The 144179-nt window shown below is 36.8% G+C and overlaps 1 pseudogene; it reads right to left on the reverse strand.

Annotated features, from left to right (window-relative positions):
* Nucleotides 1-21565: 21565 nt before the first annotated feature.
* LOC139182585 (zinc finger protein 124 pseudogene) lies at nt 21566-111661 on the reverse strand (annotated as a pseudogene).
* Nucleotides 111662-144179: the final 32518 nt, after the last annotated feature.

Consider the following 144179-nt stretch of genomic DNA (forward strand, 5'->3'; position numbering starts at 1 on the left):
ACATAAATATATTATCTTGCTTTGTCAGCTGAGAGAGCCTAGAAGGCAATGACACCCCAGTAGCAATAAGCACACAAGCACCCTTGTGTTTCTAATACCCTTCTCCAAATAAAGAAACCAAGGACAATTAGAGAAATGCTTAGTGGACTGATTCTAGGGCTTGGCAGAAAATATACAAGATTATCTTGGAGCATCTTGATATGCTAGAAAGTAAGGAAGTACTCAAAAAACAAACCAACACATGTCATTGATGATTGTATGTCAAGGAGACATACGAGTCAACTGGAAAGTCCAAAACTGGAATAATTTGACCAACAAAATATATAAAGTATAGTGGATTATCACCCAAAGTATAAAACAAATGCCAGTTAGTCCATGATGATATAAATGATTGAGTAAAGAAACAAATGAAAGCATAGACAAATCTCTTGTGCAGTAGAATCCCAGATAATTAATGTAGATTTTTAGCCATCAAAGAAGAGGAAGATAACTGCCACTCCTCCATTCCAGGCTGTGCATTGTGACTTTCTTCCACAGTATAATGTGGAAAGGAGGAAACAGAGTAAATCACGCAGTAGGTAAACCTGACAGAAATCTCTTTAGCCAGGTGAGAAGGTTTATACTAGTAATGATAAATTATGTTGATAAAATATACCTTTGTTATGGTGTAATAAGGATAGCTGTTTACCTCTGTGATTTTCCTCCCAAACCCTATAACATTAGCTTGATAATGGGGAAACTTCAGACAATTCCTAATGAAAGACATTCTGCAGATATCTGACCAATATTCAAAACTGTCAGAGTTATCTAAAACAAAGAAAGTCTGAGAAACTGTTACAGTATAGAGGATCTAAAAAAATATCATGACTAAATATAATGTGGTGTCAGGAATGAGATCCTGGAACAGAAATGGGCATTCAGTAAAAACTAAGAGAATATGAATTAGCTGTGAACTTTAGTAGATCATTTGTGTCGATATTGGTTCCTTAATTTTAACAAATATATAATGCCAACAGGGTGTTAATAATATAGGAAATAGTAAAAGTCTCTTGATTGTAAATTCTATGTATTTTCAAAGAAAATATTTTATACATCCCTCTTGTATTTTTGCATAAAAATATTGACTTTATATTATGTTTTTGCAAAAAGGAGTTTGTATCATATAAGGTTAAACCTTTCATCCTTTGGGGAAAAAAATTGCATTGGTTTCAGCTGGCACATCCCATTGCTAGTGTTCACGCACAGAATGCTCTTTTATGTGATTCTTTTTTACTGGCTCTTGACCATGATTCTCCTGCATATTTAATGTTCTTGGACTAGCCTTCTGATACATTTTAGTGAACAGACACCACTATCTATCTCCCTCAAGTGTTTTTTTAATCACATATTAAGATTACCTTTACCATGCCTACCTGAAGCAATGCATCGTGCCTTTGGATGACAACTCTGAATGGGAGGTTGTGAAAAATTCAGTTGAAATACAACAATTTAAAATTTTCAGCATTTACAGTCTTTCCTATATGTAGAGTCTAGCCATCACAGGCTATTTACTTTAAAGCAATAGTATGACTTTTTTTCTTGTTACATTATTTAAAATATTTGCAACATAGATTGACAAAGAACAAATCACTACTCTATTAAGTAGCAAGAGTGTGTGAATGGCCTCAAGGGGAATTTGAAAATCTTGACATAATGAGATATAAAGTAGAATTGATTGGTAGGGAGCCAAGACTGATGCCCTCACTACCATGACATTTAGGTTGGAAGACATCTGTAGTTTCCTTCCATCTGACTCAACAGATGGGCACGCTAAAAGATTTGTGCACATAGAGGGTGAGTGTGTGTGTGTGTGTGTGTGTTTGTATAAACTAGACTGTCTAGCATATTGAATGCAATTCTTTATTAGAAACGTTGTGCATAACATTTTAAAAGCAGTATGTGTTTTACTGATATACATTTGGAATGTTTAAAATGTGATCTGGGGGCCACCATCCCAAACTAGATTTGGGAGATACCCTTAGAACCATGTAATCAACCTTTAAGTCAGCATCATTTTTTTTTTAATCTGTCATCACTTCTTTATATTTAGTGAAAGTGTTAGTTGCTCAGTCCTATCTGACTCTTTGTGACCCCCTGGGCTATAGCCTGCCAGTCTCCTCTGATCATGGAATTCTCCAGGCAAGAATACTGGAGTGGGTTGCCATTCCCTTCTCCAGGGGATCTTCCCAACCCAGGGATTGAAACTGGGTCTCCTGCACTGCAGGCAGGAGACTGTGTTTATTTAGAGTGGTCACTTTTTGTGGTTATCATCATATCCAGTTAATAAGGGATGTGATTGAAATTCTGTACATGTCTTGGTACCAATACCCTTTCTAGTCTCTCGCTCCTGGAGAGGACTGTCTTCCCCTTTATCCCTCTTAGTCTTACCAGGCAGAGGCGCTATGCCTTCCAGGTAAGGTCACTAGCCAAAACCTTATGTTTCCACCCTGTTTTTTAAATTTTGCTCCTCCTACTCACATCCATACTCTGCCCCAGGTATGTCATCTCTAGTCCTCCTGTTCTGAGCATCTATTATTTCTAGTATCCTCCTGTCCGTTTAATCCTAGCTAGTCCTCTGGTTGTGGTAGTGGTTTAGTTGAGAAGTCATGTCCAACTCTTGCATCCCATGGACTGTAGCCTGACAGACTCCTCTGTCCATGGGATTTCCCAGGCAAGAATATTGGAGTGGGTTGCCATTTCCTTCTCCAAGGGATCTTCCTGACCAGGGTTTGAACCCAGATCTCCTGCATTGTAGTCAGATTCTTTACTGACTGAGCCACCAGGGAAGCCCTAGTCCTCAACTCATCTAGTAGAAGCGAGTCCTCTACTCATTTTCTGCTCATAAACCTCAGAGCTTTGGAGGAGGATACTCTAACCCCACAGGATACTGAAGAAGAAAGTAGAAAAGTGGGATTTGCCCTTCAAAATGAAAGCATGCGAGTGACAACTCCACGTATGCAAGAAATAGAAGACACACTGGATGCAGAACTGTAGAGAAAAGACTATTCCATGGCCTAGAATCACGATGCATGAGAGAGATCATGCCCAGGATATAAGAAGAGCAGAGAAGTAGATGTTATTTCCAAATTTACTTAATCTTAAAAGGTACCTTGCCCCTTTGTTAAAATGTAGATTCAGATACTCTACCCTAAGTTCAGCAAATCATAATCCTGTGAGGAAGGGGTCTAGAAATCTGATTTTTAAAGTTCCAGAGTGCTACTTAAGATTGGTTAATTTTGAAAAACCCTGGATAAATTGGTGGTAAGCTCACAGAGACATAAAATGTCAAGAGAACTAGTGAGCAGGAACAATGGTCTTCCTCATCCCACAATATGGGATAATTGGGCTAAAAGCAGGGGTAAGTGCAGAGTCCTAATGCACAGAGTGCTGTGGCTTCCTTAATGAGCCTGCATTAACTCTGCTGGCTGCAAATACTTCTCAGTAAAATAGAAGTAAAATGGCTTTTCCAATAAGACTACCAAGATTTTGTTAAATATGTTTAACCATTAAGGAAAACATGTGGGATGTTTACTTCATCTGAAGCAATCATTTGCTATTAGTATTTAGCCATAACTTTATTCTCTTTTTTGTTCAGAATTTCTCAACCTGTGGCAGGAAACTTGGAAATATTGTTTGAATGGCATATACAGCAATCACAAGATTTCCATCAATTTTAGAACAAAGCCAATAATTTATGCTTTAGAGATTACCAATATATTTTCAGAGAATCATCCTAGACTCCTGTTCATTACTGATAAAATTAAAACAGTACAATTTACCTAGATTTTTTTTATAAAAATAATACATATTTCATATTAGCACTAAAATGTCTCATACCAATGGTATGTAAAGCTGCTGTCCCTATTTTAACCTAAAGACTAGCACTAGAGGAAAATAATTTGCTTATTCATCATGTTTTATTGATTTTTTTTTCAACTAGATTTATAATTTGAATCATTGAAAGAGAAAAGTGTGGACAAGGGCAATTCATAATTAAAGAACTTTTTATAACTTGTTTTGTAGTATCTACTGATTTGATTGCTGCTTCTCCAATAAAGATTCTGTTTCTCATTCAGTGTACACAAAGATTAATTGTAATCAAAGCATTTTTATCATCTTATTCTTTAAAATGTTGATACTTTTCTTAGTAAAAAAATGAATAGCTGTTTGAAATTTAAAAATAGCATTTTATGAAGAATAGGGGACAAATGAATCAGTATATCACAATGTTTTTCCTTTTTATGAAAAGATGATTTAATTTTTAACATTCAATTCAGAAAATTCACAAAGGGATAAGCAGAAGGGAGATTTGTGTATGTTCCACTGGTTACTAGAAAAAAATTTACTTCCACATATTTTCTTTAGGCACCTAATTAACATTCTATTTAGTCTAATCCCTTTGAAAGTTTGTTAACAACTATATTCTTTGTTTCCTCCCTCAGTGATATTTAAAAATAAAATATCTTTCTTAACTCAATGCATAAATGAGAAATCCCTTGATTATTCAGTATTTTCATTATTTCCTTGAGTAGGACTGAGAAATGTTATTTGCTAAGAAAGAATTCAAGGTTCTAGAAGACTCTTGGAATGGAACTGTCTTTTAACATAAACCTGCTGTCCCAAGGAGACTCAAAAAGACATCAACATCTGCAACAATTGTTATTAAATATTCCTTCACTGATTCTTTAATTCAAGATATTTTTTATTTTATATTAGAGTATAATTAACAATGTGTTAGTTTCAGGTATACAGCAAAATGATTCAGTTATACATACACATGTATTGATTTAGTTTTCAAATTCTTTTCCCATTTAGCTAATTACAGAATATTGAGCAGAGTTCCCTGTGCATAGGACCTTGTTGGTTTTCTATTTTAAATATGGCAATGCATACACGTTGGGCTTCCTTAGTGACTCAGACTATAAAGGATCTGCCTGTGATGTAGGAGAGTGGGATTCAGTCCCTGGGTTAGGAAGATCCCCTGGAGAAGGGAATGGCAACCCACTCCAGTATTCTTGCCTGGAAAATTCCATGGCCAGAGAAGCCTGATCAGGTACAGTCCACGGGGCTGCGAAGAGTTGGACAGGACTGAGCAACTAACATACACACATACATGTCAGTCCCAAATTCCCAATCTCACCCTCTCCTTGACTTTTCCCTTATGGTAGCCATAAGTTCATTTCCTAAGTCTTCGAGTCTCTTTCTGTTTTGTAAATAAATTCACGTGTATCCTTTTTTTGTTGTTAGGTGCTGCATTTAAGTGATATATTTGTCTTTCTCACTTACTTCACTTACCTCTGACTTACTATACTGCTTCACTTGGTATGATAATCTCCAGGTCCATCCATATTGCTGCAGATGACGCTATTTCAAAATGTTTATAATGGCCAAGTAATATTCCATTGTGCATATGTACCACATCTTCTTTATCCATTCATCTGTCGATGGACATCTAGGTTTCTTCCATGTCTTGGCTACTGTGAACAGCATTATAGTGAATATTTTGGGTGTATGTATCCTTTAGAACCATGTTTTGTTTTGTTTTGTTTTTTTCTGTATGTATGCCCAGGAGTGTGATTGCTGGATAATATGGTAGCTCTATTTTTAGATTTTTAAGGAAACCCCATACTGTTTTCCATAGTGGCTATACCAATTTACATTCCCACCAATAGTGTTGGAGGAAACCCTTTCCATCTCCAGCATTTAGTTTTTGTAGACTTTTTGGTGGTGGACATTCTAACTGGTATGAAGTGATATCTCATTGTAGTTTTGATTTGTATTTCTCTAATAATTAGTGATATTGAACATTTTTTTCATGTGCCTCTTGGCCATCAGTATGTCTTCTTTGAAGAAATATACATGACACAAACAAAATGATAGATACATTTTCCAGATGGTGGTGAAGGTTATCATAACTCAAAATACACTTGTCTTAAATTACAGTTTTATATGTAATTTCATAATTATACATACTATGATGCATTTAAATGTCTAAGTAGAGGAAGGATGCATTATTAACAATAAATTTTATGTTTAGGCGAGTTAATCATTTGTGATTTTGATTGACTTATATTTTATGTACAGCAACAATACATCATTACACAATGGACTGTAGAAGAATAATGTGAAGATAATTTGATTGTTTCAGTAGGTAAGTGCTTTGGTCATATGTCTGTAGGGTGATTCCAAGATAAATACCCAGTTTCTTGATGAAATTCTAAATAAACCTTTAAAGTCTGAAAAGAAAAATAGCATCAAAAGGTATCCAATCCAATAATTTTACTGGTTTCCCATTTATGTTGTGAACTGACTTTTGGGGAAAGAATTTCATACTTCTTGCCTTCTCTTGCTCAGGTCTTCTTCATACCTCAACCTACTAGTGTGCTAAAACAGGTTTGGTGGTAACAAAAGTTAGCTCCTAATTTGCAAAACCCAGTAGGTTCTCTGTGGTCTCATCTCCCTTGTCCTCTGTAGTATTGTTGCTGCTGACTCAGGTCTTCTTGAAATGTTCTCTTCTTTTGTGTACATAGTATTAATATTTCCCTCAATCTGATTTCATTTCCTCAGTACTCTCCAGGGTTTTAGTCAAGGTTCTTTTTTCTCCTTATTTTATAATCCTCTTTTTAAAAAAAATGTAGTGTAGTTGATTTGCAATATTATATTAGTTTCAGGTGTACAGCAAACATATACTCTTATGCAATCACACATATGGTCATGGTCTGTATGCTAGCTGCTGCTGCTGCTAAGTTGCTTCAGTCCTGTCCAACTCTGCGCGATCCCATAGACGGCAGCCCACTAGGCTCCCCCGTCCCTGGGATTCTCCAGGCAAGAACACTGGAGTGGATTGCCATTTCCTTCTCTCCAATGCATGAAAGTGAAAAGTGAAAGTGAAGTCGCTCAGTCATGTCCGACTCTTCGCGACCCCATGGACTGCAGCCCACCAGGCTCCTCCATCCATGGGATTTTCCAGGCAAGAGTACTGGAGTGGGGTGCCATTGCCTTCTCTGTCTGTATGCTAGGGACCCCTATAACTCCACCACCAGGCTCCAAACTCTTCCCTTTCTTGGCATTTCATTTCTTTCCCATTCCTGCAAAGAACATTCAGGTATTTCAAGTACCAGATGATCCAAATAAATGTGTTACGTTACCCTCCATACTCTGCACAGCCACACTGTTTCGAGTCCTGAATAATTTGTGTCTCTTTAATGGCGTCAACATCCATCCATATCTTCAAGAATTCCCATAATGTTCTTTTAGATTTCCGCCTCCCTTACACTACATTAGATTTGTCATAAATTCCAGTTAATTCCCACTCCAGAATATCTCAAGGTATGAAGACTAAGAGTCAGGGTAAAATAAAAGTCAGTTAGAATGTGTAATAGTGGTAGAAAAGGAAAAGGAGGAGACAGATTAGACACAATTCTCTTTCTATTCCACTGTCCCTCCTTGGTTAAAATTCAAGTATGTCTCCATATTTCTTACTGGATAATATTAAAAACTGCTAATGAGGCATGATCTTATCCAATTATTTTTTTAAATGCCCTACATATTTCCCTTGTTGAATGTCATTTTATTCACGAGTACATCTTCTATACTACGGTGCCTTTGTTTATTCCACTTTCTTTCTCTGCAATGTCTTTCTGTTTTATTTTCTTCTGTAAACTCCACCTGTCTCCACTAATTCTTTCCCTGGAACCTCCTGTGACAGCCCACAAGTACCATTACCTCTTCTGTGCTTCCAGGACTTTTGCTGGTCTCTTGCAGTCACTTCTTCACTAGACAAAGCTTCCTTCCCCATCTGTCTATCTGCAAGCTTTGACCTCTTCAAGGGTGGAGACTGTTAGACACTTAGTACATATTCATCCAGAAAACTGATACTAAATAATAAGTGAGTGATTTCCTTAAAGAATATTCACATTTTGTAATTGTAGGGGATATTAATTGGTTCTTCAAATTATTTTATATCAATAATGGACAGACCAAATTTTCTCATGTTTAGTCCCAGTTATGTATTTCTTACTTCTTGCTGAATAATCTGATTATGACATTTGGTGCTCATTAAATCACACAGGGGCTTCCCCAGTAGCTCAGCAGGTAACAAATTCACCTGCAATGCAGGAGACATAGGAGAGGCGGTTTCGATTCCTGGGCCTGGAAGATCCTCTGGAGAAGAAAATGGCAGCCTATTCCAGTATCCTTTGCTGAAAAATCCCATGGACATGGGAGCCTGGCAGGCTTCAGTTAAAGGGTCTCAAAGAGTCAGCCATGACTGAATGACTAAGCACACATAGTCACATAGATCATAACAAATAGAAAAGGCTCAATAAAACTTCACTGGGAATGTGGTCATCATAAGGGGGACTCCGTGCTTCTATTCAGTGCAGGCTATTAGAGCTGTAATGTTAACAGTATAAGAGTATTTGCTGGTTCAGTCAACACATGCTTACTGAGAACCTGAAACAGGTATAATATGCGCAATATAAATTAAAATGATTTATCTTCTAAAAAATCTTTCCTAGTATTTAGTTAATAACTTCTAAACAGGGAACAATCTGGTATTGCTGACACAGGAATTGAGTGAGTGCAGAGCAGGTGAATGGAGAGCAGGACTCCATTGTTGCATGCTCCTGGAGCACTTTATAGGACTCTATGGGCATTTCTGGTTTCTTTTTGTCCTTTGAAGATCCTCTCTGTGAATCCAGTCATTTAAATCCAACCCTATAACACTCCTGGGAAGGGAGGGCAAATAGGAAAGAAACACCTTTCAAACAGAGGCTCACACCCTCTAGAGACACTTGAGATAGAAAAGGAGATAATTGCCTACTTCTCTGTTCTACCTTGGAGAAGGAAATGGCAACCCACTCCAGTGTTCTTGACTGGAGAATCCCAGGGACGGGGGAGCCTGGTGGGCTGCCGTCTATGGGGTCGCACAGGGTCGGACATGACTGAAGTGACTTAGCAGCAGCAGCTGTTCTACCTAAGCCCATTTGAATGAAATGGGAAGAAAGAATCATTTTTATATGACTATACAAAGATGAATCATTTCCTACTTTCTTTTGTAACTGTGATGGAAGCAGCAAGGAGCTGAGTCTAACGAGAAAGATGGCTGGTCCACATCCCAGAAGATCTCAGTTCCAATACTGTGGCCTTAGGCAAGTCTAAGTCTCTTCTGAAGGTTCTCACAGTTTCTTTGTATAATGATGCAATGCATATGGTATCCCAGAAAGCACATCCCTACTCTTATGAGTTTCCTTCGCCAGCTAATTACAAGAAAGATTACCAAGGGTACCGTGAAACATCATGGGACAATTTCTACACTGACTCAAAGAAGTGGTAGTTTGAAAGGAGGTCATTTCATTTGTAGACAAAGAGAAGATAGAGGTTTTTTACTCAAAAATACTGCTACTACTATTGTGCTTTAGATAAAGGATTTGCTGTATCACCAGGAAACAATGTGAAACTTCTTTGGATAAAAAATTAGGATTTTTAAATGTAAAAATTTTATAATATATATAAATTTAAAGCACTTCTAAGCAACCATCATATAGATGATTTTTGAGTGTAATGTATAGATAAGGCCATACTTTTTAAGTGCCTAAGTTATAAAGTAAATATAGGAAGATATAATAAGCTTCACAATGAACAACAGTTTACAAATTTATTTTAGCAATTCATCTTTAGCAATGATACAAAAGATGAAGTCCCTTGTTATAAATACTCGAGAAGGGACTGGAATCCACAGTTATTTCCCTTCAAGTGCTATGTTGTTAAAGTTTTATTGACCCTGCCTTTCATGGACTTAAAAGCTTTTGTGCCATATTCAGGGAAGCAAATTAGCTGCTGCCTTTTCATCTCATATTGGAGGATATCTTCAAGCTAGATCTATGAACAATAAACAATTGGATGAGAAAAAAAGGGAAGTGAACCAAATATTTTGTTGGGAACAATGTATTCATAAAAATGATAGAGGAAGATAAAGCCAACAATTGTTAAAAATCAGCTGATCACACTGCTTTCTATATGGGCACAGCTGGAGTCCATGCTAAGATAGAAGTCAACTCAATTCTTAAATATGAATCAGTCTAATTCTGAAGAAGTCTTCAGTAGTGATTTGAGACATAGTTATTACACAAAATAACCAATTACAATGGCTTTCACACTGCTATCCTGTACTTTTTTTTCCCCAAAATCCTGACCAATTTCCAGAGGCCAGGGTTGGGATAAGTGGATGTACAACCCCTGCATTTCAATTTCGTTTGCAGAGTAATAGCTAACTATTTCCTATCTGAGAAGTTTCATCTCGACTATAAAAGCACAGAAATGGTATATATAGTGTATTCCAAGGTTCATTTACTACTTTAGGATGAAGCAATGTAACAGAATGCTCCAAAAGAAAAAGACCCATAGTTGAATATGGGGATAAGTCACTGCAGAGTTAGCTGAGATGTTGATTTTGAAAAGCTCATAATACCTTTAGTCGTTTTGCTGGATATTGTGCAGATATTTCAAAATAGTACACTTCACTTTGCCAGGTTCAAAATGTTCACTGGCATAATTTGTGATCTGGAGTTTGCTGAATGCATGTAAGAGCTGAGACAAATTGGCAGAAAGAAGATATTGGCAAAACTTTGTATGCAATTCCTAGAAACTAGAGAGCTGTGTGACTAGTATACAGAATGATTTTTGGTCATAATGTTTTAGTACCAGACTGAGTCATTTAGCATCTACTCCCTCAATTTATCCATAAAGAAATTAAGGCTCAAAGAAGTTAAGTGACTTGTCTGAAGTCAAATGGGTTCAGAATCAGAATGTAATCTAAATTTTCAGATTCAAAACCAAGTGCTATTAATATATTGAGCATCTTACCTACTGCATGCCAAGTCACATCAGTCATGTCTTACTCTTTGCAGTCCTATGGACTGGAGCCTACCAGGCTCCTCTATACATGGGATTCTCCAGGCAAGAATGCTGGAGTGAGTTACCATGACCCCCTCCAAGGGATCTTCCCAACCCAGGGATCAAACCCAAGTCTGTTATGTCCCTCCTTCATTGGCAGGTGGGTTCTTTACCACTAGCGCCACCTGGGAAGCCCTATTTTACCTCCCGCTGTCTCATATTAGTCTACCTCTGTTCCATAAGCTTAATGCAGTTAGTCAATTTATAAATAGTGTTCTGTTCTCATAGCCAGGATATAATTAATGTGAAAGAAAACCCATTCATTACTCATGCCAAATCAATTATATCAGTTGTGTTTCAACATGTGGTAGAGTTCATTCTGAATACCATAGTCTCAGGAGGAATACATTTGTGTAGCTATTCTGAAATTGGAGTTTCAGGCATAAATTTGTATGTTCAGTTTATTGAGTAACAAGATAAGAAGGATTTTACAATATAATGTGAGGATCAGATATTGAATTTTTTTTTTAAAGACATTCCAACAATTCAAAATTTATTTCCATGTTAGGCAAGAATTAATGGATTTGTTGCCAGTAATATCTGTTTGGAGATCTTTAAACATATTAATAAAAAAAAGTCAATGAAAGTGAAATGATTTTTAAATTGCATTTAACTGTTATTTTTTAAAACAGTTGATATAAAACTGACCTATTTAAGAAAGGGTGATTTTTGGTTTTCTTCTGAATTTGGTTATATATTTTCAAAATAATACTTTTTAAACTTTGGACTCCCATGAATAATTTAGTCATTTTACTATGAAGCTGTTTTGTCAATGGATAAGAACAGGGAGACGTGGTGTGCTGCAGTCCGTGGGGTCCCAAAGACTCAGACACAACTTAGTGACCAAACAATAACAATATGAAGGTTTTTTAGGAAGCCTTTGACTGTGTGAATCATAACAAACTAGAAAAATTTTAAAGAGATGGGAATGCTGGATCACCTTACCTGTCTCCTGACAAACCTGTATGCAGGTAAAGAAGCAACAGTTAGAACTGGACATGGAATAACTGACTGGTCCCAAATTGGGAAAGCAGTATATCAAGGCTGTATATTCTCATCCTGCTTATTTAACTTATATACAGAGTACATTATGTGAAATGTCAGGCTGGATGAATCACAAGCTGAAATCAAGATTGTCTGAAAAATATCAACAACTTCAGATATGCAGATGATAACCATGCTAAAGGCAGAAAGTGAAGAGGAACTAAACAGCCTCTTGATGAAGATAAAAGAGGAGAGTGAAAAAGCTGCCTTGAAACTCAACATTCAAAAAACTAAGATCATAGCATCCAGTCCCATCCCTTCATGGCATATAAAAGGGAAATAAGAGGAAGCGGTGACAGATTTTATTTTCTTGGGTTCCAAAAATCAATGCAGATGGTGACTGCAGCCATGAAATTAAAAGATGCTTGCTCTTTGAAAGTGAAGCTATGACAGACCTAGACAGCATATTAAAAAGCAGAGACATTACTTTGCCTTCAAAGGTCTGTACCCTCAAAGCGATGGTTTTTCTAGTGGTCATGTATGAATGTGAGATTTGGACCAAAAGCAGGTTGATTGCCAAAAAATTGATGCTTTTAAACTGTAGTGCTGGAGAAGACTCTTGAGAGTCCCTTGGATTGCAAGGAGATCAAACCAGTCAATCCTAAAGGAAATAAACCCTTAATATTCACTGGAAGGACTAATGCTGAAGCTGAAGCTCCAATCCTTTGCCCACATGACGCAAAGAGTTGACTCATTAATAAGAGTTGACTCACTGATACTGGGAAAGATTGAAGGCAAGAAGAGAAAGGGCTGGCAGAGAATGTGATGGATAGATAGCATCATGGACTCAATGAACATGAATTTGAGCAAACTCCAGTATAATGAAGGACAGGGAAGTCTGGCATGTTGCAGTCCATGGTGTCTCGAAGAGTCAGACATGACTTAATGATTTAACAAGAATAATATGAAGTGTGATTATAAAATTAAGGAAATACATATAGAACAGTTGAATTACTCACACAAGAAATGCAAATTTATGTTTTGAAGCTGTGAGCCTAGTTGATTTAAACAGTTTCTGGTTTGGGTTTTTTTGTATCACTGTTGCAAGATTATTTTGTATTATGTTAGGCTATGATTGTGTTATTCATAGGAATGAATTGTATAATAATAGTGTGCTGATGCCACACAGGTAACCATGACTACTACTATTGTTCCATCAGTTTTTGCTCTATGCAGCAGTGGATATTTTTAGTGGTTCTATTATTTTCTGTTTTAAAATTTGGAACCTAAATTAGAAGTCACTTCTATTTTTTTTTAAATCTTGCATAATTTTATGCAGTGTTTCCTCCTTTCAGATATTTAGGTATGGAATACCAGAAAGGAAGCTTGGGCAAGAGTCTTCTAATTTAAACAATAAATGTCTGTCAATAAGGCCACTGTCTTCCTTGTTTCCCAGGGTATAATATTTATATTTCTTAAAATTTCTTTCTAGCTTTTCTCTCACTATAATCATTAGTTACCTGCTATTCTTTATTATGGGCTTTTCTGGTGACACGGTGGTAAAGAATCTGCCTGCCAATGTAGGAGCTGTGGGTTCAATCCCTGAGTCAGGAAGATCCATCCGCTGGAGAAGGAAATGACAACCTATGCCAGTATTTTTCGGAGAAGGCAATGGCACCACACTCCAGTACTCTTGCCTGGAGAATCCCATGGACAGAGGAGCCTGGTAGGCTGCAGTCCATGGGGTCGCTGAGGGTCGGACACGACTGAGCGACTTCACTTTCACTTTTCAATTTCATGCATTGGAGAAGGAAATGGCAACCCACTCCAGTGTTCTTGCCTGGAGAATCCCAGGGACGGGGGAGCCTGGTGGGCTGCCGTCTATGGGGTCGCACAGAGTCAGACACAACTGAAGTGACTTAGCAGCAGCAGCCAGTATTTTTGCATAGGAAATCCCATGGACAGAGGAGCCTGGCAGGCTACAGTCCATGGGGTTGCGAGAGTCAGAAGGACTTAGCAACTAAACAACAACAACAGCACCATTCTTTATTATGAGAGTTCTAAAATCCTCCCCTTCTAGCCCATTCACACAAATATCAAGCCTTCACCATATACTGATCATTGAAATACCCTTCTGACTGGGCTTTTCACCATTCTTCACATTATTTGTGAATTCATCTCATCTCACTAACCCTTCTGACTCATTTCTTTCTACCTTATTCCGTTCCAATGCAGCATCTTTTCTTTTACACAAAGTTTTCCCAAACTGGGCATTTCTAATGTCAGATTGTAGAACTTGATGTGAATGTAAAATGAATTATCCAAGTGGGGAGCACTGTAGGTTTTAAGGGGTCTTCCACTGGCTGGGTACAAAGCACTGAATGTCAGGGAATTTGGAAGCTTTGTAGTATACATCAAAGTTTTTTGGTTGTTGTCATTCTTTTAATAGTTATGAATTTTAACATAAGCAAAATTACAAGGTCAAGGTCAAGGAGGATTTTATAGCTGAAATACTTATAAGTATGTAGATTGAAGTACAAATAAACTATTGCTGTTGATTTAGGTGAGTCAATTTATTTTTCTCAGGTAAAAACAAAATACTCAAGTTAATAAAACCCTTCATTAGTGAGATTTTCTACTGAGGAAAAGTTAGTTATTGCAGACATAAAATATGATACCGCTTATATGAAAGTTACTCATAAATTCTAGAGCCACTGATTCAATCTGAAAGCAGTGTTATGATCAAAGAAATGGAGTCCAGTAATCAAAAGTTATATCAAATAGTTCAAAGTCTTTACTTGGGTGTCTTAAAAAATGTGAAGTGTTTCAAAACATAACACTAATAAATTTCTCCTTTTTTCCCCTGAAACTGCCTTCATTGCAGACCTGTAACACTCCTCAGAAACTCACCCTCCAACGAGCTTTGAGTATTTTTTTTTTCTTTACTGCCCCAGATTTTTTATTATGTAAACGCACCTGGCAGTTCTCTACAAGGCATAATTATTCTTCTGTAATTTAGGGAACAAAGGGAAAATCCGACTAGGTATTCTCTTTGGCCCAGATAGTTTTCAGTCACAAAAGTAACTGTTTTTGTAACTAGATTTTTGATAGACAATTTTATAGCAAGGTATACATCATGCTTTGTAGAACAGACTGTACTGGAATTTGGCAACAAATCCTTTGGATTTAAAGGGGGTTCGGAGGTGGATGAAACTGGAGCCTATTATACAGAGTGAAGTAAGCCAGAAGGAAAAACACCAATACAGTATACTAACGCATATATATGGAATTTAGAAAGATGGTAACGATAACCCTGTATACGAGACAGCAAAAGAGACACTGATGTATAGAACAGTCTTATGGACTCTGTGGGAGAGGGAGAGGGTGGGAAGATTTGGGAAAATGGCATTGAAACATGTAAAATATCATGTATGTAACGAGATGCCAGTCCAGGTTCAATGCACGATACTGGATGCTTGGGGCTGGGCACTGGGACGACCCAGAGGGATGGTATGGGGAGGGAGGAGGGAGGAGGGTTCAGGATGGGGAACACATGTATACCTGTGGTGGATTCATTTTGATATTTGGCAAAATTAAAAAAAAATAAAAAAAATAAAAATAGAAAAAAAAATAAAGGGGGTTCAAGAGAAGAGAATTCAGTGCTAGATAAATAATGTTTTTTATTGTTGCTACCATACAATGTTAATCTCCCAGATTACAATCCAAAGAGATCTTGTTTTTTTAATTGTTTTAATCTATTAAACTAACATTTCTTTTCTGTTTAATTCCCTGTATTCAGATGATTTTCATCATGGATACGTTTCATTTTTAAGACACTTTATATTTTATATGGTCACACATAGGAAAATATCCAGCAGAATATACAACAAATTTATATAAATCAGGTGTAATCTACTCATTTTCATCATTGTGAAGGACCAGTATTTTGCTTATCTGATTTTCAATCTTATATGGAATAATACTTTGAAAAATATAACAAAAATCCATTAAAACAATTAGTGTTTATTTTATTTATAATAATTATATAACAAAAATTACATGTGATTGGATGTCATGGCCCTATCAAAATTTCCTGTTACATTCGATGTCTGTACTTACCTCACATAAGATAAGAAGGAACAAAAAGTTCTGAAAACAGTTCTCTACCAGCAAGCTCTACTAATAGACTCCATAAGAGGCATCTTTTTCACGAGAGGCTTCTCAGCTGTTTGTCTCAGTTGACCTCCTCTGTAAATGTGGATATTTTAACTATTTTTTTGATCATGTATATTATTTTCTTATGCACTAACAATGTCACCATAGACCATTAAACACCTCTGTGAGTGACAAAAGGTATCCTTCTTAATAACCGGGACGGCCAGACTTGGCTCCCAGTGGAAACTGGTGTCTGCCTCCCTTGTTTTCTGGCTGAGCCCTCTGGGTCATACAGTTTTCACCCTTAGATGCAATAGCTCTCATTTAGTTAAACTCATTTTTATTTCATTCCAAGCTGCAAGTTGGTTTCTCAGCCTTCACAAGAGGGAAAGGGTAACTAGGCAGTCTTTGGAGGATAAAGTGGCTTACTGTGGATAGAGCATGATTTTTTTACAGCAGGATTTTATACCTGAGTTGGAAGAAGCAAACCTTAATCTATCATTTATGCTAAATGAGCCTCCATTTCTCACTTACACTTTCCAAAATGTAAAAGGCATTTTACTAAAGGTCTTTTGTTGTTAACCTAATTTATGTTTATAGTTACTTAAGTCCACAAGGTTGGGGTGCTTATTTGGTTGGGTTTTCCAGGTTCAGGAAACTCTTAAGAGGAACTCAGTCTTTGAATGTGTTATATAAAGCTATCCATGGTGCAATTTATATATATATATATATATATAATATTATAATGCTTTTACAAATTGAAGGGACATAGACAAACATTTAAAAGCATTAAAAATTTAGGAAAAAATAGTTGTATAGAAGCAAATAAAAAGAGGCCCAGATATTAAGACCAGTTAAAAAGAGAAATTTAAAGAATATAGGTGGTCAGGATGTTGAAGTTTGCTAATGCATATAAAACTAGTTAATTACATGTAGAGCAATAAAATGTCATGTTTTCTAGAGAAAGGAAATCAATTTTATCTCAAATGAAATTCATTTGCATTGCTATGGATAGTAATCATTTGCTTGACAGTTCTGTGCAAGGTAACTTCAACTTCTATTGTGGTCTAGTTAATAGAAAATTAATTAAAAGTACATACCTCTATTGAATGAGAATTTCTCATTAGCTTTCATCTCTCCTGCTCTCCAATCTCACCTGTACCAGATGACCTTAGCCTCTACTTAAGAAATATTGAGACCACCTGGCACACTTTCCCTCCTGCATTTCTGTCTCCTACTTAGTACATGCCTCGCAGGATTCCACTCAGCCAGAGATTTTCTTTCTCTTGCAAGTAAATCTTTCTACTCTTTTCATTCCCATTTCTTTGAGTCCCTCCCAGCTTTAACCTCTCATTCTTAAGTGTTTTCAACTCTCCTATTCCAATGACTATTTCCTTTTCACCTGTGTTCAAGTTTCTTTCACATTACATGTTTTCACCGCTCTCGGCTCCCTTTCTTTCTGTGAAGACTTTTTTTTCCTTCATATGCCAGCTGAACTCCTAGATAAGGAGTCCTCATCCTTGCTGCTTCCACAAGGTAATTGTTTATTTCATTACTAAACTTTGGGAGTTTGAGGTTCACCTTTGCTGCCATGTTACTAAAAAAATCCTTTCTCAAATGTTATCCTCTAGTGTCAAAATTTTTTCATAAATCCTGCCGTATCAGCGTCTTGATTTTCAGTTTTCTTTCTTATATCTGTGATTCAGCATTCTCTGGAGGCTTCTCCTTGCCACTCTCTTTGCCTGGTTATTATAGCATTTATTGTCAGGACTCTACCCTTGATTCTCAATCAATCTCTGAATATGAGCCATACTCATAATTTCATTGTTTTAGTACTTGATCCAAAAATATACCTCCCGGTTGAACCTCTCAAATTCTAGTCATATAATTCCAGTTGCTCCTAAAAGATAAATATTTCTCATGGACAACTTAATACATCTCAAAAACACTATATCTCTTCACAGAATGGAGTTCCTATTAGGCCAAACTAGTTTCAAAAATATTAACACATTTTTCCAAATCTCATGGGAAGAAAGACTTTCATTTACTTCCATAAACACAATGTTATTATTAAATCTTATCAGTGTTATTGAATGTTATCTCCCAAATTTGTCCTCAGCTTTAAATCCATCACCAAATCCTTGTATTAGTGTTATATTTATTTTTTTTGTGTATGCACTTATTTTACTTCCCAGCTAAATTATAAGCCACCTGAACAAAAGGATTTTATCTTTTTCTTAAACAGTTCAAGTAACTAATTAGTAATTAAAATATTAATACATTGCATAACTTTATAATCTTCAAAGCATATTATTTTCTAATGTAATCTAGTGACTGAAGCTCAGAGAGGTCAAAGGATGTTGCTAAGTTTCATAGCCTGTAAAGGACAAACAAGAGAAAATTGTGTTGCCTCAACTTGCTTCGATGCTTATTCATAACTATTCATCAACTTCTCAGTCATCTAGAATGATATAACTTAGAAAAAAATTAAGCCCATATTTAACTGTTAATCTAAAGCTGTTGCTACTAATTCTTTCTTAGTAGAGATTATCTTTTTTTCCTTTTTTAGCATTTAGGTAGCAGGATTATTCCTGGAGTGGGTGGTAGGGTTTGTAGAGTAAAAAAAGATATGGAAAATTGAGAAGCTTCTCTACAAAATGGGCAACATTCACTTATTGAAAATACGGTCTCCACAGAAGCATTTAATAGGATTTTTCACCTTACTCTGGGAAAGCAAAACTTTTGTTAAGTGTTATTTGCTTCGTTTCCCACCCAAAGCTTCTGAGAGCAGATAGCCTTGCTGTAAAGGGTTATCTTTACATCTTATAAAACTCTCTCATTCAAGGGCTGCTTTTCTCACCCACCATTAGGGAGCTAAAGTTACTGTGTGTTTCAAACCAGAGTTTAAGGCTACTGAAAGGTCATATAAAATTTACAGTTTTTAATCCCACTTTGGAACACATTTCTTCTATAAAATATTAGATTTTCATTGCTAAGCTTCTTCACAGGAAAAGTCCAGGATTTCTGTTGTACAGAGATAATTTATTATTGTGTAAAAGGTTTTGTCAGAGTGAAAATGTAGTTATTTCAGTATTTTATCCTGAGAGTAATAAGATTTTATCACAGAAAGGTAATTTTAAATTAGTCATGCTCCTCAGAACAGTTAAGACAGAAGAAACAGGTGGGAATTAGAAAAGCTAGTACTCACTATTAAAAAAGCTCTAGCTCATGAGCCATTTACTTAAAAGTGAAGCATTGAATCTACCTCATTTTTTCATGATGGTGGACAGCTGGCATCTGTGCACTTGTGAGGGCTCCATTAATGTGGAACTTACCTTCCTTTCTTCACTTAAACCTGAGAATCTTGTTAGACTGTATCTTAGGCTTTTCTTGTTGTTTTGTTTTAAATTACTTTGTTTTCTTAAAATTCCAAGTTTTGATGAAAATCTAATTTAAATTTCTTTGCTTGTTTGTGCTGTGAATGATTACTGAAGGGCATACAGGTGTGTGGGACAGGGTTTCTATAATTTCCTAAAGGGAAGATTTCTTGATCAGCAGTATCTCCTTTGAAAATAAGCTTGAGAGTTGCTTCCCTAATTCTGAGATAAGGGCATAGTATCACAGAGATACTTAACTATTTTTATTTATTTATTTTTTTTATGAATAAAATTGGTACTTTAATACATTCTTCGAGGATATGAAAAACAACATATGTTAGCTAAAAATGCTTCACAAAGAGTTGGTATATTTGAAATGAGTACAGAAATAGTTGTTTCACAAAAAAATTCATACTTTGGGGCATAGAAAATAAAATACAATAAAAAAAAACACATTGAAGAATTATGTTCAGCTACAAGTAACAGGAAACACCCACAGCCTTCCTGACAGAAGGAAGGTGCTTCTTCTCACAGGGAAACAATGGATCAAGAATGGCACTGCACAACGCACTGAAGAAGCAAACTGACATGTAGGAGAGAAACAAAAATACAGTCCAGAGAAGGGTGGAATCAGAGACTATTCCCTACCATAAAACACTGAAATACTGTCATAGTAGATACAAGTTCCCTTACAGAAGAAATTCAACCTCTGCTGGATCTTTGATGTGGAAGGTCTGAAGACATGAGGGGAAACCACACTTCTATATAAATGGAAATCAAATATTGCTTGCTGGTGTTGAGGCTACTGTTGACTACATGGACACAGATTCTGGAAAATAAGCTGGAAGATGGTGTCCTTGAAGCTCTTATGTATTTGTCTCTCTCCCAGTGTGGGAGCTCCAATATCTGAAGAATGTCTTCAATGCATTTGGTTTTAAATCACACACACAAGCTATTGGTGATTGCAGATATGGAACTACAAATGGGATGGATTCTGGAAAGTTTGGTCCTAATATTACTCACAAGCAAAGCTGAGTGCCGAAGAGTTGATGCTTTTGAACTGTGGTGTTGGAGAAGACTCTTGAGAGTCCCTTGGACTGCAAGGAGATCCAACCAGTCCATTCTGAAGGAGATCAGCCCTGGGATTTCTTTGGAAGGAATGATGCTAAAGCTGAAACTCCAGTACTTTGGCCACCTCATGCGAAGAGTTGACTCATTGGAAAAGACTCTGATGCTGGGAGGGATTGGGGGCAAGAGGAGAAGGGGACGACAGAGGATGAGATGGCTGGATGGCATCACTGACTTGATGGACGTGAGTCTGAGTGAACTCCGGGAGTTGGTGATGGACAGGGAGGCCTGGCGTGCTGTGATTCATGGGGTTGCAAGGAGTCGGACACGACTGAGCGACTGAACTGAACTGAACTGAAGATATCTTGAACTATAGATTTTTTTGTATTATCACAAGTCCCATAATCTTTTCAACAAATACAGTCAGAAGGAAATACAAAAAGTAAATAGGAAAAATAATAATTTATGTAACAGTATACTCTTTGACACCCTAGCCATACATAAAATTTATTCCAAGTGATTAATAGAATGGAAAATGACATAAGGCTCCTACATGCACTACCACCAAAAGAGATTTTTTTTCCTCAATTAAAAGGGTACAATATATGTATTTATAAATATCCAGGAATTGCCACATAAACTACTAGGAAAATCCCTACAAATACCAAACTGCCATTTCTCAGTGCCCCATTAACAGAAAATTAATAGAACATTATAAAAATTTAAGCCTCACTGTATACTAGAAATACACTTAAATTCACCCATGACTCCAACAGGGTTCAAACATGAGAGAAAAAAGTCATTATCTGATTAAAGGAAAAACTACCTCCTTTAAACCTTATGTACTATTGGTGAAAGACAACTTACAGAATTAACTAACATTAACATCCACTTTTGAAATTAGTCAAAATCTACAATTCAAAGATATGATTGAAGAAAGATCTTTAGAATAACAATATATTACTAAAATTTTTTTGTCCCTGAGCTGTGTCTTAGTTGTGGTGCTCACAATCTTCATTTTAGCATGCAGGACCTTTTTTTTTGTTGTTTTTAGTTTTGGCATGTAGTGTCTACTTCCATGACCAGGGATCAAGTTCAGGCCCTCTGCATTGTGGAGTTTTAACTACTGGACCACCAGGGAAGTTCTTGTAAACTTTTTTTTTTTTTTAGTTTATTTATTTGGCTGTGTCAAGCATTAGTTGCAGCATGTAGGATCTTCCAAGTCGTACAGGGGATCTTTCATTACAGTGCATGGGCTTCTCTCTAGTTGTGGCCCACTGACTCTAGAGCACACCGGCTCAGTGCAGGGGCTTAGTTGCACCCGTGGGACCTTAGTTCACCAACCTGTATCCCCCATATTGGAGGGCAGATTCTTAACCACTCGTCCACCAGGCAAGTCCTAGTCCCTGTAACCTTTTAAGACAACTCTTTCGGTACTTTTCTGGCAGATCAGTGGTTAAGACTCCAAGCTTCCTCTGGAGGGTCACAGCATCAATCCATGATTGGGGAACTAAGATTTCACATGCCACATAGCACAGCCAAAATATATTTATAACAGCTCTTTTATATTGAAGGTTTTCTGGAACAGTACACACAGATTTCCATCAAGTTTCTCTTGTTACTTACATTTATACTTCCTTTCCATGGGGGTTTTTACATGTAATGATATCAACCAATTGAAGTATTTTTTTAATATTTATTTATATATTTTCACTGGGTCTTTCTTCTTGTGCAAGCTTCTCTCTAGTTGTGGCAAGTGGGGGCCACTCTATAGTTGTGGGTATACAGGCTTCTTATTGCAGTTTGTTCTCTTGTTGCAGAGCACTGGCTGTAGAGCACAACAGGCTCAATAGTTGTGGCTGACAGGTTTAGTTGCCCTGCGGCATGTGGGATCTTCCCTGATCAGTGATCAAACCAGTGTCTCCTGAATTGGCAGGCAGATTTTTGACCACTAAGCCACTAGGGAAGCCCTAAAATCAAGGTTTTAACTAGTAAATCCTTAATACTTTCATACACAACTAAGATCAGAAAAGCCTTTCCCACATTCTTCACATTTGTATGATTTCTGTCCAGTGTGTAGTCTAATTTGTCTTTGAATGTTGAGAGACAAATGAAGGATTTCCCACATTCCTGTCGTTGACAGTGTTTCTGTCCAGTGTGAATTAATTTATGTGCTTGAACATAACTGGAAGTGAACGTTTTCACAAATATTTTACATTTGTAGGGGTTTTCCTCTACTGTGAGTACTTTTCATGAACTCTGAAAACATTTTGTGTTCTAAAAGTTTTACCACATGACACTGATAGGGTCTCTCTCCAGTATGACTACTTTCATGTATTTTAAGAGAACTGGGATTAATGAATACTTTCTCACATTCTTTGCATGTAAAAGGTCCATCTCCAGTGTGTATTATCATGTGTTTCTGAAGGGTTATATTCAATGTGAAGGCTTTCCCACATTCCTTACACTTATAAGGTTTTTCTCCAGTGTGGATTCTTTCACGGTTTTTAAGCAAGCAGACACTACTCAACACTTGAGAACATTTTTTACATGCATATGGTGTCTCTCCTATGTGAAATCTTTTGTGTGATTGGAAGGCACTGAAATAATTGAAGGCTTTACCACACAGGTTACATTCATAGTGTTTTCTCACCTCTGTGAATTCTTCCATGTATTCCAACAGGTTTAGGAGTTTTAAATGTTTTTCCATACTGTTTACATTGATAGGGTTTTCTTCATTGTGACTGTTTTCATACATTCTAAGACAATTGGGAGAAATGAATGTTTTCTCACATTTCTGACATTTATAAAGTAAACCTCCAGTGCATATTGCCATGTGTTTTTGAAAAGTTGTTTTGCATAGGAAAGTTTTCCCACATTCTTTACATTCATAGGATTTCTCCCTTCAGTGAGTTCTTTTGTGTATTTGCAATGATTTTTTTATATGGAAAGGCTTTTCCACACTGCTCACATTCATAGGGTTTCTCTCCAGTGATTCCTTTCATGTGTTTGAAGAAAACTGGGATAAAGGAATGCTTTTTCACATTTCTGACATTTATAAGGTAAATCTCCACTGTGTGTTACCATGTGCTTTCGAAAAGTTACTTGCCACATGAAGGCTTTCCCACATTCCTTACACTCATAGGGCTTTTCTCCAGTGTGGATTCTTTCATGATCTCAAAGATTCTGGGCAGTAGTCAATTCTTTAGAACATGTTATACATACATGTGGTATCTTTCCTCTGTGAAGTCGTACGTGTGCCTATAAGGAACCAAAATGTTTGAAGGCTGTACCACATTGCTTACAATCATAGGGTTGCTCTCTGGTGTGAGTTATTTCTTGTATTTGGATTCTTTTAGGACTTTTAAAGGCTTTTCCACACTGTTTACATTGATAGGGTTTCCCTCCATTGTGACTGCTTTGATGCATTGTAAGAGAATGGGGATAAATGAATGTTTTCTCACATTTCTTATATTTACAAGGTAAATCTCCAGAGCGTGTTACCACATCTATTCAAAAAGTTGATCTCCATGTCAAGGCCTTCCCACATTCTTTATATTCATAGGGTTTCACCCCTGTGTGAGTATTTTTGTGGCTCTAGAGTGATTTTTCATACTGAAAGACTTTTCCACATTGTTTACATTCATAGAGCTTCTCCAGTATGACCCCTTTTATGTGTTCTGAGAGCACTGGGAGAAATGAATGTCTCCCCACAATCTTTACATTTATATACCTTCTCGTGGCACTTTTGATGCTCTCTTGGTTTGTATTCAATGTGACATAACATGTGTCTATTAAGGGATGAATGACTCAAGAAGAATTTTCCACATGCACTGCATTCCCTTGGTTTAAAACCAGCAGTTTTCTTCTTCACACTGAGAGTTGGAATAAGCTTCACATTTTCTCCCCAAGAATGAATATCTTTCCTTTCAGAGAGTCTATCATAGGACTTCCGTAAGTAATGAGAAGCACATTATTAATGATTTACTTCTTAATTATATTTATGGTATTTATTATCATTTGTAGGAAGAGTGAGGTTTTAAATCTTTTGTGAGTTGTTAGAAGTTGAATATACTGAATGTTTGGCAATAGGACTACCCCCTTTGCTATTAAAAAGTGATACTGAAATATAGGGCTCGTGAAAACTGACTGTACATGCACTATATTGCAAACACTGAACATTTATATCAAATTCAAGAAAATATTTTTCAGAGACATTTTCTAAGAATAACTAAATTTGAAGATGGGCATTCTGTTTTGATTGCTTCTTTTAGAATTTTCATTTCAGACCATGATTCCCACAGAAGACATGCTTTGCATTGGGAGTTTCGCTTGCACGCTCAGTTATGTCCAACTCTGTGATCCCATGGACTATAGCCTGCCAAGCGCCCCTGCCCATTGGACTCTCCAGGCAACAATACTGGAGTAGTTCGCCATTTCCTTTTCCAGGGGATCTTCCACACCCAGGAACTGAACCCACTTCTGAATCTCCTGCACTGGCAGCATGATTCTTTACCACTACCACCGCCTGAGAAGCATGGCTCACCTTAATTTTCTCCTCTGGTTTTTGAACTGATCTTCAATGTCATGATCTTCCTATCTTGCTTCTACTGATTCCAAATTCCTGAAGTTTTCTAACATCACATCTCTGTAGAGTTTCCTCTGTGAAGAATCCAGTAAACCCCACTGCTCAGGGTGAAGTTCATAGCCACATCCTCAAAGACCAATGAGTCCATTTCCAGGTTTCCTGGGATTATCTGAGTCCTTCCCAAGGACTCTAACGACCAGATAAGATGACAGGACGACTGAAGATAAGTAAGAGTAACTAGGCCGGTAAACCAGCGATGAAAGAACAGGATGCTGGCGACTCCGCACTGTGCAAGCTACTTAACTATTTTTAACGTCCACTTTTTGCTCATCAGTGAAAGAGAACATGGGATACCCCATGTGAGTAGAGCAAGGCGAAATTAAATAGAAGAAAACAGTGGCTGGATAGAGAAAGAAAATAGAAGGGGAATCAAGTGCTTTAAATAATAACTCATTGTAGTCCACCTTCATCCATGAGGCAAGTTTCACACAGTCTAAGAAAAAATTAACCTGGTGGGTAAATAAACATACATACCACAAGCACTGACTTCCACAGATTTTTGTCATCAAGGACAATGAGAGAAGTTGGCCATATCCACACATCAGACTTCCAAATCCAGAAATATCAAATGTCGATCACAAAAAGAATCATGCTATTTTCTCCTTCGTTACTGGTATTCCTTTGCCAATTCTACCACTTTAATAGCTGAATAGGTAGGTGGTGACTGCCTTAGGTGTTTTTTCAAATGCAATTTCTAATAGTGAACTGCATAATATGAAGTTTCCCAGTGGGTCTGTCTCACTAGTGAACTTAATTGGCTCAGTTTGTTCAAACACCCAACTGAGGAATCCAAAGACTTGTGTTTAAGTCCCTAGTGGGAAAATGTGTTAAGATGATAGAGGTCTTTCCTCACTGAACACAGTGGTCAGTATGTCTTGACAGAAACAGATTATCATTCCTCTGCTTTAAGGAAAAACACCCCAAGAATTCTGTTTTATTGACACAGGAATGAAGTAAGATTATACATGAAGTTCAGCTAAACCAGTACTTTAAAAGATGGAATTTTACATTGATTAATTCATCTCTACTAATCATTTCAAGGAGTTTCCTTGGTGGCTCAGATAGTAAAGAATCTGCCTGCCATGTAGCTGACCCAGGCTTGATCCCTAGGTTGGAAAGGTCCCCTGGAGAAGGAAATGGCTGCCCACTCCAGTATTCTGGCCTGGAGAATTCCATGGGCAGAGGGCTATAGTCCATGGGATCACAAAAAATTGGATGATTGAGCGACTAACACTTTCACTTTTCAATCATGTCAGTGTTCTTGGACATTTCATCACATTTAATAATTTCCCATTAGGAATGTAGTCTTGTGCAAGCCTCAGTGTCTCATATCACTAAAGACAAATGCATTTGTTCACACCAGCCACATTCAGGATTCACAAACATTTACACGAGGAACACACAGAAAATCAAGCCATGGAGGGGTAATATTCTGTGTAATGCTTTTTTCATTAATTCTCTTGTATGACCATTCTTGACCCCCCACTTCAGCTGCTCCTTCCTTTCAGGCCTCAGCTCTTATACTTAGACTTTTCTTGACTGCAGCATGGGATTGCTCTTGTGTCATTGTTCACCCCACATTTTCCCATGGAATAAAGAAGTTTGAAATGGAGAATAAAGTATAATGAAACTAAGCTGGCATAGGATTCTTTGTCAAATTGGCAACCCACTCCAGTACTCTTGCCATGGATAGAGGAGCTTGGTAGGCTGCAGTCCATGGGGTCGCTGAGAGTCAGACATGACTGAGCGACTTCACTTTTCACTTTCATGCATTGGAGAAGGAAATGGCAACCCATTCCAGTGTTCTTGCCTGGAGAATCCCAGGGATGGTGGTGGTGGGCTGCCATCTATGGGGTCGCACAGAGTCAGACATGACTGAAGCGACTTAGCAGCAGCAGCAACAGACAAGACCCTGCCAAGTGGAAGATGTCTGGAGCTGCACTTTGACCCTTTCTATATGTCTTCTTACAGTCCATGACATGTCTTTAGATGCTTCATATTTTAGATTAAAATAGTGAAGGCTTCTTTGCCAAGCAGCTGTGATTTTTGCAGAACTCTCATGTCTAATAATATCTCAATTGAGTAGATGAGATATAGCTTAGCCCTCATGAAACTAGACTATGAATAACCACTTATTTGTTGAGAGAAAGCAGGCATGATTTCTTCTCCTGATAGAACCTACCCCATAATTTCCTTTACAGTATTTGATAATCATTTATTTTCGGTGACAATATTGAGTGTGGGAGTTATGTTTCACTGCTTAGCTTTTGATAGTTTATTGTTACGGAGTTTTAGCTTCTCTCTCCCGAATTAACTAATAATTTAGCTCACTAACTTATGGTTACCTTTCCTTTTACCTATCATAACACCTATAGATGATAATATTTATTTTACATATGGGGTAAAAATGTGACTGTCACTAAGGCTCTGTGTACTCCAAAATCTGGACAATCACTGCCTTCACACATGGTTAGCTGTTCATTTATAAGCAGTGGCATAGTCAGTAGGAGGCTCTGTAACTGCCTCTTCTGGGACTTGTTGAAAAAGCTATTGCTTTCTTTATAAACAGTTTCCAGAGTCCTCTCATAGAAGGGTTTCCTTTTTTTTTCTGAAGAGTAACTAGGACAGTGTTTACTCCCTTGGGTGGTCCTGATTAATACCACTTCCTATGTACCTGCATTTATGGTACTTAATGTCTCTTGGGCTCAGAGACAAACATAGTGAGAGATACCTGAAGTTGTTGCTATTTCCTGCAATGTAAATTAAAAAAAAAAAAAAAAAACACACACGAGTAAATGTCTGAGAGAATTGAAATTTCCTTGAAAGCACTACTAACCAGAAGCATTGCCTTAGCCAGGATTTGGGGAAAAAAAAAACCTACATTTGCTTTAGCTTGAATCTCAAAATACCCACTAATCTCAGGTATCTTCGGCCTCTGCATTGCAGGATCCATTTAGAGTTGTCTTTAAAAGGAACCCTTAAAGGCTTGATGGCAAAAGAAGTTAGGGCATATTCTGAGCTTTGAGTTTGTCTCTTGGGGAAAAAACTGTTTCTTTCTAATCTCTGCACCACAGCCATGATTGGCTATATAGCACCAAAATGCACTGGTGATTAATGCTAACAGGCCTTAAAGTACATATCTATATGAACCCTATGAATATAGAAATGTATCTTAACAGAAGCATATGGTGCCCATTTCAGGCCTGTAGGGAATGGGAAGGGATGACATTTTTCACGTAGCTAATTACATCTTCTTACGGAGACAGTCACACAAGTCACTCTTACGGTACATGATTTGCCCACTTTTACTACTTCTCAACTCTTTTTACTTTTCTTCTTAGTGCTTACTACACAATTTAAAGTAGTGACTTAAGAATTAGTCTTAAACATTTTCTTGATTTTCAAGTACTTATAACTGAGTTTGAACTGATTGAACTCAGAGGTATTTTAAATCTGCAGAGGCAACTCAGTCATGGCAGTAGAGACACTTTAAAATGAAATTGAAGTGGGCGGATGTTGTACTTGATGAGTGATATAGGTCTTATTATTTGTAATTAGTTAACCTAGATATAAAATTAAGCATGCTACAGTTTGAGTCCTTGACTTGTCATTTGTTATGAAATCAGTGAATTACAAAGTAATTAAGATAACCTGTCTGTTAATTAAAGTCTGTATTACAAGGGAACGTGTTAGTATTTGGATAATCGAGATGCTGTGTCTGGACACCATTCCAGAATTAAATATGATTTTATTTAATGCATTATAGAAAATCAAGCTGCTTTGAGGTTATTCACATGTTTAATAAGACAAATTATTTCTTGAAGCAATTTCAAACCACTGCTATTTCCTCATAGTTTGTCAAGATGAAATTTAATTAAATTTTTTTTTTTTTTCAAAAGCAATTGCACATATGTGGTACATATATGTACCACATTTCTTTATCCATTCATATGTTGATGGACATTTAGGTTGTTTCCATATATTGGCTATTGTAGATAGTTCTGCTATGAACATGGAGGGGAAGATATCTCTCTGAGTTCATGATTTCAACACTTTTGGACATATAAGTATGATATATATAAATAGATATATCTACAAATAAGATTGCTCATATGATAATTCTGTTTTTAATTTTTTGAAGAAACTGTTTCTCATAGAGGCTGTACAATTTAGTAATCTCACCAACAGTGCCATGAGAGTTCTGGTTTCTTCATATCCTAACTGACACTTGTTATTTTCCTTTTTCCCTTAATAATGGCTATCCGAACATGTATAAAACAATATTTCATTGTGGTTTTGATTTGCATTTCCTGGGTAGTGATGTTGAGCATCTTCTCATATATGTCTTGGTCATTTGTTTATCTTCTTTTGGAGAAATGTTTGAGTCCTTTCCTGATTTTAAAATCAGATTATTTGTTTTTTGTTTTGTTAGTGAGTTGTAGGAGTTCCTTGATATTTTGGATATTAATAATTATCAGATACATGGTTTATAAGTATTTCTCATATTCTTTATACTGCCTTTTCATTTCGTTGATTGATTCCTTGGCTGTGAAGAAGCTTTTTGTTTTGATGTATTCCCACTTGTCTGATTTTGCTTCTATAGATCATTCTTTTGGTGTTGTAGCCAAGAAATCACTGCCAAGCCCAGTGTTATGAAGATTTTCACCTCTATTTTCTTCTAGGAGTTTTATACTTACAGGTTTTACATCTAAATATTCAGTACATTTTGAGTTTATTTTTGTGTATAGTTTAAGACGTTTAACTTTGTAGTATCTTTCAAAATTAGGGAATTTTGTACTAATCTTTCACCTTCTTGATTAAGTTTATTCCTAATTATTTTAGTATTTTCAATGAGATTGTGTTCTTAATTTCCTTTTCAGGTAGTTCATCATTAGTATATATAAATGCAACTTATTTTTGTATGTTAATATGTATCCTGCAACTTTACTATATGCATGTAGTAGTTCTAATAATTTTGTGTGTGTGTAGTCCTTTGGATGTTCTACATCTAAGATTGTGTCACTTAAAATATCAATATTTGAAGTGTCAATAAAGAGGAAAGAGTTCACAAGTGAAATAAAACATGACTAGAAAAGCAGGAAGAAAATGATGATAATAAAGAAAATTCTTGAGATACAGAGTTTCAAAGAGTGATAGATCAAATAAAGTAAAGCATTGACTGAGAAGTCTCCACTGGTTTGTGTAAAAAGCAAATCATTGTTGGTTTATGCGATAGTGATAGAGCTTAATATGTTTAAATGCCAGAGAAAAGGAGACAAGAGAGAAATATTTGAAGATACAGGGAACAGAAAGAAGAATCTTTAAGGGCTAGCTCTCTGAGGATATTGGATGAGACAACGTTCTGCACAAAATTGATCTTAATATGGGAAAGGAATTTCAATGAAGTAAAATATAAGCAAAAACGTAGTTAGAGTGGCAATTTTAGAGCCTATGGATGAGAAAAGAAACCAACCATAGATTTCTCAGTACTTCTTGCTGCCATGCAGGAGGCTAATTAAAACTTTGTAATTTTGACATCCAGTCTCTAAAACTACGAGGGTGTAGTGGTCAAAACACAGAATACTATATGTATTGCTCTCTTTTTTTCTTTTATTTATTTTTTTTCTTTTTGATTATATATAGGAAGAGAGGACCTCTTCTAGATGATTCTACATTGGTACATGCAAAATTTAAATGTAGAAACAGAAAATGTTGTGGAAGAATCTGTCCTTAGAGCATGTCTTTTTTTGCATGGCAAGACCCTAGGGGTTGGTTTAGGGCAGATGCAAATCTTAATCTCATCTCTGAGACAGACACATGACTCTCTGGCCTAATGACCCTACCTGTCTCACTTGACATCCTCAGTGTTCTGCTTCTTGTTACAGGAAAGATTCTGCAGTTGGTCAGCTCCTTATTTGGCTTGTCTGCAAATATGGAAGCTTATCAGACGGGCTAGTTAGATAATCCTTTGACTTTTTACCTCTGGATTTTGTTTATTATCATTTGTCTAAGAAGGATTTACTTTACATATTTACTGAACCCATGATTCCTAGGCTCATCATATTTATTTAGCCTGAGACCTCTGGAATATTTAGGTGACAAATAATTATATAATGATTTGTTACATGTTACTTATTTTTAAAAATACCAATATATAACATAAATAAGGTAGATGGGTATTTTCTCTGATAATCTTAGCCCAAACATTGTAGGAATTTGAGGTGATTACAAACATTAACTTGATTAGCTCCTATGAAATAGAAAGCAGAGCCATGTACCAGGAGTGAGCAGGAAGTAGGGTATTTGTAGGTTTCAGTATGATGAAGAAGCATGAAATGGCATTGGAGAGAACACTCTAGCAAGAAAAATAGGCTTGCTGGGCAACTTCACAAGCCATTTGAGGTTGGAAACCATGGAGATATAGTGTCCTGATTGCATGCAACTGTCAAATGCGTGATGGTGATAGTGCATTTATGGAGCGGTCTTTGTGGCTTTGAATGCTCTTTTCTACTTCTATTAATTTATTAAGAGAAGCCTGATCCCTTAAGTATCAACTCACATGCTTCATTCTCTGTGAGGCGTTTTCAAGCAAGAGATGCTATACAATACATTTTTGTTAGATTAAAAATTATGCTTCCTTTATGCTTACTCTTCTATGGTCATTTTCTTAAGTTCTTAGTGCTTCAGTTTCTTTACCTGTCAAACATGGATATTAATAATGCCTATTTCTTAGGGCTATTTTGTAGGTTAAACAAGTTCACACATATGAGTTAACACATAAGAAGAATGTGAAGCAGTGTCTGACACAGTTTAAATGCTCAATTAAAATTGCTCATATATATTATTTATCAATGATATTCTTATTATCGAGCTTAGTGCAGGCTTAACAAGTGTAGCAGTTCTATGTCAAGTGCTTGTTGAACAAATGAATGACAGTGGGTAAGATAATAAATACCTTTTTTTTTTGGAAAAACTGATAGTAACAGTGGAAGGATATTCTGAGATGTAATATGAAGTAAAAGAAAGAAACATACAGACTTTGGAATCATACTGAGTTTGTAGCTGGTTGATCTTGATTGAGCAGATTGCTAAATTTCCCTGAGTTTAAAGTTGTTCATCTGAAAAATGAATATGATGGTATTAACTCATGGAGTTGTAGTGATGACTATACATAGTTTCACTCAAGAAGTGAATGGTGGTGTGGTGGTGGTGTTTTAGTCGCTAAGTTGTGTCTGACTCTTCGTGACCACATGGACTATAGATCACCAGACTCTTCTGTCTATGGGATTTCCCAGGCAAGAATACTGGAGTGGGCTGCCATTTCCTTCTCCAGGGGATCTTCCCAACCCAGGGATCGAACCTGTGTCTCCTGCATTGCAGGCAGATTCATTACTGACTGAGCCACCAGGGAAGCCAAAGAGGTGACCACCAGCTTCATCACTGAGGTCACTGTTGCCTTTCTCCTGTCACTTTTTACCTTTCAGTTGTTAGACTTAAAATATTATGACAAAGCATCTCAGGATAGTAATTTTTCTCCTTCCTAAAATGTAATTTTCATCTTAATTTTAATTAACTTCTCCATCTAGTAATGTAATTCTCCTGGGTGGTGAAAGTTGGAGTGATGGGTGCTGCTTACAAATTTCAGGTGGTACGATGTTAGTAATATTCTGATGTTTACCTAAATAGAGGAGCAGCAATGCTGCACAAAAGACAGGGCTCGATTTTGATACAAAATCTGATATACAAAGAGACTTATTTTGGGAACAAAACAACTGAAAATACTGGGGTTGTATTTAAGTTAACAGCTGTAGGCATTAGTCATGAGTGTCTTACAAATGAGTTAATTCAGTTCCTTGGGTGAAAGAGATGCAGAAGGAAGTCTAACACAGTCTTCTGATGAGATGAGTCACTGTGATTATAACAGAAAATAACACAACGGTTGAAGAAAACTCTGATTCCTAATTGGTTGCTACATTGCAAGATCAGCCTCTCTAAACAGTCACAGACCAGTAGTAAACTCAGAGAAAAATAGTTTAGTGCCCAGTAGGACCTCATAGATTCATAAACAATTTGAGTTTTCCCATTACATTTTTTTTTTTTTAAACTGTATTTTCAAGGACCAAGGGAAAGTGAACCAGTTCTTTGATTCTTGACTTTGGTGGAGTGAGAGAGGGTTGAGTTTAGGCAGTCATTTCCCCATCTTGAATCCAAGTGTTAGAGAGTATATTTATTTCTTAATTAATGTGAACAGCTGTTTATGACAAAGAAAAGATGAAAGATAAGTAAATCCATTAATACTTCTTTCAACCTCATGGTTTACTACATTGTTTTCATTTTTCTCTTTCTCTCTCACTCACCAGTCTTATATTTTAAGGTTCTACCCTTAAATGCAGTGTGTCCATTCCTATTGGTCCAGCTTCATTTATCAATAAATTTTTTGAAAAAAATAGTTTTGATTTCCCTGTGTTTTCCCTGAGTTATTTTTCACAATAGATGAAAAGTATCATTCTCAAAACCAAATCATTCACATCACTTCTCTTCAGTTGCTCCCCTGAGTTTCCACATTCACTTAACATTAATGGCCCTTCGTAAAGACATGTAACCTTGACCTCCTCTCCAGTCTTACTGACTTGTGGTTTCTTCTTCTGACATTATACTGTTGTAGCTATTAAATGCATGTTTCTTTTGTATATATTCTTGCTGATGTCTGTTTGTATATACCGTGAGCCTTTCCTGGGCTGTCCTTCTTTTGGCCTTCATCACTTGTCAAATGTTAGTTCTTCCTTCAAAACTCCACTCAGTTATTTCTTCTACTGTTAAACTTTCCCTGTGTCTCATGTAGAATCAGATACTCACTCTTGTCCCTGTGTCACCATGTACAGTATTCTTCTATGGCTGCCTATATCTCTCTTCCCATCATGGTTTCTATAACTACCTTTACCACTAGACACTGAGCTACTTATGGGCACAGCACATTCAGCTTCTTCTCTTTAATTTCCAGAAGACTTGATACAGGGTAGAGGATAAAAAAAAAATTTTGTTGAACTTAATTCACAAATTATAGATAATGGTAAATTTCATCAACAACATAGTATAAACAAAGCATAAACAATGAATTCTACTTGTTTTCCTTACTTTGCCATTAAAATTTATAGGATGTAGAAAAGATAGATATTCTCTGTAGACTTAGGCTTTCCACATAGTTACAGAGAGTTGAATAGTCAAGTCCCTTTTCAGCAAAAATATCTTTTAAGCCTATATCGAGACCACTGGAATAAGCTAAATAAACTCTTTTTGTGTCTCTTATAACGGCTGCATGATCTTATTTTTCAAACAATTTATATCATATTGTTAGGCAGTTACAATAGGAAAAAGGAGTCCAAAATGGTGATGGCTAAAAGACAAAGAAAGAGAAAAACCTGTGAAAATGGAACAAAAGAAGACATGTGGACCGGAGTGAGAACTTCAGGTGAAACAAACACACCCCTTTCTTGGCTAGCCCAATTTGCATAGGGCAGGCTCTGCAGGGAGAAGACAAATGTATAAAAGGAGGAAGCCAAGACAGATTGAGTCCTCTCCTTTGGGCCACCCTTGGCCCGCCCTCATGCCTCAAGGATGTACTATCCTTTGCTTGAGAATAAAACTCTGAGCTGTAACCTAGCTGTAACACTGGTCTGCTGTTTCAAATCTTTGCTGCAGCAAGACAGAACCAAGGAAATTACACACTCCTCCAGCAATATCATGCAAATACCATATTCTAGAGACTAGTAGGTTACTTCCTGGGAAGGACTATTAAAGGTGAATTTACATCTTTAGGTGAAAGGCAGCCTTTTCAATAATCAATGTGGTTCCAAAGCTGAGGTACATAAAGGGAGCAGGTTTGTTTGGCATAGCCAGAATTCATTTTGTATTGGCCAGTACTTTAATATTTCCACACTACTTTTTTTTCTCCTGATACAACCTATTCAATGACTTGGAGGCAAATACTCTGTGTTCTCCTTTGTTTTCAAGCTTTCAGTTTTGGAGTATGAGTAATATATTATCTAATTTTCAGGCCAAGATCACACCAACTATTTTACTTTGAGTTGAAATAAACATCAAGCTACTCAATATGATAGGATTAGCTAATCTTGTAGCATTTTCAGGAGGCTGAATTTTTCCCTCAATTTTTATGTCAGTGATATTTCAAAGAAAGTATTTGAAAGTATACTTATCAAATACACAGTATTTCAAAGAAAGTCAGAAATGATTTCAAACTTTTGTTACTTCAGATGTGGAAAATATATGCCCTGATAGATTTTTGTAATACATTCCAGGTACCTGGAGAATGTGTATGTGTTGGTGGGGTGATAGGGAGAAGGAAAGGAATAGAGAGAATGTATATGGGGGAAGGAGTGTTAGTCACTCGTTTCCAACTCTTTGCACCCTCATGAACTGTAGCTCATCAGGCTCCTCTGTCCATGGTATTCTCCAGGCAAGAATTCTAGAGTTAATGGGCATTCCTTTCTCCAGGGGATCTTCCCAACCCAGGGATCAAATCCTGATTTCTCACATTACAGGCAGATTCTTTACCTTTTGAGCCACTAGGGAACTATTTAGGGAAAAAACTTAGAGTCAATAAATACCTAAATATTTCTGGAGATAATCTGGCTAGGTTTTAAAGTAAGTGTTAAATGTTAGGAACTAATACATGGGAAGCAAGAATAATTAGTTTTTCATTTTATATGAGACAGACAAAATAGATTTATATGCTTACCTTTCTTTATCTTGACTTCACAATACTTTTATTTTATTTTTTCCAGAATACTTTTAAAATCATGAGATCAGCCTTACTTTAATAAGGCTTTTTTACATGTAAAGAGATTTCCGATCCAGAGACATAATAATATATATAAAACTGGGTATAAGAAGCACTGCATGTAAATATATGATCAGGAAGAAGGCTTGGGACTTTACAAGCTTGAGAAGCCTTGAGCAGGGACTTGAGCAGCCTTGATTATGAATGTCAGTTTGAAAACAGAAGGGACATAAATGAGTAGAGAAGGGAAAGGCCACCCACTCCAGTATTCTGGCCTCTCGAGAATTCCATGGACTATATAATCCATGGGGTCGCAAATATACATGATTGAGCAACTTTCATTTCACTTTCAAATGAGCAGAAATTAGATGTGAAATTGTTACAATTTCTGAACAAGATCTACTTGAGAATGCAGAAGCCTTTACCTTTGGAAGACAAATATGCTAAGTCACTTCAGTCGTGTCTGACTCTGTGAGACCCCATAGATGGCAGCCCACCAGGCTCCCCTGTTCCTGGGATTCTCCAGGCAAGAGTACTGGAGTGGGTTGCCATTGCCTTTGGAAGACAAATATATTTCCTTTTAAATTTAAGGTGCAATTTGAAACATGAATTTATAAAATTTCTATGTGAATGCTTTTATCCATAAAGAAAAAATGCCATCTTAGATAAATAACATAATTAAAGATACTGTGAAAGAAATATCAATTCAAAGACTGGGTATGATTAGCCATTATGATATAGCTAGGAAATAATGAGAAGTTTATTAATAGGCAGATGAGAAGTAATTTTTTTCTGAACTTTCAGATTTCCCAATCATAACATTCATGAAATTAACCACTAGCTAGTTAAGGAATTATGAACATCATTCACTATATCATTTTAAATTTTATTTATCACTAGTATCAACATTTACAAGTATATGTTTCATTATTCTATTTTAAACACAAAGCACATTGCTGGTAAGTAGCTTCAGTTGTATCCGACTCTGTGCAACCCCACAGATGGCAGCCCACCAGGCTCCCCATCCCTGGGATACTCTAGGCCAGAACACTGGAGTGGGTTGCCATTTCCTTTTCCAATGTGTGAAAGTGAAAAGTGAAAATGAAGTCGCTCAGTTGTGTCTGACTCTTAGCGACCCCATGGACTGCAGCCTACCAGGCTCCTCCATCCACGAGATTTTCCAGGCAAGAGTACTGGAGTGGGTTGCCATTGCCTTCTCCACAAAGCACATTAAAATATAATTTTTTGATATTTGCTTTATTAAGGTATAATTTACATGAAGTATAATTCAGCATTTAATTGTATAGGTTGATGAATCTTAACAAGTGGTTACATTTGTTCAGGAACTACAACAATAATGATGTAGAATATTTCCAGCACCTCAAAAATTCTCTAGTACCCTTTTGCGGTCAGTTTCCTCCTCTAAGTTGTTGAGTGCATTGGCCTAAGTTGTTTTTACTTTATTATCCTTTTAATGTCTGAAATTTCTCAAGTAATATGCCTTTCATCACTCCTAATATTGGAGATTTATATCTTCTCTTTTTTCTTTTTTTAAAAAAAATTATTTATTTTTTTAATTGAAGGATACTTGCTTTAAGAATTTTGTTGTTTTCTGTCAAACATAAACATGAATCAGGCATAGGTGTATATATGTCCCCTCCCTCTTGGACCCCTCTCTGATCTCCCTCCCCTTCCCACCCGTCTAAGTTGACACAGAGTCCCTGTTTGAGTTCCCTGAGACATACACAAAATTCACATTGGCTATCTATTTTACATACAGTAACAGGTTTCCATGATACTCTCTCCATACATCTCAACTTATCCCTCTCCCTGTGTGCATAAGTCTGTTCTCTATGTCTGTTTTTCCATTGCTGTCTTGCAAATAAATTCATCTTTACCATTATCTTTCTCTTTTTCTGACTTACTTCACTCTGGACAATAGGCTCTAGTTTCAGCCACCTCATTAGAACTGACTCAAATGTGTTCCTTTTTATGGCTTAGTAATATTCCATTGTGTATCTATACCACAGCTTCTTTAGCCATTCATATGTTGATAGAAATATAGGTTGCTTTCATGTCCTAGCTATTATAAATAGTGCTTCAATGAACATTGGGGTACATGTATCTCTTTCAATTTCGGTTTCCTCTATATATCCCTAGGAGTGGGATTGTTGGATCATATGTTGATTTTATTCCTAGTTTTTTATACTGTCTTCCATAGTGACTATATCAATTTGCATTCCCACCAACAGTACAAGTTCAGTCCAGTTCAGTCACTCAGTCACGTCTGACTCTTTGCAACCCCATGGACTGCAGCACACCAGGCATCCCTGTCCATCACCAACTCCCAGAGTTTACTCAAACTCATGTCCATTGAGTCAGTGACACCATCCAACCATCTCATCCTCTGTCATCCCCTCTCCTCCCACCTTCAATCTTTCCCAACATCAGGGTCTTTTCTAATGACTCAGCTCTTCACATCAGGTGGCCAAAGTATTAGAGTTTCAGCTTCAGCATCAGTCCTTCCAGTGATCATTCAGGATTGATTTCCTTTAGGATGGACTGGTTTGGTCTCCTTGCAGTCCAAGGGTCTCTCAAGAGTCTTTTCCAACACCACAGTCCAAAAGCATAAATTCTTGGGTGCTCAGCTTTCTTTATAGTTCGACTCTTACATCCATACATGACTACTGGAAAAACCATAGCCTTGACTAGATGGACATTTGTTGGCAAAGTGATATCTCTGCTTTTTAATATGCTGTCTAGGTTGGTCATAACCTTTCTTCTAAGGATCAAGTGTCTCTTAATTTCCTGGCTGCAGTCATCATCTGCAGTGATTTTGTAGCCCCCAAAAATAAAGTCAGCCAGTTTCCACTGTTTCTCCATTTATTTTCCATAAAGTGATGGGAATGGATGCCATGATCTTTGTTTTCTGAATGTTGAGCTTTAAGCAAACTTTTTCACTCTCCTCTTTCACTTTCATCAAGAGACTGTTTAGTAATTCTTCACTTTCTGCCGTAAGGGTGGTGTCATCTGCGTATCTGAGGTTATTGATATTTCTCCTGGCAATCTTGATTCCAGCTTGTGCTTCATCCAGCCCAGCATTTCTCATGATGTACTCTGCATAGAAGTTAAATAAGCAGGGTGACAATGTACAGCCTTGACATACTCCTTGTCCTATTTGGAACCAGTCTGTTGTTCCATGTCCAGTTCTAACTGTTGCTACCTGACCTGCATACAGATTTCTGAAGAGGTAGGTCAGGTGGTCTGGTATTCCCATCTCTTTCAGAATTTCCCACAGTTTATTGTGATCCACACAGTCAAAGGCTTTGGCATCGTCAATAAAGCAGAAATAGATATTTTTCTGGAACTCTCTTGATTTTTTGATGACCCAGCAGATGTTGGCAATGGGTCTCTAGTTCCTCTGCCTTTTCTAAAACCAGCTTAAGCCTCTTGAAGTTCACGGTTCACACATTGTTGAAGCCTGGCTTGGAGAATTTTGAGCATTAATTTACTAGTGTGTGAGATGAGTGCAATTGTTCAGTAGTTTGAGCATTCTTTGGCATTGCCTTTAAATGAAAAGTGACCTTTTCCAGTCCTGTGGCCACTGCTGAGTTTTCCAAATTTGCTGGCATATTGAGTGCAACACTTTCACAGCATCCTCCACACCCTCTCCAGCATTTATTGTTTGTAGTCTTTGTGATGATGGCCATTCTGACTGGTGTGAGGTGATATCTCGTTGTAGTTTTGATTTGCATTTCTCTAAAAATGAGCAATTTTGAGCATCTTTTCATCTGTTTGTTAGTCATCTGTATGCCTTCTTTAGAGAAATTTCTGTTTAGGTCTTTCCCCCACTTTTTGATTTGGTTGTTTATTTTTCTGGCATTGAGTTGTATGAGCTGCTTGTATATTTTGGAAATTAATTATTTGTTAGTTGTTTCATTTGGTACTATTTTATCCCATTCCTTTTCACCTTGTTTATAGTTTCTTTTGCTATGCAAAAACTTTTAAGTTTAACTAGGCCCACTTTCTTTACTCTTGTTTTCATTTCCATTACTCCAAGAGGTGGGTCATGGAGGATCTTGTTTGATTTATGTTGCTGATTGTTCTGCCTATGCTTTCCTCCAAGAGTTTTATAGTTTCTGATCTTACATTTAGCTCTTTAATCCATTTTGAGTTTATCTTTGTGTGATCTTACATTTAGCTCTTTAATCCATTTTGAGTTTATCTTTGTGTGTGGTGTTAGAAGGTGTTCTAATTTCATTCTTTTACATTTAGCTGTCCAGTTTTCCCAGCACCATTTATTGAAGAGGCTATCTTTGCCCTGTTGTACATTCTTGCCTCCTTTGTCAAAAATAAGATGCCCATAGGTGTGTGGGTTTATTTCTGGGCTTTCTGTCTTGTTCCATTGATCTATATTTCTGTTTTTGTGCTAGTACCATACTGTCTTGATGACTACAGCTTTGTAGTACAATCTGAATGAATTTTGAAGTATATTCAATCTCTTCCTATGTATTCATATTTATGGTATTATTTGTATTGAATACCAGTAAATAATTTCAAAGTCATTTTATGTCTAATCCACTCAGTAAGAATCTAGTGAGGATCACATGCATTAATTCTTCTGGAGGTTGGAGATAATAGATAAATAAAATGCAGTCTCTGCCCTATAATCAAATAGAATAGATTTTTGGAAAAATATTGTTAACTGTCAAATCACATCCACTAAACCCAGAGTGCCCATGCTTGAATATAACTTTTCCTGTCTGATTCAATATACTTTATTAGAAAAATGAAGTTTAAAAGTTAGTGCATAATTTACTGATTACTTGCTACTCTCATCATATATGAAATTTAGAGCTGACAGTTAATCACTCAATTTTCTGTTGAGGGAACAATAGAGACTAAATTTCTATAGTTGTACACTGTGCATTCACATATCAGCACAGACAGTTGCATCCAGAAATGATACTAATAAGCATTCTGGAGAAATATAATGGTGAAAGCATTGATAGCTTACAGTGAAATATTTCAGATTCCTGATCTCTGAAGAAGATTTAGCTTCAACACCAGGGACCAGATTTGACCACTCAGGGCTCTTGTGTGATACAAGTTTTATTACAGTGAAGAGGGACAGAACAAGCTTCTGACATAGACATCAGAAGGAGGTGGAGAGTGTCCCCCTCACTAGTCTAAGCAAGGGAGTTATATATTTTTAGTTAGTCATTACAATAAATCAAAAGAAGGTTGTAAAATTTTACCAGACCCACTCCCACAATTTACATTTTAAGGTAACAGAATTAGACCTTAACAATAGAAAGATCTTACCAGACCCACTCCCATAATATACATTTTAACAGGATTAGTCAGAAGGTTTTCAAGAAGGACAAACTGACCTCAAACTGGATACTGCTGTTGTTATATAATCTTTAGTATAATCTTTAAACTGAGTTGTTTGTTGTTTGTTGCAGTTCCAGGTTTAAAGATAAAAAACCATATATGTGACTAAGACTAAGGAATGTAGAAGAAAAAAAAATACATTTGTCCTTTCCTCCTTCTTGAGAATTCCAGATCCCTATCTCCTCAAGAGCCCCAGACTCCTTTCTCCTCCTTGGGGATCCCGGACTTCTTATCAACCTGCCCAGCAATTAACTCTCTCAACAGTATTTTAAAAGAGAATTTTTTAAAGTGCTTTACACCAGGTATAACTTAAAAAATCTTATGTTTTAAAATACTGCTGAAATTTAAAGATGCTTGCTCCTTGGAAGAAAAGCTAGTACCAACCTAGACAGTATATTAAAAAGCAGAGACGTTACTTTTCCAACAAAGGTCCATCTAGTCAAAGCTATGGTTTTTCCAGTAGTCATGTATGGATGTGAGAGTTGGACTATAAAGAAAGTTGAGCACCAAAGAATTGATGCTTTTGAACTGTGGTGTTGGAGAACCAAAGAATTGATGCTTTTGAACTGTGGTGTTGGAGAAGACTCTTGAGAGTCCCTTGGACTGCAAGGAGATCCAATTAGTCCATCCTAAAGGAAATAAGTCCTGAATATTCATTGGAATGACTGATGCTGAAACTCTAATACTTTGGCCACCTGATGCGAAGAACTGACTCATTAGAAAAGACCCTGATGGTGGGAAAGATTGAAGGTGGGAGGAGAAGGGGATGACAGGTTGAGATGGTTAGATGGCATCACTGACTCAATGGACATAAGTTTGAGTAAACTCTGGGAGTTGGTGATGGACAGGGAAGCCTGGAGTGGAAGCCTGGTATGCTGCAGTCCATGGGATTGCAAAGAATTGGACATGACTGAGCAACTGAACTGAATTGAACACCAGGTATCATTTATTTTTTGTTACACAGCCTATTTGGAAAAGACCTACCTGTTCAAAGAAAGAACAACATGATTACTGTTGTAATTTTTTATTCTGAGGGGATGCTGTGGGAGCAGGAATATCACAGGCAATTCATTTAAAAAAAGACCCAGAGGGATAGTATGGGGAGGGAGGTGGGAGGGGGGTTCAGGATGGGGAACATGGTGTATACCCGTGGCGGATTCATGTTGATGTATGGCAAAACCAATACAATATTGTAAAGTAATTAACCTCCAATTAAAATAAATAAATTTATATTAAAAAAAAATTCTATCACTAGCAATGAATAGGGTTTAATTTCATTATGGTTCAAAAGTCTCCCAAGGGTGTTATTCTGATTTCTTGCTCTGGGAGCCAATTGTGTTATTAGAATAACAAGATGGTATATTTTCTTAATCACCTCCATTGGCTTTTTATTTTGAAGAGACTATGTTTCACTTGTGATGGAAGAGATGAGTTGAGTTAGACATAAATCTTTAGAATAAAGCCTGGGAATGAAGTGGATATTCTGGGCAAAGCTCTAAGTGACAAGCTTTTGATTAGTCTTTCTTAACCTTAGGCAATTTCTTGATTGGTTAACAATGAATTAGGCTTTCAGGCATTACTCAGGTAATATGATCCTATTTCAGAAATGTAAGGAACAAAGGAAAAAGTTGGCAGATTCCAAAATTTATGAAGATTCAAGCATACTGGACACATTCAAATGTGGTATTTCTGGTAGGACGTTGAAGGGAAAACAGTACACTGAGTACTTTGTGATCATTCATATATATGTGATTTATTTACGATTTGAAACTCTTTCCTCTACATTTATTTGATGTGGATTGTAAAACTAAACACAGGATTCTAGTTAAAAGGAATAGAGCAAAACAGAATATGAGGCATCTACAATTCTCACAATAGTTGAGCACTCAGTTTTAACTCTGAATTTCCTGTAAACCAAAGCAGAATGAAACCTATATTGGGATATATAGTTCTTAGATTTGCTGGGTTGCTGGTTTGACTCATCAACTTAATAGCTATAAGTAAATTATTTATTTTCTCTCTTCCTCTCTAATCCTCAGGGCTTCCCTGGTGGCTCAGACAGTAAGGAATCTGCCTGCAATTCAGGAGACCTGGGTTCAGTCCTTGGATTGGGAACATCTGCTGGAGAAGGGCACGGCAACCCACTCCAGTATTATTTCCTAGAGAATCCCCATGGACAGAGGGCTCCAGTCCATGGGGTCACAAAGTTGGACATGACTGAGCAAAATTTAAGCACACTATAATCCTCAAGTACAAGAGGAGATAATAGTACCTACACCATGGGGCTGTTTTGGGAACCACTGCCTGGAAAATCCCATGGACGGAGGAGACTGATGGGCTGCAGTCCATGGAGTCGCTAAGAGTCGGGCACGACTGAGTGATTTCACTTTCACTTTTCACTTTCATGCATTGGAGAAGGAAATGGCAACCCACTCCAGTATTCTTGCCTGGAGAATCCCAGGGACAGAGGAGCCTAGTGGGCTGCTGTCTATGGGGTTGCACAGAGTCGGACACGACTGAAGCGACTTAGCAGCAGCAGCAGCAGCTATTGCTACATGTAAGACACATAAAAGAGCGCTGTACACATAGCACATGCTCAGTATAGTTCAATAAGTATTAGCAATGAAGATTAATAGTGTTATAATTGTCTGCTAAATGAGAGTATGATCATTTATATAGATAGTTTCTTCCTCCGTTAGCCTCCCCCAGTAACTACATTCAAAAAAGCACATAGGGCCAGGATAACTGAAGGGAAATTGCTTAGTAGAATACACTCCTTATTTAAGTGTGACATTCAAAAAGGAACAAGAATATATTCTACAAAAGTATGTTTCTTTTTATCAACTCTACCCAGAAACCGAGACCTGAACATTAATGCATAATGCAGAAAAGGCATTGTTGGAGCAAAGTGATGAATCAGTATAGTGTGGACACCCGAGTTCCTGTTAATCTACTACAGGAATAAAGGTCTGAGAACTTGGGGTATTGTACACATGAGGCCACCCCTTCAATTACTAAGAGTCTGAAGTAGCTTTTATTTGGCTTGAGTCACTTCCAAGCTGAATTCTGCTAAGTGAAGAGGTACTCTTCTGTGTGGTGACTAATGTGAGGACTACATGCTTGAGTTATCAGACATTAAAGAGCCAGACTTGGCGTGCTGTTGTGAAGATGTGGAAACCAAAATTGTTTTCTTGCTACAAGGTTTAACTTACTTTCTCACATCAATTAGTCTCCAGAATGCCTGTAGGTAAAATGGATATTTTTCTGCAAAATGAGCTTTAAATCTATTGAATTACTTGCCACATTACATGGATGAGAAAAATTTAACCTAAAGAAAATTTAAGGAGAAATGTTATCAATATATCATTCTAATCCCCCCCAAAACACAAAAGAAACATTTGTGTGAGTCTTGTGAACAAGGTCCACATTTCAATAGGACTCTTTTCTAGTTGGTCTGCCAGAATTAACTGGCTCCTAAAATTACCAGTAGGAAGTCAAATTGACAAGTTCAGATTACTACTACAGACAGTCCTCTAAATATAATTCTAGTGTTGACATTGTTCTATGATTCCAGATTGTTGCTTGGAGGTGTATTTTACCAGCATATGATAAATACCATTTCACTAGAAAAAAACATTGATTGTGCTATTTTTTGTAATTGAACCAAATCAGTTCAACACATATATCAAAATATTTAAATATAAATTTTTAAATTGTGTGTGCATCTAGGACATAGAAGTAATGAAAGATAGTAAAAGTGAAAGTTGCTAAGTCATGTCTGACTCTTTGCGGCCCCATGGACTACACAGTCCATGGAATTCTCTAAGCCAGAATGCTGAATGGGTTGCCTTTCCCTTCTCCAGGAGATCTTCCCAACCCAGGGATCAATCTCTGGTCTTCCACATTGCAGGCGGATTCTTTGTCAACTGAGCTATCAGGAAATAGTACAACTTGGAGAAGGCAATGGCACCCCACTCCAGTACTCTTGCCTGGAAAATCCCACGGATGAAGGAGCCTCGTAGGCTGCAGTCCATGGGGTCGCTAAGAGTTGGACACAACTGAGCGACTTCACTTTGACTTTTCACTTTCATGCATTGGAGGAGGAAATGGCAACCCACTCCAGTGTTCTTGCCTGGAGAATCCCATGGACAGAGGAGCCTGGTGGGCTGCTGTCTATGGGGTCGGACACGATGGAAGCGACTTAGCAGCAGCATCAAACTTAAGATTCAGAGTTAGTTTTTAATAAGCTATTCCTTCTAGTGGGGTAGAAATATGATAAAAGATCAAAGACTGAGAAATGAGTTACACTTTTTCTAGCTCAGCTCAACTACAGATAGTCACAAGGGTACTGGTAAAGAACACCAATTCTGGCTATGGATTTAGAGAAGGAATTGAACTTTAGTCTCAGTTTTAATGTTTACTTGCTGTGTTCTTACTGTATATGCTGCTGCTGCTGCTGCTAAGTCACTTCAGTCATGTCCGACTCTGTGCGACCCCACAGACGGCAGCCCACCAGGCTCCCCCGTCCCTGGGATTCTCCAGGCAAGAACACTGGAGTGGGGTGCCATTGCCTTCTCCGCTTACTGTATATAGATAGGAGAATATTTCTGAAAGTTCTGTTTGAAGTTCTCTGACTTTGGAAGATGAAAAAACCTATTTGAGGAATTTCATGAGGATTTTTTTAAATAGAAACTATAGTTAAAATTGTCTCACTTTGGATTAGATATAGGACATGCCTACTTGGTGTTGATTGAGATAGTGATAATTATTGCCTTGATTCCTGTCTCCTGTACAATGTCATGAACCTCCAACCATAGTTCATCAGGCACTCTGTCTATCAGATCTAGTCCCTTAAATCTATTTCTCAATTCCACTGTATAGTAATAAGGGATTTGATTTAGGTCATACCTGAATGGTCTAGTGGTTTTCCCCACTTTCTTCAATTTCAGTCTGAATTTGGCAATAAGGAGTTCATGATCCAAGCCGCAGTCAGCTCCTGGTCTTATTTTTGCTGACTGTATAGAGCTTCTCCATCTTTGGCTGCAAAGAATATAATCAGTCTGATTTCAGTGTTGACCATCTGGTGATGTCCATGTGTAGAGTCTTCTCTTGTGTGGTTGGAAGAGGGTGTTTGCTATGACCAGTGCATTCTCTTGGAAGAACTCTATTAGCCTTTGCCATGCTTCATTCTGGACTCCAAGGCCAAATTTGCCTGTTACTCCAGGTGTTTCTTGACTTCCTACTTTTGCATTCCAGTCCCCTATAATGAAAAGGACATCTTTTTTGGGTATTAGTTCTAGAAGGTCTTGTAAGTCTTCATAGAACTGTTCAACTTCAGCTTCTTTGGTGTTACTGGTCAGGGCATAGACTTGAATTACCGTGATATTGAATGCTTTGCCTTGGAAATGAACAGAGATCATTCTGTCATTTTTGAGATTGCACCCAAGTAATCCATTTTGGACTCTCTTGTTGACTATGATGGCTACTGCATTTCTTCTATGGGATTCCTACCCACAGTAGTAAATATAATGGTCATCTGAATTAAATTCACCGATTCCAGTCCATCTTAGTTCACTGATTCCTAGAATGTCCATGTTCACTCTTGTCATCTCCTGTTTGACCACTTCCAATTTGCCTTGATTCATGGACCTGACATTCCAGGTTCCTATGCAATATTGCTCTTTACAGCATCGAATCTTGCTTCTATCACCAGTCCCATTCACAACTGGGTGTTGTTTTTGCTTTGGCTCCATCCCTTCATTCTTTCTGGAGTTATTTCTCCACTGATCTCCAGTAACATATTGGGCACCTACTGACATGGGGAGTTCATCTTTCAGTGTCCTATCTTTCTGCCTTTTCATTCTGTTCATGGGATTCTTAAAGCAAGAATATTGAAGTGCTTTGCCATTCCCTTCTCCAGTGGGCTACATTCTGTCAGGAAGCAACAGTTGGAACTGGACATGGAATAACAGACTGGTTCCAAATAGGAAAAGGAGTATGTCAAGGCTGTATATGGTCACCCTGCTTATTTAACTTATATGCAGAGTACATCATGAGAAATGCTGGGCTGGAAGAAGCACAAACTGGAATCAAGATTGCCGGGAGAAATATCAATAACCTCAGATATGCAGATGACACCAACCTTATGGCAGAAGGTGAAGAGGAACTAAAAAGCCTCTTGATGAAAGTGAAAGTGGAGAGTGAAAAAGTTTGCTTAAAGCTCAACATTCAGAAACCGAAAATCATGGCATCTGGTCCCATCACTTCATGGGAAATAGATGGAGAAACAGTGGAAACTGTCAGACTTTATTTTCTGGGGCTCCAAAATCACTGCAGATGGTGATTGCAGCCATGAAATTAAAAGATGTTTACTCCTTGGCAGGCAAGTTATGACCAACCTAGATAGCATATTAAAAAGCAGAGACATACCTTGCCAACAAAGGTCCATCTAGTCAAGGCTATGGTTTTTCCAGTGGTCATGTATGGATGTGCGAGTTGGACTATAAAGAAAGCTGAGCACCGAAGAGTTGATGCTTTTGAACTGTGGTGTTGGAGAAGACTCTTGAGAGTCCCTTGGACTGCAAGGAGATCCAACCAGTCCATCCTAAAGGAGATCAGTCCTGGGTGTTCATTGGAAGGACTGATGTTGAAGCTGAAACTCCAATGCTTTGGCCACCTGATGTGAAGAGCTGACTCATTTGAAAAGACCTTGATGCTGGGAAAGATTGAGGGCAAGAGGAGAAGGGGACAGCAGAGGATTAGATGGTTGGATGGCATCATCAACTCGATGGACATGGGTTGGGTGGAGTCCAGGAGTTGGTGATGGACAGGGAGGCCTGGCGTGCTGGGGTTCAGGGTGTCGCAAAGAGTCGGACACGACTGAGCTACTGGACTGAACTGAGTGATTGCCTTAAAATGTTTGCTAAATGAGAATTTTTCACTACTGACCTTCATATTAAAGGATTTGGATTCCTAATGATTTTTAAACTTTGCTTTCCTATATCATTAGCATAAAGTCCCTCTATGTTTTAGGAGAGAAAAGATCCCAATGTGAAATGAGCTCTAATTTCAGCTATAATATTTTTCTAACAGTGCAGAACTGGTGCTACTCTGAAAGATGGAAAGAAATGTGTTCTACTTAATGAGTTCTCCATCCCCTCTAAGATAAAGAGAGAATCAGTGATGACATTGAAATCTAGAGTCTATGAACGAGTTTTATCCTTTTAGGCTTCTGAGGCAAAATTAGCTGAAAACACTTTTTTTTTCATAGAATAAAATGATACTACAATAAAATGATACAGAATATATGATACTAGTATTGTAGAGATATGAGATGGAAGCAGATTTTTAAAATCTGGATGAGAGATAACAAAATACTGCGTATAGTGTACACAAGACATAATTAGCAATTCAATTTTTTCTAATAAAATATGAGAGTATATTCATTTCTATGCTTTCTTACATGTTTTATTGACTTCTTATACAGGGATTGTATGTGTAAAACTAATGTGGAAATCAAGGATAGCTGTGAAGTAAATCAAAGTCAAAATGCTGAAAGAAGAAATTTGAGATGCTCCTTTTAAAAAAATAAAGTGATTCCTAAATCAACTCATGGATGTCTGACATTCCTCCAGATTAATACCAGAGTTCTCTGAGGCTTACTAATAGCATACAGAAGGAAAATTTTAAGTTTTTGATGAAAGATGAGGGCCATTTTAAAGATATGCATTCCCAAGATTTATTATTTAATCACAAATATTTGCAGCCTAAGGTAGAAATTGCTTTGATATAAATATTTACAGTTAAACACAATGGTGTTTAAATCGTCTTACATCATCAACCTTCATTGTTTCAAATATGGCACAATAAAACTAATTCCTACTTTTAATTACAAACATCTAATTATTTTTTGTTTAATTAAATGGAATATTTTGAGTGGGTTATAGAGTACATTTAGCCATGGAAGTGTCTGAAACGATGTCATTGAGAAAACATAATATAGCATCAGCCATAAAATGTCATGGTTGATGAGAAACTCACTGAAAGCCATTCAAAGGATTTCTCTATTAACTTTTGCAAATGCACGCTTTGAATCTGTAAATCTTTATGGGAAAACATTTTACCAAATGTACTGTGGTTTACATTTAAAAGCACTATGTAGTTTATAGTTAAAAGCAATTATGATTCACTCTATCTGCTGATCTGGCTAAGGGCAAAGTGCTCACAGAACACAAAACCCCCTTTTAAGGAAAGTAAGGATAATTGTTTAAATTCAGAGCATCAGCCACCTTCCAAAAGGGGTCAGTGACATCCTTGTAATAAGACCAGCTTCACTGAATATATGTTAAGAGATATTAGGGGCCAAAATAAGTTTATAGAGGGGGGAAAAATCAGGAAAAGATTGTGGTAGAACTGTCTGTTGCCTATATGTACCAGGATATTCTCCCAGGTGCCTCAGACTTAGGAAAAATTCATGACCTGACCCTCTCCTCCCTCCTCCGTAGGTTATTTCTTCTTTTCCTTATGCTGAGTTAGTGGTGTCATCTTGTATCCAAGGGTTCAGTTAGAAACTTCAGAGTCATCCTGAATTTACTTATTTTCTAGCTTCTTCCATATTAAAGCAAATCCAGATCTTAATGTTCTCTCTTTATGTGTTATCATTATTTCTTCTTTTGTTGTTGTTTTCCTGCCTCCATCTCTGTTAACTCTCTTCATTATATACTCCACTCTGTGGTCAAAGAGAACTTAAGAACCACAACCTTGAATATAGCTGCTTGAACATTTCATTGTTTTGTCCTTTCACAGAATTAAGTCCAAGTGCTCTAGCATCGTGCTTTCAGTTCAATTCAGGCGCTCAGTCGTGACCAACTCTCTTTGGGCCCCCATGAACTGCAGCACACCAGGCCTCCCTGTCCATCACCAACTGCTGGAGTCTACCCAAACCCATGTCCATTGAGTCAGTGATGCCATCCAACCATCTCATCCTCTGTTGTCTCCCTGTTCCTGCTTGAAAAGCATTCTGAAATGTGTTTTCTAGCCCTACTTCTTGTCTCATTCAGCTCTTTTCTGACTTTCCTGCTATATTTCAGCTACTTGTTGCTTTCCTGGCTTCCAGGTCTTGGTATATCCTGAGTACTTCTTGCTGTGTGTTAATACATCCACTATTTAAATTACTGCAAATTATGCTTCTCATCTATTAGTTCTTGTTGTTCAGTTACTTAGTTGTGTATGAACCTTTGTGACCCCATGGACTGCAGCACAGCAGACTTTCCTGTCCTTCACCATCTCCCAGAGCTTGCTCAAATTCATGTCCATTGAGTTGACGATGCCATCGAACCGTCTCATCCTCTGTCAACCCCTTCTCCTCCTGCCTTCAATCTTTCCCAGCACTCTTTTCCAATGAATTGGCTCTTTGCATCAGGTGGCTGAAGTATTGGGCTTCAGTTTCAGCATCAGTCCTAATGAATATTCAGGGTTGTTTTGCTTTAGGATTGCCTGGTTAGTTCCTTGCAGTCTAAGGGACTCTCAAGATCTTCTCCAGCACAACAGTTGAAAAGCATCAATTCTTCAGTGCTCAGCCTTCTTTATGGTCCAACTATCACATCCATACATGACTACTGGAAAAACCATAGCTTTGACTAGATGGACCTTTGTCGGAAAAGTAATGTCTCTGCTCTTTAATACGCTGTCTAGGTTTGTCATAGCTTTTCTTCCAAGAACAAAAGTCTTTTTAATGTTATGGTTGCAGTCACCATCCACAGTGATTTTATAGCCCAAGAAAATAAAGTCTTTCTATTTCAACACTATTTCTGTTGTTTCCCAATCTATTTGCCATGAAGTGATGGGACAGATGCCATAATCTTATTTTTTTGAATGTTGAATTTTAAGCCAGCTTTTTCACTCTCCTCTTTCACCTTCAAGAGGCTCTTTGGTTCCTCTTATTCTGCCATAAGGGTGGTGTCACCTGCGTATCTGAGGTTATTGGTATTTCTCCCAGCAATCTTGATTCCAGCTTGTGCTTCATCCAGCCCAGCATTTTGCATGATGTACTCTGCATATAAGTAAAATAAACAGGGTGACAATACACAGCCTTGATGCACTCCTTTCCCAATTTGGAACCAGGCTGTTGTTACATATTTGGTTCTAAGTGTTGCTTTTTCTGAAGCTTTTTAAAAACCTCACTTGATCTCTTCCTTGTGTATTTTGTGACTCCCTTTTCACAAGATTTTGGATTAATTGCTCCACTGAATTATGGCTTATTGATTTGCCTTTCTGACTCTCCTATACTCAAAATAAGTGTCTTATTTAACTTTGTATTTCATAGACTAACTTAGATGTTTCCCTGTTTAATACTTTGAGAAATTATCAGTTTCTCAATTTACTGATTGAGAAACTGATAATTAGAAGGCCTAGATTGTAATTCTGAGTTTATGCTAATTTACTACTGTGATATAGGCAGGGCACTAAATTTGGCTAAGCATTTATGGAATGAATAGTGGAACAAGACAAGATATTCTGAAATGTTATTAGGTCTTTAACATATTCTAAATTCTAAATCGGTGCTCATAGAGAATATAAACCATATTGGCTCTCATTGAGTGAAGTGACAAACTTTTTCTGCAAAGTTTTCATGTCTCATTGTTTAATCTCATTTCATTTCATTTCAAGGGACTGGAAATGATTAAAATCAAGGACTGATTGGAATGCCAATATATAGCCCACAGCTAACACTGTGATGTGCATACTTAGTTGCTCAGTCATGTCCAGCTCTTTGTAACCCCATGGACCATTGCCCACCAGGCTCCTCTTTCCATGGGGTTTTTCAGGCAAGTATACTGGAGTAGGTTGTCATTTCCTCCTCCAGGGGATCATCCCAACCCAGGGATTGAACCCATATCTCCTGTGTCTTCTGCATTGCAGGCAGATTCTTTACCACTGTGTCACCTGGGAAGCCCTCGCATTATACCTCACATTACTCACCTCACTTCTTTGTGCACACAAATATCAGCAGCCACCGATAATTCCTTAACACCAATAACATGTAGGCTTTCATGCCTTGGAGTTTATTGGAAGTAATGTTGACTGCTGGGAACATTTTATGGGAACTGTTGGGAAATATTTATTGGAAGTAATATTGACAATCAAATACCATTAAGTAAAGACAATTCTCAGTAATGCAAATGCCAGTTCTCTTATTAAAAAATACGGAAAATATAGTATAGACTATCAAAATAGAGCTGAATTCAGATCTTGGCACTAATATTTACTGTTTTTGTTGTTTGTGTGATTTTAAATGTTAATTCTCCCAAACTCTTATTTCCTTCATTTACTCATAGGGAAAAAGAACAGTTTGACCTTTTCACCAAAAATATTAGATATAGCATATATTAAAAGATCAAGAATAGTGATTGGCAGTTTTTACATATTGCTGTGCTGTGCTGTGGTAGGTCGCTTCAGTTGTGTCTGATTCTTTGTGACCCTGTGGACGTAGCCTACTAGGCTCCTCTGTCCATGAGATTCTCCAGGCAAGAATACTGGAGTGGGTTGCCATGCCCTCCTCCAAGGGATCTTCCTGACCCAGAGATTGAACCTGCATCTCTTACTTGTCTCCTGCATTGGCAGGTGAGTTCTTTACCATAGTACCACCTGGGAAGCCCTTTTACATATAAACTATGATGATAATCATTTAACTATTGATAATACATTATAATTAAAAGTAAGTGTCTTAATTCAATTATGTTAAGAAGGTAAGTTAATTAGAATATAAACCTGCTAACTCTGGTACTGCTATTTCTCTTTGTCAGGAAGATCCCCTCAAAGAGGAAAGGTCAACCCACTCCAGTATCCTTGCCTAGAGAATCCCATGGAAAGAGGAGACTGGTGGGCTACAGTCCATAGTGTCACCGAGAGTTGGACATAACTGAAGTAACTTAGCATGCATTCCAGGTTGAAAGATGGTCTTGAAATAAGAAATTATATAATGCAAAAATGTTAAAGAGAGAAAATTCTAAGCTTTTATTACAAAAATTTCCTTTACAATATTTACTTAACTGGTTATAGTACATGTCTTACCATTCCTTTAGTACTGCTCTTAATTATTTCCTTTCTTTGGATTAGCTAATGATTTTGCTTAACCTCTTCTTGTGCATTTTATTAGATAAGTCAAAGCTGAGTTCAATATAGACTAAGGATTTCTTTTAGGTAAAGCAAAGATCTTAGATATTAAATTTATATGACAAATTGTCTAGCCTTTTGCTTCAGTTTCACGATTATGTTTCAGTATAAAACATTTGCTGACAAATAAAAATATATTTTTATTTTCTCATTAAATAGCCAAACACGTTTGTAGTCAGATTTCACAAGTCTCTCCTTTTTGGCTTGTTAAAACTAGTTATTGTTCATCATTATCATATCATTAATAATCAAGTATTGTGAACATTTAATAATGCTGGCATGTTCTGGGACTTTTTGAGGTACTTTGTATACAATAAGAATGGGAAATCACCTTGATTAGTACAAGGTCAATGAGCATGTTATGTGGGAGATGATAGGAAGAAGCAAATTTTCTCACCAAATCCAATATTCCACCAAATGGAGGCTGCCATTTTGCTCCATATCAGCTTGACCATCACTCTTGGAAGATCAGAATAACCTGTGGTTCTCTTGGAAGATCAGAATAACCTGTGGTTCACTTGGATGATGTGTTGGAGTTGACCTGTACCGATTTGTAAAAGCTGACTATTAAAATTTTAGGACATTTGCCACCTAGTTTTTAAATATTTAATAGCTTGAGATTGGCCATAGTGTAAATATTTATAGCACATACGTTGCAAAATGCTTCTGCCCTTCTAACCCATAAAGATCCTGTTGTTCAACATTTGTTAGCATATCTGGTTCACTTCCACAACTTCAGGATTCAAAGTGAATGTCACATAACCCTAAATTTAATCACTATGGGGCAGAGGTACAGATATCAGGAGTTGGTTGAGGAAAACTGATTTCTGTTTAACTTAGCTATTACCAAAAGCAACAGGATCCTGATGCATATATTCATTCTCTGTTATCAAGTTTCAAGTGAAAAAGATTTAAAATATACATCTGAATCTATACTACTCTGGATATAACTCCTTTCAAAAATTTCCATCTAAGTCCAGAAATAAGTACACATAGAAATAAATGTAATTTTCCATTAATAAACAGAGTACCACAGTTTGGCTGTTCTAGGTTCAAAGTGCTGATGCTTTCAATTTAAAAGCATATTTTAGAAGATAGATTAATGTTTTATAACATATTTAAATGGAGATGACAAAAAAAGATTATTACCAGGTGACTTACATATGGAATTTTATCCACCAATGCAACATCATAAATTTTCTGTAGGACTTCCTTTCTAGTCCCAGATGAAAGGGAGTTATAGTTTATTGCCAAATAAGGCATCATGGAAGAGAATCTTAAATTAATATTCAAGTGGTTTTAAATAATTGTTTCTCTAAAAGTCACACTATTTTCAATCTATATTATAATTTAAATGGAAAATTGGCAAAATTCCAATGCTTGCTCTATAGTTAACGGTTCAACAACTCATTCCTTATAAGTACATGAGCCTTGAAGTTATGTCCTGAGTGATCAGAGTCACTTTACTAATTCACTGTCCATCACGACTCATTTATAATAGACTTTTTCTTCTCAGAGATGGTTTAATGTTCAATAGAGAATACAGTGCTGATCTTTTAAAGGTGCATTAAATATCTTCATCTGCTAAAGTGTTACTTATTAAAAGACCTTTCAGTAAAATAATTAGGAAATTGTCTTCCTTTTCCAAAACAGAGTTCATTTTTCATTTAACAAAACTTGCTTGTTAAATAAGTGAAATAATAGAGACAAATAGAGAAAAAAAATTAATCATAACTCTAGTTCTTCCTAATTCTTACCTTCTATAGCAACAATTTTGACAGTGTGTATGTCATTTCATATTGTTCTCAAAATATGTACAAATACACACATAAATATATTTCATTATTATTTTGTTTGACATTTTACTACAATGAAAGAATAGCATGAACTTTGTCCTCCAACTAGGTTTTTACTCAAAAGTTTCTTATAGGTATCATTTTTTCACTCATACAGTCACTCACAAACCTTGTTTCTCATCCCTGTGTGTGTTCATTACCTACTTTTACTGCAATAAAAAAAAAATATAAGAAAGTTTGCTTGTATTGCTCTCTGAATTTTAATTTTAATAAATATCACCAAATTTGTCTTCTAATATATTACTTACACCTAACTGTGCTTAACAAAATCATTCATTTCTTCCATAGAATTAAAACATTTTAAACACTACCAAAAATTCTGCTGATATAAATATAATAGCTTCATAATATTTTATAGAATTGAATAGAATCTGTTTCTTATGGGAGAATTTGCAAAAGACATTCTGGTTGCGATTTTTATAATACTAGTTGTCAGAAGGATATTCTATCAAATGAATGAATAAGTTACAGTACTTTAGTCAAAACCATGCCCTTATTCCATTTACCCTCTCATTGTCTTTGTAGCAAAAAGTAATAAATTCTAATCTGACAGACACTTGGAATCTTGTTGCTGAACTCAGCGATGTTTCTTGTCACTCTTAGGTGCTTTCATTTCTGTGTTAACTCTAGTATCTAGAAAACAATAAAAATATATTGGCAGCTTAAGCTGAATTGTAAAGTTGATTTGGATGAATTCTCTCTTCAGCTACTAATATTGAATATCTACTGTAGTAATATTAATATTAAAAATAAACTAATTTGTATTTGAACTTTCCTGTGGGGATCAAAGCAGAGTTTTGCATAAATGTTATTATTTTTGACAGAGGCTTATGCCTTTTTTTGTTGTTGTTTTTTGCCATAATAATTGCTTTTTGTTTTAGGATAACGGCCATTCTTTGTAACTTCCTTCTTCCCTTTCTGTCTTCCTCAGTGATTTTCTTCTCTCCTTCTCTCTCTTTTTCTTTCTGTCTTTTGTTGAATAAAACAGATCGGATGTTCTTACTGATTTTGAAAAAATCCCCAAATCTGTATAGAGACCCTCTTGTATTGAAGGTAATATTAATAATATGAGAATAATAAGAGAATTGCAGGTAGAAATTGAAGTTCCAACATAATGCTGGTTACTGGTCTTCTATTGATATAGTAGTGTTACAGAACATAGAACATAGGTCATAGGTTCTATGTTGAAGAGTTATCACCACCATTTCCAGTGTAAGCACTCTCATGTGACTTAAATCTCTTCTTACCCTGGAAAAATCACATATTCACAACTGTAGCCATCCTGCTGCTTAATATGTAGTGTTAATCCTTAAAACCCTTCTTTATATATATATATATATATAAAATATTATATGTAGTATATAATAGTATATATTTGTTAATACCAATCTCCCAGTTTGTCCCTCTCCTACTCCTACTCCAAACTCCTAACCATAGTTTGTTTTCTACATCGGCGACTCTATTTCTGTTTTGTAAATAAGTCCGTTTGTGCCCCTCTGTTTTAGATTCTGCATGTAAGTGATACCATATGATATTTGTCTTTCTCTGTCTGATTTATTTCACTCAGTACAACACATACACACTGCTATATATAAAATAGGCAGCTAATCAGGACCTGCTGTGTAGTGCAGGGAAATCTACTCAGTACACTATAGTAGCCTATATGGGAAAAGGATCTAAAAAGAGTGGATACAGGTACATGTATAACTGATTCACTTTGCTGTACACTTTAAACTAACACAACATTGTAAATCAACTATACTCTAATAAACATTAAAAACAACAAAAAGTTCTTCTTTACCCACCAAGTTTCATGCAGAGTTCAGAGCCCTAACTGTCTCCTAGGTATGTGACTTACCTGGCAGGCAGAGGCTTTCATAGGAGCAGTTGTCCTTAATTAGCCTGATCCTCTCCTTCAGTGTTCTCTTTCCTGGCATTCATGCTGTCTTTCAGAAAATTAATTCTTACCTTTTATATGGTCACTATGTAATAATAAAACCATTCAGACCTCCTGGGGTGGGAAAAACCAGACACCAGTGCAGTGCCTGGCACGTGATTTTCCCCTAAAGACTAGTGTTTTGAAGAAATTCCAGAGCATATTGCCACTTAAAAATGGTTGTGGCATAGAAATGAAGAAAACTAAGAAATGAGACCCAAGAAGGGACAACCAAGCACTGAGTAAATCTTTTCATTTTTATTTCTCAGTGGACACAAGGTACTAAGAAAAGGCACATCTTCTTCCCAAATGTCTCCATCTTCCAACAGGAAAATGCCTTGCCTATTGTAGCAGAAAAGTCTGAATCATTCTTTCTTTCATTTTTACAGTGTGGAATGAAGACGCAGTCAGATATTTTCTGGGAAGCTGATCTCTACCCCTCTCTGATGACAGACCCTCCCTACTGGCATCTTTCTCCTCTCCCTACCTTTTATCTTTTTTCTTCCTTGTTTTCCTCCTTCTTTCAACAAGTATTCTTGAATGTCTACCATGCTGTCATTGCAATAGATCTGTAAACACAATGGGCAAGACCCTTGCTACTGTGAAGCCTTATATTTTAAAGCTGGGAGGCAAATAATTAAAACAAATACTTAGGTACAAAATTTTAAGATCATTGTGGTTGCTATAAAATGTAGTGTGATGAGCAATCAGGGTATTGTTGAGTGTTAGATTGGGTGGCCATGGAAGACCTACCTGAGAAGCTGTATGAACAAAAGAGAAAAACCATTCGTCTGGAGTTCTAGGACAGAGGGAGAAACACTTCTGAGGAAGGACTGAACTGGTGGAGGAGGCCTCGTGGCTGGATAGTGGATGAGATCCTGGAGGCCACTGTGAGTTCAATGGGAGGAAAATGAATTGTTATAAGTAGCAAAATGCTAAGATCTGATCTGGAGTTGGTTGCTGTGTTGAGAAAGTATGGTTGGGGATCAGCAGAGAGATCATTTCGGGGACAGGATAAATGAATTAGCATCATAATTAGGATGACGAGGTCCATCTCTAAGATTTGTGTGTTGTGTGCGTTAGTCATTTAGTCGTGCCCACCTCTTTGCAAGCCCATGGACTGTAGCTCACCAGGCTCTTCTGTCCATGGAATTCTCCAGGCAAGAAACTAGTCCAGGAACAAATGAAGAATCCTGACCAAACAGCCTATCCACCCCACCTACCGCAGGAAGCCTGGCGTGCTTCAGTCCATGGGGTTGCAAAGAGTCAGACACAACTGAGTGACTGAACTGAACTGAGGACACTCTTTCCCTCTGTGCAGAGCCTCACACATACAAGTGAACACTACAGTCACTTGAGCAGGAAATTCCATGAACCCTTGTATTTGGAAATAGATGTGGAAATGGGATGGTGGAGTGTTGAGAGGTATGAATGCCTTGACTCAGTGATTCCTTGCCCTTAGGGAAGGGTGAAGCTGAAGGTGGGCAAGAGTGGGCCTAGTAAAGCTGGGAGCCTAAGGACAGGCATGCTGGTTGTTTAGCTATAAGGGAAGTGCTGATGCTAATTTAAATAAGGAATAGAGTAGATATAATGGCACAATTTGGAAGTAAAGTCAAATGAGTGATCATAGGGTCTTGAGGAAAATAGTGTGTGTCTTCTTTGTCACAGGGAAAGTAGGCATAAGATTAGGAAGAGACTATGACAAAACTGTGGTGTTGGAGAAGACTCTTGTGAGTCCCTTGGACCGCAAGGAGATCCAACCAGTCCATTCTAAAGGAGATCAGTCCTGGGTGTTCTTTGGAAGGAATGATACTAAAGCTGAAACTCCAGTACTTTGGCTACCTCATGAGAAGAGCTGACTCATTGGAAAAGACTCTGATGCTGGGATGGATTGGGGGCAGGAGGAGAAGGGACGACAGAGGATGAGATGGCTGGATGGCATCACCGACTTGATGGACGTGAGTTTGAGTGAACTCTGGGAGTTGGTGATGGACAGGGAGGCCTCGCATGCTGCGATTCATGGGGTCGCAAAGAGTCGGACACGAATGAGCGACTGAACTGAACTGAATGACAAAACTAGAAGCCCACTAATAAAGAAAATAAAATACCTCCCATCTGTAAACCTGATGTGTCCTTTGTGTGGAGCAGTTTTGTTGTTATAACACTCAAACAGGATGGAACCATTGCAGGAAAAGCATAACAGCATTCAGGTTTCAGAGAAGCAGTCAATGAATTACTTTTCTTTAAATGGGATGAGGTAGAAGGTTAAGTATCTGTCAGAATGGGCTTGAATTTGACCAGATACACCTAATTTTCTGAAACCAACTAGACATCTAAGCAGAGGGCAGTAAAGGGAAAGATTAAAGAGAAAAGGAGGCCATGAAGCAGGTTGTACAGTCCTGGCTGGTGGCAGGGGTTCAGAGTGAGGACCACAGCTCCTTCAAGGACTTAGGATGCAAAACAGACTCTCTTCATTTAGCTTTTAAAAATTATTAATTAATGAAAAATATTTATTTCTGGATACAGAGAAGTAGAAATAAAATTTACATTATCCTTGGCTTCATGAATGTCCAGGTTAATAGTAGGACACTGAAGGGGTGTGGAAGATGGAGAGAGATGGGTCTTGTTAGAGGGGGGAGGAGTCAGATGATAAATAGCCATTGAGAGCAGCAGTGGTGGGAGTGTGTCTGTGGAGTGGACTTGAAGTAAGAGCAAGTGGGGATTATTTTTTTTTTTCAAGTGAGTAAATGAAATACTGATTCTATAGTTTACTCCTGTGCTATTACATTACCAACCAAAAGCTTCTCAGTTTCCTCCCCAGATTGAAGAGTTTAGTGCCTGATTTCTGCTTAGAAATTAGGCTAAGGCATCCTCCTGTCCAACATAAAGAAATGCACAATTGAGTAGTAAAGTACATCAGTATGAAAATCCATCTAGATGGTGACCTAGCCTAAATGTAGAGGTGGAGGAGGAAACTGAGGCATACTCGGTCCCAGGAAAGGAGAGAAGTATTACAGACTTTCTGGGGAGAGGTCAATTTTCAGGCTTGGTAACATCAAAACAACATTAACATAACATCCCATTTCACTGACTTGATTACATTTTTCAAGATGCTTACTTGCCCTGATAACTGGTAGTAAGATAATTTCCTTATATTTATTATAAAAACAACTTTTATATTGAAGATCTGCAAATAAAATGTGTTGAAATATGGGGACATTTTGAAACTGCTTAGGTATGATAGAGGCTAATGCTTTCAGTTATATCTTAATAATTATTGTCATCAGGTTTCTACCTTTATAGCTTTTTAATTGTTTAAAGATCATAAACCAGAAAATTTAGTACAAGCTTGAGAAAGATCCTTTATGGTATAACATAATTTTATACTGATATTATCACTATAAAATGATTCACCAGAAAAGTGTCTTAATGGATTTTACTTTCCACACTTCTGATTAGTATTTTTACTATAATATTCTATGTACTCTGCAGTGTGCTACAACATTGCTGCTAAATAAATATTTTTCTTTTATTTAAAGCAAACATTTTAAAGTTTTACCTTTTATCAGACTTATCATGAGGATGCAGAATGAGGAATAGGTAAGTCTGACAAAAATCAAAGAACAAAAGGAAGACTGTAGTCCACTGAGAGAAGCCAAAATTACCCCTCAGAACTCACAGGTTCTTTTCAGGTCAAATAATCCTCTTTTGACCAAATTCATTTGCCCTATTCAAATATGCCGAGGCTATACTTATGAACCTCCATGTGTGTGTATTGATATCAGGGGAAAGGACACATCAGAGAGCGTGAATTTCACCTTGTCTGTGTTCAAAGATTTAACTGCCACCTGTGTATTTAATTCTGAGATGTACATATCCAAAACTGCTCATGCTCTCTCCCTAGACCCACACTTGTTTCTGCAAGGCAGTACAACTGTGGATAATGCAGGGTGTTTTTTGTTTGTTTGTTTGTTTTCAATAAAGCAAGAGGAAAGGAAATCAGAAATGAATGGGGAGAGACCAAGATGTATTACATGTAGACTTTGTGCCAGGGTCTGTGTTTGGCTCCATATTAAATTGTTTGCCCCATTGTCCCAAGTGGCACAACATGGATCACAAATAATCCCTGCCAGTTAGTAGTTGTGTTAACTTTTTAGTTGAAGAAACGATTCCGCTCCTCCCAATATTGCCCAACTAGCAATAGTTTTCCTTAAAAGCCATCTAAATATAACATGTCATACATAAAAGGTTCAATAATCTCCAAAAGTCTTTGAGTAAAATGTAAGCTTTGGAACAAGATGGTCTTAGTTTTCCCTTGTACCAGCTGTGTGAGCATCTGTGAGTTAATTGCTTCTACAACTCACTTCCTTCTTCTTAGATTGCATCATGATCAAAGGGGTTAATATGAAATGCTGAGAACAATGCCATGTAAATAATGATATTTATCATTAATATTTTTTCTTCTGCCTCTAGTTCATCTCTATGGGGATGTCTCGCAAACACCTGAGCTCAGTATGTGTCATCTCTCTCCCTTCTGCTTAATCTCCTCTTTCTGGCTATACCAAATGTTGACTATTACCCAGGTCAGGAATTTTGGTTTCCTCAGAATTCCACTGCATCTAGTTAGTTCCTCAATCCAGCAGTTCTGCCTCCTATACCTATCAAAAGTGCCGTCACCTTCATCCCAGCTTCCTTCACATGACTCAACTTACACCAAGTCCAGACTGGACCTCCATAATAGCCTTCTGATGAACTTATTTTCCAACCTGTGGGCTCTTCTAGTCCACCCTTAGCACTGTTGCCAGAGGAGTATTTCTGAACTACTGATCCAGAAAATACAATCCTGTCCACCTTCTGCTTGACAGTCCTTCTGTGTGTCTTCACTCTACACAGAAGAGCATTTGAACTTCTTGAGAAGAAGTGATCGGCACTCATGGTTACTTTCTTAGCAGCTTCTTGCCTTTTGTCCCCTACCTCCTATTGGAACATGTCACCTCCCCATTTCTATCCCTCCAAAATACTCTTGCTATAAGCAATATTGAAATGAATGCTCATATTGTTATACTGAATTATAACAGGCTTCCATGCCTTTGTCTATTTTGACTGCCTGCCAGAATGTACTCTCTAGGTACTACTTTGTCCACCTATTTCCTATTTGCCCCTGAGTTGAAGGGAGCCTTATTTGTGACAGCTTTCCTGACTTCAACTCACCGTCCAGCCCCTAAAAGTCGTTTCTCTCTGTGCTCCAGTCAGAGAGGAACAATCAGTCCATCAGATCTGGCATTTGTTATATTATCTTAGGGTTTCTTACTTACACATTAACTTTTGTCTTTACATGATCATAAGCTCTTGAGGGCAAGTTTATAGCTTGTAATTTTTGCTTCCTCGTACCTAAAGAAGATCCCAGAATATATTAGGCATTCAAATAAATATCTGTTGAATTGGTAAATAAAATAATTTGAGATAACTGTTCACCTATAATTTCCTATTGAGTGGACATATATCAACTCAATTTCTCAGGTTAACTGAGGTGAGTAGATTTAATAATAATTTAAATATATGCATGTAGTTTTATATATATATATATTTAAATTTTTATGGTCTTTTTCTACTTGCTGATATTCTAAGGATTCAGTTATGAAATAGTGCATTTATGGCATCTAAAGAAACTTGCTATAATTAGAACTTAAGACAGACTAATGACAGACTTCTTTTGAAAGTTTACTTTGCTCTTACTCATTTAAGAAATGAGTAATATACTTCAGGTAATATATACTTAGGTAATATACTTTAACTTCCTCAGATACATCCTCACATTTAATATAATAATAAAATTTTATTTCACATAGATTTTGTGAGGAGATAATCTATATACATAATACTTGGTACACTGTTGGACATGAAAGTAAATGCTTTGTAATTACTAGCAATAAATATCATTTATACTCAACACACTCCTCCCCACTGGAAACAAATATTCGGAAGTGCTAGTCAGACTAAGCAACTTTCTCTGCTCTTTATCATCATGCTGTTGTGGATGCTTAGTCATTTCTGACTCTTTGTAACACAGTGAATTGTAGCCTGTCAGGCTACTCTGTCCATGAAATTTTCCAGGCAAGAATACTGGAGTGGGTTGCCATTTCCTACTCCAGGGGATCTTCCCAACACAGGGATCAAACCTGCTTCTCTTGTGTCTCCTGCACTGGGAGGTGGATTCTTTACCACTGTACCACCTGGGAAGCCTTCTTTTATCATCAGAGTTGTAGTAGTAGTGTAAGTTGCTCAGTTGTGTCTGATTTGTGACCCCATAGGATTCTCCCAGCAAGAATACTGGGGTCGGTTCCATTCCCTTCTCCAGGGAATCTTCCCAACCCAGCAATTGAACCTGGGTCTCCTTATTACAACAGATTTTTTATCATCTGAACCACTAGGGAAGCCCCTTTACCATCATAAGAGAGGTCAAATTCGGGGCATTTTGGAGACTTTATATATATCTCAGATGCTGTGCTAGTCTCAGAGAGCATAAAGATGTGTAAGACTGAATCCTCAGTCTAGGATCTCATGGTCTATGTTTCATCCTCTTCAAAATGTTCATCCTGGAATGCAGGATGGAAGCAAAAGAAAAATAGAGACCTATCTTAAATGTAAATTAAACTGAAATGTCAGCAGCACAAATGATCAATCAACAAATACCTATTACATTTCATCCCAGTGGGACTCACAGAAGGAAGTTTCATACTATTCATATGATTATTGTAAAGGAATGTTAGCAGTGAATAAGGTGGGCCAGTGAATATGTAATAAGGAAAGTATATGTAAACCACCCTATACACTATGATTTATAGGAAGTGAAAAAAACAGAGAATTGTTCATTTGGAGAAGGAGGAAGACCATGAAAAAGTTTAAAATACTGTCTTTGTATTCAAATGATTTAACTAAGTTGCTGCTGCTGCTAAGTCGCTTCAGTCATGTCCGACTCTTCTCGACCCCATGGACTGCAGCCTAGGGGGTTCCTCCGTCCATGGAATTTTCCAGGCAAGAGAACTGGAGTAGGGTGCCATCCCCTTCTCCTCATTTAACTAAAGTTGTTTACATTTGTGGAGGAAGAGCTTACTATCTCACTCAATAATCCATTTGTTTATTTGTTCACTTAATGTGCTCTAAATATCAAGACATATAGCAGACAGTGAATCGCAATTTGTTGAGTAAATGCATGAGTAGCTAGGCACTGTTCTGGTGCTGACTATAGATAATGAATTTAAAAATTCCTGCCCTCAGGAAGATTCTGTTTTAGGACTACTGCTGCTGCTGCTCATCCTCTGTCGTCCCCTTCTCCTCATGCCTTCAGTCTTTCCGAGCATCAGGATATTTTCCAATGAGTTGGTTCTTCACATCAGATGGCCAAAGTATTGGCGTTTCAGCTTCAGCATCAGTCTTTCCAATGAATATTCAGAACTGATTTCCTTTAGGATGGACTGGTTGGATCTCCTTGCAGGGATTCTCAAGAGTCTTGTCCAACACCACCATTCAAAAGCATCAGTTCTTTGGCACTCAGCTTTCTTTATAGATACAAACCCTGAACTGCAGAACAAACTACATTTTTTATTCTCTTTATAGAAAATGTATTACCAAATTTTTGTTATATGAAGAGACAATGAGTTAAAAATATTTAGAGAAAAAAAGTATTTTAAACCTGTACCAAACAGTTCATGATAAAAATATTAGCAAAGATACTAGAAAATAATTTTTTTCTGGATTATGTGATCTTGTGATCCTTGTCAGATTTAAAAATTTTACTTTTTGTGAGTCTTTTCTTATCTTGCATACTTACTCTGATACCTAAATGTCTTATTTTTTTGTCTTAAAGAGGATCCCATAGTTCTACATACACCTCCATCTATGTAAGATGCAGGCCTCACAGAATCAGAATCTGTCACTGATAACACTTGTATCAGCCAGGGTTTAAACAGAAAAGCAGATTATCTATCTCTATGTGTTTACCTACCTGCCTACCTATCTTTCATCTATCTATCCACACACCTATCACATACCTATCTATAGGGAAATGTGTAGTGTAAGAAACTGGTTTATGGGATTATGTTTGAAGGCTGGTTAAGCAAGTCTGAGATCTATAAGGAAGGTAGTGAAAAAGGGAAAATCCAGGGAAGGGGTAGCAGTAGACCAAACCATTGCTGGGGTTCTCTTTTACCAGGAAGAGTTTAGCTCCTTTTAAGGGCTCACTTGGCTAGAGTGGGCCTGTTTAAAATAATCTCTCTTCTTTAAAGTCAGCTACTCATACATTCGCCCCTTGAACAAGATGATTTAAAGTGTGGGTCCACTTATACATGGAATTTTTTTTTTTTTTACACTAAGTATCATAATACTATACAATTTTTGGTTGGGTCCACAGACAATGAGGGCTTACTATAAGTTACATATGGATTTTCAACTATTTGGAAGGTTGGTGCCCTCAGCCCTGTGTTGTTGAATGGTTAATTATATCTGCAGAAATACCTTTATACCAGAACTGAGATTAGTGTTTGTTTGAATAACTGGAAAAAGATATGTGTCTGGAACAAAGTGACTGCTCCTCTCCCTTCCTTTCCCATAGCTAAGTCTAGTAAAACTAACACATCAAAACTCCATGACAATACTCTTAGTGTTGTTAGTGAAAATAACGATGAGAGTTAGAAGATTGTACTCCTCTTATTCTGTTTTGTGCTTATTATCTTATTGGATTCACAAGTATCCCAGCCAGTAAATTCTGAGGAACTGAAGCAGGCTAGTCCCAGGTGAATCAGTGGTAAAGAATCTGTCTGCCAGTGCAGGACACACAAGTTAGATCCCAGGGTCAAGAATATCCCCTCAAGGAGGAAATGGCAACCCACTCCAGTATTATTGCCTGGAAAATTCCATGGACAGAGGACACTGGCAGGCTACAGTCCACAGTGTCACAAAGACACTGTGTTGGTCACAACTGAGTGACTGAGCGTGTATGTAGGCAATAACAGTAATTAACCATAGGAGCTCTGATGTCACAGGATGTAAGTTTAAGTCCAGTATTCATCACATTCAACTTGTATGACTTTAAATAGGTGAACCATGGTAACTTCTTAGAGAGCTAATGCTTAAAAAATAGAAAGTTTAAATGAGATAATCCATGCAAAATGCTGAACACAGTGGGGTGACAAAACACTTGAATGTTGGTATTCAAGAGTATCTTAAATATCAACTATTTTCTACCAGACAACATAATTAATTCTTTTGTTTATACCTTTTCATTTAACCTTTGTAGTTATTGTTGGAAAGTTATAATGACAGGGCTGGGTGATTAGGAAGATACTATGAGCTTTATCTTTTTAAAGTCACAGCAACATACCCCATCCTGTGACTTTTTATATATTGTATAAGTATGACATGTATTTAAGTAATCATGTATAGATGAGAGAGTTGAGCCATAAAGAAAGCTGAGCCCCACAGAATTGATGCTTTTGACCTGTGGTGTTGAAGAAGACTCTTGAGAGTCCCTTGGACTTCAAGGAGATCCAACCAGTCCATCCTAAAGGAAATCAGTTCTGAATATTCATTGGAAGGACTGATGCGGAAGCTGAAGCTCCAATAGTTTGGCCACCTGATGCAAAGAACCAACTCATTGGAAAAGATCTTGATGCTGGGAAAAACTGAAGGCAGGAAGAGAAGGGGACGATAGAGGATGAGATGGTTGGATGGCATCACCGACGCGATGGACAGGAGTTTGAGTAGGCTCCAGAAGTTGGTGATGGACAAGGAAGCCTGGTGTGCTGTAGTCCATGGGGTCTTAAAGAGTCGGACACAACTGAGAGACTGAGCTAACTAACTATGACATTTGGAATAATGTATATATTACTGTAGCTTGATAATATTTGTATTATATTCTACCTAATTATGTATGCTGTTGTATGAATATTTTATGATGTAGAAACAATGTCCCTAAAACCCAAATGTTTGCCTGACGTCATTATCAATTTATAAATAACTTCTATTCATTTATCTCTTTGCAAGGAGAGTGGATGCAATCAGAAGTGTTAGTATATTACTAAAAAGAAACACTTCATTTGAAAGAAAGTTATCCTTACATTTTTCTAAACGAAATCTTATGCTAGGTTTAGTTGCCCTGAATTGAAAATAGAGAGCAAATTACTAGACAAGAAATAAAGCTACAGACTAGATATATTATAGTCCTGAAGAGGTCTATCTGGGATCTTTTAAAACTTGTGATTTGCCATTTAAAAATCCACATTGTGACTGAGAATCTCACCATTAACCATCATGTGAACAAGATTAATCAAAAGTCTTCCAAGAATGTGTAATTGAGAAAAGAGCCAATTGTGCCTAACTAGTCTAGAAAAATTTCCATTGTAAGGAAAAAAAAAACTTTTACAGACACTTAGAAGGCTGCAGACAGTTGTAGAAGCAGAGCTGACTTTGTGCCCAGGAGAAAAGACCTCTGAGATAACTGAATCAAGTCCAGTGTTCCAAGCTGATAACTGGGTCTCACTGAGCATGATTGGATAGTCAGGCACTTGCCTACATCAACAAAACCAGCATTGACTTACAGTAGACAGAAGACAAAAGAAGGGGAATTTCCAGGGTTGGCCTATTTATTTATCATGTGTCTGCACTAATGAAAGAGGGAGACACATAAGTTCCACGCTTTCCTGCCATAATGACCCTGAACAAGGTAACAAGAAAAATTCCTTAAGCCTCTTTATCCAGAAGACTTCAACTGAGTAGACAGAGTGTGAAGGGGTACAGAGGGTTTAAAGGGCAATCCTTTCCCCCAGGAGGTCTCACATATAGTTAGAATCTAAATATCTCTAATGAGACTGTGTATATGAAATGAAAAGTCTACACCATTGCAGAAGTATATTTGAAGCTCATTAAGGATAGGTAGAACATTTTTTAAAGGAGAAAAAAAGATATTATGCATAGTCTAGTCATCCAAAGACAATCACTGATTCCTTCCCTTCAATATTTTTAATGCACAATTAATTTTTTCATTTATGTAATTGATCACATGATTTTATACTTTTTGAACTTAAACATTCAATAAGCATTTTGAGTGATTTTCTATGATATTTATATAATAATTTTCATGACTACACAATATTCTACTTTGTGATTGTGTTGTATTTGGATCTGTACGCTAAGATCTTCACACTATTGAAAATAATCACTATCATCTGTTTTACAGTATTTTGTTTCAGTATTTAACGTTCTGCTTGAAAGCATAGATGCTCAAACTGGATAAACTCAATTTTAACCACCTTTTGTTTGAATGACCTTGGAAAGTATTTCTCCTCACAAAGTTTCAATATCATCATCTGAAGGTTAAGATAATATGCCAGCTAGTGGCACAGAGTTAAATGAGATAATAGACACAAAACAAGAAGAAATATGCTACCACATACTTAGTGTTTGATAAATGTTAACTTCCATTGAGTTTGTTTTCCTAAAAACAAGCAAATTATTGTTTGTTTGATACCTCCTGCCTAAATATGTTTTCAAACACAGATAATTAAGAACTAAACACATCAGTCAACAAGATATTTTAGATTGTGTTTTGTGCTATGAAGGAAGCGAACTGTGAGGTGTCCTGGAGTTTAGCATCACTTGTGGTAATGGGTTGGAGGCAGTTAGAAGGTACTTTTGTTGCGGTCCAAGTGAAAAAAAATTTGAGGAAACAGTAATAACACAAAATCCTGGTTTGTGAAAGAGTTTAGCAAGTTTGAGAAACAGAAAGTTGATGAGTGGCTGAGGCACACTAAGAATGAGTGAGTACAGAGGGGAGGGCTCAGCCCAACCTCAAGGTCAGGATAGAGATCCCAATGTGGTGTAGCGTGTACTGTGACATCACTGGAGGGCTTAAACCCCATGGTGAGTTAAACATTAGCATTAGGCTACTAATTTCATCTTGGCTGAGATTAATTCCTTAGTTGGGTGAGCTGGGAGCAAGTTAACTAGCCTCTCCTAAACCATATATATTCTTCATATATAGATTGATGGCAATAACAGGATCTACCTCCTTGGTCTGTTTTGAGGACTAAACGAGTTATAGCATGTAACAATTCTTAACATGCTGCCTAGCACATAGTAAAAATTTAATAAAATTTAGCCTCTCTGGCTAATTGTAGGTACAACTTTGGTAAAGCCAAATAGCCTATTAATAGTACCCTTGCCTCGAACTAAAGGGTATGCTGTTCCTAAATGGGTATTCAAGATTCCACTTGTAGAGAAAGAGAAAAAATTCCTCTCATATTATAACATTATCCCAATTCCTAGTTATCAAGATTTCAAAATACTACAAAGACTGGCTTAATCGGGAAATCTCAGTGCATAAATAAATCTTTGATAGGAATGTTAAATTTTAAATTGCCATTTCTGATTTAAGCATTTTTAAAGTTAATGTTTCTGTAGGATCATTTCATGTGATGAAGGGATCAAGGGACTCAGACAAAGACATGATTATCTAAGAAATATAGAAATGAAACTATAGTATCAGAAGAGAGTCCTTCCCATAAAACCTTATTCCCAGAAATAATCAGTAAATGGCAAATTCAGGCACTAGCTTGTAGCCTGATTTCTGTCTCATTAGATCACAGTTTTCTTATTCTCAATTTCAGGTCCATTTTGCTCAATTTTCAATTTAAAATATACGATAGGACCACATTTTAACAAAGGAAATGTGCTTATCTAATAGTATAAATATTTGTAATTTATTTAAATAAAATGTTTCAAGTATGCAGAAGAGATGGTGTGTATGTACACACACACACACACACACACACACACACACACATACAATACAGTCACACACATATAATTACCTTCCAAGTGCATCCTTCTAAGAAATGCTTCTTTTCCCCTCCTGATCATGAAATCCTTTTTGTCATTCCTGCAATTTGCTAACAAACTCCATTTGCTCTCTGTCTAATTTATCAGAGTTGGGACGTATCCCATGCTGGAAAGACCAATACACCCTGGCAGAAGGTGATTAGAATGGGGAAGAGAGGTTGAGCTAACCTAAGGGCAGAGATTTTCCAGAAAGTTAAACTTGGAAATAAAAGGGTTAAGTCTTAGCTTCTCTGCAGGTGGAAATATGAGGCTTTAGAGAAGTGCTTTTCATGACACAGCCCTAAAAAATTTTCGCCCACCCTTCTCTTCAGAGAGAAATATGAAGCTTTAGAGAAGTGCTTTCCATGACCCATCCAGCTTGGCTGGATCCATCCACCTTGGGCTGGATGAAGCACAAGCTGGAATCAAGATTTCCAGGAGAAATATCAATAACCTCAGATATGCAGATGACACCACCCTTATGGCAGAAAGTGAAAAAGAACTAAAGAGCCTCTTGATAAAAGTGAAAGAGGAGAGTGAAATAGTTGGCTTAAAGCTCAACATTCAGAAAACTAGGATCATGGCATCCAGTCCCACCACGTCATGGCAAATAGATGGGGAAACAGTGGAAACAGTGAGAGACTTTATTTTGGGAGGCTCTGAAATCACTGCAGATGGTGACTGCAGCCATGAAATTAAAAGACGCTTACTCCTTGGGAGAAAAGTTATGACCAACCTAGACAGCATATTCAAAAGCAGAGACATTACTTTGCCAACAAAGGTCCATCTAGTCAAGGCTATGGTTTTTCCAGTCGTTATGTATGGATGTAAGAGTTGGACTATAGAGAAAGCTGAGCACCAAAGAATTGATGCTTTTGAACTATGGTGTTGGAGAAGACTCTTGAGAATCCCTTGGACGGCAAGGAGATCCAACCAGTCCATCCTAAAGGAGATCAGTCCTGAATATTCACTGGAAGCTGAGCTGAAGTTTTCAGCTGAAGCTGAAACTCCAATATTTTGGCCACCTGATGTGAAGAACTGACTCATTTGAAAAGACCCTAATGCTGGGAAAGATTGAAGGCACGAGGAAGAAGGGGATGACAGAGGATGAGATGGTTGGATGGCATCAATGACTCAATAGACATGAGTTTGAGTAAACTCCGGGAGTTGGTGATGGACAGGAAGGCCTGGCGTGCTACAGTCCATGGGGTCCCAAGGAGTCGAACACAACTGAGTGACTGAACTGAACTTCCATGACCCAGACTTTCTATTTAGTCTGAAATAGAAAGAAATGAGATCAGTCTGCAAAAGACAGAAAGCTGCATAAATGATAGAACACACTTGTCTCCCATGATCTTGAGTCCAGTTTTCTCTGGGGCTTTAGGTACATTTCTTTCCCCATGGTTAGAATGACTTGGGCAGCCACCTCTTGAAACTCTAGGGATCCAGGCTTATAGAAAGTACTTCTGTGCTTTCCTTTCCTTTTTTAGTTCCTACTGCCCAGAGATTATATAACTACACAGTCAATGCTTTTCAATAAAAGAATGAACACTGTAACTGGACTATACTTGAAATATTCTTTTAATAATTCTTAAACATGTGGGTATCTGATAGAGCATGAACTGTCTTTAATCCATCTAAACTGACCTTCTCTTCAAAATTATTACCTGAAATCTGGGACACTGCAGCAGGGGGGGCCAAGTATTATATTCTCCCTTTAGGTACCTGGGTAAGTGACTTAATATATCTCTGTGAATAAAAATTCCATACAAAATGAATAAGAATACTCCCAATAAAAGTGATTTCAAAAGAGTGGCATGAGGATATATAAATATAATCAGAAAGGCAACATAGAATAACCTGTTGTTTAAAGAAGAACTCTAGGGACTCTTTTTGTTATATTTTTCTTGTTTCAACTGTATTCAGAAAATGAAAATACACAAAGAGGAAATAAGGCTCTTGCCTGGCAATCACAGACGAGCTCTTTTATTTTGATCTTCTACTATATATCATAAAGAGAAACTCAAGACTCAGAGATGCACTTGGGTAATGAACAATTAGATTTTTGAAATGCATTCAGGTCAGGGTCTTCAAATAGTTTGTTCAAGAAACTAGAAAATAGTTAAAAGTCTTCAACCAGAGCTTGTAGAAAACCAAAGCTTGAAATGATGACCCATTATAAAAACTGATAAAATAATAAATTCCACAAACATTTTTTAATTAATTTATTTTTTATCGAAGGGTAATTGCTTTTCAGAATTTTGCTGTTAAATTTCTGTCAAAACATGTTAAGTGAACTTTAAAAAGATTGGAGTTTAGTGACTAAAATAAGATAGTCGCCACTGTAGAACACACACACACACAAAGGAACACATGAACACTTTTAATTAAGTCCCTTATTGCTTTGTAGAAATTATGTACATATTTTACAAAATAGTAGTTTGTAAGTACAGCTTAGAAAGTATTCAGCTTGCACCTTGAGGAGGTATGAATTAATAAGATGAGGCATTCTCTACATTGGGGAAGGGTGCTCAAATGTATGAGTGAATAAGGTGCTTACTAAAATAGATTTTTAGTAGAAAAAAGAATTTCTTATATTGCTATTATACTTTAAGTTTTATTATAAAACACTACTTATTTGTACTTAATTGGTTTTCTGAGCATACCAACATAATGATATGATCATTTCCTTTATTTTAATAGATTTCTTATATCAGACCATTCTTGCATTTTTGTATTTGTAATGCTGCTAGATTCTTAATACTTTCTGGAGCTTGGCTGTATTCATAAGTGAAGTTAGTATATTATTTTGTTTTAATCCATTTTGTTGTATTGGTTTTGTTGGATTCAGGATAAAATTTAGTATTTGAATAATATCAGACTTATTTATTTTTCAAAGTTATATGACAGTCACCTGTAAAATAACTGTTGCCTGCAGATCTTTAAATATTTTTAATCTATCAATTATTATTAACCACTGGTCATTGAATTATTATTATAAATTTACTCTTTGCTTCTAAATTTTAATTTTCTTGACAGAGTTTAACAAAACATTCAAGATGGTGCCAATCTTAAATTCCCTCTGTCAGGTTACAGAGATCGAGTCTGAGATGATTTCATAATCCCAGTCAGAAAATTTAGCATCCACAAAAGTCTTTTGCTGCCATGAATAGGATTATTCCCCGGTGATGCCAGGGGACACCACAAGGAAAATATCTGTAGGAATAGCATAACACAACACAAAACACCAGGGGAAGTAAAGATGAGAAATGGAGAAAGGTAGAGTATTGATGATGATATTTAAGTTCTGGATACAACCATGCCAGAAACAAAAGCTATCTCCCTGAGAGTTCATTTCTGTGAGTCAATAAATTCCAATTATTTGATGCCAGTTGGAGTTGGGCATTTTGTAGAGTCAAAAGAGTTTGGTTAAAATGATCTATACTCCCTTTCTAGGAAAAAAATATGTAGATACATATATTCAGATCAAAAAAATCAGTTATTAAGAATCTTTCTCTCCTTATAAGAAAAAACATTACTGAGCAATACAATTACTTAAGTCCAAATAACTTTTTGATAATATGATTGTGATATTTAGTAATTATTACAGAAAGATTCTTAGAGAAAATTTTTGTATAAAATGAACTGTAGTAGCTAAGCAGCATGATGGTAATGAGAATTATTAAAAATGGTAGAGGCTTAAGCATGTTTGCAAACTTATAGGAAGGATGGAATTGTGAATGTTTGAGAAAAAGAGTTGATGCTAAGATGGTTTTCTGAGGACAGAAGGGGTTGGGAATGTCAACTAAAAAAACATACTCACAACATAAAAGGTGAGAGTTATGTTTTATTTGGCAGGACTTTTTAGGACTTTAAACCCAGGAGGCAGCATCACAAGTAACTCTGAGAGAGTGAGGGTGGGGGAGGGGGTGGAGCTAATTGATATGTAGGAGCTTTGCACCAAAGGGCAGGTAATGTGAGCAAAAGATTACTTTTAATTAAAGAGAACTATTAATAGAAATCTCAAGCTAAGGAATTTAGTGCTTTTCTATTTATGGGATGATGCAAGAGTCTGGACTCACAGAAATTACTCTTTTTAGCATGCGCCTCAGCTATCTGGGAACAGTATCCTGTGTTTGCACATCCTGAGTTTCCTCAGGTATCACTGGAGCAAGTGGCTGCAGTCTGATGGCCGCTAGAAGGCAGGTATTCTTTTTACTGCAGTCTAGTGGCTGCTAGAAGGCAGGTATTCTTTTTCTTCCTGAGTTCCCTCAGGGATCACTAGTTTACCATAGGCTGTGACTGCAATCACTGATGACTGTGGCATCCTTTGTTTACTGATATGGAAGGCAATATTCCATTTATTAGGAGTTAAAGTTGGAGAAGGCAATGGCACCCCACTCCAGTACTCTTGCCTGGAAAATCCCATGGATGGAGGAGCCTGGTGGGCTGCAGTCCATGGGGTCGCTAAGAGTCGGACACGACTGAGCAACTTCACTTTCACTTTTCACTTTCATGCATTGGAGCAGGAAATGGCAGCCCACTCCAGTGTTCTTGCCTGGAGAATCCCAGGGATGGCGGAGCCTGGTGGGGTCGCACAGAGTCAGACATGACTGAAGCAACTTAGCAGCAGCAGCAGGAATTAAAGTACTGCTGGAAGAAGGAGGTGAAAGCAATAAGAAGAGCCCTTCTGGGGTAGCCCAAAAGGGGCAGTGTGTAGTGTGTTAGGTCAGTGAGAATGGCTGATGGCTCCTGTCTAATGGCTTCAATTTCCTACAAAATATTAGGTGAGATAATCTGTAGTCTGAGCCACTAGGGAAGCCCAGTCTATAGTCAGAGGATATGTTCAGGGGCTATAGTTAGGAGAACAATGGAGGATATTTGACATAGTGACAGTAAAGAGCTATCTACACAGGCAGTTTAGAAGGCTCCTCTGATGTTGCTTTCTCTGTAAATTCAGACTCAATAATCAGTTCTATTGTGTCACTTTTTTCAAAAGACTTGACCGCTTCAGGGAAGCTACAGGGAGCTGGTTTCATGGGATCCTTAAGAACTGCAGAAGTTTAAATGGGGAGTGAGGGTAGGAGTAAAAGCAGAAAGGTAGGAGGCTGCAGACTTTTGACAGGAGAGTTATTGATTAAAATAATGGACCACAGAATCATAGCAAATCAGTGAAGAAGGAAGTTTGACAATGTTCTTTAGTTTTATTAATGTATAATTGACAAATATAATTGTAATATGTTTAAAGTGTACAATGTGGGATTTGATACATACATATATTATGAACAGGTACCCACAATTGAATTAACACATCCATCACCTTACATATTTACCTTTTTAAAATTGTGAATCCTTAAGATCGTAACAAATTTCAATGATGTAATATAGTACTGTCAACTATAGTCACCACATTATGAATTAGATACTAAGAACTTTTTCATCTTATAACTGAAAGTTTGTACCATTTTACCAACTTCTCAACATTTCTCCTATCCTCAAGCCATTCTACTGCTTGAGTTCAATTTTCTTTTTTTGAGGGGAGGAGAGGTTTCCACATATAAGTAATGCCAAACAGTATTTGTCTTTCTCTGACTTATTTCACTTAATGCTCTCCTGCTTCATCCATGCTATAACAGATGACAGGATTTCCTTCTTTTTTAAGGCTGAATAATATGCCACATTTTCTGTATTCATTCATCTGTCAATGGAAACTCAGGTTGTTTTTAAGGATATTATGAATAATGTTGCAATGAACAAGGGAGTACAGCTATTTCTTTGAGATAATGATTTCATTTCCTTTAGATATGTACCCAGAAATGATTTTCCAAATCGTGATGGTTTTATCTTTAACTTCTTGAGGTGCCTCTGTAGTGTTTTCTATCGCGGTTATATCCGTTTACATTCCTACCAACAGGGTGCAAGGAAGAGTTCTCTTTCCTCCACATCCTTGCCGCAACTTATCACTTGTCTCTTTTGATAATAGCCATCCTAACTGGCATGAAATGTTATTTCACCGTGGTTTTGATGTGTGATTCCTGACAGTTTTTAATGTAGAAGTTTCTAACTTCTAGAAGGTATAAAATTGCTCACAAAAATTAAACATTTAAAAATTGGAATTGTTTTAGTTGGGTGTTGTTTTCAGGGAGGTAAGTTAATGAAGTTGATTATTCTTCAGTAAGATTTTGAAATAACAGAGAAAAGGAGAAAACCTAATGGCTCTTGGTGCTATAGCAACTTACGTCCTGCTCAAGTTCAAAAAATAACTTTTTAGGAGTCTTGAATTTGAAGATATGATTGATCTTTTGGTTAGAAACACTGCTCCTTCCTAATCATTTATTTTTTTTTCTTTTAAGGAAAAACATTATATTGGATTCCCCCAAGGTTCTGCCTTTCTTAAGCTAATCAAGGGAATTCAACAAAAGCTAGGTGAATTAACAATGAAAAATATTTAACTATATCAGTATAAATAAAAGCACCTAAAGTGTTATCCAACTTAAAAATATTTCCAGAAAGACCACCAGGGAAACTTTTTACATGACATCTGGTTGAACTATTATTTTCACATTTATTCAGGTTAATTAATTATGCATTCTATTAAAGCCTCTTTCATATTTAAATAGTTTTTGTAATAAATAAGACTAATAAGAACCATACTCAGAAGGTATTACTCTTTAATAGAAGCTTTCTATGACTATTGAAAGTCAGGAGGACAAGATTTTATTGACATTAAACGTTTACAAACTTACTAGTGGGATAATAAGTTAGAATGTTGCAAGTGTATAAATTGTTTTCCGTTAGTATGGTAGATTGTACCATGAAGAGAAACTAACTTTTTCAGACTTCCACAGTATCTCAGAGTATATTACTGCTTCAGTGACTTGAGCACTGAGGGCAATAAAGTGTAATCAGTATATTCTGTGCTAGGAAAAAAATCCCCAAGTTTCATCTCCGTTTAGCATAGCGTGAAGTCATTGGAAATACTCAATTAAGAATTTTAGAAATCATTGGTCTTGCTTCTAATTTGTGATATCCTCTAAAGACCAGTATGCAACAGTCTTTGGAATTAATAGATTGCTGTGAAAATAGAATATTTTTCTTATTTTAGCTAGAAAATGTTTGTTTTCTTACTCTTCTCTACCAGTACATGAAAGTTCAGGGCATTTTATTCTCATCAATGAGAGATATTTACTATGATAGGAAAGCCTGCCATAGTAAGGGTTTTCTTCTTCCTAAAATATTATCTAAATATTTTGTAATCTGATGAATAAGATGTTACAGCAATATAAATATGGTTAAAACTATATGTTTTACATTATGTAATTTTTACCACACACACAAACCAACAATAACAACAAAAGTATTGTGGTTTAAAAGTTTGTTACCTATCAAACCTGTTAAATATTTTCTTTCTGCCTAAAACCTTTTCAGTTGTTTCCAAAGGATCTACAGTTTTGCCTGTTCCTCTTATAAGGAAGTAAAATGACTATTGAAGAAGAAGAAATTCGGGAGTCTAATAAATAGAATTTTTCAGTTCTTTAACTTCCTTTTCTTTCAATCATTACACATTTGAAAAAGTATTTAAGTTTTCAAAAATCTTTCACTGGATTTAAACCATAATTTTGTTAATATAAGATAGAACAAGTTTAACTTCTTCAGGAGACAGAAAGAGATGGGGTATGGGGCTATATAATATGACAATTAGGAAGTAGCATTTATGGCTCTTGTTCTTTTCCTCCATTTAATTTTTTTAAATTTCTCTTTTATCCATAACTCTTTTAGCTTTGAAAGGCTCAGTGTAGAACTGCCTCATCTCACATTCAAGTGTACAAAATCCCTCTTAAATTTCCAAAATATACATATCCATTTAACAAAGAATACATTTTGGCGAAGACCAAGAACTAATGGACTTCCCTGGTGGCTCAGACGGTAAAGCATCTGCCTACGATGTGGGAGACCTGGGTTAGATCCCTGGGTTGGGAAGATCCCCTGGAGAAGGAAATGGCAACCTACTCTAGTACTCGTGCCTGGAAAATCCCATGGACAGGGGAGCCTGGTAAGCTACAGTCCATGAGGTCATGAAGAGTTGGACATGACTGAGCAACTTCACTTCACAATCTCCTTCAAGAACTACAGAGATGTCATTTTGGAAGGAAAAATAAAGGTACGGAAGTGCAGCCTTGGCTGTGATTCTTGAATATAGACATAGATATTCTAGCTCAAGTTGAAAAATTAAATGTTATTTGATCATTTTTCTACCCAGAGTCAAGCTGTGGGGCACAGCCTTTATATCTGGACATTCTCTTTGCAGTTCTATGTTTAGAAGCAAATGCAGCTTAAGAAAGTTAGGCAGGTGTCACAAATTAGTAAAATACTATGAAATAAGAAAGACCCAATTTGACTACAGAGTCCTTTACTCTTAGCCATATGGCCTTCAATCAATTATTCAACATCTGAGAACTTCACTTATTTAGAGTCAAATAGCGATTAAACACTTTTCTCTCTTCAAGTACCCTTATGCAAATACTACAGTAAATAAAGCTGTCCTTACAAGACTTACATTCTAGCTGGGGCAGACAGATAACTTAAAAAGATGAAAAAGTAAAATATATATAATTTAGATATTAAGTGAAGGGGAGATACACACATAGAATGTGGACAATAACTGATCCATGAGGACTGATATTTTAGATATGGCCCAGAGAAGGCTCCTCTCAGAAGTGACTGCTGAGTAAACTAACCATGCAGATATCTAGTGTAAAAGCTTTCTAAAATGAGGACATACTTTGTCTACAGCTTTGAGATAAGATTCATACTGGCATGTTAAAGGAGCAGCAAGAGGCCTGCATGGCTGTTAGGTAGTGCACAAGCTTGAGGATGGTGGTAGGAGAGGAGAAGATGAAAATGATGAGAACAGAGTCACCTGGGGCATGCGATTCTGAAGCACCCTACAGGTCCTTGGAAACCAGTGAAGGCTTTCACCATAGGCACGATGTGATTTGACATATACTTTTACAGGATCACTCTGGCCACTGTGTTGAGAATAGACTGAAGATAGGAAGTCCCTGACACAGGGAAGGCAATTAGGAGATATTGCAGTCATTTAGGAGAAATAAGGTGGCTTGGATCAGGGTGGTGATGGTGGTGGTGAGAAGTAATCAAAGTCTAGATACATTTTGAAGATATTTTAGTCAAATCCATAGAAATTAATTGAATTTGAAAAAAAAAGACATTGTGAGAGAAAATGAGAAGAATATTGCATCTTTGGTCTATTCACATACAAAAAAAAAAACAAAAAACATCTTATTTACACTTTTGCTTACAGAATTATTGTGAAATACATGTTGTAAGAATTAAATAAGTGCCAGTTGCTATTTGGGGCATTTGCAGTATCTAAAATCAGACTTTTCCAGAGCCTGAATGTGCAGGATTACATCATTTTCAGGAGGTGCTATACTTTCTTTTTGAATATAGGAAACCATATAATAAGCTCCTTATGTCCAGTTAAGTTCAGTTCAGTTGCTCAGTCATGTCTGACTCTTTGCAGCCCCATGGACTGCAGCATGCCAGGCTTCCCTGTCCATCACCAATTCCTGGAGGTTACTCAAACTCATGTCCATCGAGTCGGTGATGCCATCCAACCATCTCATCCTCTGTCGTTCCCTTCTCCTCTTGCCTTCACTTTTTCCCAGCATTAGGGTCTTTTCAAATGAGTCAGTTCTTTGCATCAGGTGGCCAAAGTATTGGAGTTTCAGCTTCAGCATCAGTCCTTCCAATGAATATTCAGGACTGACATCCTTTAGGATGGACTAGTTGGATTTCTTTGCAGTCCAAGGGACGCTCAAGAGTCTTCTCCAACATCACAGTTCAAAAGCATCAATCCTTAGGCACTCAGCTTTCTTTATAGTTCAACTCTCACATCCATACATGACCACTGGAAAAACCATAGCCTTGACTAGACAGACCTTTGTTGGCAAAATAATGTCTCTGCTTTTTAATATGCTGTCTAGGTTGGTCATAACTTTTCTTCCAAGCATCTTTTAATTTTATGGCTACAGTCATCATCTGCAGTAATTTTGGAGCCCCCCAAAATAGAGTCTCTCACTGTTTCCACTCTTTCCCCATCTATTTGCCATGAAGTGATGGGCCCAGATGCCATGATCTTAGTTTTCTGAATGTTGAGTTTGAAGCCAACTTTTTCCTCTCCTCTTTCACTTTCATCAAGAGGATCTTTAGTTCTTCTTTGCTTTATGCAATAAGGGTGGTGGTTATCTGCATATCTAAGGTTATTGATATTTCTCCTAGCAATCTTGATTCCAGCTTGTTCTTAACCCAGCCCAGCATTTCTTCAAGATGTACTCTGTATATAAGTTAAATAAGCAGGGTGACAGTATACAACTTTGATGTACTCCTTTCCCGATTTGGAACCAGTCTGTTGTTCCATGTCCAGTTCTAACTATTGCTTCTTGACCTGCATACAGATTTCTCAGGAGGCAGGTCAGGTGGTCTGGTATTCCCATCTCTTTAAGCATTTTCCACTGTTTGTTGTAATCCACACAGTCAAAGGCTTTGGCATAGTCAATAAAGCAGAAATAGTCAATAAAGCAGAAAAACATCTTTTTTTCTGGAACTCTCTTGTGTTTTCGATGACCCAATGGATGTTAGCAATTTCATCTCTTTAGGTCCAAAGAAACCTTATTGAATTTGCATTTGTCAGGATTTTGATTAATAAGGATACCGATCTGCAGAAATCAAAGCAACTCTTCATAGTCCATCTCTGGCAGCCGTGTCATCTGGCCTCAGTCTGTGTCCTGAGGAATATTCCCTTTGATAAGTGGATCAGTTCAGTTCTGCTCCAGCATGCTCCATCTGGAAATCTCCAGAAATGTGAGAGGAGATCTGCGATAAAGAGTGGTCCTCCTGTAAATTTTAAGTGCATTTTGTAGCAAGTCTAAAGTATGATATAGTGTTTTCATTTTTTTTTTTTTATAATAAAGAATCCACATAGGCACTTTAATCTTATTGGGAAAAAAAAAACTAAATCTTAACTACATATTCAAATCCATCCACAATTATCTATCAAAAAGCAATAACTAAATTTTCTTTACACTGAAATATGAAAAGTGTGATGTGTCCTGAGTGTTTTGGTTTGATACATAAAAGTTGATGTAGGGTTCTATAAATGCTGTAACAGAGTTGGACTTTCAGAGACAAGGAACAGATAGCCAAAGGGATGTTGAAACAATAGAGATAAGCTGGCTTTTGTTATTTTGCATATGGTTGCTCTCATGGGAGAAAGAACTCACCCTTCATCAGAGACACTGGTCAATTTCAGGGCCAGAAATTTGAAATTTAGTGATAGGAAAAGAAAATGAGAAATAAAATTGAAGGTAGAATTGAATCAAATTATCAACTAGTCAGGGAAGGAACTGAGCTGGACCCCCTATTCTTTGAAAACACCCTCCTAACCTTTCCAACTTGATATACTTGCCTCATTGGATGTTCTCATAACTTGTTGAATGGTCCCTTATCAGAGTTATAAATTTACATTTTTATATTTGATCAGTATTGCTCACTGCCAATCCACTATATGCTTGTAAATTCCTCCAGGGCTGGTTTTGTTCACCACTGGGAACATTATGCGTAAGCTTAGCATATGGTAAGTAAATGAACTCAGTCAGTTGTTGAAGGAAATGAGGGAGAGATGAAGGAAAATAGGTCATCAGAGGATCAAGATTTGAGCAAATTAATTTTAAATTACATGAAGATCATTCTAAGGTATAACTACAAATTTAAATGATCTCTAAAATGAACATTTTGGGAAAATGGATTTTCCTACATTCCTTCACTATTTAAAAAAATCTGTGTTCATTCTTCTCACTTTCCCATCTCTACTGAGCAAATTGTTCATATTTCTCTACTTTAGTCTTATGGATTATCCTGTTGATAACCTGTGAAAAAGCAAATTACTTTATACTCAGTTTTCTATAGTTTTCTTCTTTGAAACATCCCTTATATTTGAAACAATTTAGTCCTTTTTTCAAATCTAAAGAGCCATCTTCTCTTCCTTTAATTTCTATAAATTTAATGAAATGATTTCTAAGCTTCAGGAAACTCTAACACTATCCAGTTCTAATAATTATTTCTTTATAGAATACGGAGGGAACATTTCAACCTTTCAGCTTGTGCATTTTGAAATATATATTGTATCAGTTGTTCAAGATCTATATGGTATTTATTTTTCCATGAGCAACCAAATAACCAAACTACATATGAAGGGATCTTGGTAAATGCACCTGCATATTATATGTAAATGCCACTAATAATAATAATATTGAGCTGGTGAAATATAATAAATGAAAGAGACAACTAGCGAGTCATCCTAAATAATTTTGAGACATATATGTGTCTATTCAACTGCAAAATAGATCATTGAAATAATAGAAAATAAGATCCAGATTATCTCTTTGTTTTGTCTACATATGTTTCCCAGTTAGGCTTTCTCAAACTCAAAATTGTATATTAAGACAACTGGATTTAAGTATTCCTTATCATTTCTTTTTCTCACAAATACCTACTAGACTAATACTCACTTTATATTTTTCCATTCAAATTCAAAACAAAATAAAAATCTTTAAATCTTCCTCACTTGAAGGAGTAGAAGACTGTACTATATAGTTTGTTGTATGACCCACATGAAGTTTAAAAAAAAAAAAAAAAGAAGAAAGAAAAAAAAATATCTCTGAGTGAAGGGCCATTGATAATCAAGTTAGTGCTTGGAGTGGGAGTGGGTTCAAGGTTCATAAACCTGAAATTGTACTCTTACTTTCCTTCTAACTAAGCTAACCTGTAAGGACTAACCGAAGTAGTTAAAAACAAAATAAATCACCAACTTGGATGAAACCCTTATTTGAAAAAAATGTGATGCTTTATGGATCTCACAGTATTCAATGGAAAATATTCTTAATGATTTAAATAAGTGTAAAAATCTTATGGCGTGTAAAATAAATTAATTTGCTGAAGATAATTTCAATTCTTCAACTAAATTAGTGACAGTTGACAGTTCCCTAGATACTCAGTTTTTAGGTGACCACATTTATTGGGAACATGAGGGTTGATATCTACTATTAACATAAAAAGTATTTTAATAACAACCTGTTTTATTTGTTGTTCCTTTTTAAAAAAATTATTGAAGTATAGTTGATTTACAATATTGTGCCAATCTCTGCTGTATAGCAAAGTGACTCACTTATACACATGTGTGCATTCTTTTTTTGTATTCTTTTCCATTATGGTTAATCACAAAATATCCAATACACTTCCCTGTGCTATACAGTAGCAAATACAAAATATATATACAAAATATACAAATATACAGTAGCAAATACAAAATATATATACTTGCTATACAGTAGCAAGTACAAAATATCCAATACACTTCCCTGTGCTATACACTTCCCTGTGCTATACAGTTGTTTATCTATTTTAAATGTAATAGTTTGTGATATGCTTTTATGTTCAATGCTATTTGGAGTTAAGTTTCAAAGGGATTTTATTTTTTGTGAATTTTTGACAAAAAAAGATCCTCTTTGCAAAATATTTTAGTATACCATTTAATTGAAATTCTGCAAATTAGCCTAGCAAGGGTAAATATACTATGTTTACTAGAAATAAATATAGTATGAAGCATATTTCACAAACACACACACAGATTGTTGCTGTTCAGTTGCTCAGTCGTGTCCAACTCTTTGCGACCCCAGGGACTGCAGCACACCAGGCATCCCTGTCCATCTCCCAGAGCTTGCTCAAACTCTGCATATCTGAGATGATTGAAATTTCTCCCAGTAATACAGATAAAACCATTAATATTACAAAATTTTTCTGAATAAATATGTGCAATTATTTGAACTTTCTGAAATATTGTGAAATAAAAAACAGTAGGTGCTTATAATCAAATTTGTTAGTAATTTCAGCTCATTGCCTCCTTTCCAAATCAACTCTCCTAATTTTGACTCTCTAATCGTCTGGGGGCAAATCAGAGCAAGGTTACAAAAATTAAATATAAAACCAAACCAAGAAGGAATGATCATGATTGTTACTATATACTTCAGATACTCTTATTTCCCATTTCTTCCCAAATTGTTTATTATGATATCATATTAAGAAATCCATGTATTTAAGGATATGTGAATAACTTTTTATGGCTAGATAAGACATGTTCACACATTCCAGGCTTCAGTTCAGTTCGGTCGCTCAGTCATGTCCAACTCTTTGCTACCCCATGGACTGCATCATGCCAGGCTTCACTATCCATCACTAACTCCCAGAGCTTGCTCAAATTCATCGCATATACTTTGAAAAGAATTGCAACCATTATAAATACTGTTTCCTCTAACTTAGTTAAGCATCGTAAGGTATTTTACCTCTGGAGGTATTTTTGTTTCCAAAAAGTAACAGCTGCAGCCTATGCAGCAGGTTCATACTGGAGAGAAACTTATTTCTCCTGTTTGTCTTTGAATTGAATCCTAGAGGATAGGAAGATATGGTGACTAAATGTCTCCAAGGGTATTTCAGATGTGCCGTAGGGGCCATTTGATCACGCCTGAGGCCCAGCTCCGGTACAGGACCATGATTTCAGCCATGTTGTTGTATCTCCTGTGGTTTGGTTATAAAGGCTCTTGAGAACAGTTGGGGAAATAGAAGAAGCTGGGCATAGATGAAATAGGACAAAGATTACGAAACAGCTTGTAGGCCAAATGCTCTTGGAGAGTGGTCTAGGTATTCAGGTCCCTGATCAAAATGGCAAAGCAACTTGATCTATGGGTAGAGCCCAGAAAATGATGAAATTCAACTGTCACAATCCCATAAGCTATATGAGGAATACTATTCCAGGGGAGTTTCACAGCCATTGAGTACTCTTGCCAGTCTCACAGAGTGAGGGTGAGTGGGTAGAAGAGGGTTGGAAAGTGGGAGAGAGAATGATAGAAACCTAGCAGGCTGATTGGATTTCAAGAGAAAGTTTGAATCTCAGGAGGACCAACTATTGTAAAATTGAAATACTCAAAGAGAGGTTGGCTGATACAGAATAAACTATGCTGTGCTATTAGCAGAGTCTGTAGATCACAGACCCTTATCTCCGGCACAGTGAAGCCAGCCTTACTGGGCAATGGCTGCTAATATTTCCCACCATGGCAAGGACTTAGCATTGCTATGCATGACAGGCCAGTCTTAGTGACACCAGAAATAGGCTTATTCATATTAGTATTGAAACTCTAACCATTTATTTTGGTACTGCTGGAACTGACATAGAATGTTGTATCAAAAAGTTCAGGTAAGAGGCATACATTACTGAGACTGATTTTGGAATCTCTCTACATGTATGTGTGTGCACTCAGTCACTCAGTCATGTCTGACTCTTTGTGACTCCATGGACTGCAGTCTGCCAGACTCCTCTGTCCATGGAATTTTTCAGGCAGGAAACTAGAGTGCGTTGCCGTATCTGTAAATGCCTTGAAATGTTTAGATAATAGCAAGTAGTTTTATTTAACAAAATAGTTTCCCTGAATTACATGAATTCTCTAAAATAACTGCTAATTATTTGTCTGATTTATTTTTACATATTTTTCTTTTTCAAGCTAGATTTTTAGTGCTTATTTCCTAATATTTTTTACTAATGTTTTCTAATGAATAAAATTATCATAGTGAAATCTGAAATATAGTAATTTCTTTAAATAATCATTTAAGCTATCAGTTTATTGTATTACTAATAAAAAAGATGAATATAGTCTTTGAAAAACATGCACTGTAGCTTTTTTCATTTCAAGGGGATGAATTGATTCTGTATACAATTTCATTTTCCTTGATCCCTTCTTAGATTAATGTTTCCAAAAGTAGTAACCCTGTTCAGCATGCATTCTATAAGCTTAGAATATGCTTGTTCAAATCAAAGTTCTCTTGAAAAATCAATGCTGCCTTTGTTGGTGAGCATTTATAAATGGAGATGTTTTCTGTGTTTGGAAAGTTCTACTCTCATCCCTTTTTTCTGCATATTTTAAGGTTTACAACAGTTTGCCAGAAGAAATGATTGGATTTTTAGTGTTTATAGAACTCCAAGTAGGGAATCATCTTTTGTTTTTATTGGTCACCTACAGTTTCTGAGGGCTTCCCTGCTGGCTAAGATGGTAAAGAATCTGCCTGCAAAGCGGCAGACCCAGGTTCGATCCCTGGGTTGGGAAGATCCCCTGGAGAAGGATATGGCACCCCATTCCAGTACTCATGCCTGGAGAATCCCAAGGACAGAGGAGCCTGGTAGGCTGCAGTCCATGGGGTCATGAAGAGTCAGACACAACTGAGCGACTTCACTTTCACTTACAGTTTCTGAAGAGTTTTGAACAGGAACTCTTATTTGCTCACCTAAGGATAGCTTTTCTAGTTGTTGAGAAACATTCTTGTAGTTGATGAATTGAACTGCAATTATTTTCTGGCTTTTAATTACTTCCTAAATCTGCTGTGTTCATTTTGCAAGAGTGAGTGTTAACCCACTGAAGCATAGTTAATTGTGGGCTTGTAGATTCAATGATATTTGGATGTTTCACTTGGAAGCATGAATACTCTGTATACCACTCAAATGACCACATTCTGTTTGCCTTACAAGTGTGACTGTGACACTCTGTAGGATGTTTTGTTTCTGTGCAAAGGAGCTATAAATTGACAAAGTAAGTAGTCTTCTGATTCCAGTAGTTAAATGTTGTTCTCTAATGGATTTTACTTGTCACTTTTAATACTTTTTAGTGTTTGTCTGCATTTCATTAGAATGGCTTTATCATTCAGATTGCCCTCCTGTTGGTTAATTTTAAAGATTTAATGGTTTATCTTCAAACTATGGCAATCCCTCAAAAATATAATAGAAAGGTATTTAGATTCTTCAGGGACTTTTTAAACTTGATTGCTTTTCCAACCCATTTTTCCTCTTTACATTTTTGCAAATAAAGTATTTTACATTTTCTACATGTCCTGAGCAAGCTTCTATTTTAATCTTCCATGACTTAATCTACTGACTAAATATGAGATAGTTGGTAAGGCAGTGAGGGGAGAGTCTGTTATCATTTCCTGTTCTGCTTGCCTGATATGATTTGATTTTTTTTTTTTTAACTTACAAGCAATAAGCTTTCACTGTGCAGATTCAGGTACTGACAAAAATATTTGTAAGCCTTTTCAGGGTCTAGCAATAACACTGAAGTGAATTTGTAAAAAATGACTTATTATGTGTTTCATGATGCAAAAATGTGATATTCAGCTGTTATTTATTCTATTAGAGAGCACTTTTTATCATGCATATGATCTCCTGTATATGAAAATGACAATTCACATCCAAATATGTATCTTGAGATCGTATCTCATTCTTCTGTAGCTAGTGCATTTACCACATAGCCATTTTATAAGGTATACTCTAATTAGTAATTTATGGTGTTTGGTTGGTGGGAACAATTAATTGATATAAGACTAATATGAAAGATAAGAAAATGCAAAAAGTTTTGGTATTAGACATAAGATAGACTCTCTAGACCCTTTCATACTTAATAAATTGGGGTAAAATTACCCTATCTTAGTTGCAAGTACAATGGAATTATTTAACAGTCCTATCTGGCAAAGGTTATATGATGTTGAACCATGCAGCAGATGGTAGAATTACAGAATGCAACATTTCATGGGTGCTTTTGGAAAGTTTGCTGAAGTGAGATCTAGTACATGACTTTTATTACAAGTTAGTTCTGCCTGGAAGCTTGTGTATAAGTAATTTGTCAATATAGTTATAATGGAAATCTGTCTTTGTATAAAATGGAATCCATGCCAAATTATACTCTTTAGTGTTCAGAGCATAGATACTTGAAAATGAAAGGAAGCATAATTTTCAAAGAACTCAGTGTATTTATTGATTTTTTAGAATGCATCAGTGAAGTGACAAGACAAAATTGATGTATGCTCAAAGGTTTAAATGGATTTCATTTTTTTGGTAATGTAACTGAGAGGTTTAATGCATAAGTGTGAAAATGGACAAGACAGTCATTATTTTCAATTTTTGATTTCCCCTCATTTAAGTTTGCAGTTGTGCCAAAATGATATTCATCTCAATTATTGTATGTTTTCTGATTAAAAAAAAAAAAAAGGTCCACATTTTAAGCAGTTAATATGACCATTAAGCTTGAAAATCCCGGAAGTCATTTCAAATCCTTTAAGTGACTAGGTAGATAAGAAATAAATAAAGATCAACATTAATTTTAAAAATATAGCATTAATGTAAAAAGAGTAAATATTAAAATTAATTGAATGTACAAGCACAGTTGCTCACTTAAATAGTTTAAGTATATACTTAAAGTTTTTATTCACATATTTCAACACATCATATATTTAATTCTAGCTTTTAGTATCTGTTGATTTTTAAATCTTAAAATATACTTAACTAAAAATTTTTGACTGTGGAACCCATTGGCCATGAGGATTTACCCTAAAGTGTTCCACTTATGTTTGTCTTATATGTAATACAAATAATTGGGTGATTGATTCCATTTCCCATTTTTTTCCTTTTCCCAAATCTTTTATTGTATTATTCTCATTACCTACTACAAGAATATATATTGTGTGCTGGGCAGAGTGCTCTCTTCTTGGCCACAACCAAAAAGAGATTGTAGAGGCGATGGCCATGTTCAGTTAGAAAATCTTTCACAGTAAAAATCTCTCAGCAATCATATGGCTGTGATCTATACAGCACTTATATTGTGGCAGGCCCTTTTCTAGGTGTTTTTATGTATTAACTTATTTAATTTCCACCACTACTCTACAAGATAGGCATGTTCGATACTATGGACAAGAGAGTAAGTTTTCCCTGGATCCATGCAGTTTCTAAGAATTAGAGATAGCATTACAATTCATCAGGATGACTTGAGAAGCTGCTTTTCTATCAGTGTTCTGTGGCTTATGTGTTTTATGTTTTGGTAATTATTCATATTAAAGCATGATAAATAAGGTCAAACAGACAGGGGGAGATATCTGAAAACTAGATCAATCAGACACTAAAAGGGAAATATGAAAAGGGAAATAACTAAATACTAAAAGGGAAATAACAAGTAAAATACAAATTCTAAGAGGGAAATAACAAGTAAAACATTTTCCATTCATGAAGACATAAAAAATACAGAATGGCAATAGGAGTCCGTAATGGATCCTAAACTATTAAAAAGTTTAGGCTATATGGTAGTCCCTTACAATTCATTACAAGCTATTGTTTACCTATGACGTGTTCTTGCTGGCTTTTAGTAGAGCAAAGAGATACAATCTGAGTTAGACCCATGGGTAAAGTTCTCAGGCAATGTGGATTCAACTGACACTTTCCCTTGGGTCCTGCACTTGCCTTTACTTTTTCTTCAGAATGGCCTAGATAATACTTGCACACTTCTGCATCCTGGAGACAGGTTAGCTCCTGCCTCAAATGTTGCTTTTGATGTTGGGAAGCAAAACCCTACTGTGGCCTATGCCTCCAGTTTCTAGGTTTCCTTGTTGCCTTGAACCAGCTCCACTCAATCTGAACATACTGGGATTTAGCACCATGTGGAGGTAAAGCTTAACAACGGAAGATGGTAGCTAGCAGTTATTTTCTCTCTCCTCCTAAGCTACTCTTCAAAGATGCAGCTATTATTACAATGCCTCTCTGAAGAGGTCTGGTGGGACTGAGCCATCAGCCTCCTCTAGAGCAATACCCATGTAATGCTTCATGCAGTGGCCATCAAGAATTTTCCTTAACTGATGTTTATTGTTATTTTATATAGTAAAATGTATTTCTCAGCTCAGTGCTAACTCTTGAACAGGAATTCTACAATGTTAAAATTACTATTCTTTTGCTGTAACAAGATACAATGTTTTATTGTGATTGTTAGTTGTGATTATTAGTTGCCTAAAAATGCGCTGTGCTTAGATACATATCACTGTATCTTGGGAAACATTTTCTCACTTCTCTGGATAGGTGTCTATGGAATCACACACTTAAGTATGTAGAGTTTTTATTTGTATTCTGCTATGACAGCAAATAATGTCTGAAAGATTTCCTAAAAGTAAAAGTGAGTGGTACTTTAAATCAAGTATTTTTATTTTAAAATGCTTTATAAGAGGTAGAGGAAAAACTCTTTTTATTTATTGTACATATGCAAAATGCGTGTACACACATATCAATGCACACACACACACACCCAATACACTTGCCTATTCCAAAGGCAGAAACACCTTCAAATAAAACATCTAAATATGTTGCAATATAAATATTCAAATAGAACTAAATTCAATTCATTCTCAGGTCACTGTAATTTTAATTTGATACTATGTACTTGCAAATGTGCAGGTGGCAAGTGCATATTCAAAATGCAGCTGTTTTATTTTCTGCTAATTTTACTTTCTAAAGACATTTCATGTACTGATTCTTTTTTTTTTTAATTTTATTTTATTTTTAAACTTTACAATATTGTATTAGTTTTGCCAAATATCGAAATGAATCCACCACAGGTATACCACCGTTCCCCATCCTGAACCCTCCTCCCTCCTCCCTCCCCTACCCTCCCTCTGGGTCGTCCCAGTGCACCAGCCCCAAGCATCCAGTACCGTGCATCGAACCTGGACTGGCGACTCATTTCATACATGATATTATACATGTTTCAATGCTATTCTCCCAAATCTCCCCACCCTCTCCCTCTCCCACAGAGTCCATAAGACTGATCTATACATCGGTGTCTCTTTTGCTGTCTCATATACAGGGTTATTGTCACCATCTTTCTAAATTCCATATATATGCGTTAGTATACTGTATTGGTGTTTTTCTTTCTGCCTTACTTCACTCTGTATAATAGGCTCCAGTTTCATCCACCTCATTAGAACTGATTCAAACGTATTCTTTTTAATGGCTGAGTAATACTCCATTGTGTATATGTACCACTGCTTTCTTATCCATTCATCTGCTGATGGGCATCTAGGTTGCTTCCATGTCCTGGCTATTATAAACAGTGCTGCGATGAACATTGGGGTACATGTGTCTCTTTCCCTTCTGGTTTCCTCAGTGTGTATGCCCAGCAGTGGGATTGCTGGATCATAAGGCAGTTCTATTTCCAGTTTTTTAAGGAATCTCCACACTGTTCTCCATAGTGGCTGTACTAGTTTGCATTCCCACCAACAGTGTAAGAGAGTTCCCTTTTCCATGTACTGATTCTTAAGGAAAATTACACTGAATAATCCTCAGCGAGACAGTATTTACCTAGAATGGATTCTAGGCTGAACTATCTGGAATCTATGAGGAAGAACCTTCCAGAGATCTATATATTTGGATTGGTTAGAAAAAAATTACGAGGCCTGAGTTTTTTCTCAGATTTTTAAAGTAGTTGTTAAATTTAGAGAAAGTAAAACAAATACAGTTAGTCATTATAACTGTGAAACACAAAAAGAAACTGAAAGCATATTCTGAGCTTTAAATATCTAGTGGGCAACTGGGCTTTCTCTTCTTATCATTAATTAGTGGTGGATAATTGATTGCATTCATGCCTTATATATTAACTTTTTCTCATCAAAATTTCAATATCCAAGCAGGAAGAGAATGAAATGTCCACATGATAAAATTTCTGTTTTGTTCATTTCTATAGCTCTAGCTTATAGAAGGCTTCCTTGCATATAGTAAGTGTTCAATAAATATTTGTGGCCTGAATAAATATGAAAATAAAAATGTTAGAAAGATATAAGAAGAGATTAAATGTATCAGGGGATAGTGATTGATACTCAGGGTTTTCAAAATGTGATTATTTTCTTTCTCTTTATCTCCTAAATGAATAGTAAAAATGTTTAGCATATAGGAAAGAAGGGTTATCAAAAAAGGTTGACAAAGTAAATTTAAACCAAATCATTGTATATAAGTGTAGTTTTAGTTTCTTGACTACTTCTGTATAATCAGTTGCCTCATGATGATTATAAGAGTATAAAGGTAGGAAAATAGAACATTCAGCATTACTGACTACTTTATCAAGAAAACCTATCTGGTTATTTGGGAATGTTGGACTGCTCTGCTACTGCTAAGTCACTTTAGTTGTATCGACTCTGTGTGACTCCATAGACGTCAGCCCCCCCAGGCTCCCACGCCCCTGGGATTCTCCAGGCAAGAACACTAGAGTGGGTTGCCATTTCCTTCTCCAATGCATGAAAGTGAAAAGTGCAAGGGAAGTCGCTCAGTCGTGTCCAAATCTTAGCGACCCCATGGACCACAGCCTACCAGGCTCCTCCATCCATGGGATTTTCCAGGCAAGAGTACTGGAGTGGGGTGCCATTGCCTTCTCAGTTCCCCATAATACAAAGGACCTCCATAATATGACCTCTTATAATGTAAAGGCTTTTCTATACCTCCTTTACCCTTCATAAAATTCAAAGATACTATGCTGATCTTAAAGAGTTTTGTGATTTATTTTGGTAGACTGAATACAAACACATGCATACATGTGTAAGGCAGAGACATGCACACTTATATGCGCATGATATTAAGGCACCAAAAACATTTAATAAACAATTAATAAGCACAGACTGAGTCAAATGCAAAAATGCTGAGGGAACACATGTGTCATTCAGAATAAAAGACAGCAAGTAACACTTTTGAGGAAAGTTTGGACATGCATTGAGCAGCAAAGAGCAGATTTACTTATTACTTTTATCTAATTTTCATTATATCCTTCATTTTATCTTTTTATGAATTCTACTTCATTTTTATCAAAACAGTTTGGAGCAAGGCTAAAATTGTATGGGTTTAGGGTTGTCAATCACCTTGGGTAATGTCAGTAAGGGAAAGTAAAGCAATTAAAGTCTTTCAAATTAGCTAACTTAGATGTAAATTAGATGCAAATCACATCATTTTAAAGAGAAACCAACAATTTTCTTTCAAACATGGTAGGGTAGTTAGTCGCTCAGTTATGTCTGACTCTTTGCAACCCATGGACTATAGCCCACCAGGCTCCTCTGTCCATGGAATTCTCAAGGCAAAAATACTAGAGTGGGTTGCCATGCTCTTCTCCAGGGGATCTTCCCAACCAGGGATCGAATCCAGGTTTCCTGCATTAGCAGGCTGATTCTCTACCGACTGAGCCACAGGAAAGCCAAACATGGTAAGACCTGACTAAAACAGTAACAGTAGTAATAACAGGTTTCACCTTTACTGTAAGGCAAATGGTTTATTATTTTATAAAAATCTTCCACCAGATTTGCCTTAGTTTGGGGGGATGAATAATCTCACAGCTGTGAGTAAATACATCTCAGTAAAAACAGATCACAGATAAGTAGCCTCAAACTAAAAGTATGTACAAAAAATAAAATATGACACAGTCTTATTTACTGAAAGAGAATAAACACTTGGTTCCTAGGACTTTGAATATATTTTGCCAGGAGCAATGGTACATAGTAGTAATGAGCTGGCTTGTGGCTTCACTTCCACTCCGTGGCCTCTTCTTCTTTTCCCTGAAACCACCCACCAAGATTCTGTGCCTTCCTATGGCACACTATCTGCTCAGGGCTTCCCACACAGGGTTTCAGTAAATGAGTGAAACTGTGAGTTCCAGGCATTTTGTGTTTATTTCCTTTTCCTTCATCAACATGTGCCTGTTCAGAATCTTATGTTCTACCTGCTTGGGTGGTCAGTCTCTACATAGAGTATGTGCAATTGTTAGAGACAGAAAAATTCTCTGTTCTCCCTATTTATTCATGTTATATGGACTTTAAATATTTATTTTATACTTTGGGTTATGTTCCAATATTTATTTTGTTGCTCAGACTTTTCCAGTTTTGACCATTGGGAGCTCTTTCCGTTGTTTCTTTAGCCCCTTTACATACTTCCATTCTTGTCATTATTTTCCCTGCTGTTTCAGTTGAAAGAGCCTAGAAGCAATGGCACATCAGTAGCAATGAGTATACCTAACATTTACATCTTGGTTTTTAATATGTGCATACTAACCCATGCAAGGGCTTACCTGGTGGCTCAGACAGTGAAAAATCTTCCTGCAATGCAGGAGACCCAGGTTTAATCCCTGGGTCAGGAACTTCCCCTGGAGAAGGGAACGGCTATCCACTCCACTGTTCTTACCTATAAAATTCCATGGGCAGAGAAGCCTCATGGGCTGCAGTCCATGGAGTCACAAAGAGTCTAGATCTATAAATTTTTATGTGTAACCACAGATATCTATACTAGACTAAAAAGGGGTTCATTCTGTTCTCTCCAACTTTGACCTATGACCACCTGAATCCTCGCTTTCTCTTATTTGTCTATGATCTCCCACTCTGACTGTAAGAAAACTGACTCTAACCCATTTACTTACTTTTCCAGTATACATGAAAAGTAGTTTCAGAACTATTACCTCTATCACCGTGCGGAATAAGTTCTTCAACTAAAGTACAGTGCTGTGTACAAGTCCCCTTGCCTCTAGTCTTGAGGACCCCTCTCATTTCTAAAGTTAGTCAGGGCAGCACACTCCCCCTCTATTCTTGAAGTGAGATTGTTTCATAATTTGAAATATAGTGAAATTATTTTATCACATTCCATTCTAGAAACCCCTCAAACTTCTAAATGATTTTTTAAGTCTTAAAATTTAAAGTTAGCTTGTTGTGCCTTAGTCTATGAGTACTGACAACTACATAGCTTCATTATTGACCCCTACAGTGTCAGACAGAACAGTTGCAACCACCCTAAAATTTCCCAATATTCTATTATATACTTGAAATTGCTAAGAGAGTAGATCTTTAATGTTCTCAGTAAACACACACACACACACACACACACAATGTGAAGTGTTGAATGTGTTAAGTAAACTTTTGTGGTAATGCAAATTCAATTTATACAACCAGGGAAGCCCAAGAATACTGGAGTGGTTAACCTATACTTTCTCCTGAGGATCTTCCTGACCCAGAAGTTGAACCAGGGTATCCTACATTGCAGGCAGATTGTTTACCAGCTGAGCTACCAGGTATACACACACACACACACACACACACACACATATATATATATATGTACCAGCTGTAGAAGCCCAACTTATACAACATTATGTGTTGATTATATCTCAGTAAAGCTGGGGGGGGGGGAAACCCAAAACACGTCTGACCTCATTTAAAATATGTCATACTTTAATATTTTTGTAATAACCTAAAATGTAGAAGAATCTGAAAATGGATGGTGTGAGTATGTTCAGGTAATTTTTATAACAAGGAAAAACAAGGAATTTTGATGCATTTGCACCTGAGGTGCAGTTATTTATAGACTCTGACAATGGGCACATTCCTCCATTCCTACAATGTAGTTCTTATTAATAGTAAAAGCTTGTTTATACATTTTGAGTCTGTACCTGTTTTCCAAAACATAAATGATGATTGCACTTTTATATCAATTTCAGTATGAGTTGAATTCTTTATTTTGCTTATACAAGATTGGTGCTGTTAAAATTCACGTTAAAAAGTCAGTGCCTATGACAACAGACCTAAAAAAATAATTTGACTTGTACTCACAGGATATGATTCAATTTAATCTGATTGAAAACATTTAAAGGAGAGCAGCAATACTCTTTGTTTCAGAGTTAAGTCTCTAGAAATATCTATAATGGACTACATTTTTCGTAAATGGAAAAGCTAAAAGGTAAGCATTCCAAAAAATATAAACATGAAAATTCTTATAAACTTCTATTGTCACAATACAATATGTTCTATTATTTATGGTTGTACAAGAGACAGTTGTGCCAAAATGAGAGTATATATTGAAAGGTATATGTGGGTCTTGCCTGATGTTAGACCAATGATTATACAGACATGCACAAGTATGAAACAAAATTCAGTGTAAATCATCATTTTTCATAATCAGTGATAAGCTTACAAAAGTTTAAGTATATGCTATGGGAAAGCAAGAAAACTGTTTCAAGATCTGTATAAAATTAAATTATACTACAGAAGTTAGCAAATGGGATCTCCAACATGTTAAAATTTGATACACAATACATTTGTATTTTTTTTCTTTCAAGTTTTTTAACTCTTTAAAAATATATACAAAAATGTTTTTGGTTGAACTTCTGCAGCTCTCCTAGAGCTTCCTGTAGGGCTTATTAAAAATCCATCCCTGCAGAGCCCAGTTTGAAAAATCAATATCCCAGCAAATAAGAAATGTATTAATCTAAGGCTTGACCAGATAAATAAGTATCAAAACTGAACACCAGGAAGAAGTATGACAGGTCTGGAGATACAGGCAAGGATGAGACAAGTCTGATAGGCAGAAAGGAACCATGGACATACAGTTGTCCAAGGAGCACTCAATGGGAACATTGATCACGTGGCAGGTGTTGACCAGTAGTTCTTATCAAATGCTCCTTTTCCTTGGAGTTGCCTAGAGCCTTCTTTGGTTGCCTTTTGTGGTCTTTTTTGACCCAAAGTAACCTATACATTGTAGTATGAGAAGTAATATGTTTGCTGCTATTGCTGCCAAATTGTTTCTTTGGTGAGTGTTGTTTTTGTTTGTTTGTTTGTTTGTTTTTCAGTTCCTGATTTTAAAATAATTTAGTCTGAAAGATAAGTATGGAATTTCAGAAAGATGTCTTAATTTTTTCTGTACCCCTTAAAAATGAGATTATCTATTTCATTTGTATTTTTGAATGCAGGTTTCCTATTGCACTCCTCTTCAAAGTAATTTTTATCATACATGTAGGTTTTCTGAGTTGATTAGCTACTTTTAATCTAGATGGCTGACAAACAGATCCACTTATAGGGTACTACATGTATATAAAAGGAAATCAAGTTGAAATTATACCACGAAATTGGGTATTTTATTCAGCTGCAGACAGTCCCAGCAGACACTTCCTCAGATTCTCCTGTCATCCTCATGCATGCAGTGTTGAATTATTCCCACCTTACATTTCATCCCTGGCATCATTGATCCTTAATCTTTGCTTATCATGAAAGTCGTTTCAGTTGCAAAGACCAACATCCTCAAAGCCTCACAGATTGCTTCCAGCTAAATCCTATATTCAAGTTCATGCTGAGTCCCCAACCGAAATTAATGGGAAACGTGCAGCTGCATCTCCAGGTGGACCTCATCTTCCCTTGCTCCCTTTAGTCCTCCTCACTTGCCTTTTAACCATTTGAAGGGTTGTTGTGACTGCTTCAGAGCAAAGCACACACTCTGTTGCAATGACTTTCTTGCTGGCTTATTTCACTTGAAGGCTGAATTTTCTTGTACTTGGGCCACAGATCAATTTCGGCAGTGTGGATGTTTGTAATACACATAAATGAGTTGGATGAAAGCAGTGAAACAAAATTTCTGAGTCTGCAAATGAAGCTGGAATTGGAAGCAGAGGAAATAATGAAGGGCAATGAAACCTGATTCAAGGAGAAGAAAGTTTGAGTGTGAGTACTAAGAGGCACTCAATCAACTTAAATGATGACAAGTATTAAATAATTTAGGCGAAAAGAACCAAGCTGGAGACTATCAGTTAAATAGAAGAATGTATCAGCATAAACCAATAAGTATATGGTTTGAAAGTTATTATAGAAAATCACAAAAGCTTTCAACTCAAAACCTAACAAGAAATCAATAGAAACATAATAACAGTTTATATTTTGGAAGCAATAGGATCCCCATCACTGTTGCAGAAACCAGTGATCAAGAAACCAAACACCACACTCAGAGAGTTGGTGAACTCAAGTTTATTACAGAGGCAGGCCCAGAGGAGTTAACACTCCAAGCTCTGAGCCTGGAACAAAGTGGTTACAAAGTTTTTATAGACAGACTATAACGGGCAACACTAGCTTCTAATAGGCTGGTTTAAACAAAGGGTTTTTGTGAAGGGAACAGCAGTCAAGATGGGGAAGGGTATGCCTGACCTTTACAGGGACAGGCATGATTAAGCAGGTTTGCAGGGGCTGGGAAATTGTGAAGAACAGGACAAGGGTGAGTGAGATAAGCTCCAGTTCCTATTATTGTAAGTCCCCACTTTCTGAGACTACAGTGACCTACATGATCCAGACTTTGCAAGGAGCAAGCTGAGTTACAGAGGCAGAACAAGCAGGAGGTTATGTAAAATTGTAACTTTTCCTTTTCATCATGACAATTAAAAAATTATAATTCAGAACCTTGATTATATAATTGTAGAAATATTCTCATTTACATAAATTTGTGAAGGACTTTATTGAGTTGGACATCTCACAAACTTGCAAACTCTGATTTATCTTATGATGAAGTTTCTTGAAGGAAATTTTGTTTTATTGCAAATGAACCACCCCCTTTTTGCATAAACTGTTTATAAAACTTTTCAGTAAAATTATCTGCTTTGATAAAGTTGTGATTGCCTCATCATATCATTGAGCTGTCATATACTTGGCATTTTAAAAAAATTCCAAAGTTCCATAATAATGTAATAATTATATTTAATGCTGATAGTGTACTAGCTTGGACAATGACTCAAAAACTTCACATTTTACATATATTATCAAGTATAATCTTTTACAAAAAATCCTTTGAAGTAGGATCAATGAACAATTTATATCTCAATTTTAAATCTGGGATGGGGGGGTTAAGGGAGGCTGAGATGTAAGTTGTCTAAGATCATACACAGTAAGAAAGGGAGCCTAGGTTCAAGCCCTGGATTACCTTCAAAATGCATGTTCTTCATCACCATGCTATCCTTACAAATTCTGTGCAAAGCAAAAAGCATTGTAGTAAGTTTTGCTAATGAAGAAACTGAGGTACAGAGTAGTTATCTTAATGTGCCCATTAATGCGGCCATCTTAATGTGGCCATTCAGTGGCTCTGCACTCAAATCCCAGTTGTCTAACTTTGAATTTCATGCTCTTCCTATACCACATATGCTTTCTATACTCCCCAAACTCTTACCTTTCCACCTTTGGGTACAAAACAGAATGACAGAGAAAAGCCCATGATTCTAGACTGTAAACTGCCAGGATGTTATAATTTCAATAAATAATTGTTTACTTGCTCAGATACCTGTTCTAAGTCCATTGAAATTTGCATTTTTACCCATGGCCATAATGAGCATAGATAAACCAATCCTTCTGAAAGCTTTAATCATAAATACCTTAATCAACTTTTCCCTATAGTAAAATTTGAATTTAGCTGAAATATTTTCTTAAATGAAATGCCTGGATTCTATCAGTGCATTCAGGACATGTGGAAATATAGTAACTGAGACAGTTATTAATAAACACCTTGTGTTATATCAGTTTTTTTTCTAAACTGAGTGTTTTGTTCAGAAATATGCTAAGAACAAAACAATAGACTAGCTAGATACTGTGATGAACTTTGTATTGGAAATCCTTGAGGACACCCCCAGAAAGTGAGATCATAGAGCTAAGACCTGTGAAGTACCTGCTCTTATGCTACATCATAACTTTATATCCTTTCTTTGAAGTGATGATCTAACGATTGCTGTGCAAGAAAAAAAGGTAAAAGGGAGAATAGAATGCAAATTATTTTCCCCAAAATGTTAAATTACATGTCCTAATGTCTTATATATATGGAGACGTGTTTTGAAATCTCCCTGTTCCCTGGGAAAGGAGCAGCCTCGAAGAAATAGACTCAGTCCTAGGGACTGGGACAAGACATAGTGAAAGAAAAATGGTATTCAGATGTGACAAACACAAGGAGCTGGAGGTTTAGGCAGAGATGGGCATCATGGGTATCAAACCTATAAAATGGAAGTGCTGTAGGTGGTGGATTGGAGTAGTGATCACGAGTTCAGGGCCAAATCATCTCCATGGTTTTCTTGTGGAGAGATCTCTGCCTGGGGGAAAATGCTCAGTAGGGTTTGGACTGGGATTTTGAGGTAAGACATCAACTGCCAAGAATAAGGCACACCTCTAGTTTTAGAAGTGTTAGTGAAGTTATAAAGACGAAAGTCAGACTCAGAGATGCAAAGCTGAAGCAGGTTGGGTATAGTAACTCGGTGGTGTGATATCTGAACCAAACTATCTGCAGAGATGACCCCATGGCAATCCCAAGACACTTGTACAAAAGTGTTGTTACTCTTTTTTTTTTTTTTTTTCAATCTTGGAGAGGCTTCAACCTTTGTATGTTGACTCATATAGCACAGTTTAAAGAAGGTAAATTTTGAAACCTGTAATCCAGGTGGAGGGTAAAAGTATGCATTTAAATCACCTCAGATTAATTTAACTAGTGTATGAAGCACATGTATTTTACCAACATATTTTTTCTCAGGAAAATGACAGCAATAAACCATATTGTCAAGGTAGTTTCAAGGTTATATACCATGTGTATGATATATGTATATCAGGCTTATATTGATATTAGATACATATTTTACCTCTGTTTCATCAAAAACTTTCAAATGTAATTTATATCAAGCTACTGCTGGAAATAAAGGAACCCATTCTTTTTATTTTAATCATTTTTCTTCAAACTAGAATTCATTAATGGAATACAAAAAGCAATACAATTTCAGAATGAAATCCTTTAATGTAGCAGTTTTAGTGCATACGAACACTCCAAAGCATCTCATTTCCTCACAGTCACTACAGCAAAACTCAATAATCTGTATTCATTATATACACTAGCTCCTCCAGCAGGCAAGCTTAGCTTTGAGCTATTTGCATGGTGTGCAGATTGCCAATTTGGCACGGTTGGCATTCACACAGACAGGTCAGAAGTGAGTATTTTGCATTATCAGATATATTTCATTCATGACAATATTGCTATCCTCAAACTCTTCACAGTAATCTGCATTCATTAAACTTAGTGTGATGTTAGAGGTGAACATAAATAGCTACCCCTCTTAAAATATACAATCATATCTATTTATAATGATCAAATATCTCAATTATTTTTCACTTTTAAAACTATAAAGCAAATTAGCTCACATTTATAAAAGGAGCAAAAATTTCAATTTCCTGTAAGAGGAAAGTTGACTATACAAAAAGTTGACTAATTTTGTATGTAGAATCAGAAGTAATTCATTTTAAATAACTAGTGTGTACACAATGCAAAAATTATATTGCTTTTTACATTTAATTTTTGGATAATGCTATCAATTTATTTAAAAGAACTTCTAAATGAAATATAAGTTGCAAGAGGGCAGAGGTGGTGTCAGTCTTAGCGTCTACTTTATATGTAGTACCTAGCATGGAGTTCAGCATGTGAAGGCCCTCAGGACACACTTGCTGAAGCATGAATTCAAAGCAAATTTAATAGATTTATGACATATAATTTAACATTACATTTTTGTTTTCTCAGTGGACAGCTGTTAAAAACATACCCATTTATCATGAGGTTTCTGCGACACTTTATGTAATTATTTAAACTCTTGGGAACTAGTCTTTATACTATAGCAGCTCTAAGGATGTTTAGTATTATGTGCTACTTTTTCAGTGTTTTAAATCAAGTGACACAGCAAGATGCTCATAGTCTATGGCTCTATACCACTCAATTTAGCATTCAGAAGTTAGAGAAGTAAAATTCAGTATTTTAGAATACATAGGAATAGAACAAGAAAATACAAAACGCTTTTAAGGTAAGATATATGATATAAGCTAAAAGGAGGGATGGGCAAGTGACCATGAATGAATGCTTTTGGAGGCTAGCTGGAGGCAGAGAGTTCATGTAGGGAGAAACAGGAGAGTTAGATGAGAAAAGTGGAGACTCTTAACTGAGAGGTTTGACTATCAGACTTCTAAATGAATAATTGGTAATACAATTAAAGCTATTTTGAATCCCAGTGAAGAGAAATAAAATAAGACAAAAAAAATATATTTTACAAAAGTCCATTACTTCTACCAAGATGTGCTGGAAAGTGGGGAGACCAGGTAGAATGTTATTGTGGCAATGCAGACATGAGGTTTAAAAAAGCCTGGACTGAGATGTGGTAGGAAAAATTTATGAGTGAAAAGGCAATTCAGTGCTATGTTTTATAAAATGGAAAGAGGACCAGTTAAATATGGAGGAAGGACTAGAATAGGGGGAACAAAAGATAGATCAGTTCTCTAAGCAGGAGATGGTAACATCATTGCAGGCAGGCGATGTCACTGAATATACTTTGGACACCAGAAGTTTTATTTTGGAGATGAATACTTTGGTTTGGAGCTAAAGGCATTTGATGACTGTGATTCCTACTGGAAGTGTTCACCAGAAATTGTAAATATCATTATGGAACTCAGATAAAGAACATATTCTGAGATGGAGCTATAGTTGTTAAAAGCTTGGTTATTAAAGTAAAATGAAGAAAATGGGTAAATTTTCAAGAATGCAGTCCAAATGAAAAATTAACCTGCTAGTTTTAAATATTAGCTAACATATAAACAATTTTTATTTATAATTAGTGTCATAAGCTGCAGTAATTTCTAATTCTTTTAATACTGAGGATCACTTTTTATCATCATGCATGATGAGAGTTAAGTTATTTTCTTAATATGTGAAAATATACTGATGAACTATAAATTCAGTGATGTTTTACTTGAAAATTTATATTAATCATTACCACTAAGTATATCTACCACTAAGTATATTTGGAATATTTTTGTATATTATGAGATATCTATGGTAGAGTGGCATGTGAAATATAAGTTGATAAGCTTTTCCCAGACTTTCTGTTACAGTCACTGAGACTCCCTTGTTAACAGGGGAAGATTCCTAGTGCCTTAGGAAGAATCCATAGCTGAAAACGTTTTACATTTTTAAGATTCTGAGTTTTAAAGATAGAGATTTTCAATTGATTAAGGGATGTGCATGAATAGATAAGGGCTTCCCTTGTGGCTCGGATGGTAAAGAATCTGCCTGCAGTGCAGGAGACCTGGATTTGATCCCTGGGTCAGGAAGATCCCTTGGAAAAGCGGATGGCAAGCAACTCCAGTATTCTTGACTGGAGATTTCCATGGACAGAGGAGCCTGGTGGGCTAGAGTCCATGGGGTTGCAATGAGTTACACATGACTGAGTGACCAACCTTTTGGGTTTGTCTGTGTGTGTATGTGTGCATAGATAAAGCCAGAATTTGTCTTGCTGTTAGACAAGATTTTTGACTCTGGCAAATAGATGGGGAAACAATGGAAACAGTAACAGACTTTATTTTCTCGGTGGCTAAGACAGTAAAGAATCTGCCTGCAATGCAGGAGACCCGGGTTTAATCCCTGGATCAGGAAGATCTTCTGGAGTAGGGAATGGCAATCCACTCAAGTATTCTTTCCTGCAGTATCCCATGGACAGAGGAGCCTGGCTCCATGGGGCTGCAAAGAGTCAGACATGACTGAGCGACTAACACTACCACTACAGTAAAATCACTGCAGATGGTGACTGCAGCCATGAAATTAAAAGATGCTTACTCCTTAGAAGAAAAGTTATGACCAACCTAAATAGCATATTAAAAAGCAGAAACATTACTTTATTGACAAAGGTCTGTCTAGTAAAAGCTATGGTTTCTCCCGTAGCCATGTACGCATGTGGGAGCTAGACCAGAAGGAAGGCTGAGTGCCTAAGAATTGATGCTTTTGAACTGTGATGTTGGAGAAGACTCTTGAGAGTCCCTTGGACTGCAAGGAGATCATCCAGTCAATCCTAAAGAAAATCAGTCCTGAATATTCATTGGAAAGACTGATTCTCAAGCTGAAACTCCAGTACTTTAGGCACCTGATGCGAAGAACTGACTCGTAGGAAAAGACCCTGATGCTGGGGCAGGAGGAGAAGGGGACGAGATGAGATGAGATTAAATAGTTGGATGGCATCACCGACTTGATGGACATGAGTTTGAGCAGACTCTGGGAGTTGGTGATGGACAGGGAAGCCTGGCGTGCTGTAGTCCATGGAGTTGCCAAGAGTCAGATATGACTGAGTGACTAAACTGAAGCTTCCAGTAATGTGTATGCTGTTGATCCAGATGATACTTGAGTTAACAAGGGACTGAGCAGTGGTGCTCAACCCCAGTGTAACCCTCAGGGTTGAGAACACAGGTCTATAATCCAAAGAGTTGGACATGCTTGCACAGCTGAACTGAACTGAGGCTAGAGAGAACTGGGGGTAGAATGGTTAATTTGGGGAAGAAGAAAGGTGCAATGTGTGCATATATTCACATGCACTCTGTGCCGTCTCCCATGAACCTGGGGTGAGGGATTCCCTTGCAATTGTGAGAACATGGCAGAACTGTGTCCTACATCTCAGACTTAATCTAAACAAAATGGACAAGTGGAGTGGGCCATTGACAACTTTCAAAAGCTCTCAGCAATTACCAAGTGGCATAGGAGGTAACCTGTACTCAGGAGGTAACCAGAACTCATCTCCTGAATTGAAATGGGAGCAAGAGTGGATGCTCCCAGGAAGTCTCCTGATTTGGGTGAAGAACAAGACTTCAACAAGTTGTGGCATGGGTCACCTGTCTGGGGCTAGAGAAGGAAACATCTCAATCTTCTAGGACTGTCACAACCAGGAAGTCAGTTATCAGAAGGAAAAAAAAGCAAACATGAATCATCTGAACAATAATTAATAATATAATGAATATTTTTTCTTTTCAACAGTTTCTTAGGAAAACCACGTTTATTTCTCTATGATCAACTACCATCCTATATCCATATGGGTGCACAAGTCTTTACATGGCTGTAGCAATGACACATCTATTTTATGCTTTCTGTTGCTGGCCATATTATAAGCAATTTCAATACAAAAACAAAACCTTTATCATTATGATTTGGTATGACTGCATGGAACAAATCACAAGTGTCCCAAATAACGAGAGGTGACAGCATAACCATAACAACTTGGTGTTTCTTGTTTGCTTGTCTCAACAACTAACGCAATGTAGAATATAAATTTTCTATATGAAAAAGAGGAATGTAGGCATAAACAATTTGTGATTAAAATAGATTAATCATTTCCTCCCATTCACCTATTAGTGAGCATAAGTTATGATATAATAAAAGTAGTTAGTTGTTTTATTTTCTTCTTTTTCCATCCACAGAGAGCTGGGATGGGTGGCTTGTATCTCAGACAGAAAGTGCAGAGAGAAGAGCACTGACTTGACTATTGATCTTTCAAGGGATTCTCAGGGAGAGAAGAAGTAAAAGTTGTCATGGGGTCAGTGGTTTCTAAAGAAAGATGAGGCATGAGATAAGAGAAAGATGGCTGATCATCACCACAAACAATAAGGAAGTAAAACATTTCAAGAAAGAAATATCTTCAATACCTTTTATGTTACAGAATACAGAACTTACCTCAAAAGTGACTCACATTTTAAAACTTTCCCCTATTCTAGAATGATTTCACTTCTTTTAAGTAATCTTACAGGTCCTCTCTGGAATGAGGGTCATGCTTACTTGGAAATGCAGGGACAGTGCAGCAGACAGCTCACAGAAGGTCAAGGAGGATGATTCTATCAGATGTGGAAAGATCTAGGTCAATAGTGACCTTTTAGAAAACCACGTCTGTAGAGAGCCTGGCAGAAGACAAATTACAGGGGTTAAGTAAGAAATTCTTGAAGGGAGGAGAGAAATGGCTGAAAATCAAGATATGTGCCCACAATAAAGTGGTTGGTAAAAGGGCAAATGTTAGGATAACTTATGTAAAATGTATGCTGGAAAGGAAGACTCCAATAGAGAGATAGTGCTTTAAAATCCTAGAGGGAGAGAAGAAAAAGAGCTCCTGATTTGCTGTTACATTTAAACTGTAGATCTATTTAATAAATAAATGTTTTCCTGCAGAGTTGTGTCATAGTGTAGGAGAAAAAAATGTCCAGCTAATAGTTATCATCTATTCATAAGCAAAAAGTAAATCGTGTTGGGGTATAATTAGTAAGAGAGCATCAATAAAGGAAAAAAATATTTTTAATCACTAATAGTCCTGGAATAAATCATGCATTAGGTATAATTACTGGAAGAATACTTAGATCTTTGCAAGTAATTTGACAGCATGATTCTATTTAATTTACCGACCTATTTTAAATGAAAACATGATGCTTGTGATGTATTTTATTATCTATTTATTGTAACAGCACATTGAAGTGAGAATAAAACTATTGTGAGATAGCAAAGGACTGCCTGTGCTCCTAAAGAGTTGTGATAGTAGTCAAAATGTTCTAACTTTATTAAAGTTTCTATCATTTTAATTTATTTGAAATTAAATCTCTCTTTCTTTAATGGGAAAGGCCATTTCTGCAAGTCATTTTATAGTCTGTCAGCTGTCCCAGTGCTGGTTGCTGATCTGGTAGAATCTGAGCCATGACACAGTCCCTTGGACTCAGCACCAGAAACCATTGAATTTTGTCATCCTTTTGCCTTCTGATTTTATCTTCATTGCCACTTCCCTTCCACAGACTCTTATTGTCACATCTTTGCATCACTGTTGGAGTCAGGGGTCAATCTCATGACGCATCTTTTTTTTAATTCTCTTTTAAAATCTAATACCTAGTTGGTCTTAAGCACATCTGTAATCACTTTTACTCTCTTTTTCAAAAAACCAATAGCACCCCTGAACTTCTCCTTTGTTATCAGTTATTCATTTTCTTCTCTTATCTAGCAGATGAAACATTATATTTTGCCACTCTGCCCCTAGAGAGAATTATATGTTCACCATTGCATAAGTCATTCTTCTCATGTGGTATGCTTAATTTACATGTGGAAATTAAATGTATGCTTATTTGAACAAAATTCTGTTCTGGATCCTAATAATTATAAAGATGGCTCTGCAACAGGGAAAAGACAAACATCTATCACATTTGCCTTTGAGGAGCACACCCATGTGGTGTAGCCAGCAGGTGACAAACCAATGGCTTCAACATTAGAATTCAGAAGAAGAGCACAGAAATGCAAAGACAAGTTAATGTTTCAGAAGAATAAGCTAGTGGGTGAGTTGCTAGGTACAGGTGGGTAGTTGAGTCGGGGGTGTCCCAAGCAAATAAAATAGCACAACAGAAATGTCATACCATTTAGTGCGTTCACAAAGTTGTAATTAGTTCGCTATTGCCAGATGATAAAAGATAGTATGGGTTAAATAGTGAGCAAGTGGGCAGGACCTAAATGACTTGAAACAGTGAAATACCATAATACATTTTTCAGTGTTGAAGCAAACAGTTGGAAGCAGTGTGGAGGATGTACTCAAGTTGAATGAACTGAAGGCAAGTTGACTAGATGGAGGGCTATGACAGCAAGACAGCTGAGCTATAATGTGGCTCTGGACGGAGGGGGTACCAGCATGCATGGACAAGTTTAAGAAAAAACTCTGCTTTTCCTTTAAGTTGATTGACTTTATATTTTAGAGTAGTTTTAGGTTTGCAGAGGAATTTAACAGAAAGTGCTGAGATTTCCATATACTTGCTCCACTGACACTTCAATTTTCTCTATCATAAACGTCTTGTATTACGGTGGTACTTTTGCCACCACTGATGAATGATGCATTGATGCATTATTAACTCCAGTCCATAGTTTACATTAGTGTTCACTCTTTGTGTTATACAGTTTTATGGGATCAACTGTGAATCAGTGGGGACCAACTGTGAATCAATGTAAATCAACAAGAATTCACAATACCATGTCTACCAATACACTATGATAACAGAATAATTTCTCTTCCTTAAATATATCCTGTGTTTACAGATTCATCCCCCACCTCACTAACTCCAAGGAAACCACTGATCTTTTTACTTTTTTACCTTTTGTCATTAAGTTGAATCATACAGTATGTAATCTTTTCAGACTGCCTTCTCTAAGTTAGCAATATGCTTTAAGGTTTCTCTATGTTTTTTGTGGCTTGATAGCTCATTTCTTTTTATTGTGTATAATCTATTATATGAGTTTGCCTTAGTTTGCTATCTATTCACATACAGAAAGACATCTTGGTTACTTCCAATTTTTGGCAATTATGGATAAAACTGTTGTAAATACCAAAGTATAGTGTTTTATGTGTGGACATAAGTTTTTAACTCATTTTAATAAATACCAAGAAGTGTGATTGCTGGATAATTTAGTCAGGGTATGCCTAGTTTTCAAGAAACTACAAACTGTCTTCCGAAGTAGCTGTACCATATTTGATTCCCATTAACAATGAGTCCCTTGGACTGCAAGGAGATCCAATCAGTCCATCACCCAGATCAGTCCTGGGTGTTCTTTGGAAGGAATGATGCTACAGCTGAAACTCCAGTCCTTTGGCCACCTCATGAGTTGACTCATTGGAAAAGACTCTGATGCTGGGAGGGATTGGGGGCAGGAGGAGAAGGGGATGACAGAGGATGAGATGGCTGGATGGCATCACCGACTTGATGGATGTGAATCTGAGTGAGCACCGGGAGTTGGCGATGGACAGGGAGGCCTGGCATGCTGCAATTCATGGGGTTGCAAAGAGACACGACTGAGCGACTGAACTGACTGAACTGAACTGGACAACAGTTCCTGTTGCTCCATAACTTTGACAGCATTCCGTGTGTGTTTGGGGTTTCTACCATTCTAACAGGTGTATAGTAGTATCTCGTTTTAATTTGTAGTTCCCTAATGACATATAATATTGAACATATCTTCATATGCTTATTTACCATCTATATATCTTTTTTTTAATTTAATTTTTTAACTTTACAATATTGTATTGGTTTTGCCATATATCAACATGAATCCACCACAGGTATACACGTGTTCTCCATCCTGAACCCTCCTCCCTCCCTGTACCATCCCTCTGGGTCGTCCCAGTGCACCAGCCCCAAGCATCCAGTATCCTGCATCGAAACTGGACTGGCAATTCATTTCTTATATGATATTATACAGGTTTCAATGCCATTCTCCCAAATCATCCCACCCTCTCCCTCTCCCACAGAGTCCAAAAGACTGTTCTATAATCTGTGTCTCTTTTGCTGTCTCATATACAGGGTTATTGTTACCATCTTTCTAAATTCCATATATATGCATTAGTATACTGTATTGGTGTTTTTCTTTCTGGCTTTCTTCACTCTGTATAATAGGCTCCAGTTTCATCCACCTCGTTAGAACTGATTCAAATGTATTCTTTTTAATGGCTGAGTAATACTCCATTGTGTATATGTACCACTGCTTTCTTATCCATTCATCTGCTGATGGACCTCTAGGTTGCTTCCGTGTCCTGGCTATTATAAACAGTGCTGCAATGAACATTGGGGTACACGTGTCTCTCTCAGTTCTGGTTTCCTCGGTGTGTATGTCCAGCAGTGGGATTGCTGGATCATAAGGCAGTTCTATTTCCAGTTTTTTAAGGAATCTCCACACTGTTCTCCATAGTGGCTGTACTAGTTTGCATTCCCACCAACAGTGGAAGAGGGTTCCCTTTTCTCCACACCCTCTCCAGCATTTATAGCTTGTAGACTTTTGGATCGCAGCCATTCTGACTGGCATGAAATGGTACCTCATAGTGGTTTTGATTTGCATTTCTCTGATAATGAATGATTTTGAGCATCTTTTCATGTGTTAGCCATCTGTATGTCTTCTTTGGAGAAATGTCTATTTAGTTCTTTGGCCCATTTTTTGATTGGGTCATTTATTTTTCTGGAATTGAGCTGTAGGAGTTGCTTGTACATTTTTGAGATTAGTTGTTTGTCATTGCTTTATTTGCTATTATTTTCTCCCATTCTGAAGGCTGTCTTTTCACCTTGCTTATAGTTTCCTTTGTTGTGCAGAAGCTTTTAAGTTTAATTAGGTCCCATTTGTTTATTTTTGCTTTTATTTCCAATATTCTTAACAAGCTATCTGTTCAAATTTTTTCATCACTTTTTAATTGGGTTGTTTCTTCCATATTGTTGAGTTTTAATAGTTATTCATATATTTTGAATGGGTGTGTTTAGTAGATGTGTTTGAAAATATTTTCTCCTAGTTTATATCTGTGCATTCATTTCTTGACACTGTCTTTGCACAGCAGAGATTTTTAATTTTAATAAAATCCTACTTTTAAAGTTTTTCTTTCAAGGATCATCCTTTTAGTATTGTATCTAAAAACTATTTACCTGTACAACTATGTGAAACCACTGAATTGTACACTTAAAAGTCGTTAAAATATCAGGCTTTATGTCATGTACATTTTCACACACACACACAAGGGCACATATACACAAATTCATTTTCATACCCAAGATCACCAAGCTTTTCACCTATATAATCTTCTACAAGTTTGAAAGTTTTACATTTCACACTTAGGTCTATGATCTACTTGAGTTAATGGTTGTGAAAGGTATAAAGTCAATGTGCAGATTCACTTTGTTGTCTGTGGATGTCTTCTTTTTCCAGCACAATTTGTTGAGAAGACTATCCTTTCTCTACGAAATTGCCTTTGCCCTTTCATCAAATATTTGTTGGTTCTATTCCTGTAGGTCTATTTCAAGGCTCTCTATTCTGTTCCATTGACATATTTCTTTATCCTTTGTTCAATACCACACTTTCTTGATCACTCTATCCTTGTCCTTAGTCTTAAGGTTGAGCAATGTTAGTCCTCCTTTTTACAAAAAGTCCTTCTTTTTCTTTAATAATGCGATGCTTACTCCAGGTGTTCTGCTTTTTCATACAATCTTTAGAATCAGTTTATAAATAAACACAAAGTAACCACTAGAATTTTGATTGTAAACATGTTGAAAATATAGGTCAAATTGGAAATAACTGACATCTTAATAATATTAACAATTTTGTAAATTGCTATGAACATTGCAATGTTAAGTTGTTCAGTGCTTATTTTAAATGGAGAGTAAAAACACAGGAATTTAGGGATCACTTTCAGATCTTTGATTGGGTCTTGTCAGTGAGTTGGGCATAAGGTTTTGATGTGATAATGATGAACTGGATATTGACTATTTAGAATTTGAATTTCTACATGAAAAATCAGAGACATACAACCAAGATGCAATCAAACAAAATGATCTGGAATACTGGGGCTGGTTGGGATATAAAGATTTGGAAATCTTCAGCATACCTATAATTGAACCCATGGGTATGCATGATATTGCCTAGGGAGAATAGATGATGTGAAAAGAGATGTAAAAACATGTTAGAATATATAAAAAGTTGAGGGTATATATAAGAAAGGAACCCAGAAAGGAACCACTGTGAAAATGCCAGAGGTGAAATGAAATAAAACAATAAACAGTAGAAAAAATTGCTTTGGAAGCTACAAGAGAAAAGAATTTAAAGAAAGCAACATCCCAGTAGTGCCAAATGTAATAAAATAGCATGAAGAGTAAAAGTGAGAAAGTTATATAACTCACGAATATGAATTAATAGAGCCATGAATGTAGACGACTCATTAAAAAATGCTTATCCTGAGAGAGAGAGCACTGTAATTAAGGATGGAGGAGCCTAGGGAGAATTATAGTAATCATCGTTACTATTGTCACCATTAGCATCATTGTCGTCATCGTCGTCATCTAGCCGGTATAAATTGAAGTGCCTTTATATATTGAGGGCAAAGAACTAGTAGAAGCCTGGGGGGTGAGATAGAAGGATGTTTTCCCAAAGTGATGAATAGGAATGTGATTCCAATCACAAATGCAGAAATTAACCTGGACAAGGAATTTTCTCTCAAACAATTAAGAAAGTGAATAGAGAAATGATCAAATGACAGAAAACTTGATGTTTGGGCCCTAGAAAAAAGGGAATATAAATTCCAAGTGTTTAATAATCATTTTCAAAAGTTAATACAGATTTTTTTCCTCTGATCCTGAATAAATATTCAAGAAAATATTCAACTAACTTACCTCCAATGTCCTACTTTAAAACTTAGCATTGATTTGTTGGAAGCAGAAATTTTTGACTCCTTCTTCCTGACTTTGTGCAAAATATACAGATAAAATTGAGACACGAGTCAAGAAGGCAGCTCCTCACGCTCTCTCTCATTCCTGAGAGTAAGGACAAGGCAGCAATATCAGACATTGTTGCAAATTTGTATTTCCCAGCATACTTTATACAAACTTTGAACAGTACAGTTCTCAGATAGATGGATAGATAAGGCATAGATTCTGCTTATAAGTTTGTTCCTTGAATGAAATCTGGTGCCACTGATTTTTATATTTCTTATTGATGTTCTTTTTTCTTGGCCTTTCATAATCCAGTTATAGAGAATTTAATGCAGAGAATTGATTACATAGACATTGAAAGGCTTGGAAGTGCAGGACAGAGAAACATCTAGATTTTAACTCCAGAGTTAAATGATCATAGCTGGGGGAAGAGTAATAAGATATGAGGTTACCAGAGCTCATAATCCTGAAGTATTTCCTGGATCTAGTTCAGAGAGATGAAGGAAACCCAAGAAGGTGCTGGGAACTCTGAGAGGATTTGAGTACTGAGGCTTGGGCTAAGTATGGTGTTTTCCCCTATAGGCATCAGAACTGCATTTAGCTTTACCGTGTCTGCAGAGACTGGCAGCAAGAGAATCTTTTTCCTGTCTTGCAGTTTCTATAGCGGGAAAAAAAAATGTGGCCAAGGAATTTGGAAAATGTAGTTTACAGGAAGGGCCTTGGCTTCCTTAAAATGCACAGCAGAACACGGAAAAGTAGGCAAGGGAACCAAGGGCAAAACAAAATTATGACTGGCAAAATGAACTTTCCATTAGAAGCATTTTTGACAAGATTGTAGGGTAGAAGAGGGTTTTCAGCAAAAATAGCCATCTTTTCCACTAACCACTCAACCATGTATCTGAATTCAGGACATTCCAAACATGGAGAAAAAGACTCAATATCTAATGCCAATCTTTACTGTTAATGGAGAAATAAGACATCTGCAACAAACTTATTATCTGAAGAGAATCACAGAGACTGATGGTTGAAGCTGATGCATCATTGTCTGGTGTCCTGGAGATTTTCCCACCCCAGGGAGCAACATGATATTAAAATAACACTAGGTGAGATTACACCCATAACTGTTCAGGGGCAGACAGGACAACATGGTAGAAATGAAGAGCAAGACGTCTTGACCCCAGACGCATCTTCAAGTAGATACATTTTTAAATCACTATGGAAGTTGAGGGTCTGAAAATGGATTCTTGTAAAAATATCATAACTCTGTATTTCTTGGGAATTTTTGTCAATGTCTACATGTACTTCACTTTGAAGACTGCTGAAATAGGTAACTTTGAAAAATGTGGTAGGGAGTCAAAATTTATACTCAAAACATGTAAAAGAGAAAAGAAACATTCTTTTCTATAATGCTTTCACCTTGCTCTGAATTCTTCTGTTAATTACTATTAATGTGACTTGGGTAACATGGAACTTAAATGCTCTATTTAAAGGTCAGTTTTAAATTTGAAGTGATCACTTTGATTCAATTTAATGTTTAATTTATCCATCAAGAATGATTTTACTTTTGCAAAGGGTTTCCTATCATACTCCTCTTCCCAAGGGTGCTGTTTAGAGGTTGAGGTGGGTATGTGTATTCAATGGTTGTTGTCTGCTGCCTTCACTTAAAACAGCCATCTTCCCCTCTGAGGGGCTTCTGCAGATTGCTTGATGATCAGTCCAATCTTTTAGACAGGTTTCTAGCTGCTAAAGTTGGGAGTATTGTCTCTTTTTATCAGATTCCGTATCTGAGGTCTCCTCCCGTCAACTTCTGGCCACTTTTGAAGTTTCACATTATCTCATTTTCTATGTTTCCATCTAGGTTCCTCTGGCAAATTGCTATATTATTGGCATAGGCCAAGAGCAAGTGGAAACACTATCCTCCTCAACCTTACACACTGCCTCAAGTATGTAATGGCCCCATCATGAGAGTGTACAGCTAAATATATCCCATTGATAAAAATAGAAGATGAATCCCCTACCCCATCCCTGTTTAAAACACACATCTGCACTCCAGCTTTAGATCCATAAATAAGAGGCAGTTTGGTCTCAATCCTAATCTCTATCTTTAATAATCTCATTTAATAATAAAGTACTACTAAGAACATAACTAGTTTGAGACTCAAAATAAGCATTGATCCTTTTGTTCCAGGGTTAATCTGCTCTATTCCTAAAATTTTTTAAATGGAAGAAAATTGCTTTGCATTGTTGTATTGGTTTCTGCCATACAATAATGAGAATCAGCTATAACTATATATATATATATATATATATATATATATATATATATATCCCCTCCCTCTGAGCCTTTCTCTCCTCCCTCCCTCCCCATCCCACACCTCTAGGTCATCACAGAGTGCCAGCCTTGGCTCCCTGTGTAATATAGCAACTTCTCAGCAGCTATGTATTTTACACATGACTGTGTATATATGTCGATGCTATTTTCTTCATTTGTTCCACTCTCTCCTTCCCTTGCTGTGTCCACAAGTCTGTTCCCTACATCTCCATTCCTTTCCTGGATTCATCGATACCATTTTTAGATTCACCCATACCATTTTTCTAGAATCTATATATATGTATTAATATAAGCATATTTTTCTCTTTCTGACTTCATTCTGTATAACAGGCTCTAGGTTCATCCAGCTCACTAGAACTGACTCAAATCCATTCTCTGTTATGGCTGAGTAATATTCCATTGTGTATATGTACCACATCTTCATGCGTTCATCTGTAGATGTACATCTAGGTTGATTCCATGTCCAGCTATTGTAGATAGTACTGCAATGAACATTGGGGAAATTGTGATTTTTTTTAGAATTGTGGTTTTCTCAGGGTATATGCTACTACCTCATTATAGTTTTAATTTGCATTTCTCTAGCAATTAATGATGATGTTGAACATCTTTTTGTGTGTTTCTTGGCCATCTGTATGTCTTTGGAGAAATGTCTGGTTAGGTCTTCTCCCCATTTGCTTGTTTGTTTTGATTGAGCAATTTGTTTCTCTGATACTGAGCTGTATGACAGTTGTTTCATTTGCAATTATTTTCTCTCTTTCTGAAGCTGTCTTTTAATCTTGTTTATTGTTTCCTTTGCTGTGCAAAAGCTTTTAAGTTTAATTAGGTCCATTTGTTTTTATTTCCATTACTTTAGGAATGGACATTACTTTAGGAATGACTTCTTTAAGACAAATAAGATCTTGCTGTGATTTATGTCAAAGAGTGTACTGCCTATATTTTCCTCTAAGAGCTTTATAGTTTCTGGTCCAGGGGGCACTAGTGGTAAGGAACTGCCTGCCAATGCAGGAGATGTAAGAGATGTGGGTTCAATCCCTGGGTCAGGAAGATCCCCTGGAGGACGGTATGGAAACCCACTCCAGTATTCTTGCCTGAAGAGTCTTGTGGACAAGAGTAGCCAAGTAGGCTACATTTCACAGGGTCACACAGAATCAGACACGACTGAGCGGACCTAGGATGCATGCGTGGCCTTACATTTGAGTCTTTAATCCAGTCTGAGTTTATTTTTGTGTATGATGTTAGGAAATGTTCTAGTTTCATTCTTTTACATGTAGCTGTCCAGTTTTCCCAGCACTATTTACTGATGAAGCTCTCTTTGTTTCATTGTACATTCTTGCCACTTTTGTCAAAGATAAGGTGCCCATAGGTGTGGGCATTTGTTGCTATGCTTTCTATCATGTTCCATTGGTCTATATTTATATTTTTGTGCCAAACAATACACTTCTCAATAACCTAGAGGTCACTGAAGAAATCAAAGAGGAAATTAAAAAAAAACACCTAGAAATAATAACAATGAAAACATGACAACTCAAAATCTATGGGAGCAGTAAAAGCAATGCTAAGAGGGAAATTTATGGCAATACAAGACTGTCTCAATAAACAAGAGAAACATCAAATATGCAACCTAATCTTACACCTAAAACAACTAGAAAAAATAAAACAAAAAAGTCCCATCTTTAGAAGAAGGAAAGAAATCATAGAGAATAGAGCAGAAATCAATGAAAAAGAATGGAAAAGACAGTAGCAAAGGTCAATAAAACTAAAAGCTGTTTCTTTGAGAAGATAAACAAAATTGGCAAACCATTAGCTAGACTCGTCAAGAAAAAAAGGGAGCATACTCAAATCAATAAAATTAGAAATGAAAAAGAAGTTAAAACAGGCAATTCAGAAAAAAGATCTTAAAGATCCTTTAAGAGCTACACTGAACAACTATATTTTAATAAAATGGACAGCCTGGAAGAAAGGAATAAATTCTTAGAAAAGTATAACCTTCCAAAACTGAACCAGGAAGAAATAGAAAATATGAACAGACCAATCACAAGCATGGAAATTGAAACTGTAATAAAAAATCTTCTGACAACCAAAAGCCAAAGGCCAGATGGCTTCACAGGCAAATTCTACCAAAAGTTTAAAGAACTAATACATATCCTGCTCAAATTCTTCCAGAAAATGTACAGAAGGAAAACTCCCAAACTCATTCTACAAGTCCACTATCACCCTAATACCAAAACCAGACAAAGATCTGGTTTTGCACACACACACAAAAAGAAAATTACAGGCCAATATCGCTGATGAACAAAGATGCAAAAATCCTCAACAGAATTCTAGCTAACAGAAACAGACAACACATTAAAAGGACCATACCTCATGATCAAGTGGGCTTTATCCTAGAGATGCAATGACTTTGCAATATAAGCAAATCAATAAGATACACCATATTCTCAAACTGAAAGATAAAAACATTATGATCATCTCAATAGATGTAGAGAAAATATTTGATAAATTTCAACACCCATTTATGATAAAAAGTCTCCAGAAAGTAAGCATTGAAGTAAACTACCTCAACATAATAAAGCCATATAAGACAAATCCACAGCAAACGTTATTCTCAATGGTGAAAAACTGAAAGCATTTCCTCTAACATCAGGAACAAGACAAGGGTACCCACTCTCACCACTGTTATTCAACATAATTTTGGAAGTCCCAACAACAGCAATCAGAGGAGAAAAATAAATAAAAGGAATCCAGATTGGAAAAGAAGTAAAACTCTCACTGACTGCAGATAACATGATTCTCAACATAGAAAACCCTAGAGATGCCACCAGAAAATTATTAGAACTAGCCAATGAATATAGTAAAGTCACAGGATATAAAATTAATACACAGAAGTCCCTTGAATTCCTATACACTGACAATGAAAAATCAGAAAGAGAGATTAAGGGAACAATCCCATTCACCATTGCAACAAAAAGAATAGAATACCTAGGAATAAACCTACCTATAGAAACAAAAATCTGTGTGCAGAAAGCTATATTCCTGAAAATTAATGCTTCACATTGAATGGATGAAACAGCCAACCAATCAGTGAACATGCTACCTCAAAAAAATGTTTCTGTCTTTATGTGTATTTTATGGGTGTGGGGTTTAGTTGCTAAATCATGTCTGACCCTTGCAACTTCATGGACTGTAGCCTGCTTCTCTGTCCATGAGATTTTCCAGGCAAGAATACTGGAATGGGTTGCAATTTCCTTCTCAAGTATTTTATGGGTAGAACTAAAAAAAATATTCATTTTTTACATAATCTGGCTTTCCAAATAGCTCATTCTGCCTTATATAAGGTCAAACATCCATAAAATATGTTGTTTGAGAAAATAAATTATATTGCAGGTATAATATTGTTTTAAACTCCAATTATAACTTTGTTAAGTACTTAGCATATCCATATGTCCCTTGGATATAGTAACAAAATGAAGTTAAATGGTCTGAAGGGACTATAAGTATGTTTTTGGCTAGAGGTTTTTACAATATGCTTATTTATTTATTACAGGCATACAGATATATTCATAAATCATAAGTCTATAGAACCCCTTATTAATGATATAGATACATTGTTTAAATTCTCAGGAAAAATAATTGAAACTGAATTGAAACCATATTTTTATTGAAACCAAAACCATTCCCATTTGACCTCTGCTCATGCTGTACAGAACTACAAGTGTGTGGCTAATGAAAGTTGATCAGTTGTGTCCAACTCTTTGCAACCCTGTGAACTACACAGTCCATGGAATTCTCCAGGCCAAAATACTGGAGTGGGTAGCCTTTCCCTTCTCCAGAGGATCTTCCCAACCCAGGGATCAAACCCAGGTCTCCTGCACTGCAGTCAGATTCTTTACCAGCTGAGCCACCAGGGACAGAACTACAAGTGTATGGTTACGGTGTAGTTAAAAAAAGAAAAATCTCCATTTTTTTTAGTATGTCACCAATTTCCACTTTATTTAGGCTATTCAAGCTACCAACAGTGATGCATTCTCATTACAGCCACATTTTCTCTATTTAAAGGTTTTTTCCAATATGCTCTTTGTCCTAAGAAACAATAGGTATAGAATTTCTGAAACATGTTTATTTTTCTAGGCTGCTAGTGTTCTGATTGTCTGAACTCTGATAGATTTGAGAATCTCAATAGAAGGTAGACTGCTACTGCTAAGTCACTTCAGTCCTGTCTGACTCTGTGCAACCCCATAGATGGCAACCCATCAGGCTCCCCAGTCCCTGGGATTCTCCAGGCAAGAACACTGGAATGGGTTGCCATTTCCTTCTTCAATGCATGAAAGTGAAAAGTGAAAGTGAAGTCGCTCAGTCGTGTCCGACTCCTGGCCACCCCACGGACTGCAGCCTACCAGGCTCCTCCGTCCATGGGATTTTCCAGGCAAGAGTACTGGAGTGGGGTGCCATTGCCTTCTCCAAGAAGGTAGACTACTTGAGTTCTATCTCCCTTGGCTTTTTCTTAGTTCTCCGATTAGACATGTTTTTGATTATGTGTATTTTAGAAATTATGTGTATTTTAATAATGATAAAGTTCTAAGGATATTGTACCGTGGCCTTAAATGTGAAACAAAAATTCTTGCAAGGTTTTACCTATTGTGAACATGTCTAATTTCTTAACAGAAAGAATATTGAGATTTGGCTAATTACAGTCATCATTATTAGTGAATATTAATTAGTTATTTTTTAAAAAAATCAATGAAAAAGATTTTTCTTTTAATTGAGGACAGAAAGAAAAGACCATCATTCCTGAATAAGGTATTTGCATTGTCTGCTCATGCTCAATTGCTTGTCTTGTCTGACTCTTTGCAACCCTGTGGACTGTAGCGTCCAGGCTCCTCGGTCTATAAGAATTTCCCAGCAAGAATGCTGGAGTGGATTTCCACGCCCTCCTCCAGGGGATCTTACCAACCCAGGGGTAGAACCTCCACCTCCTGTGTCTCCGGTGTTGCGGGTGGATTCCTTACTGCTGAGCCACAGGGGAGGACTGGCTCAGTAGGTGTATAATTTATGACAGGCATGGTTATTAAAAACTTTATGTTGCTATCTTAATTAAAAGACTTGGAAAACAAGGTAGCTTCATTATAACTGAGGATTCTGCATCTCCAAATCCATGTGAAAAGTCCTCAAAAGAGTGAGTCTCCATTTCTATATTTGTCCCTTAAATCCCCAAATGGGAAATTTTGAGTCTTCATAATCTCTGTGATTAAAATAAAATTATAAAAACTTATGTCTTGTATAAAGAATATGAAATAAATTATTCCTAAAATTTATTTTAAAGATTCAAAGATTAAGCTTCAGTTCCAGAGGTAATAAAGTCTTCTTACCAATTATGCTAATTAATAGTGCATAGATTGCATTTTCATGAAAGTAACTTACAACCCTCACCTTCATTGTTTATTGATGCACCAGCATAGTTCCTTATATCTTCTTCTTCTAATGACGAAATTTGGAGGTAATAATTGGAAAAAAAATTTTTTTTTCCATGAGTAGACTCTTCAGTGGGCTTCTCTGGTTGCTCAGCTGGTATAGAATCTGCCTGCAATGCAGGACACCTGGGTTCAATCCCTGGGTTGGAAAGATCCCTGGAGAAGGGAACAGCTACCTACTCCAGTATTCTGGCCTAGAGAATTCCATGGACTGTAGAGTCTATGGGGCCATTAAAAGACAGACATGACTGAGTCACTTTCACAGACTCTTCAATGGAATGGATTCCATTAGAGCACTGCTGTAGATTGAATAATGGTCCCCGAAATAGTGGATCCTGATGCCTAGCACCTGTAAATGCTACCTTATATGGCAAAGACTTTTCAGATGTGATTAAGAATACTGAGATAGACATATCCTCGATTGCCATAAGTGAGTGAAAGGTACTCAGTCATGTCTGACTCTTTGCAACCTCATGGACTATACAGTCCATGGAATTCCCCAGGCCAGAATACTATCATGGGTAGCCTTTCCATTCTCCAGGGGATCTTTCCAACCCAGGGATCGAACCCAGGTCTCCCACATTGCAGGTGGATTCTTTACCAGCTGAGCTACAAGGGAAGCCCATGATTACCATGGACCCTAAATGCAATCATGTATGTCTTTATTAAAAGGAGGCAGAGGGAGATGAACTACACAGAAAGGAGAAAGAAATGTGAAGATGGAGCTGAGAGAGGCTTGAAGATGCTGGCCTTTAAGATTGGAGTAATGTGCCATAAACCAACAACTTCTGTTAGTCATCAGAAGCTGGAATAAGCAAGAGGCAGATTCTCCTCTACAGCCTTCAGGAGGAGTGTGCCCCAGCTGACTACCTGATTTTGGCCTAGTGTTATTGATTTCAGGCTTTCAGGCTTCCCTGATGGCTAAAACAGTAAAGAATCCACCTGCAATGTGGGAGACCTGGATTCAATCCCCGTGTTGGGAAGATCCCCTGGAGAAGAGCATGGCAACTCACTCCAGTATTCTTGCCTGGAGATTCTCCATGGACAGAGGAGCCTGGCAGTCTACAGTCCATGGGGTCGAAAAGAGTTGAACATGACTGAGGAACTAAGCACAGCACAGCTCGCTGAAGTAAGACAGCATAAGTTTCTTTTGCTTTAAGACAATTTGGTATCTATATGTTATAGCAGCCATAGAAATTAAATTGGGCACCATGCATTATCTGCAGATAATCATATTTTATGACAACAGCTAGGTTATACTAGGTCAATATGACTTTCATATGTTTCTTTTAAATTGAATATTACTCAGATAAAAGAATTCTCAAAACATCATTTTTTTTTTAAAAAAAACCACTACATTTTATGTTATTATAGCTTATTCACTGTAATCAATTAACTCCCTGGTTACCTTTTAAAATAACTTAAATTGTACTTTGTGAAGACTTTCTCCAATCATGAATCAAAAGAGCCATTACCCAGTATAATACCTGGCTGGATAAGTTCAAGTAATTTGCTCAGTGGAGTGAAGTCTGAAAAGGTTCAGATTGTGATACTTGTCAGCCATAACGTTGATGCTGTCTAGACTGAACTGTAGGTATATTAAATATGATATTTTTGGCATTGAGAAAATTTATCATTCATATTCTCTTATTCATAAACCATATGACTGTTGAAAACAAGATTTAAAAGCTTGTAATCATGATGCTTTCTTTTAGAGTTTGTACATAAATATAAAATCTTACATTGAAGTTTTAAAATATTCCAGTAAAGTTTTTAGAGTTTGAGTTCTGTGACATTTTCTCAAGGCTGATCATGAATACGTTTTCTGCATTTCAAGCTACCTTTTTAAAAAGTGATGAAAAGCGTACCATTTGTCAGCAGACTTTTAATTGTGTTGTACACTTGATGTACAATAGGTAAAATTCTTTTGTGCCTAGAAGGTTTTTGTGTTTGAACAAAGAAAATTCAATCAAGGAGCAATTAATCTTAACCTAGATCAGAAGGAAAATGAATACACCTTATTTCACAAGTGAACTGAAAATTATTTTGAAAATTGACATACACATTTGAATGCTACCACATGCTGTGCTCTTAATCTTATAATTATTTTATGAAATATTTATTTTTGTTCTCATTTTACAGCTAAAATAGCTAAGGCTTAGAACAATTAAATATCTTCTCTTTGGAGTACTGAGTCAGGCCTGGGAGCCAGGTCCAACTGGCTCTTTCCTGCCTTCATTTAGCATTATCTTAATATTGCAATCATTTAATTAATTATTGTAACAACCCCATGGTTCCTAGACCATTTAACTTTATTTGCATATAGAAAATGGGATTTTAATTGTCCATACACTTTATAAAATCCATCTTCTCTCAGAAATTACAGAAAAATGTCATTCAGCAGATAATGAAATAGGGCTTAGTTTGATTAAATAAAAACAAAATGTTACCTCTTGAGTTTTATAGTGCAGTGTAATGAATTTTTCAGAGGAAGGGTGGGAGGACACTGTAACATAAAGTGCCCCCGGACCTCATACTTTTAATGTCATGAAATTAAATTCTATCCCCAAATGCACTAACAACCTAGTTATTAGTTTTGGATTATTTCAGTTAACTAAAAGGTAAGCAGGCTCAAATTTGTTTCAGCAGGAAGTTATAAAAATCTAAGTCCTCATTAAAAATTGCAAGATTTGTCCTTATCATACTTCTGTCCAACATTCCCTTTTTATAACTCTAGAGTTCTCTCTAGGAAGGCATGCATATAATTTAGATGAGGTCAATGATAATGGTGGCTTCCCCTGTGGCTCAGTTGGTAAAGAATCCACCTGCAACGCAGGAGACCCGGGTTCAATTCCTGAATAGGTAAGAGCCAATGGAAAAGGGAAAGTCTACCCACTCCAGTATTCTGGCCTGAAGAATTCCATGGACTGTATAGTCCATGGGGTTGCAAAGAGTTGGACAAGACTGAGTGACTTTCACTTTCACTTTATAAAACTATAACACTTTCATGTAGAGTGTCACCCTGTTTATTTAACTATATGCAGAGTACATCATGAGAATCACTGGGCTGGATGAAGCACAAGCTAGAAACAAGATTGCCAGGAGAAATATCAGTAACTTCAGAACACAGATAACACCACCCTTATGGCAGAAAGTGAGGAAGAACAAAAGAGCCACTTGATGAAAGTGAAAGAGGAGAGTGAAAAACTGGGCTTAAAGCTCAACATTCAGAAAACTAAGATCATGGCATCTGGTCCCATCACTTCATGGCAAATAGATGGGGAAAAAATGGAAACAGTGGCAGACTTTATTTTGGGGGGCTCCAAAATCACTGCAGATGGTGACTGCAGCCATGAAATTAAGAGAGACACTTATTCCTTTGAAGGAAAGTTATGACCAACCTAGACAGCATATTACAAAGCAGACATTACTTTGCCAACAAAGGTCCGTCGAGTCAAGGCTACGGTGTTTCCAGTAGTCATGTATGGGTGTGAGAGTTGGACTATAATTGATGCTTTTTAACTGTGGTGTTGGAGAAGGCTCTTGAGACTCTGTTGGACTACAAGGAGATCCAACCAGTCCATTCTAAAGGAGATCAGTCCTGAGTGTTCATTGGAAGGACTGTTGCTGAAGCTGAAACTCCAATACTTTGGCCACCTGATGCAAAGAACTGATTTATTGGGAAAGACCATGATGCTGGGAAAGATTGATGGTGGGAGGAGAAGGGGATGACAGAGGATGAGATGGTTGGATGGTACCTACTCAGTGGACATGAGTTTGAGTGGACTCTGGGAGTCGATGATGGACAGGGAAGCGTGGCATGCTGCAGTCCATGTTGTCCAAAGAGCAGGACACGAATGAGGAACTAAATAAACATTTCTCCAAAGAAGAGATACAGATGGCTAACAAACACATGAAAAGATGCTCAACATCACTCATTATCAGAGAAATGCAAATCAAAACCACTATGACGTACCATTTCACACCAGTCAGAATGGCTGTGATCCAAAAGTCTACAAGCTATAAATGCTGGAGAGGGTGTGGAGAAAAGGGAACCCTCTTCCACTGTTGGTGGGAATGCAAACTAGTACAGCCACTATGGAGAACAGTGTGGAGATTCCTTAAAAAACTGGAAATAGAACTGCCTTATGATCCAGCAATCCCACTGCTGGGCATACACACTGAGGAAACCAGAAGGGAAAGAGACACGTGTACCCCAATGTTCATCGCAGCACTGTTTATAATAGCCAGGACATGGAAGCAACCTAGATGCCCATCAGCAGATGAATGGATAAGAAAGCAGTGGTACATATACACAATGGAGTATTACTCAGCCATTAAAAAGAATACATTTGAATCAGTTCTAATGAGGTGGATGAAACTGGAGCCTATTATACAGAGTGAAGTAAGCCAGAAAGAAAAACACCAATATAGTATACTAATGCATATATATGGAATTTAGAAAGATGGTGACAATAACCCTGTGTACAAGACAGCAAAAGAGACACTGATGTATAGAACAGTCTTATGGACTCTGTGGGAGAGGGAGAGGGTGGGAAGATTTGGGAGAATGGCATTGAAACATGTATAATATCATGTATGAAACGAGTTGCCAGTCCAGGTTCGATGCACGATACTGGATGCTTGGGGCTGGTGCACTGGGATGACCCAGAGGGAGGGTATGGGGAGTGAGGAGGGAGGAGGGTTCAGGATGGGGAACACATGTATACCTGTGGCATATTCATTTTGATATTTGGCAAAACTAATGCAATTTGTAAAGTTAAAAAATAAAATAAAATTAAAAAAAAATAAATTGAACTGAACTGAACCGATGATAATGGTGATGATGATGATGATAGATGATGGCATATCTGACAAGAAAGAAAGTTCCACCGTGAAGAATTCTGTGATACATTCCCAGTCATGACCAGGTCAACATTAGATTTTTTTCAACATATGCACCCTTTTTAAATTTTATAAGCCAATCGCATCTATTAATGCATCATCTTTAGACTCAGTTCAATGAAAGAGTAAAGGAATATGACATTTGAGTACTTACTGATAAGTAAGGACTTACTGATATTCCAGACACTAGACTGAACTCTTGTCATACGTTACCTCACATGGCCACTGTGGTCTTTAAATCACTAACAGTGATTTCCTATCCTGGCTGCATGTCAGCAATATCTAGAGACATTGAAAATTATTGAAGCCTGGCCTAAAAAGCATTCTAGAAAAATCACATCAGACACTGTCAAAAGGTCTGAGACAAGTATCAGTTTTTGTTTTTGTCTTTTTATTTTTCTAAGTCTCCCATCTGAATTAAAATATGAAACCTGGGTTATGGAAAGATCATAAGCTTTTAGGTAAAAATGTTATACCATTTACCTCTATTTGGTCAGCTTATAAAATTTGAGAGGCCTTTCTTCATTGAACAATCTTTCTGGCCAAAAACAACCTGTATTATGTATGAGATATTGAAATATTAATTCAATTTGCTGTCCCTCATTCTTCCTCATAATCAAAATAAATCAATAATAAAATAATTTTCCCAAAGGATTCTCACCTCTAGCTCTGATACAGTTCAGTTTATCTTCTTTATATTTAATTTACTCATTCCTTCTATAAGTCAAAAACATGTATCTTTTCTGGGGAATTCTAGGGAAGAGAATTAGGAAAGGGAGCATAAAACACTACACCTGGCTGTTTCCATTTACTTCAGTATAGCAAACTAATCACTCAGGCAGAACCAACCTTGTTTGATAATTCTAACATGGGAGACTACTAAGGCATAAAAATCAAATAAAAGTACATAATTTTAAAAAATATGAGCTTTTATTGATTTTCTCTCTTCATTTTTGTTTGTTTACCCAACATGTTCTATATCTCTAGCAAAGTTTATTTTTCCAAGTGGGTTGGGTTCCTTTAACCTGTGTAACATCTTTTTTCATCTCGTTGGTTGAAAAAGAGATGGAATAAGGTATAGAGTTATTAGTAAAATTCAACTAATAACCCTCATGAGTCACAGAAGAGTTAACACAAACAGAAAATTGTTTCTTAAAATAACACTATTTCAGGTACAGCTTTTCTGATCTTTCAAAAAACAAAGATTAGATGTACGGAAAGAGTAACATGGAAACTTACATTACCATATGTAAAATAGATAGCCAATGGGAATTTGCTGTATGGCTCAGGAAACTCAAACAGGGACTCTGTATCAATCTAGAGGGGTGGGATGGGGCAGGAGATGGGAGGGAGGTTCAAAAGGGAGGGGATATATGCATACCTATGGCTGATTCATGTTGAGGTTTGACAGAAAACAACAAAATTCTGTAAAGCAATTATCTTTCAATAAAAAAATAAAAAAGAAAAACACACCACTTTTCCCTAAAAAAACAAAGCCCCAAACTATTATTAATCATCAACAGCTAAAGTTTGATGCCTTGGCTTTTAATATAGGTATTTTTTATTTGTTTGTTTGTTTTTTACTTCCTTTTTTTTTTTTGATGTGGCAGAAGACAAAATTTTTTGTCAACTCTTCAAATATTTTGCAAGCGGAAAACAACAATAATTGTAGTGATTGTTTAAAAGTAGGACTGTGTTAATGCCTAATGTGTTGAGTTGAAATACTTATGGAAACGAAATACTTAGGAAACTTTTTCTAATAAAAGTAGAGCTGTCATTGATATGGCGTGTACTGTACAAGACTTTCATTTCCTCATCTTGTAAGGGTAGCTGCTGAGAACCGGGGAGATTAACAAACTTGCCTAAGAGGTGGCAGAGCCAAAATGTGATTTCGCAGCCCTTGCTGAACTTCATACCACCAAGCCCTCTGCTTCTCAAGACTTTATGGCCTGTCTGTAGAGAGCTAACTGCTTTGTGGTTAGAGTAACAACTTGCTATTTGGCTTGGAATTCACAAAAACCTCTTGATTTCCTCTAGGAGTTGGACTGATATATAAGACCCACATGAGTACTACTTATAATTTTACCTGGGAACATAAATTCTACAAAGTCTCTATGTGAAGTGTTAAGGTATCTTCAGTTTGGAGGTATACCTAGCATACTTGACAGCCCATTTTTAATACATACTCTCTAGTACAGAAGTAGTAATAATCATGGAATGGAATAAATGGCAAAAATCACTAGAGAAGTAATGCAATTTAAAAAAGTTTATTGAAATTTTACATAAACATACTTAATTCGAGGGTGGGGAGATTTGGGAGAATAGCATTGAAACATGTATAATATCATGTATGAAACGAGTCGCCAGTCCAGGTTCGATGCATGGTACTGGATGCTTGGGGCTGGTGCACTGGGACGACCCAGAGGGAGGGGAGGGGAGGGAGGAGGGAGGAGGGTTCAAGATGGGGAACGTGGGTATACCTGTGGCGGATTCATTTTGATATTTGGCAAAACTAATACAATATTGTAAAGTTTAAAAATAAAATAAAATTAAAAAAAAAGAAAAGAAAACAAATAAATGCTATAGTACAAAAAAGTGACCTGTAGTACTTTTAAATTACATAAATTTGTTTCTAAAAAACACAAAATACCTACATATGGGTTGTTCATAGTAACTGATCATAAAATTACAAGTTATTTTTCTAGTCTTCTGTCAATTAAAAATTTTTAATACATAGATTCCTACAAGTTATACAGAAAGATAGCATGACTTCTTTTTCCATTTTTATAATCATTATGTTATTAACATCATTAATGGAGCCATGGGTAGTGCCACCAGCCAATGTAGGAAACACAAGAGATGTAGGTTCAATCCCTGGGTTGGGAAGATCCCCTGGAGGAGGAAGTGGCAACCCACCCCAGTACTATTTCCTGAAAAATCCCATGGAAGGAGGAGCCTGGACAGCTACAGTCCATGGGCTTGCAAAGTCAGGCAGGACGGAGTGGCTGAGCATGCAACAATGCAGGTAGTGCCACGGAGACATAACCTGCACAGAGACAAGCCCTAATGATTCCAAACTGCTTTGAACTTATTCTCAGCACAAATTGTGTGTGATTGGTTCCATGTGTGTAAAAGGGCAACTGCATAACTAAAAAAACCCTGAATTAATATTCATATAAAATATAGGGTTTATTAAAAGGTAACCAAATGTGCTAATTTCTTTTCACATTCTGATTTCCTGAAATGATATTCCATGGTTGTCTCCCATTCATTCTTTGTTCCACTGTAATCTATATTCTGCAAAACCTTCTCGGGTCATAGCCATTCCAAGGTCCATAGGAAGTCATCCTTGGCCCACTTTTGTGCTTCAACAGCATCAGTGCATACTGTTTTCGTACTGCTTTTACAGTGCATTTGACAGGGGGATTTGCTTGTCTCAAGCTTGAGAAAATATGAAATCCTAGAATATATTAGAAATGACACATCCAATTCTGAGCCTTCAGGACTCAGTTCAGGGCTTGTTTGTGAGGGTCACTAAGTAAACATTTGTGGAAGAAGGAAAGAAGGGAGGGAGTTTTACCATTATTTTGAATAACTTAGTTGTAAGTTCGGAGTAGGGGCAAGAGGACCAGAGTTAAAATGAAGTGCATGTATGTTAGCTATATTGTCAGGACTATAGAGCATGTCGGAGAAGGCAATGGCACCCCACTCCAGTACTCTTGCCTGGAAAATCCCCTGGATGGAGGAGCCTGGTAGGCTGCAGTCATGGGGTCTCGAGGAGTCGGACACGAGTGAGTGACTTCACTTTCACTTTTCACTTTCATGCATTGGAGAAGGAAATTGCAACCCACTCCAGTGTTCTTGCCTGGAGAATCCCAGGGATGGGGGAGCCTGGTGGGCTGCTGTCTCTGGGATCACACAGAGTTGGACACGACTGAAGCGATTTAGCAGCAGCAGGATAGAGCACATAAGATTTGTTAATATGGCAAGCAAATTATTTTTGCATATATCAAAATTCTCCATAATGTTCAAATTATTACAGGTGTAATCAATATTCTGAAATTCTTCATGGCTCTACTTAACTCAGTATAAAACATAATAAAGAGCTCACTTCATGTTAAGCACTCTGGTAGATACTGAGAATACTAACAGGACTAATATATTTTATCTGACCTTAATATGTAAGTTTACTTGTTAGGAATAAAACACAAAAAAATTAAAGTTAACTATGATGATGGTGATAGCTAATGTCCATGTACCACTCACCATTCTTCAGCCCTAAGGGCTTCTTTTGCATTTCCTCACTCATTTTTTCTAACAGCCTATGAAGTAGGTGGTAACATTATTACCATGTCACAGGTGAGGAACCAGACACAAAGAGAGAACAAGTAATTTGCCAAAGGGCATACGGAGAGTAATTGGTGGAGTTGGTATTGTATCTAGGAATAGTATGACAATTTTAGATATTTTTAAGACCTTGCAGTCTTAGCACAGAGCATAATTACCTATGACCTTCATTTTAACCCAAAAGATGTGATATGGTAAGAGAGAATACAGGCAATCATTCGGGTTCTAAGACACAGCTAGGTGCAAACTCCCCTCAGGTCCTTATTCACACACACGAGCTTTGCCCCCACATTGTGCCACCAAGAGCTTTGTAATAAATTTGGCTTTGGGAAAGTTTAATGTAGAAGTTGCTGGCACGGTATGTTATACCCTTTAGTTACTAGTCTTACTAGGACTTCCCTGGTGGCTCAGACGGTAAAGCGTCCTGGGGAATGGCAACCCACTCCAGTATTCTAGCCTGGAAAATCCCATGGATGGAGGAGCCTGATAGGCTATAGTCCATGGGGTCACAAAGAGGAGGACATGACTGAGCCACTTCATTTCACTTTAGTTACTAGTCAAACCTGGCTGTCAAACAGGTTATGAGCTGTGAAAAGCATCAGTAAGCAAACTGATTCTGGAGGTAGCTTGGGGAATCCTGACTTAAACAGCACATCATAAATCCTACTTTTTTAAATTGGTGGTGGTGGCAGTGGTGTAGCCGCTAAGTCATATCTGACTCTTGCGACCCCATGGACTGTAGCTTGCCAGGCTCCTGTCTATGGGGATTCTCCAGGCAAGAATACTGGAGTGGGTTGCCATTTTCCTTCTCCATTTTAAATTGGAGTATAGTTTTACACTGCTGTGTCAGTTTCTATCGTACAGCAAAGTGAATCAGCCATATATATCCCTTCTAGTAAAACTCTATCAGCCTGTTTCAAAAGTCAGTGATTATAATTTTACAATGTGGTCTGTAGGTGAAGGCCAGGAGAGATTTGTAGTTTTATTCAGGACCAGATACACAAAGGGATCTGGTTGGTAATTCCAATGTACAGCTTTCTTGTCCTAGATAACTTCAAGATCCTTGGAGAAAGTGTTAAAAGTAGTCTCAGCCCAGAAAAACTTGCTCTCATTTAAGCATCCTTTTTTGTTCCACCTTTGTAGGACAGTCTAGAATTGGTTGAGTAGGGTTATGTTCTTTATTGTTCTCAGGACCAATGCTTGGCATCACCATTGACCTTCCCTCTTCTCAAGGGGAAAACTCTAGAGGCAATGTTTCCTAATATTTTACAGATGTACTAATTTTGGTGTGTCAAAATAACAGATGTCAGGGAAACTTCTTGGCTTTTTTCTTAATCTCATAAGCTTGCATGGGTGTCTAACAGCAGGCCTGATTCTGGTGATGAGCTGGCTGTCCCTTCTGTAAGTAGCACCAAGGAGAAGACCTAAATAGACTTTGAGAACTTAATGGTATACTAGTAAAATTACTGTAAACAGTAGTCTGTTTCCAAAGTGGTCTTATTCATACTCTATTATATTATATGTTACCATGGAAATATATGTATGATATATTTACATAAGCTAATTAACCACAGATAATATACATTGTATATATGATTCATGGGTGAAGAATACATATATAATGCATATAATATGTGTGATTAATTAGCTTGTCAGAAATATGAGTTATCAAAATAAGTTATTTTTGTACTGACTTCTAAAATCCTTGCTTTTGTTATTCTTAATTCTTTAAAAAGTTCAAGGAAACTAATTTCTATCAAGATAAATTTAAAAATCCTAATAATTTTAGTAAACAGTATAGGTTACTGTCAAGCATTCACAAGTATTCTGTTAAGGAGAAAAGGAATATGGGTATGGATTTTAGCTTAATTTTTTAAATAAAATTTTTTAAATTGAGAATACTATTTTTAGATTGGAGTATAATTGCTTTACAGTATGGTTTTAGCTTTTGCTACATGAAGTGAATCAGCTCTATGTACACATATATCTCCTTCCTCTTGAAGCGTCTCACCCCACCCTCATTTCACCCCTCTAGGTCATCACAGAGCACGCAGCTGAGCCCCTTGTGTTACACACCTATACTCACCTGTAGTGGTGTGGATGCACCTAGAGTCTGTGATACAGAATGAAGTGAGTCAGAAAGAGTACAACAAATGTATTAAAGCATATATGTGGAATCTAGAGAAGTGGTGCTGATGAACCTTTTGTAGGGCGGGAATGAGATGCAGACATAGAGAAGGGACAGTGGGGGAAGGGGCACAGGAGCCATGCGGGGAGGGGAGGGTGAAATGAATTGGGATAGTAGCACTGACATACGTATACCTTGTATACGTATAAAAAGATAGCTCGTGAGGAACATACTCTTCTTAAATGCTCAAAGACAAAATTTTTATTAATTCCAGTGTAATGGATATACCTTATACATATTTTTCCTTTAATTCACACCTCTAGATCTTTATGTTTTTTTATAGAACAGAATGAGTACATTATAGCCATCATAGTTTGTGTACGCATCCTTTGCTCTCAAGTGCCTTCAAACTGCTAATTTCAGAGCACTATGCTAAACTCCAATAACCTAAGATAGTTTAAAGTATAATGTAATGTTTATGATAAAATAACATATTTTTATACCAGATATTCAATTATTTCAAAAGTGGTTTGAGTTTCTGAGCAAAAAAAAATGACTCCAGTGACCTATTGATATTTTGGTTTCTTGAACTGTTTATTTGTTGTTCAGTCACTCAGTTGTGTCCAACTCTGTGATCCCATGGACTGCAGCACACCAAATCTCCCTGTCTTTTGCCATCTCCCTGAGTTTGCTCAAACTCATGTCCATCGAGTCAGTGATGCCATCCAATCATCTCATCTTCTGTCATCCCCTTCTCCTCCTGACTTCAATCTTTCCCACCTCAGTGTCTTTTCTAATGAGTCAGGTGTTTTCCAATGAGTCGGCTCTTTGCATTAGGTGGTCAAAGTATTGGAGCTTCAGGTTGATTTCCTTTAGGACTGAATGGTTTGATCTCCTTGCTTTCCAAGGGACTCTCAAGTGTCTTCACTACAGTTCAAAAGCATCAATTCTTTGGTGCTCAGCCTTCTTTATGGTCCAACTCTCACATCTGTATATAACTACTGGAAAAACCATAGATTTGGCTATATACACCTTTGTTGCCAAAGTGATATCTCTGCCTTTTAATATGTTGTCAAGGTTTGTCATAGCTTTTCTTCCAAGGAGCGAGCGTTTTTTAATATCATGGCTGCAGTCACCATCTGCAGTGATTTTGGAGCCCAAGAAAATAAATTCTGTCACTGTTTCCATTGTTTCTCCATCTATTTGCCATGAAGTGATGGGACCAGATGCCATGAACTTAGTTTTTTGAATGTTGAGTTTTAAGCCAGCTATAAAGTGGATTTTGATGGGAAGAAATTGAAAAATTCTGGGCAATCCATATTGCATAAAGTTCTTTTATATTAATCTGTACTCTGCTAATTTTCTTACATAATATCTAAAAGTGTAGTGCCATATACTGGATTTTCCAAAAATACTTACCTCCGAATCTTTTTTAAAGAGGAACTTCTTGATGATTCCATGGTCATGGATTGTTCTTTGGGAAATACTGGATTAGAACATTTTAAAGCTTCTGGAAAATGGAACTGAAGCCAGTTTTGGATTAATACCAATTTTTAGTCAAAACATGAAATAATCCCCACATAGACTGCTGAGTTTACTTTATTCATGATGCCTACTTATCTTACAAATAATAAGTTTTAGAGCTTATTCATGTCAAAAATCAGAATACAAGGACAATATTGTTAGTTATTTAAAAAATGGAGTATCAGAATTTTATATCAAATTGCTAGAATTTAAAGACTCCTTCTGCTTTTGGCAAATTTTAAGATTTTTTTGTTTGTTTTGTTTTGATGACCCAATGGTTTTTGAAATATATGAAAGACTCAAATGTTCATATTTTTCTACATATTCAGGGATCAGGGATTTTTTAGTTTGTAGGATCTTTTGAGATTAAGATCTTCCATTTCTTCTGTAAATTTTACATGATATAATCCCATATGAAGGCCAGTAACCTGTTAAAGCACCATTAGAATACTGAAATAGTGGCATGATAAATAGATCTTACACAAATAGCTTTACCTTTTATAATGTGGATTTTTCTAAGGAAATAGATACCTGTACTGCCTACTTAATACGGTTGTCAGAAAATCAAAATGAAAATAATACACTATGTGTAAAAGTCTTTTATAAATTGCAAAGCAGTCTACAAAGACCAGAGAATTCAATAATGATAATGATCATGAGTCCTAATTGTACCTGATGATTTCTGAAAGATATAACAGCTCATAAGCTAACAAAAGCAAAACATTCGTTCAAACACAGATTTGTCAAGGCAAATGTTTACTTCAAAACATAATTCATTTTGAAAAAATACTAGAAGAGATAAATAAATGTTGATATTGATTTTAAGCACTTTCTAAATATTTAGAGATCAGCTCTTTAAAAAGCTATGAAAGTGAAAATAATTAAGTCTGGTAATTTTTGTTTTGAAGTGGTTAGTTTTTGACTATTTTTCTTCTTACAACATTGGAAGAGCACACATACCTATGAATATATTTTTTTAAAGTTACTGTGTTGTTCAAGGGAAAGTTATTTTAAGTGAAAGTCTCCGAGACAGTGAAAAAATATACTGAAAGTGCCTCAATGATCAGAATGTTTTCTTCTTGGAAAAGTTATACAGTAATTTTTAAAGATACAGGTCAGAATGTGTCTTTGCTCTCAATTTTGATTTTTATATACTCCCAGATGCTTCAACAACATTTGGGTCTCTACGGAAATAGTTAAGGAAAGAAAATGTAAACCCAGAAAACATGTAGTTCTTTTTGGTCCCATAGGAAGGCCATACTGTTATTACATTACTGAATAATATATTTTTAGGTTAACACAAATCACACAGAGATCTAGTTTAAACACAATTAATACATTTTTTAATTAAAAAAAAAAGTAAAATGCAATTGTACTTTCTGGTGATAAATTCAAGCAAAAACAAAGGGAAAGGCAAAGAAAATTCATCTAATATCCGATTTTACTTTATCTAAAATATTTATAATTACCACTTTGATATAAAATCCTGAGCATGTTGCTCTACCATGTGAGAAGAGATTTTCTTTAGAAAAATGGGATCATGTCATGTATAAAGTTTCATAAGCTTTTGGTACTTAATATTTTTTGTGGACATCATAATTGCAGATAATAATATTTCATACTTTCATGGTATTCCATTGAAATTAATATCATAATTTTTAGCCTGTTACAATTATATGACTTTTTTTTTAGTTTTTTTTTTTTCCTAGTGTAAAACCTATGATGACAAAATATTTTAAATTAACATTTAAATATTAACATTAGACAATTGTTTATTAAGATTCAATTAGATATGCAATTGTTATACTTAATCAAAATAGCACTCCTAAAATTTTATACATATGGCTAGATCTCCTTTGGAAAAATGGCCATTTTCTCAACAGAATTATATGAAAATGCCCTTTCCCCATATTCTTATTATGATCAAGGTGTTAACAAATGTGTTTTTCCCTTACCCAATCTGATGGGTAAAATGTGATGTCACATTATTTCAGTCTGTATTTACATATTAGTAATGAGGTCAAGGCTTCCCTAATAGCACAGTTGGTGAATAATCCACATGCAATGCAGGAGACCTTGGTTATCTTCCTGGGTTGGGAAGATCCACTGGAGAAGGGATAGGCTACCCACTGCACTATTCTTGGCCTTCCCTTGTGGATCAGCTGGTAAAGAATCTGCCCGGAATGTGGGAGACCTGGGTTGGGTCCCTGGGTTGGGACCCTCTGTTGGGAAGATCCCCTGGAGAAGGGAACGGCTAACCAATCCAGTATTCTGGCCTGGAGAATGCCCCTGTAGAGTCCATGGGGTTGCAAAGAATCCGACATGACTGAGTGACTTTCGCAATGAGGTCAAACATTTTTCCATATCTATATTGGCCTTTGATTTTCCCTTTGTGCAATTTGCTGATTTTTCTTTCTCCCTTTTGCATATAATTTGCTCATAACTTTTAAATTAGTATTAACACTTTATTTTAAAGATACTTTCTCATTTATCTGTATTTTTCTATTCTTGTAGATAATTGTCTTTGTGTGTGATGCATCATTACAAGTAAATACCTGTTTTTTCCCAATGTATTTTATTGAAGTATATTGAAGTACTGATTTACAATATTGTGTTAATTTCTACTGTATAGCAAAGTGATTCAGTTATACATATATATACATTCTGTTTCATATTCTTTTCCATTATTATTTACCACAGAATATTGAATTTAGTTCCTTGTACTGTGCAGTATGACTTTGTTGTTTATACATTCTCTATCTAATGGTTTGCATCTGCTAATCCCAAACTCCCAATCCATCCATCCTCTAACCCCTACCTTTTTGGCAATCACCAGTCTGTTCTCTGTGAGTCAGTTTCTCTTTCATAGATGTTTATTTTGTCATATTTTAGATTCTATGTATAAGTGATATCATATGACATTTGTCTTTCTCTCTTTGACTTATTTTACTTAGTATAATAATCTCTAGGACCAACCATGTTATTGAAAATGGCATTATTTCATTCTTTTTATGGCTGAGTAATATTCCAATGTATATATATACCACATCTTCTTTACCTATTCATCTGTTGAGGGACACTTAGGTGTTTCCATGTCTTGGCTATTATAAATATCTCTTATACTCTGAAAATGAGAGCGGAGCTTATGGGCATGAGATCTAGGCCTTCCAATAACAGCCTGACCCACTGATGTGAGATCTTCATAAGCATGCCTTATCTGTGGCTCTTTAATGGTTGGTCTCAGATAAGAGCAGTCATGCCCATGTTTAGCTGAGGGTTTCCTCCTATCCTCCTTACATCAGAGTTCATTGTGATGCTTGCTCCACAGCCACTTTTTGCTCCCTCTGCAATCCTATTATTTCCAGGGCAGACCTAGAAACCTGCATTTAGTTGCTAGGTGTTTCTTACATATGGTCAATTTTGAGACCCCTGATTTCATTAATACTTGAACATTCAGTTCAGTTCAGTTCAGTTACTCAGTCGTGTCCAACTCTTTGCAACCCCATGAATGACAACACGCCAGGCCTCCCTGTCTATCACCAACTCCCGGAGTTCACTCAAACTCATGTCCATCGAGTTGGTGATGCCATCCAGCCATCTCATCCTCTGTCGTCCCCTTCTCCTCCTGCCCCCAATCCGTCCCAGCATCAGAGTCTTTTCCAATGAGTCAACTCTTCGCATGAGGTGGCCAAAATACTGGAGTTTCAGCTTTAGCATCATTCCTTCCAAAGAACACCCAGGATTGATCTCCTTTAGAATGGACTGGTTGGATCTCTTTGCAGTCCAAGGGACTCTCCAGAGTCTTCTCCAACACCACAGTTCAAAAGCATCAATTCTTTGGCGCTCAGCCTTCTTCACAGTCCAAATCTCACATCTATACATGACCACTGGAAAAACCATAGCCTTGACTAGACGGACCTTTGTTGGCAAAGTAATGTCTCTGCTTTTCAATATGCTGTCTAGGTTGGTCATAACTTTTCTTTAATTCCTGTGTATATTCAGGACATCATTATAAAAAAAGATGTTCATGTTATTTTTTTTATCTTTTATCTTACATTTTCAATACTTTAAGAAGCTTAGTAGCTCAGTAAGTGATATCATTTTGTTAGATGAGAACTGCATATAACCTTTTTTTCCTTTGGTCACTATGACTTCCACTTAGTCCAAAGTTAAAATTAATGCTCAGTTTAGAAATATTCCATTGATTTACATTCTGGTATAATTATCTATACCAGAAATATATTACATGACATTATAGCCTTTAACCTTATCATAATTCTTCTATTGCATTTCTGTCATTTATTATAAACTACCACAAATCATTTGGAAACTAGGAAGGAAAAATAATAAATGTGTATTCAAGTAAGCTAATGTAACAACAGTAGAATGTGATCTTCTCTTGCTAGCTGCACTTAAGGCCTCCAAGGCTGAGAATAATATAGTAAATGCCAGATTATTATGTACATAATAACTAAAAATTTTGAGTCCTTATTACATTTGAGTAACTGTACTAACACCTTTATGTTTATTGATCCTCTACCCTATTGGGTTGTGTGTGTGTGTGTTAGTTGCTCAGTCATGCCTAACTCTTTGTGACCCCATAGACTATAGGCCTGCCAGGCTCCTCTGTCCATGGAATTCTCCAGGCAAGAATACTGGAGTGAGTTGCCATTTCCTTCTCTTGGGTTAGGTAAAATGCTACTACCTATTAGTATCTCCATTCACATATTAGGATATCAGGCATGAGGAGTTTAAGAACTTCATTAAGTTTATTTAGCAGGTTGATGGCAGAGCCAGGGTTTGTACCCAGATTGCCTGGCTCCAGAACAATGCTCTTAGCTACCAAACCAGACTAGCTCCCTTCTATCCTGAGGGATAATGAAATCAGTGGCATCAGCCTGCAAAGAAAAAAGATGAATTTGGCAAGATGTAGAGGTTCCTACCACTAACAGTGAGAATGTATTTGAAGAAAAGTCATTATTCTCTTCATCCCCTCCTGGAAAAACTGTGTATTCTTCCCCTCTCCCCTTAAATAAGAAAGAGGTTTCAAGGGAACCTTTTGGAGACTTTATTATAGTGATTAGTGTTGATCCTTAACAAGAGAACTTACCAACTAAAATGGTTTGTCTGGCCATAGAGTAAAAGTAGGTGAGGGGGCCTTTATACCTGGGACAACATGAGGGACTTAACCTTGGGAAGATGTAGGTAGTCCATCTGCCACTGTGAAGGGACATATCCCAGGAGGTTGACCAAAGCAGAAAGACCTGGGAGAGCAGTGAGCAGCCAAAGTAGAACAAAGCAGATTTCTGGGGAAGGCATTGACCACATAAAGGAAATTTCAGTACAGACGACCATGAAAAATGTGTAGCCCACTGCTTGGCACAAAGTAGAATTCAAGAATGGTTGTATTTTCCCTTTAGAAATAGGGCGTTTTCTGACTGAAGAAACACATTTGAGAAAAGTTATGTCAAGTTTTCCAGTATTTTAGAAACTTTAGGACTAAGTTTTATGAAATCTTTTTATTAACCCAAACTATTAAAAAACTCATAGTTTTGAAGAACTGTTTCATCAACTACTCTTAAGCTGACTCATTTCTATTTTCCATTTTGTTTTTGTTGGCCAAAGGGCTTGTTTGGGTTTTTCTGTACCACATTAGGAAAAAACAAATTTCTTGGCCGTCCCAATATATGCAAACACATCTCACAAGCTTCTCCTTCTTTAGATTGTGATGATCCTGGTACCAAAGCCAGACATGGTATGGCTTTGGATTCCTGTCTACTGTTCTTACAAAGGTTAGAGGTAAGTTCATATATTTGCAAAGAGCTTTGATTTCAGAGAACATAGAACTAAAATTTAATTTATGCAACACTTTTTAGAGAATTAGGTGAAAGAAACTTAATATCTAAATCTGCTTTGTTCTAATTTAAAAGATAATCACAGTATCTTCACTGTGGGAGGTCTCTCAGTAAACAGGGATTTAAATTTAGCGTAATTTATTTGAAAAATAAAAAGGCTGCCAAAATGATCCACACATTAAGTTATTTCAGTTTTACAGGACACATATTAATTAGTGAGAGTAATAAAATATTGCCAGCCTCCATAGGCAGCCGTCATCACTACTGAGACCCAGACAAGATGAAAAGATCCATTATACATAACATGGACAAATGTTGATTAAAGGGTAGACTTCAGAACTGCCCTAGCTGTGTCTGAAGGTTGTAATCACAGAGGACTTGGGGAGAAAATGCTCAGAAAATAGCAAAAGCTGCAAGGAAGAGTCATCTGATGAAGGGGAAAGGATGGGAAAATTTAAAGGAAAATGTCAGAGGAAATTGCTTGGTAAGAGCTCTACTTACGTATGACTCTTAAGAAAATTGTCTTCTTAGGAAATTGTAAGTTCTCAAAATGTCTTAAATAAATAAGAAATGGACGTAACTAAGCATCCTATACATCAAGCTTAGTATTTTCAGACTGTAGAGAAATTATTTCTACATAGCACCCCATTCTTCAGAGACTCAGGATTTGCCTGAGTTTGGGCTGTAAAGTAGTTTCAGAGAGACACTTAATTCCCATTCAAGTTGGGTAACACAAAAATTGAGATAAGACCTCATCAACATTTACTTGAGTGATATCATATACGAATAATTACACAATTTTGAGTGAGATAATCTAGTACAGTACTATATAGGTAAGGTGATATTGTGTATATGTATTGAGTATTTGTTAAAATGAACTCAATACTGTACTCTGGATGGGGAGGATAAAGGAACCCTAAAATGAAAGTTGCACAGTCATGTCTGACTCTGCGATCCCATGGACTATACAGTCCATGGAATTCTCCAGGCCAGAATTCTGGAGTGGGTAGCCTTTCCCTTCTCTAGGGGATCTTCCCAACCCAGGGATCGAACGCAGGTCTCCCACATTGCAGGCAGATGCTTTAGCAGCTGAGCCACCAGGGAAGCCCAAGAATACCGGAATGGGTAGCCTTTCCCTTCTCCAGGGAATCTTCCTGACCCAGGAACTAAATTGGGCTCTCCTGCATTAAAGGCAGATTCTTTACCAGCTGAGCTACCAAGGAAGCCCTAAAGAACTCCTAGCTTTCTACTTACCCTGAAGGCTCTTAGGGAGAAAAAAAGCAACATACATGAGAAAAATTAAAAATATATATATATAATGTATTGTGCAATTAAGTACTGTGTTATAGAACATAGGATTATGACACTTCAGAAAAAAATTAATGCAAAGAGACTGAAAGGATGTTCTGGAAAAGGAATAACTTGAACTGGAGCTTGGAAAATGTATGAGCGACAAAAATTCAGAGATTGAAAGGAAGGATATTTCAAGAAAGAAAGATAGCAGCCAAAAAGTTCAAGAAAAGGAGAGGCAAGGAGATTGAACTAGGGAACCAGTGTAGCATAGTAACTAAGAACAGCCTCTGGAGCCAGGTTTATCTGGATTTGAGTCCCAACAGGTGTAACCTTAGACATTATGTGGTCATTCTATGTCATATTGTGCTTGTCAGTAAAATAGCACTTCCATTTTAAGGGATTATTTTGAGCATTAATGGGTTTATATATGTAAAACACTTATATTAGGACTATCAACAAAACAATCAACAAATGTTAGTTATTACTTTTGTTATTGTTGTTGTGCACTGTTATAATATGTGATTTTCATGGCTACAGCGAAACTGAAATATATAACAACAGGAAATACCCCTTGTTACAGTCTGGTGGACTCGGTGCTCAATAGTTTGCCTGCATTTCTCTTGTATCCCCAGCCACCACCCCCTGGATAAGGAAGCACAATTCTTCTCACTTTACAGATAAAGGGTCTAATAATTAGAGAAGCATTTTTTTTTCCTCAAAAATTCTGTAGCTAGTAGAGAACAGCCAAGAGTTTGAACTCAGGTCTTTTGGTCTTCACCCTGATGTTTTAAATTAATGCATTGCTAAGTTGCTTCAGTCGTGTCCGACTCTATGCGACCCCATAGATTGCAGCCCACCAGGCTCCCCCGTGCCTGGGATTCTCCAGGCAAGAGCATTGGAGTGGGTTGCCATTTCCTTCTCCAGTGCATGAAAGTGAAAAGTGAAAGGGAAGTCGCTCAGTCATGTCGGACTCTTAGCGACCCCATGGACTGCAGCCTACCAGGCTCCTCCGCTCATGGGATTTTCCAGGCAAGAGTACTGGAGTGGGTTGCCACTGCCTTCTCCGAATTAATGCATTACCTTGCTTTAACTTAAATCTTAGAGAGCACTGAGATTTTGGCAAGGGATCAGACAGAAGTGTGCTAGATGAATTCAGTGCAGAAAAGAGTCCAAACTCAAGAACACCAGCCAGGTAGCCATTGGTGTCAGTGGCAGTACTCTAGGTAAGGTGAGGTGAATGAACCAAGATGGTGTCACTGAGGGAGACCTCCCTGGTGGCTCATATGGTAAAGCGTCTGTCTATAATGCGGGAGACCTGGGTTCGATCCCTGGGTCGGGAAGATCCCCTGGAGAAGGAAATGGCAACCCACTCCAGTACTCTTGCCTAGAAAATCCCATGGACGGAAGAGCCTGGTGTCACTGAGACTGAGAAAGCAGAACCAGGGCACTAGATTCCCTCAGCAGGAAAGAAAGTGGATAGGACGTTTTTCTGGGATTTGAACATAAGAGATAGTGACTCTTGGTTATGGAGTCCAAAAGACCAGGAGAATGGTGGCTTCTGAAGGGCTGGCATGGAGAGTGGTACCATGCCTTCCACATAAGCCCAGAGCTATGGAGCCTGTCATTCATCTCCTTATTTTTTATGATGCTAGCTGGACCCATCCTCCTTGTCTTCATGAGATTTGAAATTAACTCTCCTGTTAACCTGTGCTGCATTTCACTAACCCCTCAGGGGCTCTTGTTGACATGACATTCTCTGAGCTGCTTGCTATACAAAAGTCACTTACAGAAGGACAAAGTATTGTCTGGAAGAGACAGACAATATTAACTCCTCCTCATGCAGTTGAGTTCTCTGTTTTGTAGCCTTAGACCCCTTATGAGCAAGGGGTAGAAATATACATCAGGGCTAATGCACTTCAGCAATATAGGAGGTTTCTACAAGAAAAATGCTGCTAACAGTAAATGTTTTGTATAAAGTAAAGATAAATCATAATAGAGTGGTAATTTGAGTTAATACTATACCTCTCCTTGGGGAACTCCAAGTGCTCAAAAGACACCATCTCATTACTATTTTGAGTACCTCTGAGAAATATGTAAAAAGCATCATTTTCTCCAATTTTTATATAAGGACCTAAGTCACAGGGAATTGTGACTTCTGTGTACTAACTAGTCACAATAAAGTGACTTGTTAGTACATAGAAGTGGATTATTTATTTCATGGAAAGGATTGTTTCAATGAATTGGTTTAGTGTCTCATGAAATTAGTCGCTCAATTTAAGGGGGAAAAAACACAATTAATGTTCTCTGTAGAAATCAATAAGCCAGGAAAAAACCTTTACCTATTTCAATATGTATTTTGGCAACACTTTGTGGACTTGTTCGAATTTAATAAATAAAACTAAGTATAGAATAATTCTGTGTCTGTTAGAGTAACTAACCATGTAGTTATTTGAAAGTTCTTGGTGAGAAAGATGAAATTTTCAAGAGAAAATGTGTGAAATATGAGGCTTCTGGGCCAATGTGTGACAACAAGAATGGAGCTGCCATTTTCTGGGCTTCATTGTCTCAGGCCAGCTCTGCTCAGTGACAAATTGACATCCCCACCAGAGCATGATCTTTGCACCCAGAAGTGACAATAAAGAATGACAATAAAGAATTCCTTGGAGTTTCTAAGGAAATTGCAGTGACATCCGCTAACTCATTTAGGTGTGCTGCTCAATGGAATACCTACTACTCACTGCTCAGGAGGAGCATCTGCCCTACTGCTCTCTGCACATGGTTCCCACAACTGCCCCCATCACTCCCGCTCACCTCAAGTTCATAGATTCAAGAATCACTCGAGTCAGTTCTGAAAGATTCTAATGCTTGTCATCTTTGGTGGTCTTTTGGGGTAACTTCTGTGTAAAGCAGTTACCGTCATTATGCTTGATCTTTATTCCTAAAGATAATATTTCCTATTTCCTTTGCTATTAATTGTATGTATTGCTAAATATCCTGTTCTCCTGTTAACCCACTTTAACTGCTAATTATAGCCTTCTTTGTGGATGCAGATCTCTGGCTAATTAAAATTTGTTATTTTTAAACAATTCTATCTCCTTGGCCTTTTTCCTTTAGATACGTAGGTTTAGTTGCTCAGTCGTATTCAACTCTTTGTGACCCCATGGACTGTAGCTGGCCACGCTCCTCTCTCCATGGGATTCTCAGCCAAGAATACTGGAGTGGGTTGCCATTCCCTTCTCCAGGGGATCTACCCAACCCAGGGACTGAACCTGGATCTTCTGCTTTGCAGGCAGACTCTTTACCAACTGAGCCGCCAGGGATGCTATAAGAAGATTAAAAAGAAAGTGTTTATTTCTTGATGGTGATAAACCATTCAGATTTACTGTTTCTTCTGGAGTCAATTTGAATGGATTCTTATAACAATTTGTTCATTGCTTTTAAGTTTCCATATGTATAAAGTTTTTCCCTTTATGTATATATATGTCAATAGTAGGGAAGCAGTATTTGTATTATAAAACCTACATTGATGATCTGTTAAATCACTCAATATGAACCCTTGTTCTCACCTACAAAATTATTAGAAAACACTAATTGTATTTGGTTATTAATCACTGATTGCTGCTGCTGCTAAGTTGCTTCAGTCGTGTCCGACTCTGTGCGACCCCATAGATGGCGGCCCATCAGGTTCCCCCATCCTGGGATTTTCCAGGCAAGAACACTGTAGTGGGTTGCCATTTCCTTCTCCAATGCATGAAAGTGAAAAGTGAAAGTGAAGTTGCTCAGTCGTGTCCGACTCTTTGCGACCCCATGGATGGTAGCCCACCAGGCTCCGCGATCCATGGGATTTTCCAGGCAAGAGTACTGGAGTGAGCTGCCAAAACAATAATTTTATTTGGCAATTATAAAGTTAATGAGGACTTAATTGAAATGCTTATCACCTTTCTTTTTCATGTCTGACTTCCAGTTGAAATCTACAAGTGTTAAACCCTAAGTTATTTTTTCTGATTCAAAAAACCTGAGAAAGTTGGACATTCTCTGGTACATATTTACATGAGATATGAAGCCATATGTAAGCCAAGAAAGTAGCTTACATATTCATTGCTCTTGGATATTTTCCAAATGTTGCAACAACTTTCTGTGCAACTGTCTTTTCTCTAAGCCAGTGGTGCCTCTGTTCCTCCTTTACTCCACCTAAGCAGCTCTTTAGAGTCACATTTTCTTCTGCTTGTATCAGAGTTTAATTTGATTTGCCACATTTTGACTTTGAAAAGGTATAGCTGAATAACATTTGCTTTAT

This window comes from Bos indicus, chromosome 4, assembly GCF_029378745.1.
Source record: "Bos indicus isolate NIAB-ARS_2022 breed Sahiwal x Tharparkar chromosome 4, NIAB-ARS_B.indTharparkar_mat_pri_1.0, whole genome shotgun sequence".
In the NCBI taxonomy this organism is placed as follows: domain Eukaryota; kingdom Metazoa; phylum Chordata; class Mammalia; order Artiodactyla; family Bovidae; genus Bos; species Bos indicus.